General features: G+C 47.4%; 2 long non-coding RNA genes across 13 annotated transcripts; one reads left to right on the top strand and one right to left on the bottom strand.

Annotated features, from left to right (window-relative positions):
• Nucleotides 1-48772: 48772 nt before the first annotated feature.
• Nucleotides 48773-67534, bottom strand: LOC144291615 (uncharacterized). Of its 5 annotated transcripts, XR_013358967.1 has the most exons (4): nucleotides 67255-67534; nucleotides 65171-65302; nucleotides 56260-56371; nucleotides 53534-54766 (listed from the first exon to the last, which is right to left on the bottom strand). It is a non-coding gene; the product is annotated as an uncharacterized LOC144291615 (long non-coding RNA). The 5 variants fall into 5 exon arrangements; XR_013358969.1 differs by lacking the exons at nucleotides 53534-54766; nucleotides 56260-56371 and adding an exon at nucleotides 48773-49662 and having other exon boundaries at nucleotides 67255-67530; XR_013358968.1 differs by lacking the exon at nucleotides 56260-56371 and having other exon boundaries at nucleotides 53540-54766; nucleotides 67255-67530.
• LOC144291613 (uncharacterized) lies at nucleotides 67370-118529 on the top strand. Of its 8 annotated transcripts, none has more exons than XR_013358963.1 (6): nucleotides 67370-67669; nucleotides 67829-67903; nucleotides 92697-92898; nucleotides 94132-94252; nucleotides 109067-111265; nucleotides 111404-112748. It is a non-coding gene; the product is annotated as an uncharacterized LOC144291613 (long non-coding RNA). The 8 variants fall into 8 exon arrangements; XR_013358964.1 differs by having other exon boundaries at nucleotides 67370-67720; XR_013358961.1 differs by lacking the exon at nucleotides 67370-67669 and adding an exon at nucleotides 113498-118529 and having other exon boundaries at nucleotides 67677-67903; nucleotides 111404-111524.
• The last annotated feature ends 1228 nt before the right edge of the window (nucleotides 118530-119757 follow it).

Below are 119757 nucleotides of genomic sequence, written 5' to 3'. Positions count from 1 at the left end.
ACATGCCAGGGTGGGCACATGGGAGGGGAGGGTTAGTAAGGGCTTGTTGTGTCAACGATACCTCCATAAACTGTTAAAAAATAAATCGCAACAGAAAGCCCTCTTGGAGGCAAACCCAGAGAACTGGAAGAACAACCACCCCAACGCTCCAAATAAGAGGGCAACATTTAATTTTCCAAAGGGGCAGAAGGAACATCAGCTCCGGACAGCTGTGTGCAGCCTCCTGAACACAATGCACAGTGACCTAGAGCTGCTGGAGGTGAGGTGGGGAATCCAGCTGTGACCCAGGGACCCCAATACCCTGCCCAAATCAAGTCTGCTTTAAAACTCACCCTGGCCTGGGGAGGCCGGGGGGTATTTTGTGCAGACTTCCCCAGTAAGGACTCATTCTTGCCAGGAGCAGGGGGCTGGCACAGTGCTATGCCTAGAGGTGTCTGCCTCTGCTTGCAGCTACTTGACCCTCTTTATGGCTGAGGCCTGGGGAATCTCCCTTCATAAGCCTGAAGGCAGCAGCCCAGACACGGAGGGCAGAGCTGCCCTGAGTGAAGCCCCTGGGCATCCTTACCCAGATAACAATCCTCTACCAAGTAGTAAATCATCGTGGAGGCTGCTCTTTATCCAGAACTACTGGGTACTAGGCACAGTAGACGAGTCATTTCCAATCCCGCTGGCAAGCCTGTGGAGCAGACTATCATACCCATTTTGTGGAATAGAAACCCAAGGTTCAGAGGAGTGAAAAGAAGGTTCACGTCTGTTCCACCCACAACAGTAGGGTGGATAAATCCTGAACAAAAGCCTGCCCGATGTGCACCCTCATCCCTTGTAGCCTGAGTCTCTGGGCCCAGGATGGAGGCGGCCGGGTGAGCCAAGCTCCTCTCACTCTTATGAAAGTCAGAATTCTGATCCTGGGCTGGCTGGCTTCAGAGTCCAGCCCTTACTCACCCCGTACTTACGTCAGATGCCAAGGCTGAGTGCGGAGCTGTGAGACAGTCGCAAGGGACCCCGCCTCAGCGCCAGCCGCGGCCTCTGCGGCCGGACTGGGATGTGGGTGCAGCGTGTTCAAGAGAAAGCTGAACGCATCTGTGCTTGGCTGGGGGTCCTGTCTTGTGACAACCTCATTGTCCCAACGGGGAGCCTGAGGCCGAGAGAGAGAGAGAGAGAGAGAGAGAGAGAGAGAGAGAGGAAAGGCCCAGCAATGGCTGCCCCTCCTGTGAGCTCTGAGAACCGAGCAGTGGGCCCGGAGGAACGGCCCCTCCAGGGAAGCTGTTGCGTCAGCTTTGCACTGGCCCGGAGAGCTGACAGGGAGCCCCCTGCTTAGCCAGGAAAACTTGTATTCCTAGAATTCTCTTAGGAGGAACAAGTTTCCTAGTTGCTTCAGGATTTTACTTCATTTTCAGCTTTAAGTGCGAAGCCCCAAGGCCGTAGGTGATTTTCTCGTGTCTCAGACTCAAGTTCGGAAGCGCCACTGATTCTAAAAGTCAAATCGCTTCCAAGAACCAGGGACATTTGGGAACGGGATGGTGTGCAGACTCTGCCCACCCTGCCCCGGGCGCGGCCTCGACCTCCGGGGTGTTGGGCCCTCCTGTCACCCCGAGAAACTGGCAGAAACCCCAGCACTAAAGGCAGTCGTGGATTTGAGGGGAGGCTGCGGCAGAGCCAGGGCCCGGCTCATTGGGTCCTGGACCCCGCAGCCCAGGTTCCCCGCGTCCGGCCGCAGATTGCACGTGGGGATGGGGGGGATGGGGGGGGATGGGGAGGGATAGGGGGGATGGGGGGATAGGGTGGGATAGGGAGGGATGGGAGGGATGGGGGATGGGGGGATAGGGAGGGATACGGAGGGATGGGGGGATGGGGGGGATAGGGAGGGATAGGGGGATGGGGGGATAGGGTGGGATAGGGAGGGATGGGGGGGATAGGGAGGGATAGGGAGGGATGGGTGGATGGGGGGGATAGGGAGGGATGGGAGGGATGGGGGATGGGGGGATAGGGAGGGATGGGGGGATAGGGAGGGATACGGAGGGGTGGGGGGATGGGGGGATAGGGAGGGATAGGGAGGGATAGGGGGGTATACGGAGGGATAGGGAGGGCTGCTTGCTGGGGGGCAGGGCCCAGCCCGGAGGGTCTTCAGAGTTCCCGGAGAAGCATCTGCAGGCTCCGGGACTATCTTTTGTTCTCGGAATAGCCACTTCTCACATTCTTTAATGTGTGATCTCTGACTTAAGGTTGAAGAGGAAGGAAAGAACACGGTAGGACGCGATGGTCACAGAAACAAGTCTTTGCACTTCTGCGCTGGGGAAGTGCAAGCCGCGATACGATTTCGGCTTCGGGGAAGGAATGGAATTTCTTTTGAATCTCACAGAGCCTCAGAAGCCAGCGCAAGCTCGTCCTCCCTACGCGCCGGTCGCGCTCGGAATCTGAGAACCAGGAGATCAACCGGCAACGTTCCTCCCCCTCCCCCTCCCCCTCCCCCACCCCCGCCGCGCCCCGCCCCGCCCCGCCCCGCCGCGCCCCGGGGCTGCAGTCCCGGGGAAGGCCGCGCGGGGGCAGCACAGCGGCCGGCCGGCGTCCCGCCGGGGACGCTTGGAGACCCGGGGCCGCCCGCCCTCGCGCGGGGGGGGGGGGCAGCGCGGGTTCTCGGACCTCCCCCGGGGACGGCTCCGATTCCCACGACGCGGGGGAGGCCGGCGTTTTGTTCAGGGCCCGCTCGCAAAGGGGACTTTGGATTGCGTGGGCCGCTGTCAGGCCCTGAGCCCCGCGGGGTGCGGAGCCCGGGGGCGGGGCAGGGGCGCCGGGGGAGGCAGCGCGCGGCCCCTGCGGTCTGACCCGGGCGCCCTCCTCCGCGGGGCCCTTTCCTCCTGGGGGCCCGCGCCCGCCCCCCGAGCGCCTCCCTCGGCCCGGGCCTCGCGGGGAGCCCTACCCCCGTCCAGGCTCCGCCGCTGGAGCCCTCCTGCCCCGCGCACCTGTCCCGGTGCAGGGTGTGCACGGCGGCCTCTGCGAGCTGCCCGCTTCCTCCTGCCCAGCCCTACACGCAGGCCTGCCGGTGTCTTCAGGGCCCCCGTCTTGTGGGCAGAAGGACTCAGGCTTGAGGAGGCCAGAGGGCAATGGAGAGGCCTGTGCCCCCACCCACCTCCACCCGGGGTGCGCAGGCGGCGCGGAGGGCGCCCCGACAGCCATCTCCATGCCTGTGCCGGGCCCCTGGGCAGTGCTGGGAAGGCCGAGCACAGCCAGCCCTGAGCAGGACCCTGCAGCTGTCTTCCCTCCAGCCCCTCCTCACTGCGCTCTCTTCTGCCGACTTTGAGGCTTCCTTATGCGACCTTTGGTTCCCCGGTGGGAGTATAGATTTGTGAGAATCTGAGCGATTCAGATGGAAAGACCGAATAGCCCAGATCTTCCACCTGCCACCCGGAGCAGAGGTTTGTGACCTAGTTGTGGCCCTGTACAGCCCCTGCCCTCCTGGGCCCGCTGACTGTCTGCCCTGGCTGACCAGTCACGCCAGGCCCCTTGTGGAAGGGGGGGCAGGCCTGACAGTGTGTGTGTGTGTGGGGGGAGGCGGGGGGGCAGGCCTGGCAGTGTGTCTGCTTAGCCTGTTGCCTGGTGTGGACTCCTTGTCCAGCAGTGGAGGCTCTGTCCTGGGGTCCTTCCTCACCTGGACCACAGAAGGAGCAGGGAGGCCCTCCTTCCTCCTTGGGTGCATTCCTGCTCTTGGGGTTATTGGCAGTGCCTGAGCCAGGCAGGGTGGGTTCTGCCAGCTTGGTGAGGTGTGGCTGGGCATAGTGTTATCCTGAGGGCATCGTCCTCATTCTTACGCTCAGCACTTCTGCTAAGGGACACACCTTTAGAAATTCCAGAGCAAAGTCGAACCTGGCAAAGCCTGTGTCGCAGGGAGGGGTGAAGTGAAGAGTCAGGGTTGTGTCAGTGTAGAGTCCAGCCCCCACTGGTGACTGCATCCCTGATTTGTGCTCTTGTGTGTCCTGCCCAAGCCAGCTGGGTGGAGGGGCCGCCAGGGAAGGTGGTGAGTGTACTTTAGAAAGATGTACTACTGCTAGGAATAATGATCCTAGGGGGGATAGTGGCTCTTTTAAGAGTTAAAGGGTGCAGGTTGAGATGAGTCACCAGGATCATGGGTGCTTGCGGCCTCTGCCCTCCCACCGCCGCCCCCAGCCCTGGTTCCCTGCAGCCACGTGGGATAGGACCTGGGGTGAAGGAGGATCTGTGCAGAGGCCTTTGGCCTTGCAGGGCTGAGGTGGGGGGGAATTGGCACCCTCCAGGCAGCCTCGTGCATAGCTTACGTGAGTGAGCTGTGCCTCTTCCTCTGCCTTTCTGCATTTAGCTGGGCCCCCCCTCGCTGAGGGGCCTACCCAGCACCTCCTTCTCTAACACTCACCCAGTGTGTTCTTCCCGTTGGGTTGCGGTGGCCCTTGCTGGGAGATAGTGGCCTGTGCTCTTCCTTATCTGGCTTGGCTCTTTTTAACTTGATTCATCTTGACTGTTATTAAAGATTTGCCATCTTGTTAGATTAAAGTTGGCATGACAAGTCAGTTGAGTTTTCTGACAGAAGCTGCTTTCCTGGGCAGAGCCACGTGGCCTTTTATGGGGTCAGGGCCCTGAGCACAGAAATCGGGGCTACTGGTGGCTTTACGGAGAAGGCTGAGGTTTTAGAGAGAGCCCACCTGTGTGGCCTGCCTGCCCCCATGGCACTGTGGGGAGAGGGCCGTTTGTCCTGGAGACCAGGCCGTGAGCCTACCTGGCCATGGCACTGCCTCTTGGCTGTGCAGTGGTGCCTCTCTTTTTGTTCTTAACATTCATTTCTCTCTCTTTCCTTCTTTTTACTACCCTCCTTTAAAAAGAGCTTTTGATGGAAATTAGACTCAGGCCTAGCCAGGCTCTGGCCAGATCACTCTCTAAGGCCACAGAGCCATGTGGGAGGAGGCATGACCAGAGGGTGAACTGAGACGTCTCCTGACAGGCGAGGCCAGGAGAGGCCACACCTCAGATGAGGACGACTGGGAAAGAGCGCCTGCACCGTGATGCTTACCTTCCATGTCCTGGCCCACCTGGGGACTGGGTGAGGGCTTCCTTGGAGGTATTTGGCTCCTGACTTGGGCTTTAGGGTCACTTGGGATTGGGACACCCTGTGCCAATCAGGCTGGTCCCTCACCAGGGCTGGGGGCCTAAAGAGAATCTCGGGCTCAGCAGTATGCAAACAGAGTCAATCAAGTGGGGCTGTTAGGAGCAAGGGGTACTTGTTCACACCCCTCTCTATCTACCTGGCTGTGTGGCCCAAGGCAAATTAACTTCTCTGGGCCTTGAAGTCCTCATCCATCAAAGGAGGATACTAATAGGACCTACTTTATAAGGTTGTGAGCCCATACGTATCAAGGGCTAAAGATGCTGCTGACCTGTAATGAGCACTGTGTTAAGTATTATCACAGCCACTCAGATCCTCCTGGGGGCCAGGCCCAGTGCCGGTCTCCTCTGTGCTGTCATTTACTTGGTTCTCCCAGCTGCTCTAGGGGCATCATTCCCCCATTTCACAGATGGGGAAGGTGAGGCTTAGCCAAGGTGCCATTGTCCCCTGCCTGGCAAGAGTCTTGGCTGAGGGCAGACTTCACTGTCCAGCTTCTGGGCAGCTCAGCCCGTGGGGACCTGGGAACCAGGTTCCCTCAGGTTTTCCCTGGGCTGGCTTGACTCTCCCTGGCCTGGCAGGGTTTGGGACTTATGTGTTCCCACCTGGGGCCCTCCTGCTTGTGTCCTTAAGACACTGATTCCCGTCACACAGCCTTCAAATCCCTATGTTACAGGGAGAACAGTTCTTGAAATATGTTAATACATGTGTCTCATTTGCATCTCATGGTCAGGACTTCTCCCTCTGCTGTTGGAGGCATCTGTGTGCCTCAGGTGGTTTGGGCCTGCAAGAGTGAGTATTCGGTTTCAGACTTCCACACTGAAGCTTTCTGAGTTTGCACTTGGCCAGTAGGCTTGAAAGGCAGACTTTGTTGAGAGACAAGGATTTTCTAAATCTTTTATCTTCTGACATTTTCAAGACAGAGTGGGGATTCTTGAGTAGAGAGATGTCCATAAGGGCCTCATCTCTTTGTAACTGCTGGGTGTAGTCATATACACAGGGCAACCTGTGCCAACAGGGTGGAGCCCCAGCAGGATCAAATATGGTGGGCTGCAGGCTTGAGGACAGCGCGTAGCCCATTTCCTTTCCTAAGCTGTCTTGGTTTCTTTGTGGCCGAGGTGGGGCCTAGAGGCCCCTGATGCCTCAAGTGGAGATGTAGAACCTGACAGACCTGGGCTAGGCAGGAGGCTCCATGTGGACCTCTGTGGGCAGGCTCTTCCTGTGATGGCCAGGACTGGGGGCTGCGGCAAGACCTCTGCCCATGCTTGCCCAGAAGGCTCCACCAGCCTCCTCACGCGACAGTGGCTGACATGCCCGGCAGCTATTTTGCAGCTTGTGAATCTTGCCTGCCCTCTTGCTTTGGGGTCTCTTGAGGAATTTTGAATTCTGAAAGACCAAATGTTTATTTGAGCCATGCAAGTAGAGACTAGGCTGTCAGAAGAGAGGATTTAAGGATTACTCTTAGAGACAAAAACAGAAGCACTTACAGAATTTGCTTTAAAATGCCCTATTGGTGAGCACCTGGGTGTCTTGATTAAGCATCTGCCTTAGGCTCAAGTCATGATCCCAGGTTCTGGGATCAAAATACATGTTGTGAGGTGGGCTCCCTGCTCCATGGGGAGTCTGCTTTTCCCTCTCCCTTTCCCCTCTCCCCTACTTGTTCTCTCTCTGTCAAATATATAAGTGAAATCTTAAAAAAAGATTAGAAAAATGAAATAGAATGCCCTAGTGGTGATGGGGTACATATGTGGCATGATGGGCATGGACTGCTAATTGTGGATGCTGGGTAAGAGCAGGTGAAGATTCGCTATGCTACTCTCTACTTCTGTGTGAATCTAAACTTTTCACAAACCAAAGCTAAGAAATAAAGGCCTAACGATCATTGGATTGGAAGGGAGTGACTGGATGGGCAAAATCGGGTTTTGTCTGTTGCACATTGCGGTGATGCTCTTAGGCAGACCAGAGCAGATGGGGAAATAAGCAGTGTCTCAGCTTCTGGTCCAGACAAGGTGGTATGGGTGCATTTCTCCATGCTCCTCTCTGCTAAGTATAGCTACAAATCTTGGAAATGGCACAACAGACAAGCAAAGGAGAGCTCTGAAAGGTGGAAGAGGAAGGCACACTGAGGTGAGACAGCGGCAGGGCTGCTCATGAGCCCTCTTGACAAAAGAAGGGCCTGGTGTTCCCCAGCCCCTAAGCCAGCCATGTAAGGAGGCCTGCTGGGCTTGTTCTTCTGCCCGCAGTGATGCTGAAAGCAGGTAAGCAGGAAAGGTCATCTGGGAGATGAATGACATCACATGGCCAGGGCATGTGTTCTCTGTCTCTGCTGAGCCTGACACTCCCCTACTCTCCCCAGAAACAATGACACCAGCAAGAGGTCTCCACCTCCACGAGTGCCCAGCCTAGGAAGTCCCTTTATCCCTGTGGGAAGGAAAATCCCTCCACTACCTAGAAGCATCAGTTGGCTAGGCCGATTGATGGGGTTTTTAAGGGACAGGGGCAATCTCCTCTGTCCCTTAAACACCAGCAGGGATCAGTGGGAACCCCAGTAGCACTGGGCCAACCAAGCAGACCAAAATAGTTCCATAAGCTCTGAAAATTATATTCTCATTGGAAACACAGACCTCAAAGGTAAGCCAGGACCTGTGTGCTGAACCTAAACTGGCAACTGACTGCTAAAATTAAATGTTTATCTGTATACTCAGTCTCCAAACATAGTAGTCAAGGATACAATAGAAAGTCACCCATTATATCAAGAACCAGGGAGATCACAACTTGAATATGAAAAGAAAGCTAATTAATGCCAACACAGAGATGAATCAGATGCTGGAATTATCTGGCAACAGTTTTATTTTATTTTATTTCTGAAGATTTATTTATTTATTTTAGGGGGAGTGAGTGTGCATGAGAGAGGGAAGGGACAGAGGGAGAGGGAGAGGGTGAATCTCAAGCAGATTCCATGCTCAGCACAGAGCCTGATGCAGGCTTGATCTTATGACCCTCAGATCATGACCTGAGCCAAAATAATGAGTTGGATGCTTAACCAACTGAGCCACACAGGCACCCCTTTGACAGGGGTTTTAAAGTAGCCATGATAAAAATACTTCTACAAATAATAACAGATTCTCTTGAAACAAATTAAAAAAATTGAAAATCTTAGCAAATAGAAGTTATAAAAAACATTCATGAAAAATACAATAATGGAAAATTTAAAAAGCCCACTGAATGGACTCAGTAGTAGAGTGGAGGTGACAGAGAATAGGAAATCCAGAACTTGACAGCTGAACAACAAAATTGACCCAATCTGAACCATGGAGAGAAAATTGAAACAAAAACAAAAACAAAAACACAAAAACAAAGTCAGAAACAAAGCCTCAGGGATCTGTGGGATGAAAACAAAAGATCCAACGTGTGTCATGTATCACTAGAGTCTCACTGATGAGAGAGAGGGACTGAAAGAGTATTTGGAGAAATGATGGATGAAACATACTATACTGTATTTGGTAGAATGTGTAAACACACGCATTCAAGAAACTGAGTGAGCCCCAAATATGATAAGCCCAAGGAAATTTATGTCAAAACATCATAATTAAACTTGTGAAAATGAATGACAAAGAAAAAATTCTTAATGGCAGTCAAGGAGAGCCTTGTCTTCAACCTCGTCTTCTTTTCCTTTGCTTTTATCTGAGACTCCTCTTTTAAGAAGATTTCCCCTTATCAGAGAAAGACAAACAAAGAAATGGACTCTTAACTGTAGAGAACACACTGATGGATGAAATAGGTGATGGGGATTAAGGAGGGCACTTGTGTTGAGCACCGGGTGATTTATGGATTTGTTGAATCACAATCCCATACACTGAACCTAATAAACCATACTGAAATTAAAATAAAAACTGAATAAAAAATTCTCCTTATCATTTTGGTGGGTCTTTTGACTTAAAAAAACATTATTTCTCAACTATGTAAATACAAGTGACTAGGAAAATTAAGCATGTTATACAATAAAACAGATAAAAATCACTGTGATTCTATAAAGACATACAGATGGCCAACACACATGAAAAGATGCTCAACATCACTGGTCATCAGGGAAATGCAAATCAAACCACAATGAGATGTCAACTCACAACTGTCAGAAAGGCTAGTATCACAAAGACAAGATATAACAAGTGTTGGCGAGGATGTGGAGAAATGGGAACCCTTGTGCACTGCTGATGGGAATTGGTAAATTGGTGCAGCCACTATGGAAAACAGTGTGGAGGATCCTCAAAAAACTAAACATAGAAATACCATATGATACAGTAATTCTATTACACTACTGTAATTACCCAAAGAAAATAAAAATGCTAATTTGAAAAGATATATGCACCATTTTTGTGCATATATATTTATTATAGCATTATTTACAATAGCTGAGATATGGAAACAAGCTAAATGTCCATTGGCGGATGAGTAGATAAAGAAGTGGTATAAATATACAGTGAAATATTACTCAGACATAAAGAAGAATGAGATCTCACCATTTTTGGCCACAGCCACATGGATGTCAGGTTTTATGCCAAGTGAAACAAATCAGACAGAGAAAGACAAATACCATATGATTTCATTTACATATGGAATCTAAAAAATAAAATGAATGAACTAGAAACAGACCATGAATACAGAGAACAAATTGGTGACTGCCAGAAGTGAGGGGTGGGGAGATGGGCAAAACAGGTGAAGGGGATTAAGAGGTATAAACTTATGGTAAAAAAAAAAAATTATTGCAATCCTACCACCCAGGAGATGCTATCATTAATATTCAAATATTTGTATTTCCAGATATTTTTCTGTGTATATAAATGCATATGAACAAACATTACAGTTAAAAGGAATCATAGAATACATATAATTCTGTAATCTACTTCTTCCATTTTATTTATTTATTTTTTATTAAAAATTTTAAAATTTATTTATTTATTTATTTATTTTTAATAAATTAATTTTTTTATTGGTGTTCTATTTACCAACATACAGAATAACACCCAGTGCTCATCCCGTACTTCTTCCATTTTAAAACATGTTATGAATGCCTTTTCTTGTCAAGAAATGGCCAAGTATATCATTGTTTTTAATGACTATATAGAAATCCATTGGATGAACATGCCATAATTTAAATAATCAAAAATGTTGTAAATTTAGGTTACCAGTTGTAAATAATACTGTGATAAACATTTGTGTATGTTTATCTTTGTGCACTCATCTGATTATTGCATTAGGGTAAATTCAGAAATTTTGAATTTTGGAATCAAAGTGTATGTGAGGTTCAAAGCTTTTGATACATATTGTCAAGTTGTTCTTCAAAAATATTTGCCAATGAATAGGTCTGCTAGCAATGTATGAGAATATGAATTTCCAGGAATACCAGGTCCCTGCCTTCATCATTGTGTGCTCCCCTGCGGTTCCAGTCTTTCCTGTTAGCATTCTCAGTGTGCTTGCCATGTTTTCCTCTCAGGAGTCTTTGACTTACTGATTCATCTGCCTGAAATATTTTTTTTTCCAGACATCCAGATGGCCTTCATTTTCTTTAGGTCTCTGCTCAGATACCATTTGATTAGAATTGCTTTCCCTGTTCATCTTATGTAAAAGAGACATCTCCCTTCCCCACTACTTCCTAGCTCCCTTTCTTTTCCTTATCTTCTTCATCCCTTACACTTACTACCCTATCTTACCCACTCTAGGTTCTAATGTTCTAAGGGCAGAGACTGTCAATTCATTTCTGGATTCCAACTCCTGGGATGTATATAGATCTTACATGTAGAAAATGTTGAATAGATATTTATTGAATGAAAGACTAATATTATTTTAAAATTATAGTGAGTTGGTAGGTGAAAAATGATATCTCACTTGTTAAAATTTGCATTTATTCAATTACTAAATAAAATGAATAGTTTTCTCTCTTTTTTTTTTGCCATTTGTTTTCTTCTTTTGCAAATTACCCATATGTTTCCTTAGTTTATTTTTCTATTGAGGTGTTCATCTTTTTTATTTTTGATAGTTCTTTATTAATAGTATTAACCTCCTATGTATCATAGATCTCAGAAATAATTTCTCACAGATTTTCATTTATTTTTTAAATTTTTTGTCTTATATAAATTCTAATTTTCTGTTTAGTCAAATCCATCTATTTTTCTTTATGTTTTCTTATATTGGTGTTGTGTTTAGACCATATTTCCACATCACTGGACTATGAAAGTCATCTTAAAAATTCTTTTGGCACCTTTATTATATCTTGTTAATATTTAAATGTTACATCTATCTAGAATTCATATTATTATAATATATGAGACAGTGATAATTTTAAGAAAATTATGTGTCAATTTTCTCAATGTTTATTAAGTAATTCATCTTAACAGTGAGAGCAAGTTGTTAAGGTACAAAATTATAGTTTAAAGAAACCTACTGGAGAACTAAGGTTATAAGGAAACTTATATGTACCAAGTTCCAGAAAGTGGAAGAAGTCCATAACTACTTCCATCTTTGGTGCAGTGGGGAAGTGGAAAGAAACCTGTCTTAATTGGGAATAAGAAGGAAATAACCAGATACATAGAAACAGAAGAGAATGATAAATAGAAAATAGAAGACAAATAAGTGGGATAAGAACAAAACAACACCTGGTCTGGTAGAGTGGATTAGAATCCTGATAAGCTCAATCATAGCAGGTCTGCACCCACTTACCAAGTAAAGCTGCACTAAACCCCAAATATAGCTCCACCCTCCACAGCAGTGGCTTGGCAGAGAGGGGAAGTTCCTTTACTGGGAAGTAAGTATCATTAACTTTGTTTCAATGATTGTTTTACAAAGTCTAGTACACCACAACCCAAACCAAATCAAAGCAAAAAAGTGATGATACATATAGAGAAACAACCCATGTTCAAGAGAAGAAGCAATCAATAGAGGCAGACCCAGAGATGGCCCAGATGTTAGAATTATCAGAAAGCGATTTTGATATAGTTATGATACACCTAATAATGGATCCACTAGGAAAGATAGTTTGTGCACACATATGGGGAATTTCAACAGAGATAGAGGAACGATATTGAATAACCAAATGGAAATTCCAGAAATAAAAGATACTTTATCAAAAATGCAAAATATATTGGCTGACCTTATGAATAGTAATGAAAATAGTCAGTGAACTTGAAGACTAAGGTTACAAGGTAAAGAGAAAAATGTCCAAACTGAAATACAAAGAGAAAGGAATATAAAAATTAGAAGAGCATATACCAAGACTTGTATCAATATCAAATGGTCGAATATATGTGCAAGTGGAACATCAGAAGGAGGGGTGGTAGAATTTGAGGAAGAATTAATATTTAGCATACATAATAGATAATTTACTAACACTGATGAAAGATGTCAACTCACTGATGCAAGAATCTGAGTGAATCTCAAGCAGTATAAACACAAATAAAACCATACCTTGACATGTCATAGGCAAGCTACTAAAACCGAAAGATAAAGATTAAACCTTAACTGCCACCAGAGAAAAAAGACATTTTTTATTCAGAGGAACAAGGAATGAAAAATAATTTACACTGACTCTTTATCAGAATCAATGGAGGGCAGATGACAGTGGAAAAACAAATCCTGCAATAAAAACACAAAAACAAAAATAAACCTTTCCACTGATAAATCATTTGCAAATATCTTCTCCCATTCTGTAGGTTGTCTTTTAGTTTTGTTGACTGTTTATTTTGCTGTGCAAAAGCTTCTTATCTTGATGAAGTCCCAATAGTTCATTTTTGCTTTTGTTTCTCTTGTCTTCATGGATGTATCTTGCAAGAAGTTATTGTGGACTAGTATCCAAGATCTATAAAGAACTTATTAAACTCAACAGCAAAGAAACAAACAATCCAATCATGGAATGGGCAAAAGACATGAACAGAAATCTCACAGAGGAAGACATAGACATGGCCAACAAGCACATGAGAAAATGCTCTGCATCACTGGCCATCAGGGAAATACAAATCAAAACCACAATGAGATACCACCTCACACCAGTGAGAATGGGGAAAATTAACAAGACAGGAAACAACCAATGTTGGAGAGGATGTGGAGAAAGGGGAACCGTCTTGCACTGTTGGTGGGAATGTGAACTGGTGCAGCCACTCCGGAAAACTGTGTGGAGGTTCCTCAAAGAGTTAAACATAGATCTACCTTACGACCCAGCAATTGCACTGCTGGGGATTTATCCCAAAGATACAGATGCAGTGAAATGCCGGGACACCTGCACCCCGATGTTTCTAGCAGCAATGTCCACAATAGCCAAACTGTGGAAGGAGCTTTGTTGTCCATCGAAAGATGAATGGATAAAGATGTGGTCTATGTATACAATGGAATATTCCTCAGCCATTAGAAACGACAAATACCCACCATTTGCTTCGATGTGGATGGAACTGGAGAGTATTATGCTGAGTGAAATACGTCAATCGGAGAAGGACAAACATTATATGTTCTCATTCATTTGGGGAATATAAAAAATAGTGAAAGGGAATAAAGAGGAAAGGAGAAAAAATGAGTGGGAAATATCAGAAAGAGAGACAGAACATGAGAGACTCCTAACTCTGGGAAACGAACAAGGGGTGGTGGAAAGGGAGGTGGGGGGGTGACTGGGTGACGGACACTGAGGGGGGCACTTGATGGGATGAGCACTGGGTGTTATGCCATATGTTGGCAAATTCAGCTCCAATTAAAAAAAAACAAAAGAAAAAAACCTTTCCACTCCAGGTCATGCAGACATTAAAGAGATAATGAGGGCTATGATGAGTCCATGACAATAAACTCAATAACTTCAAAAGAATACACAAACTTCTTGAAAGTTGCAAATTACTAAACCTCACAGAAGAATAAAAAGTCTAAATTGCCCTGTGTCTTTCAAAGATATTGAACTTGTAACTAAAAGCCTTTCTACAAAGAAAACTCCAGGCCCAATGGCTTCTCCAGGAAATCTATCAAACATTTAAGGAAGAACTAATACTAACTTGACAAAACTCTTTGAAGGAAATAGAGGATGAGAGAATTCTTTTCAACTCATTTTATGAGACCAGCTTACAGCCCTGATACCAAAACTGAGAAGAAAATTATAGACTAGTTAGAGACTAATACCCCTCTTAGACACATATGCAAAATTTCTTAACAAAATACTAGCAAATTGAAATCAGTAATACATAGAATACACAGAAAGAATAATATATAATATGAAGTAGGATTTATCCCAGAGATGAGAAGTTCATCTACTATTCCAAAATAAATCAATGAAATTTACCACCATACAACAGGGAATGAAGAAAACTAGACAACTAAAGGAGAAAAAGCATATCATTATCTCAATAAATGCAGAAAAAGCTTTTGATAAAATTCAACGTATATTCATGATAAAAAAAAAAGACCTCAGCCAGAAATAGAAGAGAATATCTTCAGTCTTTTTTTTTTTAAGATTTTATTTATTTATTCATGACAGACACACAGAGAGGGAGAGAGAGAGGCAGAGACACAGGCGAGGGAGAAGCAGGCTCCATGCAGGGAGCCCAATGTGGGACTTGATCCTGGGTCTCCAAGATCTGGCCCTGGGCTGAAGGCAGCGCTAAATTGCTGAGCCACCCGGGCTACCCTATCTTCAGTCTTATAAAGGAGGTATACAAAAACCTATAAAAGTGAGATTAAAAATACCTTAAAAAATAACATTAAAAATCTGTGAATAAATCTGATAAAAGATGAGCAAGACTTCCATACTGAAAATTGCACAAACATTGTTAAGAGAAATGAATTAAGAGCCAAGTTATTGGAGAGCTATACCATGTTCATGGATTGGAGTTCATAGTATTGAGAAAATGTCAATGTTCTTCAAATTGGCTTGTAGATTCAACACAATCCCAAACAAAATTCCAACAGTCTTTTTGAAGAAAAATAATTCTTAAATTTATATGGAAAGGTAAAAAATATAGAACAGCCAAAACACTTTGAAAAACAGCAAAATGGTGGAGGTGCACTACCTAGTTTTAAGACTTGCAATAAAGCTACAGTAATCAAGATGAAAAAGCAGTGCCACAAACATAGACAAATGGATGCATGGTACAGAACAGAGTTACAAAATAAACCTACACAGTGTGGCCAGTTGATTTGAAAAAAATCTCCCCCATTCTCTCATGCCCCAGCTGCTGGTGACCACTTTTCCACTTGCTGTTGTTATCAGTTGGCTTTTTTTTTTTTTTTTAAGTATACCATGTATAAATGATTTCATGCAGTATTTGTATTTATGCATCTGGCTTATTTCACTTATAATGGTAGGATTTCTCTCTTTTTAAAGGTCTAATAATATTCAATTGTATGTGTGTGTTATATATGTGTGTGTGTATGTATAATATTTTTGTTATTCATCTGTCAGTGGATATTTAGGCAGTTTCCATATCTTGGCTATTGTAAATAATGCTGCAATGAACATGGGAGTACATATGTCTCTTCCTTTCAATTGATCTTTGATCAAAGAACCAAGTTAATTCAAAGGAGAAATGGGGGCAGCCCCGGTGGCCCAGCGGTTTAGTGCTGCCTTCAGCCCAGGGCATGATCCTGGAGACCCAGGATCGAGTCCCATGTCAGGCTCCCTGTATGGAGCCTGCTGCTTCCTCTGCCTGTGTCTCTGCCTCTCTCTCTCTCTCTGTGTCTCTCATGAATAAATAAATAAATTTACAAAAAAACCCAAACAAACAAAAGGGAAAGGGAAGCTTTTAAAATAAATGTTGCTAAAACAAACTAGATATCTGTACCAAAAATAAACTTAATACCACACAGAAAGTAATTCAAGATGGATCATTCATCTAAATGTTAACCTATAAATTAACCACAAGTCTTTTAGAAGAAGATATAGGAGAATATTTGCAATTTTGGGAAAGACAAAAGCACTGACCAAATTAGCATGAAAAAAAACCAAACCATAAATCAAAGAATAATAACTGGACATCATCAAAAGCAACATTTATACTCATCAAAAGATACTATAAAAGACAAAATGAGCAGAAGCCACAAATGAGGAGAACATATTCATAATGCAGATATCTGAAAAGGGATTCATATTCACAATATGCAAAGAATTCCTAAAATCATTAATAGCAACTCAACTAAAAATGAGCAAAATAGGGGTTCCTGGGTGGCTCAGTTGGTTGAGCATCTGACTCTTTGTTTTGGCTCAGTCGTGATCTGAGATCAAGCCCTGAGGTCGAGCCCTGAGATCAAGCCCCTTGTCAAGCTCTATGCTCAGCAGGTAGTCTGCTTGAGAATTCTTTCCCTCTCCCTGTGCCCTTCTCCCCCTGCACCACCCCCTGCTTGCAAGTGCTCTCTCTGTCTTGCAAACAAACAAATAAATCTTTTTAAAAAAGAGCAAAATACTTGTAGACAATTCACAAAAGAAGGTGTATAAATGGCCAATAAGCATGTAAAGAGATATTCAACATTCATAGTCATCAGTGAGAACCACTATGTATCTACTAGATTAGCTGTTAAATTAATCAATTAAAATTAATTAAAACTAAGACAACTGACAATATTAGGTGTAGAGCCTCTGGAACTCTCATACTTTGTTGGTGGGGATGTAAAATAGGACAGCAATTCCTTGTAAAGCTAAACATGCACATATCCTATAACCTGGAAATTCCACTCCTAGGTATTTATTTACACAAGAGTCCTTAAAAAAGCTTGTGCATCAGTGTGCACTGCAGCTTTATTCAAATAACCAAACATTGGACATATCTCAAACCCACGCATATGTGAATGAATGAAACAATTTTGATATATTCAAATAATGGAATACTACTTAGCAATAAAATAAATTGTTGATACATAGCTATGTGGTCGTAGCTCCAAAATATTATGCTGCATGAAAGAAACCAGATACAAAGGAGTTCATGCTGTGTGTTTCACTGATATATTTAACAAGCAAAACTAATCTCTGATGATAGAAATCAGAATAGTGACTGATTCTAAATAAGTGGGGGCAATTGACAGAAAGATAGCATGGGGAAAGTTTCTGGGTGATGAAAATATTCTAGATCTTGATTTGGGTGTTTGTAAACTCAAAATTTTTGAACTGAAAGGTGAAGATCTATTCTTTTTTGATGTATATAAATGGTATCAATTAAAAGGAACAGTAGTGTAGAGGGAAATTTATATCTATGTATTCAATTTTTTTGCTGTTACCAATATGACACTTTTTTCTACCATATTTTCTAACTGGTCAAAGCAATTTTATAGTCAAAGTTGGGCAAACTTTTAGCACTTCCCATAGAATTTCCTTGATGTCAAAACTTGATGAAGTCAGCACTTGTGTGTGCATTTGCACACATGAACGCACACATGCACACAACCATAGACCAAGTATACTTGAAGTAAATGTGAGTACACTAATGCAAAATTAATGCTTAATTCTTAATTAATTAATTTAATATCAAAATTAAATCTAGCATCACTATAGCATGACAAAATATGATGGATTCCAGGAATTCAAGGAGAAAAAGTACATGATTATTGTAAAGCACACAAGGTCAACTGTCAACAAAGATGACAGAGGGTGGGAAGGAGACTTTGGGTACCTGAGGGTCTCCTACTATGCTGGGTGTTGGCTCCAGAGGGTGAAGCCTCTCTGTGGGTGTGGCCTCCTCAGGCACTGTGGAGCAGCTATGGGGAGTTAGTAGATGCTTGATAAGCCCTGATTAGACAAAACAATGGCATCAATAACATGCTAGATCTCCACAGCCTTTGTCAATGGCACAGTGATGTCCACCCTCTCCTCATTTCTTCCTTTTGAAAGACTCTCCTCGTACTAGTGAACAGTGTTTGAACTCAGCCACTTCAAGCAAGGGCTTTACTTGGTTTAGCCCATTAGCTCCACAGAGCCTCCTTGCCAGATAGGTGCTGTGGCACTCTCCTTCTCCTGGGCACAGATGGTTGGGGTTGATGTCTACATGGTCAGCAGTGTTGTGGTCACTCACTCTGGCCACGTCCTCTTCCCTGGCTGGTGGTGTTTGGTGGCAACTTCACTCCTCAGAGCCATGGGAATCCCTGGGAAAACCTCACTGAGAAGAAAGTTGGGGAAGGGCACCTAAGTAGTCTATGTGGTCAGACAAGAGATTTTCTAACTGGTCAAAACAATTTTATAGTCAAAGTTGGGCAAACTTTTAGCACTTCCCATAGAATTTCCTTGATGTCAAAACTTGATGAAGTGGAAATAATGTTGACTAAGCCCTAGCCCGGTGGGCTCTGTGCTTGGCATCCTTGGCAGCAGAGTACCCTCATGGCAGCTTTAGGAGGGAGATCTTCTGTTGCCTTGGGGAGTGACTGGCTTACACACACAGGTGGTGACTGGACTATTGCTTGAGACTGTGGGCTGTGGACAGTTGAGGACTGTCCTGGTATGAGGGGAGCAGGGCACCCAACTCTGCCCCTGCTCAGCTTCCCAAGGCACCTCCTGGGTGGGCCTCAGAACTTAGCTGCATGTGAGCATCAGTATGTGTGGGATGACAGTCACCAGGCCTGTCCTGCTGGCCCAGGCCTGTGTGCTCCAGGCCCCCCTCACTCCCTGCTGGGGACAGAGCCTGGAGGTGGCAGGCAAGTGCCGCTCTTCCTTTCACCACAGGGAAAGCAGCACAGGGCCTGAGTTTTATTGCTAGCCCAACCTCTTGCTAGAGGATGGTCTTGACAACTCACTTAATCTCTATCTGCCTCAATTTTCTTACTAAATGAGGACAGCACCGGGTAACACTTTAGTGCTTTATACATGCCAGGTGCGGTTCTAATGGCATCTCACAAAAACGCTCCATGGTAACGAATGTTTCTAGCTCCATTTTACAGATGAGGAAACAGGCTCAGAGAAGTCAGGTTCTTTGGCCAAGGTCGCCCAGCTACACTATGCTGGCCTCTCTGCTTCTGTACTCCACCAGATGTCTGAGAGTAAGTCTCTCTATCCTCCTCCCTCAGCCCCTCTTACAGATTGGGATGGGGCTGCTGGGGAGGACAGGTATGCTCCCTCTGTGGAGAAAAGGACAGGCTGCCTAGGGAAAGGGGCTGGTGACCTCCATACCGTTTGCGGAGCACTCATGGTACCACACCATGCTGCTCTTCCCAGGCCAAAGGCACCTACCAAACACCAGTTCCAACTCCAAGGAGGCCAATATCCACATTTTCACTCCACCAGTGTTCCTCTCTTCTTGTTGACTATTTCCTTCTATCTACCCCTCTCTGGAGGCATTACTCCTCTCCGTCAGCCCAGAGCTGCCTCTGCCTCTGCCTCTTCTGTTCCTCCTGCCCTGGACAGGGTCCCTCAGCATCACCAGCCCCAGCATCCCGTGCTGGAGGCACAGCCCCCAGTCCTTGGAATTTCCCCCAGGCACCCAGATTTGTAGCTATGGCCATGAATAACTGTCTTCATTGCTCTCAGTTGTTAAAAGTTAATCCAATCCGTTACCACCTGAATACCATGAAATTTATATTAAAAAATGGAAATAGAAAGGATTTGGAACTTTAGTGGATCGAAGCATGCAAATGTAGAAGTTGTAATGTGTTTTCTAACACAGACTTTTAGCATTTTCAGCAAGTACATTGTCTCCTTGAATTCCAATGGCTCTGTCTTGGCTCTTGATACTGCTCGTCTGAGCTTCTGAGCTTCGTTAAAACGTTAAAACTCGAACTGTTGGGGCAGCCCAGGTGGCTTCAGCCCAGGGCATGATCCTGGAGACCTGGGATCAAGTTCCACGTCAGGCTCCCTGCATGGAGCCTGCTTCTCCCTCTGCCTGTGTCTCTGCCTCTCTCCCTCTCTCTCTCTCTCTGTGTGTCTCTCATGAATAAATAAATAAAATCTTAAAAAAAAAAACAAAAAACCCTGTTATTTGGTGAGCCAATGGGTCATCACTTAATTCCATGCAGGTTTCATGCTCCTACACATCTCAAAATAGCCTTGGGTTTTATAGTCAGATTCCACAGAAGGCTGTGGCCTGGACACAAGGTTAGCATGGACAGCTGTTCCTACCACCAGTGATGTTTATGGGTCAGCTTTTGGAACTTTCTCGTAGTGGTTTTTAGTATCATGCCCGGAATCAGCAAAACCTTGTGTCTTTGAGCCAATTCTGGTGGAATTTTTGACAAGCCTGGAGTATTAACTATTTATAAAATTTTATGACTTCCAGCTAAGCACAAGTTCACCAGCTAACAGCCAACAGTGGACTTCTTACCAGAGACTTTATCTTAAGTTCCCTTTTGTGTAGTCATTGGATATATATATATATGGTTCATACTTCAGTGGTAATTATAAACATGGTTGAAGAGTGTGCTTTATTAAGCTGGCTAAACATTATCTCCTATTGTTTTACTTTTAATGACATTTAAAAAATTTCTTTAGCAGGATCCTAAATTCACCTTATGTTAAGAAACTTCTTGCCTGACCCCTGTTGCCATATAGGAGTCTTCTGGAAGGAAGTGCCCTTAAGAGGAGAAGAAGGGTGTCTCTGGGAGTCAGAGAGGGAGTAAAGCATGTGCGGGAGATTATGGAGGATAGCATGCACCTTGGCCTCCAGGACTGGTTGTCAAAGTGCACAGCTTTAAATGTCATGCCAACCTTGGCACCTCTGAGGAGCACCATATGTTCAGTGCCTCAATGATTCCATGTGTAGGCTATAGGGCATGACGAACACATCCCAGGGATCACTGTGGAATCTTGGATATTGAAGGAGTGGGAGAATAGTTTGAAAGATTCCTCCTGGAAGTTTGATGTGGCCCCCATGCCTCTTCCCTCTATCCAAATCAGCAGAAGGAGCTATAGTATGTGTGCCAGGGGTCAGAACCGGGGGGGCTTGTGGAACAATATTGATTGCCTACACTTAATACTCTTCCCTCTCATCTTTCTTTGCTAAAGGAGTCATAATGTTGTCTAGGTCAGAGATGTGTCAAGTTTCAGGTGACACACTCTTTCACAGCCTCCCTGAGGCTGGTGGTGGATATAAATCGTGGTTCCCACCAGTGAAGTTAAGACTTCAGCAGGTGTGATAATGTTGGTGGAGGAGGTGGTCGTGAAGGTGTGGTGGTGGTCATGATTTTGGTGATGGTGGTGGTTGTGGTGGGTGATTTTGGTGGTGTTGATGGTGGTGATAGTGATGGTGTTGATGTCATTGGTGGTGAGAGTGATGATGGTGGTGGAGATGGTGGTGTTTTGGTGATGGTAGTGATAGTGATGGTAGTGATGGTGATGGTGGTGTTCTGGAGAAGCAGGTGTAGATTAGCTGGCTCTTCACCCTTCACATTTCTTTCCCCCCCTTCCTCCCTCAGTCACAAAATATCTAGAGTGGTAGTAGCCATCCTGTAACCATGATGCAGTAAAGATGAAAATTAAAAATGGTTTACTAAGGGAAGCCAAGTGATGGGGCAGGAGTCTGGACCAAAGATGCCACAGTTGAACAGTTGAACCAGTGTAAACAGAAGCCCTCCTCTGAACTTGTGGTTATATGAGAAAAATCATCCTGGTTGACCTGACCACTGTTGGTGAGCTGGGTTTTCTGTTACTTGTAGTCAAACACAATACTGACAGAGGAACCCTTCTGGAAAATGAGAAATGCCTGATGTCAACACATGCAGCATTCAACATTTTATCTGAGCACCTTTGTTCCTCTCTTTTTACACAATACTTTGTTATTATAATTCTTATTTCTTCCTTCATGTGTTCAGTAATTTTATACTTGTTATAATAATTATTAACTAATTCCATTATTTGAAGTATTTAGAGGCCCAATGCTCTGTTGTTTCTTTTGAGTCTTGCTCCTGATCTCCCACTTCCTCAACTATTTTGTAATTTTGGGAAGCAAGCTTTTCCACGGTGCTTCTTTGTGACCTGGATTAAGGGAATTGACATTTACTTCTGTCAGATGTCCGTGAGGAGTGAGCAGCTCAAGAATACTTTTAATATTGATTTTTTTGGTGTGTGTGGTGCCTAGGCCATGAAGTACAATAAACACTAAGCCTATGTGATATGAGTCTTGAATTTACAAATTCTCAGGTATCATTTTCCCTCACTTTGAGCAAAAACATATAAGCATACCTATTATCCCTCTTTGCAAGGTGCAGTCTGCTCTTTCACCAAATATGGAGTGTCATGAGGTGCCACTGTGTGCAGGGATCTCAGCCACAACTTGGCACTCTGTGTGCCCACAAGTTCTGCACATGTATAGTCATGAACCCAAGTCCTAAGTTGCATAAGCAGACCCCATTGCCCTCCTATCCATGCCAGGCATCTGAAGTAAGCCTCTGGTTTCCATAATTTTTTCCATTTTGGGTCCCTGGTATTTACCCTCATTTCTCTTTGCACTCAGCTCTGCATTTAAGCAGGTGTTTATTATATTTTACCCAGCATCTAACACAACCCCAGGTCAGGCTTTTTGGGCACAAGAGTTAGTTAGGTTTTTAGAATGTCTTCTGGGCTGCTATTTATACCATCCCTGTACTACTTCCTCAGGAGTGAGAACCTGAGGCCCCATCCCTACCCCCGCCAAGAGATAATGAAGAGTGAGCTCCCTAAAGACTGGACTGGGTCTGATTTTTTCACCAATTTATCACTAGCACTAGCTCAATGCATGGCACATAGGGAATGCTCAGTAATTTTGTGGTTGAATTTTGAATCAGGAATTGGTAATTCAACTATTGCACATTCATATGTGCCTTGTTAAGCCACATGAAAATTATTTCATAGACAAATATTTAATAAAGTGGGAAAATGTTTTTGACATATTTTTAGTAACAAAACCAAACCAAAAGGCAGCATAGGTTGCCTTGACAGCTTAAATGTGCAGTTTAAGTCCCATTTGAAAAAGTGAAATGGTAGAAAGAAAACACAAGAGGACATAATGAAAAGTATTAAAAGAGGTTGTCTGCTACAGCATGATTATAGACAGTTTTTGCTTTCATATTTTTCCAAGTTTTTAAAGTAGAGAATATGCATGACTTTCATAGTAGAACTTATTATAAAGGTGGCAGATAGGCCAGTAGTTGTTACAGTGACACTGTGCCAGGTCTGGATCACCTCCAGCGTTGACTGCCCCTGGGAAGACCTGGTCTCCCCCTGTTCTCTACACTCAGTTCTGCCAGCAACTCCCAACATCTCCCCTTACATACTTCTAGTCTGGTCCTGCTCAGGAATTGGGGCTTATAGGGGAAAATATTACAGAAGAAATGAGAGCAAGGACAACATTACTAATGATAGTTAACATATATAATGCACACCCTATGCCAGGCACATATATACTCACTTGTAGGTATTATTAATTTAGTTCTCATGATATATTAGCCCAATTTTATAAATGAGATGAACGAGGCAGATATATGTTATAATAAACCATTTATCTACAAATAAACTGTTTTCAAATATATTATTGTAGCAGTTTGCAAAGGCTGAGTTTGCTGCTGTAACAAACATTCCCCAAATTCTCCATTATACTACATGGCCATCATGCATCAGCTGGGGACTGATGATCTTTACTTAAGGACCCAGGCTCCATCTCTTGTTCTGTTATTGTCAAAGCAGGACAAAAGGGATGTGAAACTACTGTGAATTGTGTCTCAAAACTTCCTCTACTGCTCCCTGGCCACAGTAAGTCACATGGCCATGCCTAACTCCAAGAGGCCAGGATATGACTTTCTGCCATGTTATTGGAAAAAAGAACCAGATGGGTTGGAGAATGGCATTAATAACTACTATGGTCATTACACTGACCCTCATAAAATCTGATGATGTTTCTTCCATTTTAGATTAGAATGGTGAGGTACTTTCTAAAAGAACCCAGACAGATGGTGAGTGGGGATGGGCCCCGTGCCCAAGATCTAAGATCCTAGAGCCTGAGACTATCCCAGTGCATGAGTCACTATGAGATGGGCCCTGCCATTTCAAAAAAGGAGGTCCCAAAGAGGCCATTTTTTTCTAGTGAAGATCTTTTACAGCCCAGAGGGGATGAAAGGGTTCAGTAGTGCTAGAACGCTGTCACCTAGTTCCATTCTCTTTTGGTTGTTTGAGCTGGGTGAGCACCTAACCCTCAGAACCTCAGTCTCCTCATCTGTAAAATAAACCATCATGACCACTCCCACTTTTACAGGTTCTTGTGAGGATAAAACTAGATAAAAGAGCACATGTAGCATTCTGGTCCCTGGCATGTGTGGTCACTCATGAGCATGTTTCTTTTCTTCACCCACTCACACAAGTTATTTGCTTATATATCCCTCAATTTTTCCACTTATGTCACAGAATTATTAATAGTGGCCTTACTTTTGTCATGGCAGTTGTGATATAATGTAAGTGTAAAAGTGTTTTAAAAAGCTGAAAGCACTTTAGAAAATGCAAATTTAAAAAAAGTGCTCATGATAAATGTAAATGTGTTGAACTTTTAGAAGATGTATCTTAATTAGAGAGTCTAACATTTTTTAAAAATAGGGACCAAAGTTGGGCCAAGCTGGGCTGATATTTTTGCCACCAGTACTAAATGGAGCTGGAGGCAGTCACTCCATTTAGAGAGTGTGTGTGTGTGTGTGTGTGTGTGTGTGTGTGTGGTTCTCTGATAAGACCTAGGAAAGCACTGCTATTCCCCTGTGATGAGCAGAGCACTGGGCTTTCAAGGGATAATCATTATCCATCAGCAGCTTCCCTCAGTTGGGGCAGTCCCTGCAGGAGGGAGAAAAGGAAGCCAGATTGCCCAGGATGGAGGGCTGTATATGAGTTGAGGGGGTGGTGAAGAGGAGTGAGCAGAACAAGGGTTGAGGGGGTGGGTAGTGTGGCCAGTGGGTTTGGGGCTATGGCACTTAGCCTGTTTGCTCCCTCTGGAAGGAAACCTGTGGGGGTGGTGGGGGTCCCTGGCCAGTGCTCTGGATGGTGAGGTGGCTTCTCATTACCCAAGGATGAGCCAGCTGAGTGCACACAATTACCATTCTTTCTCCCAGGAGCTCACATTGGGACCTTGTTGACACCTCATTTCCCTCCTGTCCTCAGTATATGCAGTCTCAGTGGCTGGGACAATGGACACTTGGGACCTTTAGGTGGTGCCCATGTCACCTGGATTCCCTTCCCTGCTAGTGTCACATGTCTATGACCATGAAGAGAGATGAGGGACTGACTGGTGGAGTGAGCCCTGGCTGTGATATGTGGACCCCACACAGGGGGTGGGTACCCCAAGCCTCAGCACTCTGGTACAAGACCAGCCTCAGATCACAGGAGAAGATCATTAGGGCCCAGTGAAGCAACTCTAGCTACAGTAGGGCTGGGACCCCAAGAGAAGATGCCACACTGGTGTTTATGCACTCCAACAGTTTCAAGCCATGTATAGGGTTATGCCCTGCTAGGTGAAGACGGTTACAAACCCCAAACTATACCCTACAAAGCCCAGGTTCAGAGAAGTAGCCTGCTCAAGGCTGTAGCAGTGTGGACCTGGGTGCTGTGATCCATCCATCCATCCATCCATCCATCCATCCATCCATCATCTCATTCAATAAAGCATTTAGGAGAATCCAATCTTCTCTGGATGCTGGGGATCTAATGCTGAACAAAACAGCTGTGGTTCCTGTCCTCAAAAATTCACAGTCTGGTAAGGTAGTGGTAGGGTGGATGAGCACTCAACACCTCATGGTAGACATACGTGACTGTTTGTAATTGGGGTGGTGCTGTGAGGCTGAGTGGGAGGGTGTAAGAAGTATGGTTCAGGCATCAGACATGACCAGGGTGGAGGGGGCAGGGGGTTCTTGAGCAGCTGGCCAGTGGGGGTGGTGTGAGGTTGGGACCAGTAACAGACTGTAGGAGGCTGTGGGCACAGGGGGCAGGGCAGGGCCACACCTGAGCAATGGAAGGAAGCCCACATGGCAGAGGGAGCATTGGGGAGTGGGGGGAAGTAGGGAGGCTGAGGCCTACACGTTGTGTTCTGTGAGAACAGGACCCCTTCTTGAGAAGCTGTGCCCCTGAGAGTGTTGCAAGGGAGCAACAAGGGAGCTGCCCAACTTGGCACCCATCCATTTGTTCTTCAACTGAGAGGGATAATTATAATGCTGAGTAACAACCTGCCAGGGCGGGCCCCCTGAAGACTGTCATGCTGTGTAGGATCTGCATGCACTGAGATCTTCTGGCTCCATGGGGTGAGGGAAAGAGAGGAGGCAAGTGTGTGCTGGCTCAGTTATCCGCAGACATTGAGATGCCATTGGGGTTCGGGTCCCAGGCACACAGCAATGAATGGAGCCTCCTGCAAGGAGGACGTGCATGTACAAGTCAATGAGCAGCCAGTTGTGGTGATGATCAGTGGTGGGTGGCCCCATGTCACAGCTCAGGGGCAAGGTCTGGGATGGTGTGTTGTCAGAGTCTTGCGGGGCAAAGCTTGGCATCTTCACACCTCATGGGCAGCCACAGGATCACCTGGGGAGGGGGGCTGGGGGTGTCCCCAAGCTGTGGTAGTCCAGCATGGGGTGACTGGTGGAATCAAAACCAGACCTCTCTTCTCCACATCTGCCAGTGTTTCCCACTGGCTGAAGGTGACAGGAAGCCAGAGGGCAAAGGAGCCCACAGAGGCCACCCAGTGTGTGGAGGAGGCTTGATCAGAGGGCCGGCAGCTGGCTGGCCAACATGTCTTGGAAGGGGGGAGTGTCTTTACACTCAAGTTTCTGCTTGGTCCTCTTCCCCTTGCCAACCTGCTTTCTCTCAGCATGAGGTCTGTTGGGTGGACTCTTGGCATCTGTATTTAACATTTGGGGCCAGGAGGAGAGAGAATTGGAAAGAGCGGCTCTGGGTGGGTGTCTGGCCTGTTCCAGAGAGCCCCAGCTGGAGGAGGCAGGGGTGTGTGTGGTTGCTGTGGCTGGTGGGGTCCCTGTCAGAGAAGAGGCCTTCTGTGGGCTCAGGACGAGTGCCTGTCATCCTTGGTGGGTCTGGGCCAATTCACAGGGCATCATCTAGGCTGCCAAACCCTCACCTGGGTCTCTGCCTGCCCTATGCCAGGCCACAATCCCTGGCTTCTGCTGGCTGTGGGGAAAGCCAGATCCTTTTAGGACCAGAAAGGCCCATCAGTGGGGTCCAGAGGCAGACAGGAAAGAGGCCAGTACTCTTTCAGTACCACCCTGTTGCCACTGCCTCCTTCCTTGGCTTTTCCTGTTTTTGTTTTTCCCCAAGAATATTTTGACACGAACCTGCCATAAATGTGGATCACCCTTGACCTCAAGCCAATATTCTGTAAGGGTGGGCCTTCCCAGAGCCAGCATTCCCCTGGCATGCGTGTCAGGTGGGGTCTGAGGCTGATGGAAGCAGCCCTTGGCAGGGAGGCCAGGTGACACGGGCTGTATTTGTTGAGCATCTGCATCCATAAAGTGTGTGGGGCTCCTCGTACATGTTGTTTCGTTGAGTTCTCACCACTACCCCGTGTTATACGTCCAACAACTAAAATTGAGCACTGACAGAATTTTCCAAAAGTTCAATGAGTAGGTGGTAAGCAGGGCTGGAATCCATGGGCAGGTGTGTGTGTGTGTGTGTGTGTGTGTGTGTGTGTGTGTCACAATGGCTGCCTAACCCTGTCCCTGAAAGCCCATAGAGATGGACCCCTAGGTGAGTGTTCCCCTGGAGGGCATCCAGATGCACGCACACACACTCCTCCGTACGCTCTCATACGTGCCCATGACTCCCCATGCCCTCCACACACCACGTCAGGCTGTTTCCTGAGCCCACGGGTCCCTGGATGCTGACTTGGCTGTGGCAGGGAGTGGGGATTGGAGCCCAGAGGTAAAGAGAGATTTTTCCTAATTCGAACCATGTCCAAGCCATTGTCTGTGGATGCAGCCCTGAGGCCACCACATCTTTCACAGACAGTGTCTTGCCAAGAAAAAGAGGAGCCTCCGCCAGCAGCCAAGAAAGGGGAAATAGCAGGGGAGCTGCAAGGCGAGGCAGGCCTGGCTTCGGCGGGCCTCCAGCAGGGGCTCCTGACGCAGCAGTGTCTGGCGGCCAGGGAGCCTGTGGGGCTGGCGGGCGACAGCCTCCTGCCCACAGTGGGCACAGCCCTCGCCCCCACCCCGGGTTCACCATCTTCCTGGCCAGCCGGGGAGCTGTGCTGATGCACACCTTCGAAGCTTCTTTCCTTCTTTTCTTTCTTTTAAAAACAATTGTTCTGATTTTGTGAACAGGCGGAGTGTCCACATGGCTCAGGTGCCAAGAGTAAAAGGCGTTCGTAAAAGGCATTTGCCCCACTCCATACCTGTCTACCTTTCTACGGCAGCCAGTTTCATATGTTTCTTGCATGTCCTTCCAGAGACCTTTTCTGCATATTCAAGCAAATAGGTGTATAAATTCCCCCTTCCCCTGATTGTGCCAAAAAAGGCAGCACACTCTACAAACTATTCTTCACGTCACTGTCTTCACTCAACATTGTCATGGAGGAGCCCACTCTGTGTCGGGGCATGGGAGATTCTTTCTGAGGTTTTGAAGTTCCATCATAATTCATGCTATGGAGGAATCATAGTCTACTTAACCAATGATGCATCTGTTTTCTAAGTTCCTGTGCACAGCTCCCACCATGTGCCTAGCTCTGTGGCCAGGTCCAGAAGGAGGCAGGAGGCAGGAGAGGCCCTTGGTTATTACGCCCACGAAGGAGAGCAGGGCTTGCTACTGTCCCTCTACTCTGATGACCATATGGAGAGAAGACTCCATGTTCACGTGGGCCAGGTCTGAGAGAGGACGCAGACCACAGGGGAACTACCGTGGGTGAGGCTGGAGGGTTGTTCTTATCCACCCTCCTAAGAGCAACTGTGGTCATGGTGGCAAAGGAATGTTCTGATAGCATGTTTGTAATTTTAACAAATTACATATATATTTTTTTAAGTATTGTCACACAGTGTTACATTGGTTTCAGGTATTCAAGTTCTCTGCACTTTAACCAAGTACATTTTAAAATATAAGGTACATGTATAATGCCCACCCTTGAGACCTCCCTGCCTCTGTGGGGTTGCAACTATCCCTGCCTTGCCCCTCCATGCCCAGGTCTGTGTGAGTACTTCATGGTGGCCGCAAAGGCCACACTACAGGTTTTAATTCCACTGCTTGTCCTTCTCCAACAAAGTTATCAGGATTTGGGGGACTATTTCATGACCCCCCTGTGCCCCTGACTGAAAACCAGCCATCCTGTAGCTCAGTTCTAGAACACTCTGTTTTCTAAAGCAGGGGAAAGGGAGCAAACCAAGAAGTACTGAGCATGTATGTACTGGGTGCCAGAGTGAAGGGGAAATAAGGGCTGAATTATAGGGTGAAGTCAGTGGTATGTTGGTATTCAGAAATCATCTCATGAAATCTGACAGTTACTGAAAGTGGGTAGCAAATTTGAAATTAAATTTCTTGGTGGTCAAAGAAGTTCAACTTAGAAAACAGACTTGTGGATATATGCATTCTTGATATATGACAAAACTGGCAAAGCAGTAGGAAAGGAAAAGTTTTTTTTTTTTTTTTTTTTTTTTAATAAGCAGTGCTGGGATAAATGAGTGTCTAAGTGGAAAAAAAACCCAACTTTGCCCTCCCCGCCACCTCCCCAATCTCACCAGACTCTATGCGGATTTGGATTTAAATAGGAATGGAAAAACAACACAGAAGGTAGTATAGGTGTAACAGTCAGGGTTCAATTAAAGAAGCAGAACCAGTAGGAGACGGTGTGTGTATGTGTGTGTGTGTGTGTGTGTGTGTGTGTGTGTGGTCTGTGTGTCTGTGTATTTAATCCATGGCTTACACAGTGGCAGGACTTGGCTAAACAAGGCTGAAGTCTACAGCACAGGCTGTCAGGAAGGAAGACTCATTGGCTGTTGGAGTCTGGCTAGCGGAATGGTTAAGTCCTTTGAGAAAGGCCTTTCCATTGGTTGAGTCAGGTCCATCCAGGATAGATTAGTCTCACTTTTGATTATCTTAAAGTCAATTGACTTGGAAATTTAATCATATGTGTGAAATCCCTTCCTGGCAGTATGTGGGAGTATGTGGGGCAGTATGTGTGCTCCATGGTTGTTGCCTCCTTTCTGTCCTCTGGCTCTCAGGAAAGAATGTCCCTTGTCACCCTGTAGGCACCCTATCTGAAAGCATAACTAGAAAGGACATTCTGGTGACTGCAGTTCAGCCAAATCAAATTTGACACATCAAAAAGCCATCACAATAAGAAAATAGCTTATAGCTTTGGGGTGAGGAGAGACTTTTAAAGTAGTATATAAAAAGCACAAACCATAAAGAGAAAGTCTAATACACTGGGCTACGTTAAAATGAAGAATGTCTGTTCATTAAAGATATAATTAAGGATGTGCAAAAGCAAGCTAAGAGTGGGAGAAGATATTTGAAGCACATATAACTGACAAGGGGCTCTTTTCCAGAATATATAAGGAACTTTTACAAATCAACAGGAAAACACAAACACTACAGCAGGAAATTGGGGAAGAGAATTGGATAGTTCACAAAAGAGTTCATCCAAGTGGCCAGCAGACACATGAAAAGTCAACCTCATTAGTCAGAGAAATATAAATTAAAACCACAATGAAATACCTCTAGTGGTTTGAAAATATACACAAATTCTCCAATATTCCTCTTTTGAATAGGTGGACCTTAATTCCCTTCCCCTTGAGTGTGGGCTGGACTTTAGGCAACTCACTTTGAATGACTAGGACATGGCAAAAGCAATGGTGTGTCAGCTCCGGCACCAGGTCATAAGGGACAACGTGGCCCCTCTCTCTTTCTCTTGGCTCGAAGCCTGATGTTGTATCAAGAGGACGGTCCAGAAGCCCGGTGGAGAGGCACACGTAGTGAGGAGCTGTGGACTTTGCCGTCTCGTGAATGCGTCATCCTAGAAGCACATCCTCCAGCCCCAGCCAGGCCTTTGGATGAGTGCAGCCCTGGCTAACATCTTGACTGCAACCTAGAAAGAGACGTGAGCCAGAGTTGCCCAGATAGGTACACCCCTCCTGACTTCCTTTCTGACCCACAGAAACCTTGACGTTTGCTGTTTTAAGGTGACTTGTTATGCAGATAGGTACCTAATAGAGCACCTTTATCCACCAGAATGGTTAACATTTCAAAGATGGATAACTCCAAGTGTTGATGAGAATGTGGAGAAACTGGAACTCACACCCTGCTCGTAGGATCAATTGGTACAAGCATTTTGGAAAAGACTTTAGTGTTGCGTCTTTTTCTACTGTTTTTCACATAATTGATGGCCTCCATTTCCAATGCCCCATCCCCAATGATCCAGCAATTTCACTTACAAGAATACATCCAACAACATTCCTGATAGGATTTGTAATCGCCCCAAACAGGAGGTTGACCCAAAGTCAACTTGCAGTTTGTTCATACAACAGGATACTGCAAGCTATGAAAATTAATAAATTGTGGCTGTAGGCAATGACATGAATGGATCTCATAAGGATAACTTTGGGCAAAGGAAGCCCGACACAAAGAATACAAATTGTGTAATTTCACTTAAATGGAGCTCCTTTGGCGAGGTAGAGGGGCCCCAGAGACTTCTGGGGAGTCAGTAATGCTTTCTTTCTTCATCTGGGTCATGGTTATATGGGTGTTCACTACACTACCTGCACATGTTTTTGTTTTGTGTCTTTTTCTGTGTGAATGTACCCTTTAAAAAGGATTTTAAAAACCCCTACAAGAGAACAGCATAATAACAACAAAACCCTGCTTTTATGGGCCTGCTTTAATAGCCCTCAGCACGGTTCAGCAGATAGTCCTGATGGGCCAAACCACACAGTCAGGTGTAAGGCTCTCTGGTGGCTGTGAGCTCCAGGAATACATGGAATGTGTGTTCTCTGGGCAATCCTCTGTGAATAATATTCCTTCAATTAAAGCTGGAGAACAAAGTTTGAGGTATGTTCTCTGGCAAGGGCCTGAAGCACTGCTCCTCAGCCTGGCTGACCAGAGGCTGGTGCACCCACTTTAGAGACTGAATGGTACCCTGGGAGAGCTGACATCCTCTTAAGATGGCCAGGGAGTCTCAGCCTACTTTTCTTCTCTATCCATATGACCTCCTGCCCTTGATGGGCAAGGGGAGAATGGTTGGGGGCGGGGGGGACTTACACTGGACATTGCTGAAGCTGGAGTTACCAATTGCCCCAAGGCCAAGGAAACATTCCAACATGTAAACCCCATCCTGTATTTAAACGGTGTAGCCATCCCTTTTGAGAATAAGGCTATGGAATGAGCTGAGGTGACTCTACCGCCCCTAATGGAAGAGGCCAGAGGCCAATGTACCCACTTATGGAAGCAGCACAAGCTGCTCAGGCCCAGGGCCAGCCACTGCTTATGCCAGATGGGTGTCTGACCACAGGGCTGGCCAGTGACCTATGCAGGGTGAGGATGGTAGTTCATGAGCCAATCCGATGAGTCCCTCTTCAGTCCCTGCCTTCTAGAGCCAGAGGGGGAGCAGCTCTGAGGCAGCAAGACCAAGGAAATTTGGGCAAGAGCTTGGGACTTTGCTCCTTCTCAGAAGTTGGGGGCATCTCTGGTCCTTCATGCAGTTTTTCCAGGCTGTCTCTGGTCCCTGTGGTCCAGATCTCACCCCTATCCCTGCTTCAAGAGAAAGCCAAATGCCTTCCTGGCAGGACAGTAAGGCAGCGAGTGAGGTAGCCTCACAGAGCATCAGATTGGAAGCTTTTGTATGCAAGAAACAGAAAATCTGTCTCGAATTGGCTGAAACAATAAAGATTGTCAAAAAAAGATGAAGTTATATGGTATATTAAGTCACATACCATAAAATTCACCATTTTAAAGTCTATGATTCAGTGGTATATTCACAGAATTGTGCAATCATCCCCACTAAGCGCAGAACATTTCCGTACCCCCAAAAGAAACTCTGTACTGGGATGCCCGGATAGCTCAGTGGTTGAGTGTCTGCCTTTGGCTCGCGTCATGATCCCGGGGTCCTGGACTTGAGCCCTCATCGGGCTCCCCACAAGGAGCCTGCTTCTCCCTCTGCCTGTGTCTCTGCCTCTCTCTGTGTCTCTCATGAATAAATACATAAAATTTAAAAAAAAAAAACCCAAATCCTGTACTGTCCACAACCCATTCCTAGCTTCCCCGCACCACTAGCAGCTATAAATCTACTTCCTTTTTCTTTGGATCACCTATTCTGGATGTTTCATATAAAATGGAAGACTTCTGTCTGGCTTCATTCACTTAACAATAGATTTTCAAGGTTCATACGTGCCGTAGCCTTTGTAAGTACCTTGTTCTTTATTCCACTGAGCATAGATGTATGAGTTTATTTCTGAAATATCAGTTTTGTTCTATTACTCTCTGTCTCTATCCTTATGCCAATACCATACTGTTTTGATTATTGTAACTTTTTACTCAGTTTTGAAATTGGGAAGTGAGAACCATCCAAATTTGTCCTTTTTCTAGATTGTTTTGGTTATTCTCAATCCCTTGCCTTTTTATTTATTTATTTTTATTTTTAAAGATTTATTTATTTATTTGGGAAGGAAGGGGCAGAGAGAGAAGGAGAGAGAATCCAAGCAGACACCACACTGAGCCGGGACTGATGTGGGACTTGATCTCACAACTCTGACATTGTGACCTGAGCTAAAACCAAGAGTCAGATGTTTAACTGACTGTGACACTCAGGCGCCCCTCCCTTGCATTTTTATATGAGTTTTAGGATCAGCTTGTCCAATTTTGGTAGGGATTGCACCGAATATTGACATTTTAATGATATTAAATCTTCCAATCCTTGGATGCCAGGTGTCTTTCCATTCACTTGGATCTTCTTTATTTCCTTTCAATGATGTTTTGTAGTTTTCTGTGTGTAAGTCTTACACATTTGTTAAATTTATTCCTAAGTATTTTCTTACATTTTTTATTCTATTGTTAATAGGATTGGTTTATTACCTTCATTTTTGGATTTTTTGTTGCTAATGTAGAAAAACAACTGACTTTTGTAAGTTGATCTTGTGAAACTTTGTTGGACTCACTTATTAGCTGTAATTGTGTGTGTGTGTGTATGTGTGTGTGTATTCCTTTGGTTATTGTATGCACAAGAGCATGTCATCTGCAAGTAGTTTTACTTCTTCTTTTCCTATATGGAAACATTTTGTTTAACTTTCTTGCCTAGTTGCCCTGGCTAGAACCTTAGTACAGTGTTGATTGGAAGGGCCTCCTTTTGAAAGAAGCTTTAGTGGAAGCCCTGCCCAAGACCTTCTACCTACATACCAGCAGCCCAAATTAGTCACATGGTCACTTCTATCACAAGGGACACTGAGAAGCATAGTTTTTCTTATGGGCACATTGGTGTGTAAACAAAACAAAACAAAACAAAACAAAACCAAGTTTCTTTTATTAAGAGCAATAGAGGAAAGAATGGATATTTTTGCAGGCAACCAGTGATTCCTCACATTGTGTCCTATAAGTAAAATGCAAGAATTCTTGCTTAATTTTTCTGATTCTTCTGTACTTAACTCTATGGCTAGTCTCATTTCTTTTTTTTTTTTTTTTAAGATTTTATTTATTTATTTATGAAAGACACAGAGAGGGAGAGAGAGAGGCAGAGACACAGGCAGAGGGAGAAGCAGGCTCCATGCAGGGAGCCGGACATGGAACTCCACCCCGGGTCTCCAGGATCACGCCCTGGGCTGAAGGCGGCGCTAAACCGCTGAGCCACCGGGGCTCCCCACCAGTCTCATTTCAAACTGACTTCTGCATGGTTAACAAAAGGACTTGTGCAGTTCAGGCCTCACGCCTGTGCAGTTACATGATCTAGAGCTAGAGAAAGCACCTTATCTCATGATTTCTGCCAGAGTATCCTGAGATTGGCTTGATTGGATGAATTTAGGTTCCATGCTCATACCTGAACTAGTCACTGAGGTCAGTGGATTGAACATGCTGTTTGGACCAGCCTATATGCCCCTTTCATGTTCTAGAGCTGAGGGCAAACTGAGATATTGGTCCTTCTATATCCACTCTGCTCCTGAGAGTCTGGTGTTGGCTTTTTCAGAGGTACATTAGTGTTATTTCTGATTGTGTGTCTAGGATTCATGGGTTCTCACACTTGCCCTCCAGGTTTTGGTGGCTGTGAGCCATGGAGTCAGGCAGGCCAGGCTTCCTTCTAGCCATAAGCTTGGGCTCCCTTGTGCTGGCCTCACTTTTCGCTTCTTCCTTGCAGTGGGGGAAGATGGCTTTCAGCTGCTCCAGGCTTACCTCCTCCCAGCTAGCCCCACAAGGAGAGAGTGTGGGGGCAGAGATGAATCCTGGCTCCACTGTCTGCCAGCCGGGTGACTTTGGACACATGACTTAGCCTCTCTACACCTTTGTTTTCTCCATTATAATACATGTTACGGGTGGGTGCTGCTTCTCTTTTGGGGGTTGGGAAAAATGAATGGGATGGGTTGTGTAAAAGATACTTGGCACGTTTTAAAGTCAGTAGATAGGGTGACAATGACAAAGATGAAAGTGAGGCAGTGTCAGACATCCGCTGTTCACTCATTCACTCTCAGCCCCAAGAGCTGCTAATTCCTTCTGCTCACTGATCTGTTTTCTCATTTCCTCATTGCTGACTGTGCTCCAGCAAGTGAAAATGGAACTTTTAATTACTGATCCTCAAAATCGAGGACCTTCACGCTGCTCGGGCAAGGAGGGCATTTAATTGTGTTCACCTGGGACAGTCAGGACCTCGTTCCTTATTCCACTGAGCATAGATGTGTGGGTTTATTTCTGAAATCTCAATTCTGTCCTATCAATCTCTCTGTATGTCCTTATGCCAGTATTATACAGTTTTGAATATTGTAGCTTTTACTCAGTTTTGAAATTGGGAATTGTAAGTCACCCAGATTGGTCACGTGGGCTCCAGGGATGAGGCCTGGCTTTGTTGTAGCCCGTGAGCTTGGGCTCCCTTGTGCGGGCCTCCCTTCTAGTTTTCTCCATGAGCAGGAGAAGATGGCTCTCAGCTGCTCTGGGCTTACCTCCTCCCAGCTAGCCCCACAAGGAGAGAGAGGGTGGGGGTGTCCCAGGACAGGGGAGAGCGTTGTGCAGCTGGGGGGTCATGCCCTTCAGTGGTGCTAGAAGTGGGTGATGGGAGCACTTTCTCAGTCTAGCATGTACAACAAACAAGGACCGGTCATCTGGTTCCCCTGGGACAGGAAACCTGGCAGCTTGGAGATTCTAGATGAATGATCAAAAGGAATTTATACTTCAGAGCCACGGTCTTCTGCATAGGGTGCCCCTCAGGGCATGTCGTGGCTTCATCCTCTGAGCCTTCCTCCCCTGATCATGCTCCAGATGCCTGGAGGTCCAGCCGCAGAGGCCCTGGGCTGTTTCACACCTTTGTCATTGCCATCACCTACCCTGGGGCACTTGTTTATGCTCATGGGCATGGGACATTCTTGCCACTCTTTCACAGCCTGGCACATGTTCCCTCCTGAACACTCCCTCATATTGCCATTTGACCATAGGGATGACCAGTGTCTCCCTTGGGCCCTGCTGTCAGCACCCCGTGGCCCTGCGTATCCTCAGAGCCTCAGAGCTTCCCTGTCTGCCCACTAGTTCAAGGGCAGGGCAGCCTTATTCTTCTCTGGGTTCCCAACTCCTAGACCAGGGCTGGGCCAGTGGAGATGCTGGGAAACACAGTGGGCAGTGGCAAGATCAGAATGGTCACAGGGCCCACTAGGCCTTGGGCTTGACAGCTCTCCTACAGGTTAGTTTTGGGGTCACTGTACAAACTCACATATGATCTGTTTGGTTTAATCTGGCTACCTTCTGGAGGGGTCTTTCCCCTGTGAGTCATTCTTCAACCCTCAGGCTTTCTGCTGCTCTATTTGTGTTCCTGCTCAGCAGCCCCACTGGCCAGGGGGCCTGGGGTCCACTGCGAGAATGTCAGCAGTCAGGGCAGTGGTGCTGAGAGGCTGATCGCAGCCCATTCCATCAGAAACCCGGTCTCCTTGACAATGGAACCAGACTTCCCCACTACCCTGGCCCCTCCAGACCCTGTGGCCCCGATCTCCTGCTCAGCCTTCTCCTGAACCTTCACTTCTGCATCTTCTACCAGGGTCTCCCCAGTGACGGTGGAGCTTCCAGAAGGCAGGACCAGGTCCTCCACCTCCTGGGTCCCCATTCTCCCTAATGCCATCCTCTGCATGTTGTTTGGTTAGGGGTGACCTCAGGGAAAAAGAGCTTCAACTCCCTCTGTTCTGACTTCAGTCGGTACTTCCTAATTGATGAAGTTCTTCTTTACAGCTTATATTTCAAGTCAGGCAAATGACCCAGCGGGCAAAACATCCCCCAATGGGCCCCCAAACTACCCCGAGACAGTGATGAACCTGGGCTTCAACTGCTAGGTTTATGTAAGAAATGTTTGCAATGCTGGAGATCGTCTTAGGGACACCAGTCCACTATCGTCCTGGTGTTGGCCTCCCTGAAATAAATTCCTTTCTTTTTCACCACTCTCTCTCTCTGTGGATTTTGTCCTTAATGAGTGGCTGGTCTGTGTGGGACTCCTAGAGCCCAGTTACATTAGGATCCTTTTGTGTTCTTAAAGTTTACTGAGGACCCCAGAGAGTTCCTGCCTCTGTGCCTCCCCCCCCGCCACGTGGTGTGCTGCGTTGGGGCCATCTCTTGCCAAAGGGACTCATTGCTGGGCTGCCTGGCTGTTTAACATTTCCCAGCACATTGCAGTTTTGCCTGTCTATGTTCTGTCCCACAGTTTAAAATTGAGAACTTTGTAAAACAGAAATATACAATATACATTTCATTAGCTATGAGTGTGAGGATGTATTATATGTCAGTGACCTCTGGAAAACTGGATATATTCATGAGAGGATGAGAGTAAAAAAGGCAGATAATGTCTTGGCATTATTTTGAAAATAATTTGGGGCGCCTGGGTGGCTCAGTTAGTTAGGCACCTGCCTTTGGCTCAGGTCATGGTCTCAGGGTCCTGGGATAGAGCCCTGTGTCCTCTTCTCCCTCTGTCCATCTCCCCCCCACACCCCTGCTCATACTCAAGCTTGTTCTCTCTCTCATCTCTCTCAAATAAATAAAATCTTAAAAGAAAAGACAACTAAACACCTTTAAAAAAAAAGTAATTTTGACCTCCGAATTCCCCTGGGAAGGCCCTGTGTCCAGGAGATCCCAGGTCACATCACAAATTTACAATACCATGGACAGCTGTCTCTCTTGTGGAGTGAATGTTTGTGTTCCGCCACCCGGAGTGGCCAGGGTCCCGACTCCCTGTGAGGTGGCATGCCCTCCGCTCAGCCTTGTCGGGCATCCTCGTAAGGGGAGCGCAGAGTAGATGGAGCCGTATCCAGACCAGATGCCGGGGTGCTTCTCTTTAGGCTGGAGATTCCAGCGTGTGCACATATCCGCGGAGAGTCGTCACACGGGACCGAGGGGAGTGACAGAACGAAAATAAAAGCCATTTTTATTTGTACCACTGACATCAGACTCAGAGGCGACCTTAGACACCAGGTTTCCCTGTCGCCTCCCTGGGCAATGGTGGAGGGTGCAGGGGGGTCTCAGGGCTGGTGGAGGGGCCAGAGATAGGATGCTGTCCTGTCGGCTGTCCTGTGTTCTGTGTCCTGTCTGCTGTCCCCTGTCTCCTGTCCATCCTGTCCTGCTTGCCATCCCCTGAATACTTTGGGGGGTACACACCTGCCTGCCACAGGTAGTTCAGCCTTGTCTCAGGTACATAATTTATCTTATAGATGGGTTCCTCCTTACCCCCAATGCCAGACCAGTTTCTGGCACGTTTATCAGAGAGACATGTTTTTAGTGGGTGAGGGTTTTTTCCCACCAGTCTCTGACTTCTATCTCAGGGTCGATGTCAGGGAGGGCCTCTGGATGAGCTGAATTCAGAGCAGCCCTTAAGGAAAAAGCAGGAATTTGCTAGGTGTCAGATGTTGGGGCCTGACTAGGATTCCCTCCCCATCCCCTTGCACCTGCTTCTTGGGTCAGGAGGCTGACCTGGGTGGGGGTCTTTCCTGAAGACCATGCCCTGAGGTGGGGTCCCTGATAGCTGCATGATCAGGAGTGACAGGGGTCAGCCTTCCTCCTTGGAACAGGCAGGTGTGGAGTGTGCAGAGGAAAACTCTCAGCTAGACTGGGGCCGGGGTAGGAGTTCTATCCCATCTCTGGGAGGGGTGGGGGCTGGGCCAGGCTTCCCAGCCCTACTCTGAGCCCTGGAGGCCTGGGGAAGCAGGCAGAGGCTGAGACAGGGGTGCATTTTTTGAATTCCAGGCATGTCTGCTTCCTTTCCAGGCTGGGCTTCGCCTAGAAGCCAGGAGCTGTGCAGACTTTGGCTCTGGGCTCCTGGTTAGTCCCAACCCCAAGGATGGTGTGGGTGGGTCTTTCCCAAATGTTGCCAGATGAAATCCTCTCCACCCTGTCAGGCCTCCCAATCCCCTACATTTTTCTGCTGGGGGGGTGGGGTGGGGGTGGGGCAGCGGCCCCCTCCTCTAGCCTCTTCCAGACCCTGGTGCTGGACTTAGCCCCAAGGCACATGGTTACCAGAAAAAAGCCACAGAGAATGACATCAGTTAATTTAGGGATCAAAATATCATAGGGAGTTCTTTTAAAAGAGGTTTATGGGGGCCTTGTGTAACCATTGAAATGTTAAATGTAAACATTTTTTTTTTAAAGCTCATTTTACCTTATTCTTCACTTCTGGTTATGATAACTCCTGTGCAAAGATGATATGTATGCATGTGTGATGTGACTGACCAAGCTGGACATCTGGCTCTTGTGATATAATCACAGGAAGGGTCTCTTTTGAAAAGACAAATCTGCCAGCTTGTCCATTTGCCTGTGCATCCTGCGAGTCTTGGCACCTGGTTGGTGGCCTGGTGCTCCTCCTTCCTGCTGTTGGGGGCGCAGGGACCTCCTCTCCGCTGGTCACCTGCCCATGCTGCTGACCCCTCTTTCAAGGGTTTGGGCTGTTAAGGGCAGCCGCTTTCCACTTTCCTGCATTTTTCTTGCAAGGTTTGCAATTTCCATCTGCAAAATGTCTGTCGGGTATGTGCATTGCCTGGAGAGGCTGGTGTTAAGACACCACGGACATCCAGTCACCCGCAAGCAGTCCTAAGAAGTCATTTATGAGAGGGCTTTCCTGCACTGTGACCTTGGCTTTTCCATCCCCACCTACGTGGAAATAGGTGCTGGAGACTTGGATAAAGAGGGTCTGGGACCTGCGGCTCCTCCAGATTCCATGATCTCCACCCTCCTTGCCTGGCCAGACTGGTGCCCAGGCTGGAATGCTGCTCCCGAGCACTCCCCCCCCCGCCCCGCCTTCAGGCCAGCAAGAGAGGCCCAGTCCCCACTTGAATGTGACTGCTCTCCACTGGAGCTGTCCCCAGGCAGCCCCCTCCCTGCGGGAACCTGATGTCCCCACCTGTCCGCAGGCCTGATGATGGCTGTCTGCAGCTGAAATTGAGCTTGCATTTCAAGTCAGGTCCTGCCCACTCTAGCCAGGGTGCAGGTCTTCAGGGAGGCTGCTATGAGTTCCCTGCAGAGTGGTGGGCCTATCTGATGTGGCCTTCCACTGGGCTTCAGACTGCTGCCTGTGTGACCCTGCCCTGGCACAACCCTGCACGTCCAGGGTTCCTAGACACTGGGTGACATCCCATTCCCTCCTCCAGCAGCCCTTTTGGCCTTGGCTGGACCTACAGCTTGGTAACTGTGGGATACTGCTTGGCCACCCCTCCCTGACCAGCTCCATGAGTTCTTCCTGCCAGCCTTGCCTGGGGGTCCCTCAGGTTCATCCCTCTACTGGAAGAGGGCATTTGGTAACTGTACCAGCTATCTATTACTATGTAATAAGCCACCCGAAGATTAAGTAGTTTAGAAATAACAATATTTTGTCTTCCTTGTGAATCTTCAATTTGGGCTGCTCATAGCATCAGGAAGGTTTCCAAGATGGGCACTCCCATGGCCTGCTGGTCCTGGTTATCAGCTGGAAGCTTGGCTTTAAACCTCCAAATGAACATGGGTCATACTAACAACAGCTAAAAACGGTTTGAATGAAGAGTGTAGGAAGGAAGAAAAAAGGTATTTTGGTGAAAAGTTTTTGATATCAGGAAGGAGGTATTTTTTACCAAGCTCCCTGCTCTCCACCAACTGCCTGGTTCATTCACATGATCCCCCCCGACATCTGCCGGGCACCATCCCTGGCGATACAGTGTTGGGGATACACTCACATTCCTTCAGTGCTGGTAGTGAGGCAGATGGATGAGTGTCCCTCACAGGACTGGAGGGAGGGTGCTGTAGGTCCTACCTAGGGTAAGGTCACAGAGGAGAGCTTCCGGCTGGGTCTGCAAGAAGGCACAGGTACCTGTAGTACTTGCAGTGGTCAGGCTGTTTGGAACTTGAGGGGGAGGGTGGTTCAGGCTCGGAGAAGGTAAAGCTGCTTGGCTAGGGAGGTGGCTGAGGCTTTCCCTCAGGGTTGCCTGTCCTTAGCAGGGGAGAAGCTGGAGAGAACTGAAGGTGCTCTTGCTGGCCTACACTGTAGGTGATGATTTAGGAGAATTGTAAGGCAGCCGGGTCTGGGCTATGAGTCAGAGGCTGTCATGGGTAAGTAACGATGCAGTAGGTGCCAGAGGAGCCACAGCTCCTCTCCAGGGCATGGAAGATGCTCTCCTCATGGGGAAGCTATGAGGGGAGACCAGCTTGAGAATCTTTCTCCTGTGAGGGGAAGCCCAGAGTCTGGGCTCAGGTTCGGCTCAGAGGCCTTGCTGCTCCGGGGCCAGCCCCACCTTGGCTTCCACCCACCAGCTTTGTCACCCTGACACCCATGCAGTGCTTGGACTGGCCAAGCTGTTCCAGATGCTCTTTGCAGATAATGCTCCCACTCCGTGGAATGCTCTTTCCCAATTTGTCCCTATGACCTGTTCAGGTGTCTCCTTCCTTCTGAGATGGAGGGGATCCTACGCTATCCTCCTGGCCTGGCAGTGCCTACTGCCCCCTCTGCCACACATCCTGGTGTCCCAGCTCCATTGCTCAGACCCCTGGTCTTAGGAGCCACCACTGACTCATTTGGAAGCACTTCTTTGCATGAGCACAGAGTGTTCTGGAAACTGGAGCCAGCCAGAACTGAGATGGGCCTCCAGGTTTCCTGACTCCCACCCCACCCTGCCTGCAGTGTGCACTCCCCTCTGCCCTTGACACCTTTACTTTGCTTTTTTCCCATTTGTAGTTTGGACCTTGACCATGGGGACCAGGCCTCAAGGTTCTGTATCTGAGTCATACCTATTGAGTCATACCTATTCTGCTGACAGAGACCCCAAATTTTGCCGATTGCTGGAGTCCACATGCCTGGGACCTCCTGAAGGGACATTAATTAACATTTGGAAGGATTGCAGGGGCCCCTTGTGGAAAGGTGCTATGTGTAGGAGATATTCTTTTAAAAATTGATTATAGATCCCCTCCTGAGACCTCGTAATTAGGCAACTGTTGCTGTACTTGAGTAGCTGCAACTTTAAGATCCAACTAGATTGCAATTAAGTCGAGCCTCCTGGAATCAGATGGGCCTTACTTTGCAATTGGGGAGAGAATTCCACCCGTAGCAACTCATTACAGGAATGTGCTTGGATTCCAGGAACTCTGCCAAATTATTTTTTTCTATAATTCAAATGTGGTTTTAATCTTCCTCCTTGCAATTTCCTCTCAGGTGAATGGAAATGTCTTCTCGTCTCTTTACACTTCTCTGGTATTTAATTGATCAAACATCTTGTAGCCAAAGCCACATGTGGGTGTTTCTGTTTGAAGTCTTGATTCAGCCCCTGTCCCAGAAGCAGACTCAGAGGGGACATGTGTGGGGAAACCCAGTGGCAGGGTGGGTGGCGGGATGAGGGGAGCCAGAACCAGGCAACTAACCCAGGGCTGGCAGGAACTGACCCAATGCCCCCAGTTCCTCTTTCTGGGCCCACTTGGACTTCATTTCTGAGCCTCTTTTGTAGGAAAGATGGGTCATGTGACTGTGTTGGGCCAATGAAACAAGGGGTGAGCCAACCTTCAGATTTGGTAGAATCATATCCTATAGGCTTCTCCACACTGTCACTGACCAGCACAATGTAGGGGTTCAGGTGAAGACCCTAAAGACCCTTGAAGACAGTGCCCCTACTAAATGGCAGGAACTGGCCAGCAGAGCCCTGACAGGCCAGAGCATCTGCACTGGTTTTTGCATCAGTAAAAATAAGCTTTTTTGTGTCAAGCCAGATTTTTCAGTTGTGAGAGCGTCCAGCATTAACAGCCCTTAACCCGTGGAGACTCGATTTTCTCACCTACAAAATGGAAAGAATGACACTTTCCCCAGACCACACCACAGAGCTGCTGAAAACGCAGACAATGGATGAACAAATACTTTGAAATAGGGAAGTGTCCTCAAAGATGGGACTGTGGGAAGCCCTTAGAGTTCACGGGTCACATTTACATGCTGTGCTTTTGCTTCAAAATGATGCTGTCTGTGGGGGTGGTAGACTGGCTACACAGAGACGGGGCCCGAGGTTGGGGTGGGCAGAAGGCATAAGCCTGGGCAGCTGAAGCCCCAGGGTATGTGGAGATGGACATAATTGGTGTCCCACGGTGGCGGGGGTCTGGCCCCTGTTCTCCCAGGTGCCGCCCTGCCTTTCCAAGTGCCAGCCATCCTAAGAACTGTGGCCTTACTGTTTGGGAAGCTCGGTGATGGGAATTTCTGCAGGGGGCCCTGCCCTTAGAACCCCCTGGTGAGGGGACAGTGCAGCCCTGAAGCTTCCCTCGGCCCACCTTACCAGCTGTAGGACACCTTGTTGAGGACAATTTGAGAAGAGTCTGGCCCCCGGGTTCATCTGGCTTCTCTCCCGGTGCACTCGCCTGGTCTCCAGCCCAGTAGCCCCCTCCTTAGCTTCCCTGTAAGGTACTCCGCCTTGCCTGTTGAGGTGGCTACAGTTCCCCAGTTCTCACTGCACCCCTTCTTGGTGCCTCTTGGGCCTCTGGCTGGTTTCCTTCCCTGGGCCCTGAGTTTCATGGAGCGTGATCGAGGTGCAGGGAAGGCAGAGCCCACAGCTGATGTCCCTTCCTGCTCCCTGCAGCATCCCAGGGCACTGCCCACCAGGCTGGTTTGTTCTCCATTCTCAGATTGCCCACATGGCCTTGCGTCTCAGAGTCCCATTTTCCTCATTTCCTGTGTTACTGATAGAGCTTTGCAGGGGTCACACAAGCATCTAATGAGACTGCGTATGAAAGCGCCTGGCACAGGAGTGCCCGCCAGTACTGGCCCTGCTGTGTGCACACTCTGCTCCTCCCACCTCCTTGGGAGCTGGACCTACCGCCTGAAGCCTCATTCTGCAGTCAAGGAGGAAGCCTCCGAGAGGTGCAGGGTGAGAGCCACGGGCATACAGGGTCAGTTACCCCACTAGCATTCAGCTCTCAGTGCCTGCTGTTGGGTGAAGGAGTGAGTGTGGGTCACGGTCAACACTACGTCCAGTGGCCGATGCACTGTTGACACATCGACAGGACTGAGGCCCCCGCTTGGTGCCACTGATCTGTCCACCCATCTGGGAGGCTGGGAGCGCCAAAGAGATGGGTGCCTTTGGGATTCTGGGCTGTTCCCAAAGGCTGCACGTAGCCAGTGGGAGATGGCCTGGGTTCAGAAGCCCTGGGTTCACTAGGAGGCTGTGAGAGCACAGAGGCAGGATGGGGGCCTTTCAGAAGCTTCTCCCCTCCCCCTGGATTCTCAGTGGCTGTTGAAGGTGAGTGTCCTGCCCAGGAAGGTTGTGAGCAGGAAGAAGAACAGGGCAGGGAGGGACTTCCTCAGCCTCCTGAAGAGGTTACAACCCCCTTGTTGGGGGAGGTCAGGATCTTCAGTAGGGGCAATGAGCCGTGGACACAGGGAGGCCCTTCCAGATTTCTGACTGTCCAGAACCAGCGTAAGAACAATGTGTTTGTCTCCTTGGGCTGCCAGAACTCAATATCAGAGACTGCGTGTCTTAAACAGAAGACATTTTTTTCTCACAGTTTTCAAGGCTGAAGTTTGAGGTCAGGGTGCTGGCAGGGTGGGCTTCCGGTGAGGAGCCTTCCTGGCTTACAGGTAGCTGCCCTCTTACTGTGTCTTCTCATAGTAGGGGCGAGAATGAGAAAGGGAGAGGGGGAGGGTGAGGGGGAGAGGAAGATGGAGGGAGAGGGAGAGAGGGGGGCGGAGAGGAGGGAGGGATGAGGGAGAGAAGGAGATAGAGAGGATTCTCTGGTATCTCTTCTCATAAGGGCACTAATCCTATCAGACCACGTTCCTACCTTTATGACTTCATTTAACCTTAATTTCACGGCCCTGTGCTTAAGTACAGTCACTCTGGGGGTTAGGAATTTGGGGGGCACACATTTCAGTCAGTAGCCAATGGTGGCAGTTTCATGAACATAGGAAAATGGAAGCTTTACGAGTCACTTCTGGGCTTCGATGGTTCCCTGCCTGTGATCGCCACATTGGGGTCCAGAGATCTGGTTTCGGATTCCGGCTCCACCCTAAACAACCGTGTGTACGTGGCCACAGTTTAGCCCCGTCGGTGCCTGTGGCAGGCATTGCTCATGCACCACAGAGCACTTCATCTGAACTGACTGGCAGGCTCGGCCTCCTTTTCAACAGACCGTTCCAGGCGGTTCTGGTCAACGAGTGCAGGCGGCTGGGGACTTAGAAACGACCTTTTTGTCTTGTGTTAAATCAAGCATGAGTTTGCTCAGGGCAGTGCAGGGGCTTCTTATCTCCGTGCCCTGCAGGCCCAGCCCTTTGCCTGGAAAGGGGTAGGCCCAGCAGAAGCTCTGGTGAGTGACCAGGTGGGGGCTGCTCAAGCTTCTTATCTTGCACACGGTGGGGGTGCAGCCTATCTTGCTGCCCCGAATTGTAGGGAGAGTCCCAGGCAGAGATGAAGGAGCAGATGTTCACTGTAGCAGCTGCTTCAAGCGCAGAGACTCAGATGGGGCTCCGTGTCTGTTTGCTTAAGGGCAGACTGTTCCTGTGTCCAGTGGTGACCATGGCTTCATGGGGTCTCACCATGAGCCAGATCCTGCTTGGGCCCTTTCCTCATTTCTCCTGCTGTACAAGGTACATGTTACTGTTATTCCTATGTACAGATTGGGAGACTGGGGTGCAGGCAGGTCAGACTACGTGCCAGGTTCATGAAAGGAGGTAAGAGCGAAGGCAAAGAGGTGAGGGGCACCCAGACTCTCTGAGCAACTGGCGAGGATGCTGGTATGTCCACCTAGTCCAGAGCCTGGGGGCCAGGCTGTCTGGAGCTTAAGGGTGGTAGGGGAAAGAGGAAGAGGGTGCACAACTGCTGCTGGAGGTGGGGGTTGGCAACGGGAGGGGGATTGGATGTTGGCAACCAGCCAGGGCTGAGTTTCTGGGCTGTGATTGGAATACTGCTGTGGTTTCTCTAGGGGAGGTTTGTGCCTGCTCTAGTGCAACATCATTGTTCCTGCAACAAGAAGGGCTTTTTATGTGGGTTCCCTGGGAAATTAGACATGTCCAGGCTCTCCGCTGCATGTCGACATTCCCCACAGGCTGGTGGGAGATGCCTGAGCGATTCTTAGCACTTGAGAGCACATTGCCTAAAAACAAAACAAAACGAAACGAAACGAAACGAAGCGAAGCGAAGCAAAGCAAAGCAAAGCAAAGCAAAGCAAAACAAAGCTTGTTGTTTTCTTTTATTTCTTCAATTAAAAAGTTGAGACTTTGCAGAGACTTTGGACACATACAGATGAGAATAAGGAGCCAGCGAAGTGGTTGGTAAGCCCGCCAACCCGAGGTGCATGCGGGGGAGCATCCTCTGCTTCCAGGGCACTGGTTCTCCATCCTCCCCGAGCCGGCCTTTCTGGAGCACCTGGCAGGGCTGCCTCGAGCTGAGCTGACGGTGGGAAAGGGCTGCTGGCAGGACCCAGGCGGGCGGCATTGTCTCGCGTCCCTCCCACCCTGTAAATCCTCAGTCAGAGCCTGGAGTGTCCTGTGAGAAGATTGATGGGGACTCTGCCCCTGTCAGCCATTCCTGCCCTGGGATACCTGTGATTTAAGTCCCTCAACAGCCTGGGGGAGCCTCCGAAACTTTCCCTTGCAAAATAGATGCCATTCCTGACCTGGAGAAGGAGGAATGTGGAGGATTTGGGGTCACCCCCAAGGCCAGAGATGGCAGAGGCCAGAACCTGCCCGGATCTGCTTGGAGGGGGGCATTTCTGCATAGTGAAACATTTATCTTCTTATAGCCACCTAGTCACCCGGTAGAGAGGGTCAGGGGGCACGAAGGGACTCCCTGTAAACATTTGGGGGGATGAGCACCACCTTCTCAGAGAAGTCACACCTCGCCTTGGCCCCCTGGTCCCCTGGCCTCCTGTCTGTTCTGTGCGGTTTTGGAAGAACTTCCTGGACTTTCAAAGAATGAAAATGTGAACATTGGAAATAGCTCTGCTGATCTCCACCGAGGAGATGTGAATCAATGGGCTTATGCTAAACAAGTGGCTGGGGTACAAAAAAAGAGTCGAGTCATTGGAGTCTGAAGACTGCTTTCTGAAGAAAGCAGAAATGGGAGACTGTCGCTTCCCGTAGCCTCTCTGAGCCTCTGTCCTATCTGTAAGATGCGAATGACAACCACGCTACCTTTGTATGGGAGCCCATCAGAGGCTTTCAGTGACCAGGAGCTGATATTATCTGTGCCTCATGGGCAGATGTAGGATCTCTAATGATCTTAGGAGCCCTTCTGAAGGGAAGGAATTCTCAGTCCTGCCAGAAGGATGAGGAAAACTGGAGAGGTTGAGCAGCCTTGAGGTCCCATGGTCAGGCTTGAACACAAGTCCAGTTACCTAAAGCCCTTCTGGCCTCCTCACAATCTATTATTACTTCTCTGCATCACATCCAGGATCGTGCTGTCCTGTGCGTGGGGCAGCAGCTGCCCCTGGTGAGCTGGCCTCCCAGATGGCCCTCCAGTGACCCTGCCTCCAGGCTGACCCTGCATGAGGACAAGCGCCTCTGTCCCCGCTCAGCTCCTTCAAGCAGCCAGGTCTCACCTGCTCACGCCTCTTCCATGATGGGGCCACAGGGTCCTGTCACCAAGTGTCTGTCGTCCATCAAGCTCACTGTCCTCTTCTCTCCCTCCTCTTCACCCCTTCCCTGACCTGACTGTCCCGAGAGCAGCTGTCCTCACTGGTGGGTGGGTGGGCTGCCCTTCAGGGCATGTTTTTCTTCCCTCCCCTAGACACCTTTCATCCTGCAGTGAGATAGTCCAGGGCTTGTGTTTCAGGAAGTAGTAGCCTGTTGCAGATCACAGCTCCTTGGGGCTGGGGACCTTATCTGGTGGTGGCAGAGGCCCAGGCACAGTGGCAGCCACTTCCCCTGGCCTTCTCCACAATGGTTGTGGCCACCCTGGGGACAGCTGCAGGATGCTCCCCACCCCCTCAGAACCTGGCATGCTGGGGGCCACAGACAAGCTCTCAGTCTGGTGGGGCAGGAGATCCAGAAAGTTCCTCACTCTGCCTTGTTGAGATTCCTCCTCGGCCTGTGGCTGCATGTGGCTGCCCATCCATGTGTGGGGAGAGGAGTGCTTTGCTTTCTGTTGGCTCTGGGAACTTTAAAAAAATTATCTCTTAAAGTAAAATATTTGGTGCATGCAAGGGAATATCTAAGGCATGACCATGACACTAATAGGAAAATCTATACCCAGGCATGCTCTGTTGCCTGATTGTCACCAGCATAGGAGAAGCAGCTGGTGGAAAACCTGGGTGTTGGTCCATCAGACATGGCTTTGAACCGTCTTTACTATCTTTACCATTTATTACCTGCTAAACCTTGGGAAGTTCATGGATGCCCAGACCTCAGTGTGTCCAGCTGAAAAATGGGCAGACAAAAGGTTCAGGGTGTCTTGGAGGACTGTGTCCTGAGACTCGCAAAGCTTTTTCTTTATTTCTCTTCCTCCTGAGCATCGAGGTGCATCAGGTGTGGTGTTTGGGAATGACATGAGATCTGTCCTCCAAGTGTCCATGCTGCCCTGCACCAGGGTCATCACCCTGGCCTGAGTCATGTCCCTGTCTCGGGGCACCTTGGATACCTACTGCTGCAGGGAGGGCTACGTAGAATCTGCAGGGGCTCCTGGTGTGCTGGGTGGCTGGAACCCACTCAGCTGGTGCCTGGTGACAGGTGGCCCGGTGTTCTCTCTGTGTGATGGTCCAGGACATCCTGGGGCAGGGCCTGTGGGATGCGCCACCTTTGCCCACCTTTGCAGACACTGCTCACAGGCCGTGTCCTTCGGGGTGTCCCCTGGCTGAGTAATGCCATCCTCTAGAGCCCGTTGGCTGTGCCTTCTCCCTGGATTCTGTCCCCTTGCAGCCATCTCCTTGCTCCTCAGGGGCTTGACGCCACTTGCCTAGCTGTAAATCACACACATCTAGTGATTTTGTGAAAATTTATGAACTCCTCCTTTGGCTGTGAACACACAACTTCTTTTTCCCTCCTTTTGAGCTGTGAGACTGGCAGCTTCGTTAATTCCTGGGATGATGTCGGCAGAACCTGTTGAGATAATTGAAAACCCAAACATGTGGATAAGAAATGGGAGAAGTGTCACCAAGGCATGTCTGTGGCAGTTCTTTGGGATGCAGCGTGTGGGCGGATGGGGGTAGAGCCGGTCTGGGGAAGTGTGTGCTGCTCAGCTTCCCTGTGCCTGGTTGGGATTTTCCCAGGTGTCCCTGGGCCTGGTTGGGGTCTTCCCAGATGTCTCTGAGCCTGGCCAGGGTCTTCCCAGCTGTACCTGTGCCTGGTTGGGGCCTTCCCAGATGTTCCTGGGCCTGGCCGGGGTCTTCCCAGCTGTGCCGAGGCCTGGTTAGGATCTTCCCAGCTGTCTCTGAGCTTGGTGGGTGTCTTCCCAGCTGCCCCTGGGCCTGAGAGCCAGGGTGAGGGGCAGGTCCTGGCTTGACCACCCACCATTCTGCTGTAGACCATGTGTTCTTACTCCGAGCACTTCACCTCTTTGCACGTCCTTCCCTTGCCTGTGTGGTATCCATCCATACCTAACTGTGCCATGAGCTTATGTGAGAGAAATGATGGCCACAGGCAGGACACTGTGGTCTGGGTTGCTGTTTGAATATATTTTTCTTTGTCCTCTGGGGGCAAGGTTGGGAAGGCCTGGGAAGGAAGAACCCCTTGTGCATGGGGCCTCCTGCCGGATCCGGTAATGACGCCAGGACCGGGGACCACGAGCACTCTGCCCTTCTCACTCCGCCTGGATCGCTCACCCCCACCATGTCCTTTTGGTTTCATGGGCTTCTTTGGCTGCAACCCCTGATTGTCACTTGAGCTATATCATTTTTCCATTTGCATCTTGTGTCCTCGTGCCAGGAGAGGCCTGGGGTGGATGGGGCAGGACAGGGTTTTTCTGCTCACCCGGTCTCCTAGCATGTTCAGCAGCCTCCCTGCATGCGGCTATTGCTCAGTAAACATTTATTGCCTTGGTGTCAGAGGATGAGCCCATTCCCTTCAACATCATCCACTGAGGGCTCCCCGGGTGTGCAGGGGCCCCTCCCGAGGCCGAGGGTCACTCCCTCCCCACATGGTCTCTGCCAGTCTGCTGGTGCTGCCTACCTGCCTCCATGAGACCCTGTCCGTGGGACCACACAGACCCAGGGACAGGGCAGGCCTCTGTGTGGGGAACACCTTTCAGGCTCTTCTTCAGACTTGTGTTTCCCACTGTCTCCAGCATTTCCTCCTGGGCTGGCTTCTTTCAGCCCTCCATGGCAGCCCCATGGGTGTCTCAGTTTCAAACTGGGGCACGTCCTTCCCCCAGGCTAACATCGTGGCTCCCATGGCTCTTGAGCTGAAGTCTGTGCTTTCTTGGAAGCCTTGACAGGCTTGCATTTACTCCATTCTAGTGCTTTCTGCTCCAGTCCAGTGAGTTGAGCCAGGTGCCCCTCCTTCCTCTGATCCTTCCCTCACACCCGCCTCTTCCTGAATGCTCTCTAACCTGCAGACCCCTCTCCAACGCCACCATCTCTGGGTACCGTCTCCTGTTCCCTGAGCAGGCCGCCCGCCCCCTCTCTGGGACCGGCTATGTGGGCACAGACTCCACCACAGCACAGTACACGCAGGCACAGCTCCTCATTGTCTGGTCTCTCTCCACGGGCCTCTGGGTGACTTGAGGCATCCAGCATCCCTGGAGCACGGTGTGGAGTTGATGGGCCTGCTTGCTGGGCCAACGAATGGCCTGGCCTTTTGTTCCCTTCCAGGCTGCAGCAGGAGCTCAGGGCTCCTATCCAACTGTTAGATCTTCTACTGAAGATGCAACCGTGTAGCTATGCTGAGTGTGGGCGGGAGCAGGAAGTGCACAACCAGAGGCAATTAGGGAGGGGAAGACCAAGTGGTCTGGGGTTGCAAGGCTCTGACATGTGCAGAGGATACCTGAGGCTGCCTTGGCTTGGTGTGATGGTTGGAGAGGTATGTGTGCTAAGTAAACAGCAGGTCCACTCAAACCTACTAGCAGGTGGGTGGGTGCCACCCTGTCTGTCTCCCTGCCATCCCCGGGGGAAGACTAACCTGTATCCCTGGCTCAGGCCACAGCCTTCCTTCCCAGAGATGCTGGGCATCTGCGAGAGAGGGAGTGCTGCCATGGCCCTCTGGGCCCTGCTTTGGACAGGCAGACAGACCCTGAGTCCCATGGGGAAGCCTATTCTAGGAAAGGGGACAGGATTTGGACCTGGTTTTGCCCTTTGTCACTTCTGAAGACTTTCCTTTAGACCACGCTGCACCTGGCTCATGGGGAGCTGCCTCTGAGCCGGGGTGCCAGTGTCACTCCCATGCTGAAGCAGACCCTCGAGGGCGGGCAGGGAGGCACAGCTGCCAGCGGCCAGCCCTTGCCTCTGTGAGAGCCCTGTGCGGGTTGTGCAGCCTGGTGGCCCTGTCCCATCCAGACTAGTGGGACAGGATGAGAGCCCTCTCATCCCAGGGGCAGGGCCAGGAGGAGTGGGGAAAGAGATGGGGCAGGGGTCAGCACGCTAGCCAAGGACGTTAGAGAGCCTCTGGTATGGGGTGGGAGGCCGGGGATGGCCAGCTTTTACAGTTCACCCAGCTGACTCTGTTTCTCCATGCCATGCAGATTTTCTCATTTTCACCCCAGACTCTTTCTTCTTTTCCCTCTCACCGTGTTGATCGGGCCTAGATTGTGGCATCTGGTAGCCCTGGTCCAGGGCCGAGGGAGGGCTGGGCACAGGCACCACAGGCCCAGGAAGGCCCATAAATAAATCATGGCGACACACTTTCCATCTTGAGGAATTTGGAAGAAAAACAGATGGTTGTCACTGGGTGACATTTACTTTGCTGTCTGTCAATATTTGAGAGGTCTTATTATTTTGCAGTGCTAGGTTTTAGAATAAATTAAATGGCTAATGGAAATATTAAAATAGAATTAATTTAACTAAACAAATAAAACTTGGAGGGTTGGTATGATTTGTTTAGAAGTTACTAAATTTATTTTCAAAATGAAGCCTCAGGGAAGTGAGTAATCCCTTATTCACTGGGTAGGAGCCTCACCAGCCAGACTTTACCCGGCACATTCTGGGTGCCAGGACCTGGGCTGGCAGTGGTGCCAAAGCCAGGCAGGCCCGGGCAAGTCAGCCCCTGGAGGGCTTGCAGCATGGCATGCTGACGCGTGGGAGACAGATGTGTGAGTCCTTTACTTGAGCGGAGCAGGGAGGGAGTTTGGCGGAGGAGGACTCCATCGGCCACCCCTGTCCCTTCATCCAATCCCTGGGCACTTGCTCAGTGTCTGGCTGGAGGGTAAGGATTCAGAGGAGAATGTGTCACACACTTCTCAGCAAGCTCACAATATAGGGAGGAGTGTGGGAAGGACAATGGGCAACAAGTAAGGAACTTTTAAATAACATGATGCTAGAGATATCCCCAGGGTGTCTGGGGAAAGGAAGGCGAAGTCTTTAATTTTTTTAAAGATTATTTATTTATCCATTCATGAGAGACATACAGAGAGAGGCAGAGACACACGCAGAAGGAGAAGCAGGCTCCCTGTGGGGAGCCCGATGTGGGACTCCATCTCAGGACCTGGGGGTCATGCCCTGAGCCAAAGGCAGACACTCAACCACTGAGCCACCCAGGCATCCTTGTTTTATTTTAGTTTTTAACAAACACTGACTGGGTGCCTATTGAAAGAACTATGGAAACAATTCTTGCCAAATTGCACTTGACTGTCTCATGGCACTGCCCCCCCCCTTTTTTTTTGCCAGAAATCACACCATTAGAAAGTCTTTCCTTGGACTAGAGCCTTTATATGTCTTTGACAATACAGGGGGTGAGACTCACGGTGCCCACACCCTAATGGCTTCACTCAGAAACAGAACATCAAAGGTTGTGGTTCCTGACAGCTCTCCTTTATCAAGGAAAAACCACAGAATTTCTTTTTTTTTTTCTCCCAAAAGGTTTTTATTTGTCACATTTGAAGTACAAAATCATATACACAAATATTGAACCATGTATACATATCTATACATATTACTTAGACCTACACAACCCATCTGTACCTTCTAATCTAGTCACCAACACTATCTTCTGAGTAAAAAGCATCACCTCTAAAAAAACAAACCTTGTTATTAGTAACACTGCTAAATGTAAATTATTTGCACTTTATCATTTCGAAGGACAGAACAGATACTGCACAGGAAGTGGGGAATTTCTAAGTATAAATCCAGTATGTCTACATGGGCTTCTTAAAACCTATTCTATAGGAATAATCAAGAGATGAATTTTGCCAAAGTCTTTGGGCATATTAAGTATAAAAGAAATGTAAGTTATGAGAAAAAACTTTGTTAATTAGTTACATTCCAGGGTTTTTATTTTGGTTTTTAATGCAAAGAAAGGACTTTATTTTGTCTAACAGTATAGCATTTCTAAGTCCTATTTTCTATAGAGTTGTAATGAATTTGGGGGGAGATACCTATATCTGCTCACTAAAGGAGATACATGATTTTTAACACTGTGGATTATTTCAACCCAAATCCAAGAGCACAGTTCTTTAGGAAAAGGCAGAAATTTTAGGCTTGCCAGATAACAGAATATATGCTGTCATTGAACACACAGATGTCCTGCTGATCATGGGAACTAAGTTATAAAAGCTTCTTTGTTCTAGGATGTCATCTACCTCACAAACAGACCACAGGATACTAAGCCTCAGATGCCTAAAAACATCTCCATTCTAGGCACAGGATTTTATCAGTGCTTACTCCCATACCTGGGAACACAACACACACACACACACACACACACACAGATATGGGTCATTATCAAAGTCAGATTTATATTAATGGCTTTACAGTAGCAACGCAAAATGTACTCAGCGTCACATTTCCATAGGAAAGTTTATATTTACACTCTACACTTCAGTTTTGAAGTGTGGACCCAAAAAACATTCAATTCTCTAACCAGTGAATTTGCTGAGGGTCCCATGCCCTCAAATCACCTTAATTCGGCAGAGCAAAAGCCCTTCCTTGGCTGCCAGGCGCTGGCGGTGGACTTTGTCTTGCTGCAGCTCTTCATGGTTTGGATGCCAGAGTTTCATGATGATCCTTTTAACGTTGAGAGCGTATACAGTGTGTGTAGGAATGACTTCCCTGTGTACCTGCAAAGGTCACAAAGGTCGTGCACGTTGGCCGGAGGCAAAGACGCAGGGACGGTAGCCCCAGAGCACGCCAGGCGTGCAGCTTGCTGCTCCGCGCCATCGGGGGGGCGGTGGGAAGCTGGGTTCTGACCTGCATAGGAGCAGAGGCCGAGGGCTTGCTCTTACGCTGTTGTAAGCGACTACTCCACTCTTCAGGGATGGCTGCGGGTTACGTTACTACCCAAGGCATACTTAAAGTGGCCAGCACGTGACCGATAAGCTTGCCTTCTGGACACAGCTGATGTCAATATATCTGTAAGGTGATTCTCCACCGCATAGACAACAGCTGAGACTGCCTCCTCGGTGACGTTGTCCAACCCCTGCTCCTAAGCAGTCACTATCATCCTCCCTTCCAGCTGACCCCGAGTGGGAAGCATCATTGTGTGGGAACAAAGTTTCAAGTCATCATCATCTTGGGGATCCTTTGCCACAAGCTGGGCTCCCGAGAGGGGATTTTGAGGCTGGAATCTATGATCAAATTTCTGACGAACAGAAGAAAGTTTTTTCTTTCCCTTTGGTTTTCCAGGGTTAGCTGCAGAACCCCCGGTCCAGGGCAAAGATCCAGCACCCTCTGGTGTAGACACCAAAATCTGACAACGCGTAAGAATAGCCAGGAGGAAGTCGTTGTGAGAATGGACATTATCCTGCGTGAGAAGTCTATGGGCTTCAAGGTCAAACTCTTCTTTGCTGATCTTCTGCTTGAACCACAACTTTAACTTAGCCCAGTGTTGTTTCACGTTGTCCCCCAGGGCCTCGCCCAAGTTCTTCTTGGCCGCTTCCAGCTCGCTCACAGAGGCCGCCGTTGCTCCCCACGACTCAACCACAGAGTTTCTATTGAGTGCTCACAACTCCCTGGGCTGGGGAGCCGGGCAGGGCCTGGGTCGGAAGGACGTTGACAAGCTACAGCTTGCCTTTGGATCTCATTCCACAAGGCTGGGGACCCCGGGAAGGATGGGGTCTGACCTGTGTTTTATTTTATTTTTTTGACCTGTGCTTTCAGATGACTGGTTGGGCTGCAATGGGTGGGTGTGCAGAGGGGCATGCGTGGCAGCCGGGAACCTCTGTGGCAGACCTGGTCAGGGAGCTGGGACCTCGGACCAGTGAGGAGCTGGTAAGCAGAGTGGGCGGCAGCCCAGGTGGGAGAAGGGTGAGTGTGGATGTGCTGCCTTTGAGATGCTTGTGAGAGATGGTGAGATGCTGGGGGAGGCGAGGAAGGAGTGTGGAGGGAAGTCTGGGAACCCACTCATGCAGGATGGCCTGGACAGGACTAGGGAGGGTTTGGAGAGGAAAGGCAGGGGTGTGGAGTATGCCCTGGTGCTCAGAGGAGGCCCCAGCTGCCCGTCGAGATCAGGCCACGGCTTGCTCTGACACGGGGGTATGATGGCCCAGTCCCAAACGCAGCCCCAGCAATGCTCCAGGGCCTGGGTACTGCCACTTCCCCAGCATACACTTACCTGAATACATGGCTGTAGGAGCCCCTTGGGAAGGCCAAGGAAGTTTACTGAAGATCTTGCCACGGTGTTTCAGGCCTTGCTCTTAGAGACTCACCTTCTCCTCTAGTAGCTTCTGGATTGAAGAGAGGCTGTGATGGGAAACCCCCTTTCCTCAGAGGGTGTGTGTTTGTGCCAAATAGTCATGAGGGTCCATGCACCCACCTGTGGGCCCAGGGCCAGTGCAGATCCTTGGCCCTTGACATGTGATGCTGACAAGTAGCCCTAGATGGGGTTCCTGCTGAGTCCAGGGAGGTGAGCCTGGGGTGGGAGGAAGGGCAGGGACGCAGATTGCCAGGGTTGGAGGACAGGGAACATTAGCACCAGCCTGGGCAGCCCACTGAATCCAGGGATGGTCTCCTCCAGGTGCCCATACAGAGCACACGTGTAGGTGACCTGTTTCCTGTCCCCAGTGTCTGGGGGCCAGGCTGGAGAAAGGATGGGCAGTGCTACCACAGGGAGCCAGGATCCCAGCTCCATCAAAGCCAGTGAGCATAGGGGGTTGTGGAAGGGGAGGTGGACAAGGGGGTGGGGTGACTGGGTGACGGGCACTGAAGGAGGCCCTTGACGGGGTGAGCACTGGGTGTTATACTATACGTTGGCAAATCAAAATCCAATAACAAGTATACAGAAAAATATAAAGTTGGAAAAAAATAAAAGCCAATGAGCAGTGTGAGACGTGAGCCAGGAGAAGGGGAGGAGCCCCCACCAGCACAGAGCTTCTTACTCTGCTTTGTTACAGCTCAGGTCCTTATCTATAAAATCCGAAAGAGGCTTGCAGGGTTGTCAGGAGAATCACTTGGCAGGGGACAGGTATGGGAGTGCCTGTGTCCCTCTCTTCCCCCTGGTGACTTCTTTGGGTCAGCCTTGGCAGGCTCCCATTTCTCTTCTGTCTGCCTGGTACCTGGGGCTCGCCCACGGTGGCTGAGCCGTTTAATGGCTATGCCTGCGGGTCCCCCATGGCTCTGAGCACAAGGGTCTCTCCGGGTGGGGCAAAGGCCTCTTAGATGCAGACCGCAGCTCCTGTTTGCAAATCACCCTGCATTCTTTATACACCCACTTTGTGCCAGCACCACACTGACTCATGTCCTGCATGACATTGTTAGATTTAGTTCTCACAACAATTTGACCAGGTACCTATTATCCTTCCCATTTTACAGTTTAGGGAACTAAAGCCCAGAGAGGTTGAGGAACTTGCCCAAGGCTGAACAGCTACTCACAAATGGAGATGAGATTTAAGCAGTTTGTTGCTGTCGGTGAGGATGCTCCATGGTGAGCTCTGGTGAATATGTCCACCTCCTCTCTCATTTACCTATGCTTCTTTGAAGTTCATCTGTTATGACAGTGCTGACCAGTGGCTGGTCACCTTCAGAGTGTGGATTCCAGCCGTGAAGACGTAGATAAGTCTGCCTCCCACCACTGACCACTTGGCCTTTCACTCCTATCTCAGGTGTCACCGTTACTGGTTTCTCCTACTTCCTTCCGAAGTCTTCTATTCCTCTGCAAGTCTTGGTTTTTCGCTCCTCAGTGCATCTTGGGGTGGTTGCCGGTCGGCAGGGATTGACCGTGTGATTTAATTCACCTGCCCTTTGGATGGCATCTGGCTTGGTGACTCAGTGTGGTAAGGGTGCATCCCCATTCACAGTGGTCTAATCCAGGGACAGGCATTTCTCAGGCACAGAGGGTCCCAAATGGCATCTGGGTCAGCGGTTGTTTCATCTTTAGGAGGGTGCTGAGGGCCTTCCACTGGCGGCTCTGCCGTCATCTCCATGCAGCTCTGTGGGTGGCCACAGGAGGACTGAGTTAGGGGAATTGGTGTAGGAGCCTTGTAGGGCCACCCACGTGGCACTACCAGTGCTCTGGGGTCTCGCTGCCTGCTGGGAGGCACACCCGGGTTTGGCTGGGTGCCCGGTGGGGAACTGGGAATGTGTTGGTGACGGATTGTTTCTCCCATCACTTGCTTCCATCGTTTGCTTTAAAGCCAAGGCTGCAAAGTGAGATGGGAGCACTCCAACTTCAAACATGCAGCAGGATTCCTTTTTTAAATTTAAATTTTTACTATTTTTTTCTTCAAATTTTTATTTAAATTCTAGTTAGTGAATATACAGTGTAATATGGGTTTCAGGAGTAGAATTTAGTGATTCATCACTTACATTTAACACCCAGTGCTCATCATAACCAGTGCCTTCCTTAATCCTCATCACTCAGTTAGCCCATCCCCACCCACCCCCTTCTAGCAACCCTCAGTTTGTTCTTTATAGTTAAGAGTCTCTTATGGTTTGCCTTCCCCTCTGTTTTATTTTTTCCCTTCTTCTATGTTCATCTATTTTATTTCTTTTACTTTTTTTTTTTTGAAGATTTTTATTTATTCATGAGAGATGCACAAAGAGAGGCAGAGACACAGGCAGAGGGATAACCAGGCTCCCTGCAGAGAGCCTGATGTGGGACTCAATCCCAGGACCCCAGGATCATGACCTGGGCCAAAGGCAGATGCTCAACCACTGAGCCACCCAGGCGTCCCTCTGTTTTGTTTCTTAAATTCCACATATGAGTGAAATCATATGGTATTTGTCTTTCTCTGACTGACTTATTTCATTTAGCATAATACTTCTTGCTCCATTTACATTGTTGCAAATGGCAAGATTTCATTCCTTTTTATGGCTAATATATATATATATCTCTCACATCGTCTTTATTCATTCTTCAGTTGGTGGACATGTGGACTTTTTCCAAGGTTTGGCTATTGTGGATAGTGGGAACAGTGGTATTCCTAATTTCAATAGTGAGGCTGCCCCAAGATCCCAGCCATAAGGTGTGGGCCTGAGCTGGTACACCTGCCCCCCTCAGCTAGGTCTGCAGAGCAAAGCACTGCCGACTGTATGTGGGAATGTCCTTTGCTGCTCGGGCATGCTGATTTCATGGAAGAAGCAGGTTCTGCTTAGGTCCAGGGATAAGTGCACTTACTACACTTCCTACAGCCCAGGAAGCCCCATGTTAACCAGTGCCTGAGACCCACAAGGAGCCAAGGGGTGTTTGCCACAGAGAGATGGGAAAGCACAGGTCTGTCTCTCTCTAATCTGCTGTGCTCTAATCCGACCTAATCTAAACCTATATTTTTATGTATATGTTTATGTATAATGCAAAGCCTAGGCATTCAGGCACTGAGAGTGAGTAAAATATGTAACTTCTCTTTACAAGTTCATACTTCACGGCCACTCTGGGTATGTTAGGGTTACCTGCGTGCCCCACCCCCTTTACCATCCACCCCTCAGCCCTTTGACTCATGCACTTGGTTTGGGGTGGGCCAGGATTTTGGCATTTTCCATGAGCCCCAGGCAATTCTGATATGTAGCCCAGACTAAGAACCATTGCCCTAGGGAAAGAGGCAGATACAGGCTGCTCCACTTCAAAGCAGGTAACAGGGATTATTATAAAGACAAGGTTTCTGAAAAGTCCAAAGGGATCTGCAAGATGGATATAAGAACATTGGTATCTGCAGGACATCCTCTTTATGCCAGGAAGTTTATACATTGTCTCCTTAATGGATATCCCTCAGGGGGCTACCACAGTATACAGATGGCAAACTGAGGCTGCAAGAAACCCATGGCTCCTGTCCAAGGTGCTAATCCTTGGTTCTGTGGGTTTGGCCCCTTGAAAATGGCCTTAGTATGGTGGCATTTTGGCACAGCTTTGGGAAGTGGAGTGAGAGACTGCATGTCAGAATCACTGGGTAGGAGGGGAGGTTTGATATCCTTGGAAAATACAGATTTCTGGGTCCTCTTCGAGCTCTGAGGGTTGGGCAGGGAAATCTATTCTAAAGCAGCTGGTGTGCTGACCTACACAGAGATCCCTGAGATCTTTCTGTGTCTGGAAAACCGGGGTGCATTATTAACAAGCTGAATCTTGTCCTAGGACAAAATCTTCCTTCAGTCAAGACTGAAGGAGCACAGGGGTGGTAGCACACTGGAACCCCGAGGGGTGGGTGGGCAGAGAGTGAGTTGGGGGTGGGGAGGAGGCCATGCCTGGCTGCTGAGCACCTGCCAGGATCCCGGTGCCAAGACTGGCACCTCTCACACCTTACTGGATGGGACCATCACAGCAACTCCACAAGGAGGATCGTATTTCTCCCCGATTTCCTGATGAGGAATATTTTCTAGTTATATATTTGCCACTTAACAAACCATTTCAGTGGGGCACCTGGGTGGCTTAGTGGTTGAGTGTGCCTGCCTTCAGCCCAGGTTGTGATCCTGGAGTCCAGGGGTCAAGTCCCGCATCGGGCTCCCCACAGGGAGCTTGCTTCTCTCTTTGCCTGTGTCTCTGCCTCTCTCTCTCTCTCTCTCTCTCTCTGTGTCTCTCTAAAAAATATTTATTTTATTTATTAAATTTTATTTATTTATTCATGAGAATAAATAGATTTTATTTGGCTGCAATAGATTTATCACAGCTCCCACTCAGGAGTCTGCCATTTGGGCAGGGCTCAGCTGGGCCGGCTCACCTCTGCTCATTGTGACTTTCACTGGAGTGGCTCCACTCTGGGCTGCTTTCAGAGGGCTTTCCCATATGGTTGGCAAGGTAGGTGCTGACTCTTGGCTGGGGGCTTAGCTGGCTTCAGGGGTGGCCTTGCTTCTTCTTCATGAGGCCTCTCCATGGGGTGTGCGTGCTTCCTCCTGGACCTGTGGCTGGGTCCCCAGCGTGAAGGAGCTGAGAGCCGGCACTTACAATGCCTGGTGTTTTCATGGTACCGCCTTGGAAATCACGTCAAGTCAGGTCTGCTGTGCTCTGTTGCTGGAGGTGGTTCAAAGACCTTCCTGGGTTTATGGGAGGGAGGTACAGACCTACCACCATCTGATGGGAGCAGTGTCAAGGTCACAAGGCAAGATGAGCATGTGGGACTGGAAACAGTGCTGCAAACCATTTTTGGAAAGTACAACCTGCCACAGATGTGAACATCTGGAGAAGTTACTGGCTGCCTAAAGCTACTGGTTAGGGAATGAAAGTACCAACAAGATGGGAAGCTTTTCCAGTGGAGCTCCTTGGCAGGGAAGGCCCTGGATTCAATCAGTCAGAGATCATGTTTTATTTCTAACCTACAACGTGCATGTCTACATTTCCACAGTTAATATTTTCATTGGGAAGATGGGTTGATAATGCCTGGTCTCAAGTGTTCAACTTCCCTAGAAAAACAAAGGCCTGGGGGACAGGGCAGCATGATCTGTGGCTGGCTCTTCCCTAATTTGCAGCCTTTGGCCATGTTTGAATTCGGCTACCACTGATTTCAAGTTATTAACTGTTTGACAACAGGCTTGCACAACTCCGGAATATTTAACATTTGCTGCCAATAAACCACTGGCTCTTATCATTGTAGAGGAGGATAAGATGGTGACTTCACACTCCAATCCTGCCCCCCCAACAGTGGGAGATGTCCCTGAACATGCAATCCTCTTTGGTCTTTGCCCTTTCTGTTCTCTCTGCCTGGAATGCCTCCTCCCCTGAACTCCCATCCATATGGCCCAGCTCACATGCAACCTCCATGGGAGGCTGACTTGGGATATCCTCCCTACATCCATGTTCTCTTTGGTTGGAGAACTAAGCACACCCGTCCCCCCACCCCCAACCTTGGTGCATGCAGTGCTTTGGGTGGAAAGTGTTCTTGTGCTTCCAGTACTACTTATTAAGGGCTTACTGCATGCTAGGGGGTGTGCTGGCTTCTGGGAGACAACTTACCCCTGGGGTATTTATTGTACTCCTGTTGTATCCAGCCATCATCTAGCCCCTGGGTCAGCAGTGGTAGGGCTGTGTGAAATGCCCGGTCCTACAATGTGGCAGAGGCACCTCGCTGAGATGGGGGGAGGCACCTGGAATCCCTAGGGCAGCTGGCAGAGCAGGGAGATTCCTTATAGGGGGCAAAACTGAAGCCCCATGTCTAGAGCACCCAGAGCCCAAGGAGGGCATGGCTGGTGGCCAAGAAAAGCCACACAGAGGCTTAGAGTTAGCTTGGGTTGCAGCAGGCAGGCTCTGCAGCTTTGAGCTGGGGAGTCTTGGGGTCTGCTGCCTGGGGTGAGAGATCTCCTTGCTTCTGTCTGGGACCAGGGTGGATGGGGCAGGGCAGCAGACAGAGGGTATCTGGGGAGGCAGATGTAGCTGTCAGGGGAGGGGCAGGTCTGGTCGAAGGGGCTGTAGCAGGAGCGGCTCTCCAGCGTCCTTGAGGCTCTGGCCTCTCCTCATGATTACTCACTCATCCTTTTCCTGAACTATTTATTTATTTATTTATTTTTTTTTTCCTGAACTATTTAAAAAAAAAACAAATACACTACATTTGTTCAGATGTTGTGGCTGAGGGAACTGTGCTACTACTGATTAGAGTCCTTTTGTACCTGGGGGGCCACCCATCAGGAAGTTCTGCATCTCTGGGGCTGCTTACCCGGGCTGCCTCATTCCTGGCTCCTGTTAGTGTCCTCTACCTTTGAGCTCTACTTTATCTGTTCCCATGTTGTCTTATTTGATCCCATGTTGCATTATTCTCTGCATTTTTGTGAACGGATTTCGATCCTTTCGGCTGGTGAAATCAAATCAGTTAAGAATGTCAGCTGCTTGGTTCACCCAAGTGTCCTGGGAAGGACTAGTGTGTGTGTGCGTGTGTGCATGTGCACGTGTGTGCATGTGTGCACAGACATGATTTGGAGGTGTGCTCTTGGCTCTGGGGTGTTAAAAGGCAGAGGAGACAAGGTTCTGTCCTCAGCTGCCCCTGTATTAGGAAGTAGTTTCTTTCTTTTTTTTTTTTTTTTTTAAAGATTTTTATTTATTTATTCATGAGAGACAGAGAGAGAGGCAGAGAGACAGGCAGAGGGAGAAGCAGGCTCCATGCAGGGAGCCCGATGTGGGACTTGATCCCAGGTCTCCAGGATCAGGCCCTGGGCTGAAGGCAGCACTAAACCGCTGAGCCACCAGGGCTGCCCTGGGTAGTAGTTTCTAGTGAAGTTCATTTTTGTTACTAAGAATCTTGTAGACACCTGCCTCCTGTATGTGTCCATGGAGCAAGAGCGAGCTCTTTGGGGTCTCTTTTTTATAAGAACACTAAACCCATCATGAAGACCCTACCATGACCTCATCCTGCCCTAATTACCTCATTAAGGCCCCATCTCCAAATATCATCGATCTGGGGTTAGGGCTTCAACATACGAATTTGCGGGGGAAGAATGCAAACATTCACAAAGGAGGGATAATTTCAGCTCAGTAACCACTGCAGTGTGAGGACGCCCCACTGCATCAGCAAAATCACCACCGTTTGGTTGCCCTGTGTTGCTGGCACTGTTTGGGTGACTGGTTGACAGTGTATTTACACTCGCACATGCATAAGGCAGAGCTCTCTGATGTACCACACATGCACATTCTTCCTGCAGTGCGAGCTTGGCATGATGCTGTCTGCCACCTCTTAATCCCAGTGCTTGGGGAGCCCAGGGGTCCCCGCCTGCAGCACTGCCTAGCTGTGCATCCTCTGAGGTGCGCGGTGTTGCTCAAAGCTGCATCTCCCACAGGGGTCCTGTGGCTCTCCAGGGTGGGAGGTGTCCCAGCTGAAAATCTCCTATCTAGATTCCCCTGGATGGCTCTCTTTGGGGTCTGTTGGTTAGGGGAGAGGCCAAGCTTGCAGAGCCTATCCAGTCCTCACCTCTCCCCCACCCTCAACCGGATTTTGCTTGGTGAGTATGTATGAAGATCTTGCTGCTTACGATCTTGTGGACTTGAACCTGGGGGAGAACTTCCTTTCTCAGTTTGTATAAGCCCTGCTGGAGTTTCTGAGCCTGGGACTTAAAGCTGAACCCCACTTAAAGCGAGGAGTTTATTCTTGGCAAAAATGCATTTTCCTCTTCCTTGAGCAAAGAGTGCTTAAAGGACTTACAAGAGGTTAAAAAAGAACTTTGTGGATGTTAAACATTCTTGCAAAACATGTTTTTTATGATTTGTAAGTTAATAAGAAACAAATGCAAAGTATTTTCTTTCCTAGACTATGAAAATGAAAAAGAAAGTATAAGAAAGGTCTGTGGGGAAATCACATGGGGGGGGTTTGGCCTTTTCTATGTGGCTGAGGACGCCTGAGGGTTGCCCTTTGGAGTCCCACCCACCCCCTCTGAATCCTAGTCAGTGCAGATGTGGCTTGGCTCCCAGGCTGGCCCCAGGCGGTTTCCAGCCCCCCAGCAGAGACTGGGTAAAAGGGGGCTAAGGCCCTCCCTCCGCAGCCTTTGTTTGTGTCTGTCCGGGCCAGAGATAATCTTGGACACGAGGAGATGGGCTGGCCACGTTGGTGTCCTCAAGGAACTCACTGGGGGTCACTTTTCCAAACAGATACGCTGTCTTTAAAGGTCCCAAACTGTACGACTGCATGTAAATCATGAGTGAAGTTCTTTTTTTTTTTTTTTTTTTTTAAATGATAGTCACACAAAGAGAGAGAGAGGCAGAGACACAGGCAGAGGGAGAAGCAGGCTCCATGCACCGGGAGCCCGACGTGGGATTCGATCCCGGGTCTCCAGGATCGCGTCCTGGGCCAAAGGCAGGTGCTAAACCGCCCGCCACCCAGGGATCCCCATGAGTGAAGTTCTCACCAGGCACTTTGACTTCTGTGAATTGGGAGTTGGAGACATTCTCTTGTCCCTCCTATACCTATCCATGCGTGATGGTCACCCCACCTTCCCTCGGAGTGATGGCTCCTTCCTTCCCCCCATGTTGGGCCCCTGCTAGTTCTTTGGCCTGGTCTTCCCTGTGCCCACCCACCTGGAAGTCCCCGATGCATGCTGAATGCAGTTTACCCTGGAAAAGGAGACCCACAGAGTCTCCCCACTCAGACCTCACACCACATCAGTAGTTTGCAAGAGGGATTTACCTTTGCCAAGCAGGGACATCTTCCATGGCTGGGCTTGCAGGGAGAGAACTTCTATCATGACCGCCATGCTGTCACTGTTGGCAGTGTGACCTTTGGCAGCTTATCTACCTGGTCTGAGTCATGATACAGCACCTGTAGGTGCAGGGTAAAATGAAATGAGGCAATGTATGACAGACCCACTGTAAGGGGTGGCTCTTGCAGTGTGCTTTACTGCTATGAGATAGGATGCCTGTAGTTGGAATATTCTGGAACTGGCTTATTGATCTCAACAGCTGGCTGTTCATAAGCCTTTTCCAGGCAGACCTATTACATCTTCAGTACCTTACACTTAAGCCAGAACTCCCAGCAGGGAGGGGGTTTCAGGAGGCTGTGTAGCCCTGTGGCTGAGCGTGCAGGGCCCTGATCACCCCTGCTGGTATTATGATGCTGATTTGTACAATTGGGGTATGATTTAGACAGTTAATACTTGAACGTTATGTGAACTTCTTGACCAGTTTCTTCTTGTGCCATTACCTTCTTCTGGCTTTGGTTTTCTTCGTCAAGTTCTTTCTTTAGTGTTCTTTCAGTGAGTCTATGAGTAGTAGTACCCTCTCCCAAGGGATAAGTTGATTGACATTTTCTCTTGGGCTTTGAGAGCATTAATAGTCCTCTGGCCCTTGTCGTTACTACTGTGCAGTCGGCTGTCTGTCTGATTCTTGCTCCTTTCTGGGTAATCTGCTTGTTTTCCCGGGCTGCTTGTAAGAATGTGCCTTTGTCTTTTGGTTCAGCAATTCTTCCTTATGTGTGTGTGTGGCAAGTCTTTTTTAAATTTATTTTGCTTGGGGCTCTGATTCACTATTATGTGGCTTAATATCATTTTGGAATATTTTTGGTCTTTATTTCTCAAATACTGTGTTTCTGTCATTCTATGAGTTTTTAACTTCAGGGTCTTTGCTTCTTGTTTGTAGAGATTCTATTTGCTCATATCTTTTTCTAATCGATCTGTTGTTTTAAAAAATAGCCTCTTGGTTTTGGGGCACCTGAATGGCTCAGTTGGTTAAGCATCTGACTCTTGATTTTGGCTCAGGTCATGATGTTAGGGGTGGTGAGACTGAGCCCTGCGTCAGGCTCTGCACTCAGCACAGGGTCTGTTTGTCCCACTCCAATTCACCCCTGCTATACTTTCTCTCTGAAAGGAAGAAAGAAAGAAAGAAAGAAAGAAAGAAAGAAAGAAAGAAAGAAAGAAAGAGAAGAAAGAAAGAAAGAAAGAAAGAAAGAAAGAGAAAGAAAGAGAAAGAAAGAAGGAAAGAAAGAAGGAAAGAAAGAAGAAAGAAAGAAAAAGAAAGAAAGAAGAAAAGAAAGAAGAAAAGAAAGAAAGAGAAAGAAAGAAAGAAAGAAAGAAAAAGAAAGAAAGAAAGAAAGAAAGAAAAAGAAAATCTTTAAAATCATAGTCTTTGGGCTTTGAATTCTTCTTTTGCTTCTTTAATAATTTTAAATGTATTTTGTAGTCCCTATAGGATTATTCTAAAGTCTGAGCCTTTTGGGTTAGTACTCTAGTTCGTAGTGTTTGCTCACTCTCACTCATGGTAGGTGATCTTTATTGTGTGTGTCAGTGTTTTTCGCTGCAAGCTTATCTTTGTGGTGGCTACATCTTTGAGGCTTTCACGGACTCCCAGATGAGGTCATGTCCCTCCAGATCCCATCTTCATGTTTGCCAGGTGCTCCAGGGACATCCCTGGCCTGTTACTTCATTTTTATGTCAATTTCTTAGATTGGTGGTTTGTGGATCCTGAGGTTAAGGTAATTTAGGCTCATGTGTTTCAGATTTCCAGGGAAGGATTTTAAATTCATGCTCAGAGATCAGGAAGGATGACAGACTTCCTGTCATTGCCTGTGCCCGCGGGCAGGCTCTCCCAGAGTCTACCCTTCTCTGGGTCTGCAGCCCATCTGGGCTTGACCTGGATCCTATTCACTCAGTGTGGGCCTTCTATTCTCACTACATATTCACTCATTGCGGTACTTCCAGGTTTCCCCAAGGCGGAGCTTTATTTCCATATTTCTGACCAAATTCAGTTCCATTCTTTCAGCGTGTGTTAAGTACCTACCGTGTCCTGGGACCTGGAGTGACAGACCTTGTCCTGCTGGCTCCTGCAAACATGTGGGTGAGCCCCCAGCTTTGGGAGCATCATGTTCCCACATTTCTCCTCCCTTTGCCTCTGAGGTAATCCCTGAGTTCATTCACATTCTTACATCCTAATGGGAGCAGTAAAGAGCAAAGATTTTGGTCAGACCATGCATCTCTCTATACTTCAGTGATGTGATTTTTTTCCTTTTATCCTTGATCTCTTTTTTCCTTAGGTTTGGAAGGGACCTCAGAAAATTTGACCTAGCTCCTTTCCGGGTTTGTGAGGTAATAGGAGTCCACTGTGCTTATTATGACATAATTTTGCTGTTGGTATAAAGATGGCCCTAGAGCCACAGAAACCTGCTAGCTTACCAGAAGCCCACTTCAGCAGGAAGGTAGGCCATCAGTGTGCTAATGAAGCTAACTAGAAGGGAGGATTGAACCAAGTAAATGAGCCTTTTCCTTCACACTGGGTTGTGAGCCAGAGGAATTTGGAAGCCTGAAATCCAAAGTCTAGTTTAGTGTAGCTTTGACTTTTGTTCTCTCTGTGGCAGTCAGGGTTCCATCACCTGTTATAATGGCGCTGAAGTGTTGGCCAGCCAGTTGTCGGTTCTGAAAGAAGTCAGCAGGTATGGATAATAGGATGTTAAGGAACTGTGTGGAGGCAGATCTTGTGACAGTGGGACCTGCACCAGGTAGAGGCAGGAGACATGGTCTTAAGGCCATCACTTTGCTGTGTGATCTTGGATCCTTTAACTTCTCCAAGCCTTGGTGTGCTGTCTGGGTGGTTTACTCCTGCCTTGCAGGGTTGTTGTGCAGTCAAATAAGAAAGAATTTTTTTGGGTGACCAGCTTATAGTATTAAAAAATGTGAAAGGGTCTAAAGGAACCTGATTTAACTTGAAAAGGTGTTTGCATGAAAGCACTTTTAACATAGGACTAAGAGGACAAATAGTCTCTGGTCTCTGTCATGCTTTTCTCTGGAGCCTGGTGCTCTTTACCTTGAGAGTTTCTGTCCTTTTCTGTGAAAAGGACTTCTAAGCCGCTTCATTTTAATTGTAGATGTATCCAAGGTGCACTGGACATGTCTTAATCAAGTTGAGAGAGTAAACAATCATCTCTTCCCTTTGCTGGGAGCTGAGCATGGCTGACACTGCTCAGCCTTTGGCTGCCTACGAAGTGAGGGTTTCTCTGGGGGTAACAAGCACTGGTGCCACTTGTTAGTCTGATCCCCACTGGATGTCCCCATGCTAGGGCCTCCGCTGAAGGGCAGATGGGCAGAAATCCTTGTGGGGACCACAGCCTTGGTTCATGCAAGCTTTGGAGAGGTAGGCACAGAACTAAGATTGTAGGTGTTGGCTCAAAATTTAAGTGCATCAGAGGATGATCTTTTATACTGCCAATGATTATTTCATTAAACTGCCAATGATTATTTCATTAAGAGTTTTAGTTAGAAAGTATCTATCTTCCTCTTTGGAATATTCTAAAATTGGGCCCCTCCAACATTGGAGGTGTTAAGAGTTCCCATAGAGCTGAGGGTGCTGGGGGTATCTTTGGGAATGTGGGGAGGGTGGGTCCTGAGCAGCCGTACTTTCTTTCTTTTTTTCCCATGGCCACGGCCATAGCCACGGGACAGGCCTTGAGTGGCTGAGGGCCTTTCCCCAGTCTGTGTTCTCCGGCCTCAGTAGTCTCATCTCTAAAGCCATGGGATTAAAATACCAGACAGGGTGGGTGCCTCAGTGCCTGAATGCCCCTGAATGAAAGAACGCAGAGGTACAGTTCCAGGAAGTTATTACTGCCTGTAAATGATTGCCACCAGCTTGCTTCTGGGGTGAGGCGGAACACCATGCATTGTGCAACCAGTGTTCTCATCATTGCTGTTTCACAGGAAGGAGGGATTGCCAGGCCGCGTAGCAATGGGGTGTCTCTGTCAGGATCGGGTCAGATGTTCCCTGCGCAGATGATCCTGCTTCTCCCACAAGGCTCCGCCTGGGGGCATCTCTGGGCCTCATTGTCTGAGCCCCTTCCCATGCGCTCAGCCTTTCCTCTGTTTCCTATGGGACAGCTGCTAACTCTCCAGTGGCTTGCACATCTGGTCAAGTTCTGGCCCATTTCTCTCTCAACAAATGATAGGAAGTGCAGTATCTTTTGTCAAGCACTCTTATGATTGCACGTTAGGCGCTCGAAACTTACTAGTGTTTTTCTGGGGCCAGATTATTAATTTGCTCAACAGTCATTGAAAAAGGATAGGGAGTGCTGTGGGGGCTTGCTAGTACTCTCATCTATGGCCTGCCTAGTGAAACCATGGAAGGGCATAGACAGTCCTGAGGCTGGGCTTTGAATGGCTCCCTATTCCTTCCCGGCTTTTCCTTCTGCCCAGTGTGATGGTGGTCATAGCAGGCTCTTCCTTCTCTTCATTTCTAACTTCCAGTTGGTGAACAGAACCTCATGGCTGGAGCTACTGAGCAGGTAGTGACTAGGAATCCTGGTCTATATTGTGCTTCTCCAATGGTTGGTGGCATTAAACATCTTTTCATGTACTTGTTGACATCTGAATATCCTTTTCTGTGAAATGTCTATTTGTGTTTTTTCCCCCATTTTCTAATTGGATTATCTGTTATTTTTAATAAATTATATGTGGTGTTCTTTTACCCTGATTTATTCCTTCATATCCGTCACCACTCTTTGAGATTTCTATTTATTTACTTGATTTTTGTCCAAATCCCTCCCAGTCCCTCACCTTACCCCATTACTGAAGAAAGAAAAACAGTGTTCATCATACATTTTCGAAGCAAGTCACATATGCAGTTTGCAAATATTTTCTCCCATGCCCTTTCTTTCTCAAATAAATAAAGAAATCATTAAAAAAAATCTATCTTGAGTTAGGTTTTATATAAGGTACGAGGTTTAGGTTGAGATATTTTTTTGCCTATGGATTTAGAATTGCTCCAGCACCATTTGTTGAAAAGACTTGACTCTTTCATCCATTATTTTTGCAACTCTGTCGAAAATCAGTTAGCCATATTTGTGTACATCTATTTCTGACTTCTCTATTCTGTTTCACTGATTTATGTCTGTCCCCCTGCCATACCACATGGTCCTAAGACTGGTAGCTAGAAAAGTCTTAATGTTGAGGAGAGTGATTTCCCCCACATTATTATTCTTCTTAAATTTCTTTTAGCTACTAGTTATTAAAACCTACTTCTTTAGACTCTCCATATAAATTTTAGAATAATCTTGTCTATGTCTCCAAATATTCTTGCTGGGATTTTGATAGAAGTTGCATTAAGTTTATAGATCAATTTGGGGAAAATTGACATCTTTGCTAAATTGAGTCTTTTGATCTATGAACACTATATGTCTCTTCATTTTAGATTTTGCTTTCTTTTATTGCCATTTTGTAGGTTTCAGCTCCAATTAAAGTTTTATTAGATTTACATATATTTCTTTTTTTTTTTTTTGCACTGTTGTAAACAGTATTGTACTTTTAGTTTTGGTTTCCATGTGTGCATTTACCAATATGTAGAAATACAATTGATTTATGTATATTGAGCTTATATTCCGCAACCTTGCTGAAATCACTTAATTTTTCTAGGAGTGGTTTTGTACATTCCTTGGGTTTTTCTACAAAGGCCACTATGTCACCTGCAAATAACTTTATTTCTTCTTTTCTGATCTGCATCCCTCCCCTCCCCTCCCCTCCCCTCCCCTCCCCTCCCCTCCCTTCCCTTCCCTTCCCTTCCCTTCCCTTCCCTTCCCTTCCCTTCCCTTCCCTTCCCTTCCCTTCCCTTCCCTTCCCTTCCCTTCCCTTCCCTTCCCTTCCCTTCCCTTCCCTGTTGTTGCCTTGTGGCAGTGGATAGAATTTCCAGTGTCTTGTTGAATAGCAATGGTGAATGACCATCCTTACTTTGTTCCAGTCTCAGGGGGAAATCATTTACTCTTTTACAATGAAGTCTAATGTTAGCTATAGGGTTTTTGTAGATGATCTTTATCAAGTTGAAAAGGTTCCTTTCTATTCCTGGTTGTTTGAGAGTTTTTATCATTAATGGGTATTATATTAGATTTTGACAAATAATTTCTTCTGTATCAACTGATATATGATCATATGATTTTTCTTCATTAGTCTGTTAATATGCAGTTACATTGATTTTCAAATATTGAACCAGCCTTGCATACCTGGAATAAATTTGTTTATTTTGTTTGTTTATTGATTCTTTGAGTTAATACAGTATTAAGGATTTTTGCATCTATGTTCATGAGGGATATTGAACTATAGTTTTCTTTTTTTGTGCTCTTTTTGTCTTATTTTGTTTTCAAGGTAATACTGACATCATAAAATTATTTTGGAAGCATTTTATTTTCCAGAAAAGATTGTGTACAATTGGTGTTAATTATTTTTTAGGTGTGTGGTAGAATTTCCAATGAAACCATCTAGGCAGGAGATTTCATTTTGGGGAGTTTTTAGCTTACAAATTTAATTTATTTAAGTTACATAGTTATTCAAGTGATCTATTTTGTATTAAGTGAATTGTGGTAGTTTGTGCTTTTTGAGGACATGGTCTATCTCATCTAAGTCATATATTTATGCGTGGAAAGCTGTTCACAGTATTCTCTTAGCCTTATGCTGGCTGCAGGTCCTAGCCCTGCGGTGATACGATAGCACCTGCCACATTTCTGATACTGGTAATTTCTCTCTTTCTTCCGTCAGCCAGTAGAGGTTTGTCAATTTTAGTGATCTTTTCAAAGAACTAGCTTTTTGCTTCATTGATTTGATCTATTGTTTTCTGTTTTTAGTTTCATTGATTTCTGCTCTCACCTGTAATATTTCCTTCCTTCTGGTTACTTTGGGTTAAATTTGCTCTCTTGAATTTTATCTAGTTTCTGAAGGTGGGAGTTAGTTTACTGATTTGAGTCTTTCTCCCTCTTCTAATGTAAGCATTTAGTGTTGTATATTTCAGTCTTTGGTATCAACATCCTATTAGTTTAAATGAAATATGGAACAGTTTCCTCCTGTTATGTTCCTCTACACTTGTCCATTTATAATATAACTTTTACATATTTTTTCTATATACATACATTGAGAACCACATCAGTCCATGATGTAAGTCTTGCTTTAGCCATCAAACATAATTTAGGAAACTCCAGAGAAGGAAAGTTTATTGTATTTATCTACATTTTTACTTTTTCTGTTGCTTTTTCTTTCCTGATTGTCCAATATTCTTTCATCATTTATTTTTCTAGTTCCATAATTTTCTTTAAGCTCTTCCTTAGGCTGAGTCTGCTGGCTCAAATTCTCTTGCCATTCCTTCACTTAAGAAATGTCTTGCTTTCCTCAAAGTTTTTTGCTTGGTATAGAAATCTGGTTGACAATTCTTTTCTTTCATCTCTTGAAATTGGTCATGTTACCTCTTTCTGGCTTCCTTGCATTTGAGGAGAAATCTGCTCTTATTCATAACAGTTATTCCTTACAGTAAGCTGTCATTTCAATCTTGATGCTTTCAAGATTTTGTATTAGTTGTTAGTTTTCAGAAGTTTGACTATGATATGCTTGATATGGTTCCTTTGGGTTTTTCCTATATGTTTAGCTTCTTGAATCTGGAGGTTCATGTATTTTGCCAAATTTGTGGAAATTTGAGCCATTATTTCTTTCTTTTTTTTTTATGATAATCACAGAGAGAGAGAGAGAGAGGCAGAGACACAGGCAGAGGGAGAAGCAGGCTCCATGCACCGGGAGCCTGATGTGGGATTCGATCCCAGGTCTCCAGGATCGCGCCCTGGGCCAAAGGCAGGCGCCAAACCACTGCGCCACCCAGGGATCCCCCCGTTATTTCTTTAATCCTGTTTTAGTCCCATCTTCTTTCTCTTCTGGGGCTCAGATGACACAAATGTTAGATACTGTGTTGTAGTCCCATACGTTCCTGAGTGACCATTTTTTTCACTCTGCTCTCTCTCTATTGTTAAGTTTGGATAGTTTTTTTTTTTTTTTTAAATCTTTATTTATTTATGATAGTCACACACAGAGAGAGAGAGGCAGAGACACAGGCAGAGGGAGAAGCAGGCTCCATGCACCGGGAGCCCGATGTGGGATTCGATCCCGGGTCTCCAGGATCGCGCCCTGGGCCAAAGGCAGGCGCCAAACCGCTGCGCCACCCAGGGATCCCCTGGATAGTTTTTATTATATCTTCAAGTTCACCAATACTTCCTCTACCTTCTCTATTCTACGTTTGAGCCCATCCATTGAGATTTTTTTTTCGGTGATTGTATTTTTCAGTTCTAAAATTTCCATTTGGTTCTTTTTTTGGATATTCTATTTCTTTGCTTAGATTTTCTGTTTTTGATTTATTTCAAACATGTTCAAAACTGCATTTCTGTATTGCAGCATTTTTATCATGGCTACTTTAAAATCCTTGTTGGGTAATTCTAAGACCTGTGTCATAACAGGGTCAGTATTTTTTGATTATCTTGTCTCATTCAAGTTGAGATTTTCTTTGTTCTTGATATAATGAGTGATTTTCATGTGGACCTTGGGTATCTCAGGTATTATAAGACTCTTAATCTTGTTTAAAACTTCCATCTCAGCAGGACTTGTTTGGCTCTGTGCTGGAGGGGAAGGAGGATGCTGCCTTGTTGCCATTGGGTGAGACTTGAACCCGGGTTCTTTGTGTGGCCTCTATGGACACTTTGGGTGGGACAGGGTGCCTCATCATTGCTGGCAGGGGAGGGACACCTTCTTATGTGGTCTATCCGGGCATTTCAGAGCAGGGATTGGGGATGAGCTACTCACTGCTGGCTTCTGACACACTCTAGGCCCCCTCTGACACACTCCAACATAGAGAGGAGAGATACATCAATCTACTGACTGGGGGTAGAAACCTAAGATCACCACATGGACCCCAGGGACACTATCAGGAGTAGGGGTAGGTGGACTCATTACTACAGGTGGGCATGGAAGTCCTGAGTCTCCACTGGGCCTTTACTGTTGGGAGTGGGGCCACAGTTTTTTCTCTCTGGTTGGAATAAGGCAATGTTCTGTTTTGCTAGGTTGCCTTTTCCTGGTCCTTTGGCTAGAGAGAGCAGGCTTTCACTAGAGCCTTGTTTGTCTGTGCCCATTGGTACTGCCAGGTGGCCCCTTCTTCAGGCATGCAGTCTGGGATATATGTGGCAAAAAAGAAAATTGTGGGAACTCTTGAGGAACACTGCCATGTTATTCCTCAAGTTCCCTAGCTGAGCAGACTTCTCTCTCCTTTCCAGAGTGTTCTTATGTTTGGCTTATAAGTAATATCCAGGGTGTTTAAGCTATGCTTTGTGGGCAAAATAGGGAGAAATGTGTTTACTCCATCTTGTCTGGAACTGGAATGCAAATGGGTTTTAAAACCATCACATGAGGGAACCTCCCTGTAGTTTTTATTGCCTTTTAGGGTTGGGTGTGAGAACTCACTTAGGGTGTTACTCTTCTGGCTGAAATTAGGACACCCCCCCTTCATTGCCTGGCAGATGACATCCTGAAGCAGGCATGGCTTGTATATTCCCCCAGAATACTCACTGCAGTGGGAAGAGGGCTGCTCTGTTGTGGGCCTCTCTTTCACACCTGGCTCAGAACCCTTGACTCCACAGGGTTTTCTGTTTTTGACAGCCCAAGGATAAGATACTCTCTCCCCTATGCTGCCTGCCCCTTATACAAGTATCATGTGTCTCCCTAACTGCTTACCCATCCAGGTGCCCATGACTGGGGAGATTTATTTCCTCTTATGATCCAAGCCCAGCCCAGGTCTGTTACTCAGGAGCCATGAACTGAGCTGGCTAGAGCTGGACAGGCTGGGAGCGGAGGCTCTGACTAGTTGTGTGTGTGTATGGGGAAGGGTTGCTGGGAACAGAGACTTGGAGGCTCACAGTTGGGAAGGGCATGTGTGAGGTCATTTGGCTTCCTGCAAGTGACCTGTGGAATTCCCCCAAACCTCAAATGACAGAGATTTGGATAGACTTTTATCATGGTTAAGACAGTTAAAGCTTCTATGTGGTATATGTATACAATGGAATATTACTCAGCCATTAGAAATGACAAATACCCACTATTTGCTTCAACGTGGAGCGACCTGGAGGGTATTATGCTGAGTGCAAGTCAATCGGAAAAGGACAAACATTATATGGTCTCATTCATTTGGGGAATACAAAAATTAATGAAAGGGAATAAAGGGAAAGGAGAGAAAATGAGGGAAAATATCAGTGAGGGTGACAAAACGTGAGAGACACCTAACTCTGGGAAATGAACAAGGGGTGGTGGAAAGGGAAGTGGGCGGGGGGTTGGGGTGACTGGGTGATGGGCACTGAGGGGGGCACTTGGAGGGATGAGCACTGGGTGTTATGCTATATGTTGGCAAATTGAACTTCAATTAAAAAAGAAAAGACAGTTAAAGCTTCTATCTTTCACTAAGTCTCAAATTCAGGGAATGTTAAATAAAAAAGAACAGTATTTAGGATTAAAGTAAATAAATGAAAGATTAGCTTCTGTTTGAACTACCTAGGTGATTTGAATATTCAGCTTTTCTCAGTGGAATGTCAGAGGATTTTCAGGAAATACAATCAAGATTATCCAAAGTTGCTGAAGACCTTAAAATAAGTTTGTTAAACAATTATATGCATCTGTCAAGGGTTAGAGTGGCATAAGTGAGGGGAGGAGATACTTCTTTGGGATGCTTCTTTTCACCAGACAGTGGTTTCACCAGACAGGGCTAGGGGACAGGAGGTCTGGGTCTAAAGTCTTCCTTTTCCTCTGAGTCCTTCTGTTGTGTGATGTTGGGTGATTTCTTGCTCTCTCTGAGCTTTGGCCTCATCATTGGCCAGCTGAGGCAGTTGGACATGGTCCTTATACTTAGTGTTTTGAGATCCTTAAAGTTGACTCTCTTAAAATTCTTCAGTGGAAGAATTCCCCATGAACATTTGAATCAAGTCCAGACTGTAAGGGGCCTCCTGGTAGCTCAGAAATACACCCATGCACATATAGTCAACTAGTCTTTGACAAGGGTATGAAGAACACACAGTGGAGAGAGGACAGTCTCTTTAATAAATGGTGCTGGGAAAACTAGATATTCAAATGCAAAAGAATAAAACTGGACCATAGCTTAACACTACTCCCCAAAGTGAACTTGAAATGGATTAAAGATTTAAGTGTAACACTTGAAACCATAAAGCTCCTACAAGAAAACATACAGAAAAATCTCATTGACATTGGTTTTAGTAATAATTTTTTTTTAAAACGAGACATCAGAAGCAAAAATAAACAAAAGGGACTGCATCAAACTAAAAGGTTTCTTCATAATGAAAGAATCCACCAACAAATGAAAAGACAGCCTATGGAATGGGAGAAAATATTTGCAAACCATATATCAGATAATATGTAAAGTACATATGGAACTCAAACAACTCAATAGCAAAACAAAAACAAAGACAAAAATAAACAGTCTGATTAAAAAATAAGCGAATGACTGAAATAGACGTTTTTCCAAAGAAGACATACAAATGACATAGCAGCACTATTCGCGGTAGCCAAAGGGTAGAAACAACCCAAGGTCTATCAAAAACAAATGAGTGAATAAACCAAATGTGATATATTATACAATGGAATATTATTCAGCCATGACAAGAAATAAAGTATTTATACATGCTATACCATGCATGTACCTTGAAAAAACTATGCTGAGTGAAAAAAGCCAGACACAAAGTCCTTTTACATGAAATACCCAGGACAGATAAATCCACGAACACAGGAAGTAGATTAGTGGTAGCCAAAGGGTAGGGCGTGGGGAATGGAGAGACTGGAAATGGGCATAATGTTTCCTTTAGGGTACGCTAATTGTTCTGGACCTACAGATGGTGGTGATACAACATTGTACAAGTAACCGAATACTGCTGAATTATAAATGGTTTATATGATGACTTTTGAGTTATGTTAACTTTACTGTGATAAAAAAAAAAAAAATCCTGACTTCTGGGCCCCACTGGAAACTTCTGAATTTTAAATCTCTGGAAGCAGGGTCTAAGCACCATGATTCAAAGCTCTCCAGGTGATTTCCATGTGCAACCAGAGTTGAGATTTCTGGGTGTCTAGATCTAGTTACAGGAGGTAGATTCATCAGGGTTAATAAGATTTTGTACAGTTCAGGGCCCCTTAATACTTAGAGCAACTGAAAGATCAGTATTTATAACATATAGAACCCATGTAAATACAAACAATCCAAAATGTGTCCAAATATGAAAATCATATCTGAATTGGGCAATCACAGGAGAGAAGATCTTTAAAAAGCAAAAGAAACAAATGGAAAGAGGTTCAACCACATTAGTAGCCAGGGAAATAAAAATCAAAGTAACATGGCTAGCTAGATTTCATTCATCAGATTGATAATAATGAAAACAAAACAAAGCAAAACACACAGTACTTGCAAAGATGCTTTGGAATGGGCACTTCTGCAGATTGTTAGCAAAAATGTGACTTCTTATTGTATTTTTGGAAAGTTAATAAGATGGTTGAAATCCCATATCTGGGACTTTACCATAATAGAACAATGGTTACTGAAGAATTGATTGTAGATAACAAAATATAAACCGGAAATAACTTGCAGCCCTTCAAAAATGGAATTGTTGAATAATCAGAATATACTCACATCATAGGATATTATGCAGCTATTAAAAATAGGGAGTTAGACATCTATCTATTCACTTGAAATTCCAACATTGTAAACGCTGCCAAGTTAAAAAAAAAAAAAAAAGCCAGTTTTAGAGAAAACAGGGCCTCCTGTGTATGGCCTCTTTTTCTGTCTTTGTTTCCTCCATCTCCCCCATTCTGCTGTGGCCTTCACTTCCTGCAATGGGCCAGGCTCAGCCACACCTCTGGGCCTTGCCCATGCTGTTCTAGTTGCCTAGAATGCACTTCTCAGCCGCAACCTTGTAAAACCTACTTACGGCTCACGTTAAGGAGGTATCTCCTCTTCCAGGAAGTCCTCTCTGACCTCTCCTCCCTCCAATGTGTGTTCCAGTCCCCCAGGCTTCTCTCTGACCTGTCCTTACTATGGTTTCTGCTACTCATCCTTTGTCTCTGGCCTGGGGCCTCCTTGTGGGGGAGGGACTGTGTCTTGGTCACTCTTGAACTCTGCATGCCCAGCACCAGGTCTGGGGAGGGCGGAAGTGGAGGAGCAGTGGTGTTGAAATGGAATTGAAGGGGATGTGGGCCACTGCCTGTAGGGATGGGCTGACCATTGCGAATCAGACTATGTGAGCAGAAGTGGTCAGAAACTTTCTTGGCTGCTTCTTCAGACCTGATTTTGGGAAACATTGACCCATTTAAAAGGAATGGACTTAACAGTATGTTCTCTGTTATTGAAATAGTTGAATGAACCATTATGCATTTTCTAGCTCTTTAAAGGTGATTGGACATAGGGTGATCAACTGGTCCTGGGTTGCCTGGGGTTTTCCTGGCTTTGGTGCTAGAAGTCTCATGTCCTAGGTAAAACCTGACAGTTGGTTGTCCGACTGTGTGGGTTACCTGCTGAGGTCTCTTACTGTCCTTTCCCAGGGTCCAGCTTGCTGTGTGAAGAGTGGGGTCAGCAGGAGTTGTTTTCTAGGGGAGAATGGTACTTGGTACATCGTGGCCAGGTCTGGCCAGTATCCTGCCACTTGCAGCATATGCAGTTGACCCTTGAACCACATGGGTGCACACTGCATGGTCCACTTATTTCAGATTTTTTCAAAAGATACAATATAGTTATGTAAGTGTATTTTTCTTATGATTTTCTTAATAATATTTTCTTTTCTCTAACTTACTTTATTATAAGAATACAGGATATAATACATGTAGCATACAGAATACATGGTAATTGTTTATGTAATCAGTAAGGCTTCTAGTCAAAAGTAGGCCGCTTAGTAGTTAAGTTTTTGGCAAGTCAAAGTTATATGTGGGTTTGTGACTGTGAATTCCTGGTGTTGTTCAAGGGTCAGCTGTAATCTCCATTTAACTCCAGAAACCTAGGTTTTCTAATACTCAAAATGAGCATAAAAATCCTAAATCCAGTTGGTGGGAATTTTCAGCATGATATAAATAAAGTCACTGGAGTGAGGTGATCATAGCATAGCCACTATATACTATATACCTCTAGTGTATAGTGGGCGCTATGCACTGTGGTTTTAACTCTCAACATCTTAGAGATGGGGGCTCATCTAACTCCCATCTGACAGACTAGGAGATTGGGGCTCAGGAAGGCTGAGCAATCTGCCCAAGGTTACACACAAGCAGGTGGCAGGGCTAAGCAATTGTTCAAATGCCCTGGGGCTCGTGTCTGTTTCTGACTGCAGGCTTCAGGTGCTGGCCAGGTAGACACGAACGGTAGCTTTCTCTTGGACCAGGCCTCCCCACCAATGTTGTTGGGCAATCCTGCTGGGGAGCCTCTGGCCTAAGGCTGTGGGAACAGCTAATGAAACAAGCAGTCCCCCTGGGTGACCATGGTACATCACCCAGGGCTTCATCAGAAATGGGGAAGGGATCCAGTAAGGCAATCAGGGCAGTGATTCTTTCATTCTGGCAATCATTCCTGCATGCGTTAATTCACACAGGTATTCACTCACTGCCTCTGCCACCTGAAGGGAGGGAGACTCCCCCCACCCCAACAGCAAATACACTGGTGCTTCTAAAGAGAGGTGCACCCAGGATTGTCTGCCTGGGGTAGTCAGTGAAGGCTTCCTGTAGGAGGATGCATTTGAATTATGCCTGGAGAGAGTGGCTGCCACTGGATGGGCAAGCTGCTAACAGCATTCCAATAGAAAGGCCAAAGCCATTGTGCAAGTGCGGGAGGTTGGGACAGTTTGACATTACTGGGATTGAGGAAGTGTGGTGGGGGTGTGGTGGGGAGGAGGTCATATCAGCTCTGGGGGCCAGGGAAGGGATTGCAGTCATCCTGAGGCCAGGAGCAGTCACTGGAGAGTTCTGAGGAGTGGCAGCCAGCTTTGTGGGCCAGGAAAGCACAGCTGGGATTATTGAGGGACTGAAGTATCCCGAAGAGGGAGGTGAAGGCCAGAGCAGAGCAGGGCAGGGGCCCAGTCTCTCCCGCCCCTGCTCCCTGCACCAGGTTCTTGCTGACCCCAGAGGGAGGGGAGGGAGGTGTCTGGCCTGAGACCCAGGGCCCAGAGTTGGGGATGGGTGGAGGGGGAGATGAGAAGAGAGGTGGAAGCAGCTTTCCTGGTAAGGGGAGTGATGAACACTTGGTTTGAATTTGGAAAGACATTTCCCCCCCTGCCTTCTGCAGAAGGAGCAAGTGCCTTTCAGACGCCCTGACTGCTCCTCATCCCACTGATTTGCACAATATACAATTTCTTTGCATAACAGACAGAATAATCTCATTTTCTCACTGGCTACACAGCTTAGCTTTCAATCAATTATTCCAAATACATTAAAAAAAAGTCTCCATGTCACTTCTCTGCCTGCTCAGTGCTCAGTTTTCCCTGTCAAGGAATTTGCAAATCAATTGCTTTAACAATACTTTCCACAAATTACCTTCGAAGGCCTGTGATGTCACCCACAGTTAATGTGCTCCTGATAAATAATGCATCAGGAAGTGGTGAGGCTTTTTCTTTCTCCGGCCTCCCTGAGATACAATAAAGGAACTGTCGTGTTTTGTGTTGAGCAGCCTGGCTTCAGCCTTGGGGCCCCAGCGTGTGGTTGGGTGCTGGGTGGCAGTAGTGGGTGGAGAGGGGACCAGCTGGGGGCATAGGGTGGCTCTGTACCCACTGTTGTGGCCTGGCCAGCGCAAGACCCTGCACCTCTTTGCACCTCAGCTTCTGTGCTTGGACTTGGGAACAGGCGGTCCCACATCCTTACAGCCTTGTCTGGAGTCCAGATCACTCCACCCAACCGCTTGCCTGTGGGAGGTGTGGGAATGGCAGCTGTTCTCACTGTGGGGCTTGGGTCTGGTGCAGAGGCTGTGATTTTGGCTCCTGGTTCCTGAGAACTGTGGAGAGTGGCTGGAAAGCAGAGGGCATTCTCTTGAGCTGGCTAAGATCCCAGCCCAAGGAACCCCAGTGGTCTGCATTCTTGAATTCACCATCCCATGTACGGGGCTACTCCGGAGAGGCTTCTGTGCTCTGAGTGGGGCTGCAGACCCTGAATGCAGGCCTTAGGAGTGCTTAGAGGAGCTATGGCCTTGGGGGAGAGCTGTGTGTTCTGGGGGCTTAGGCAGCACCGGAGCTGGTCTTGGCTGGGGGTTGGGATGACAGGAGGGTCTGGGCCTTTGGCTGGGGTCTGTGCAGTTCCTTCATTATATGCTGTGTGCAGTGTATGCTTGTGTGCACATGTGTGTGCAATCACTCTATGAGTGACATGAGGTGGGTGCTCTGTACTGAGGCTTTTGCAAGGGGCAACAGGACATCCCCTGGGGGCTGCAGAATTTGCTTATAGGAATAAAGTTCATTTTTTCCTCTGTATGAGTCTTACTACTGCTGGTGTCTTCATGACTCTTAAGTGTGTTTGATATTGCAAACTAAAAATCATAGTTTCAGCGCGGTTAAATAACGAACCACGAGCCAAAAATTTGGAAGTGGGCTGAGCTCCCATGTACATAGAACAAGGACCTGGTTCCAGTACTACTTGTCAGCCCCATGTGTGAAACTTGGGCTCCTGTTGCCTCTGCATTTAACCAGAGCCCTGTGTGGAACGCACACTGTGTCTCTTGATTAACCGATTGCACTGTGTCTAATTCACATCACAGGGTACACACTACAGGAAGAAAGACTGTCTGTTTGCAGGGCTGCCAAGATGAGAGGGAAGAAGGGCCTGACCCTGCCTAGGGAAGTTAGAGAGGATTCCAGATGGAGAGGACTCAGGGTGGAGTGTGAAGGGCTCGTGGGGTGCGGGGAGTTCCTGAGGTATCTGGCTTTTGGAGAAGTGTTATCTGGAGCGTCCTGGATGTAGCCATGGGAGATGGAGAAGGTTCTCTGGTAAAGGTTGAGGAGTCTGTGTTCGCTCCTGCAGAGTGGCTTTCTGACTGTGTGTCTTGAGATGTTAACTCCAAATGGCGTGCTTGGGTGGGCAGTCAACAGGGCCTTGGTGGTTTGGTGGCCTGTGAAGTGCTGCCCACTGCACTGCACACCCTGGAGGTGGTGGTGTTAATGCAACGAACAAACCTTTGAACATTTTAAGAAGAAAAGAAGAGAGTTTTATTTGAGCCCAAGTTAGGACAGCTTCATAGGATACACAATCCTCACAAAGAAAAGATGCTCAGAAGAAGCAACATTTGGAGCAGGGTTGTGTACATTTTTTACATAAAGAGTTACAAATCATCAAGACAAGGGACATTCCAGAAAGCTACAGAGGTTATCTTCTGTTTTAGTATGCGCAAGGCTATAGGACTTTAATCTTATGGGAACCTGGTCTCCCATCCAAGTACTAACACTTGCCATCAGGGAAATACAAATCAAAACCACAATGAGATACCACCTCACACCAGTGAGAATGGGGAACATTAACAAGGCAGGAAACCACAAACGTTGGAGAGGATGTGGAGAAAGGGGAACCCTCCTGCACTGTTGGTGGGAATGTGAACTGGTGCAGCCACTCTGGAAAACTGTGTGGAGGTTCCTCAAAGAGTTAAAAATAGACCTGCCCTATGACCCAGCAATTGCACTGTTGGGGATTTACCCCAAAGATACAGATGCAGTGAAACGCTGGGACACCTGCACCCGATGTTTCTAGCAGCAATGTCCACAGCAGCCAAACTGTGGAAGGAGCCTCGGTGTCCATCGAAAGATGAATGGATAAAGAAGATGTGGTCTATGTATACAATGGAATATTCCTCAGCCATTAGAAACGACAAACACCCACCATTTGCTTCGATGTGGATGGAACTGGAGGGTATTATGCTGAGTGAAATAAGTCAGTCGAAGGACAAACATTATATGGTCTCATTCATTTGGCGAATATAAATAATAGCGAAAGGGAATAAAGGGAAAGGAGAGAAAATGAGGGAAAATATCAGTGAGGGTGACAGAACATGAGAGACACTTAAATCTGGGAAATGAACAAGGGGTGGTGGCAAGGGACGTGGGCAGGGGGATGGGGTGACTGGGTGATGGGCACTGAGGGGGGCACTTGATGGGATGAGCACTGGGTGTTATGCTATATGTTGGCAAATTGAACTCCAATAAAAAAATATATACCAAAAAAAAAAAAAAAAAAGAATCTTATGGGAACCTGGGAAGTTTCTTTCTTTTCCTTATCTCGTGTTCAGAATGCTTCTATGTGATTGGTTGGTTGGTTATTTGTTTAATGAAGCAGACATACAATGTGTGCTCAGAGCAGAAAATAGAAGACATGCTCTGAGTTGGGCCCAGTCATTTTGACCTTGGTAAATGTTAAAGTATAGCTTCCCTGGGAGTCCAGGGACAAGGCCCCAAAACGTTAAAGGTTGAAAATTTCCTTTACCAGTGGCACATGGGGACAGTCAAGAGGCTCTGGGAGGTCCTGAAAAATGTCCCTCAGACACAGGGCTGCTAAGCCACTTTTATTTTGTAATTTGTATTAATGTATTAATGAAATGGGTTTTGGGGAACATACTCTGGGAAATATCATGCAGGCAGAGAGGAGCCATTGAACCGTTCCTTGTTTCTTGGTTGCTCCTCTGGCTGGTTTCTGGCCCCGTGAAGGATCAGATGCCTGATGTTGGTGAGCTGGGCCGACTCAGGGCAACCCCGTGGCCCTGGGCTCCTACAGTGAGATCCTCTGAGGACCAGCAGTGCTTGGGGCCAGGTGCACGTGAGGTCATTGTGGCCACAATGTCTTGCTTGAGGCCTTCTCATGGAGGCTCCTGATCTGTAATTTCTGAACCAGAAAACAAAGTGGGGAATAGGGGAAAAATAAAACTTGAAATGTATCAAGTCAAGATTTTTTTAAGCCCCATGAAACCTGAACCTACCCTGGAGGATTTGGGGCCACTTGGGGCCCCTGGGGAGGAGTTAAGTCCAGTGGGCTGTCTGCCCTGTGTGCCCTCCTCTTTCGAAGCTCCCTAAGCTCTCTTTGAGGGTGACCAGTCAAGGGTGGCCAGACTTGCTGGGGCAATATGAGCTCAAAGCAAAACCCAAGGAAGCAATGATGAATCTCAGATGGCTAACAAGCAGAAGAAAAGCTGCTCACCTGGCCAGGACTAAGATAGACAGGAAGGTCCTGCTTCCTGCCCGATCATACTGGAGGATAGGTCAGATAATGGCAGGTGTTTGCTAAGATGTGGGGAAGTGGGTCTCCTGTGTTCTGCTGGTGCAAGAGCAATCTTAGACTGTGTATGGCGTGGGACCAATGGTCCCACACCCAGATCATTTCTGAGAGACCTGCTTACAGTGGGGGGAGTAGGTGAGTGAACTGCAGCAGTGCCATGGGCACCATCCAGCAGTGGGTGCCATGGCTGGGCATAGGTAAGCCCCTCAAGTGGTCTGAGAATGGGAGCTAAGCACAAAAGTCAAGGGCAGGAATGAAATTTGCAGTATAATTTCATTTGTGTAAATTACAATGCAAACACTCAAAAGATGGATTCAAGGAAGCCTCCATCTTCCAGAAAATCTATTCACATAAGGCAGTAGATGCCTTTAGCAGGAAGGAGGATGGAGGGTGGTGTTGAGGACAAAGGAAAATACAGGTAAACACCAAAGTGTTATCTTAGCCTGGGTTCCCTAGGAAGCAGAGCCTTGCAGCAAGGATTAAATACTAATGCTTTATCAGGGTGAATGAATGGGAAAGCCAAAGGTGAGCCTGGGCAGAGGTCCCGCCATGTGGGGTGACATTGCTGGCCTTTGGCAGGACCTCATCTGTGGGTCTGGATGTGACAGGAGGAGCCAGGAACTCTGGGAGCATGACCTATTGGCTGCAAGCATTGGAACTGCAGTGTGGTTGGGTGCGCTGGTGGCTAAGGGGACAGGAGGTTGAAGGATAGGAGAACAAGAGGTAAGAGACTGAGAAGATGCTCAGGAGGAGGCAGTCACCTGATGACAGAGCAGTGCCATAGGCTTGTGGGCTGAGTAGGAGCAGCCTGAATCTCCTTGTCAGAATACATACATGTGTTACTTAGATTTAAGTAGACCTGGGTCTGAATGCTTGAGCAAATTACGTGCCTGGCTAACCTGGGTTTCCATGTTGACAGAGTGGATATAGTGAAACCGTTACTTCATGAGAGTTTTGTGAATATAAAGTGCCCAGCATACTTGGCATTCAGCAAACATACACTGTGTTACTACCTGGGATAAGCAGGTCTGCTGGGTGGCACTCAGCTGCTCAGTCACCTGTCTGAAGCAGGACTGTCACATTTCCCATCTGGCAGGATCTCTTTCACATTGTAACAGTCTGGGATCTGCAGCAAGGGTGCCCTTCCTCCAGGGAGAAAACCCACCAGAGCAGTCTCCCCTTCATAATCAAGCACATGATTTATTTCTCTCCTAGGTTTCTGTGTTTTGACACCTGGTTACATCCAGCTTCACACTCAGAGTTCTCTGTGTACTGAGCACTAATTATTTCATGCATCCTGAAATAGAGACAACTAAATGCCACTTACTGCATTAATTGGGATTCGTTTTACTCCTGGGACTCTTGTTCTGTACAAAGATTTTAGGCTGTGTTTATTCATTAATTCAGCCATCTAGTCATTAGAGTCATTAGGCAATTTTTGAGAGTTTATTACACACCGGGCATGTTGTGGGCACTTTGTTCTAGAAGTAAGACCCTGGCTCCTGGTCTTTGGCACTACCTCATCTGTGGGTGTCACCAGGGCCTGCGGGCATGGAGGGCAGATAGGTGGCACCCACTGGGATGACCCCTTGGGAGGGCCTGAGGGAGCAGACGAAGTGCTAAGGGCCTTGGGAGGCCACTGCTCCTCGAGAGCCAGCTGGCCTGAGTTATAAAGCATGGGTGGGATTTCTCAAGGTGGCAAAGTGGGGGCTTGCTTGGTGGTGTGGGCTGATGAGGTGCTTGGATTTGAAGCGAAGCGTCTCTAGGGTGAAAGAGATAGCAGGAGGTGAAATTGGGGCCAGATGAGGTAGGCTCTGAATGCCAGCCCCTGGTATCGTTCTGTTGGATATCAAGCAGCAGTGGGCAGGCTGGGAGGTGGAATGGGGTATAGGGTGGCAAACCTGGGGGTGGGGAGACTGATGGGAGGCAGTGATCACAGATTGTACCAGGTCTAAGGAGCGCCTGGCTATGTACATGTATTAGATGTCCCTGAATGATCACTGCAGGGATACCCCGGCACTTGGCACCTTGAAGGGCCATTCTCACTGAGGGCAGTTTGTTCATTGTGGGAATCTGGCTTTGCTGCTGTTGTAGTGTTCAGAAGGATGACATTTGCTTATGTAAATCTAGCTTTTTGGCTTGCAAAATCTGATCTCCTTTTATTTTAAAGAATATGCTTATTTTATAAAACAGGACAGATTTTATGTGTTAATGCAGTATATTCAAAATATAGCATAAGGTTTCTTTTTTTTTTTTTTAAAGATTTTATTTATTTATTTATGAGAGACACAGAAAGAGAGAGAGAGAGAGAGGCAGAGACACAGGCAGAGGGAGAAGCAGGCTCCATGCAGGAAGCCTGACGTGGGACTTGATCCCGGGTATCCAGGATTAGACCCCAGGTTAAAGGTGGCGCTAAACCGCTGAGCCCCCCAGACTGCCCTAGCATAAAGTTTCTAAACAGAAACTACATGAATTGCTACTGTGGGCTGGGGGTTTTGATGGAAGTGTTGTGATCCTCTGCAAAGATGTGTCCATTTTGGCTTGTCCTCCAAACAAGTGATCCCTCCTGCCCAAGAGATGAAGCCAGGCAGGAGCTTTGGTGCAGAAGCTGAGAGAGACAGAGTGAGAGACCCTATATGGAGAACGAAGACTACATGTCCAGTGTGGATGAACAAGTGTGCTGGAACTGGCTTGCAGGTGGCCTATGCACGGGTCTCCCTGGACAGCCCTGCACATCTGCTCTGGTTTTCCAATCTAGAGAGAAGGTTTGGTGCCAATAGCCCACCCTTCGTTTTTATAGAACATTCGTAACTGCATATTGGATATGTAAGATTCATGCAATTCTGGTACTTTTTTGTTACCTATGGATGTTAGATACTGGGGGGCCTTGGAAGGATCTAAGCAATAGTAGTGCCGAGGAGACTGAGGCAGCAGATTCACTGGGGATTTCCTAGTGCTCCCAACTACATATTGTGTATCATAAATAAGGCAGTGGGTGAGATGAGCACATGGGTCCTCAGGACAAGAAATTTTGGGTCATCCCTCTCAACAAGGGCCCTACTGCTGGTAGTGGTTGTGTTGGTGACAGGAGGGGATGGGCAGTGAGCATCTGAACTCCTCAGTGCTGAGCACAGTCACCATGTCTCCTCCCACAATGCTGATGGGCAGCAGGAAATCAAGAGTATGTTCTGAGATTCTGCATGTCAGACTCTTGTCTAGCCCTGGCCCAGTATTGGCTCCTGGACTTCAGAGAAGCCATCGCTCCTGATGGGGTAGGGGTGGTCAGAGGCTGCAGCATGCCAGGGATTTCCAGAGCATGGTAAAGGAAGCCAACCCTTAGATAAACCAAATGATAAGAATTGGTGTTTTGAAGTAAACATTGGGCATTGAGCATTGAGTGAGCTTGAGAATTATTTGCAAATTGTTACAAGGGCTTGCTGAGATCATACACCTCAGCACAGGCCAAGAACTGCAAGGGACTGGAGAGAATCCAGAGAATTCGGTATGAAAGGAATGCAGACTGGCCACATGGTTCTAGATGCTGGTTTTAGAATCTTTGCCTACCCTTCATTGTTGCTGCCATTGATGTAGGTCAACTGTTCACAGATCTCCTCAGGTAGTACGGCTCCAAGCAATGCTGATTAATGATTAGTGCAGTTCCCTTGGTAAACTGCACTAGTCCTAAATTAAAAAGCCCTCTAGATGGATAGCTGTTTACTCATAGTCAAGATTATGGCTTGGGGCGCTACTTGCATGGGGCATTACTCTGTCATGCATGGAAACCACATACTCTCTCAAAGCATGGAGATCTGTTTGTGAGAAAGTCTTGTAGTTAGAAAGGGCACTGTGTGGCCAGCCAAGCATTGCTTTTGTGCTCAGTCATTCAGGAGCTAAGGCCTCTTGGGTAGGTCAGTGCCCCTCTCTGTGTGGCTATTCACTCACCCATGAAATGGAAGCTTAAAAGTGGACCCCAGTGGACTCAGTGAGCTGTATGGTCCTTGCAATGTGCCTACTGGGTGGTGGGGATCATGTCCTGGTTTGGGTCTAGCTCAGGTGTTCGGGACGCATTTTTTTTTTTTTAAAGATTTTATTTACTTATTTTAGATAGAGAAAGAGAGAGAGAGAGAGAGAGAGAGAATGCATGGGGGAAGGGCAGAGGGAGAAAGAGAGAGAATCTCAAGCACCAATGTAGGGCTTGATCTCACAATCCCAAGACCATGACCCGGCCCAAAATCAAAGAGTTAGATGCTTACTGACTGAGTTACCCAGGTGCCCCAGGGGCTTAGGAAACTCTTAGCATATCCAAATCACCTGCTGGCTCTCTCTGGTTGGGGCTTGTGTGGGAGAGAGCATCCACGTCTATTTTCGTGGGGGGACTCAGGTCTTTGGCTGACAATAGAGGACTGTGGGCAGTTCTGTGTACTCTGGGATGTATGTCTTGTGGCCTTGTCGTCTATTAGAAGTAGAACAACTGGCTTGGCTCAGGCATTTAGACTCCAAACCTAGTGCTCTTTTTGTAGAATTCCAGGGCCTACCCCCAGGGAGAAGTGAGGTCCCTGTGTAAATCAGTGAAGAAGACAAGCCTTAGAGCAGCGTCTAAGTGAGGCATGCCTTGCAGGGTCAGTGCTGAGAGCTCTTGGGTTCTGGTTCATCATTTAATTCACAACTGACATTTGGGAAATGGCTGGTGGGCCTGTGTTTGCTACAATTCCAGTATGATTGAGTGTCATTTTCTATGCCTCCTGGCACAAGGTCTGGTGCACAGGTGGTGCGGATAGAACTCCCCTGGAAGGGTGCTGTAATGGCCAGTGTAGATGGTGGCAGATTATGCATCTTAAAATGTGATTGCAAAATCAATAAGCCAATTACAGTGGTTAAATCTTCACTTTTTCAGAGCTGCTTGTGGAGCTGAGCTGCTTGCTGTTGCATTAGGTGGCTGTGCAGCCCAGACTGCAGGGCTGGAGGGGTGGGGAAGGCTGCATGGGAGCCTTCTTGCTCTCCTTGGAGCCCTGCCCTCACTCTCTGGTCTCCTCAGTAGAAAAAGCAGTTGCTTAAAAATTGTTTTACATTTAGGCATTGGAGATGGGGGTGGAAGGTAAGGAATATTTTTTGAGCTCCTATGGTAACTTCACATATCACCATTGCATCTTAACAACCCTTTGAATCAAACGTTGACATCATCGTTTCACACAGAAGGCCTATCTGTTTTCCTTGCTACAGAGCAAACCTGCTCCATTAAAAGAAAGTCCCACTATCCTTTTAGCCCACAGTTCTACTGGGTAGTTCCTTCGGGCTGGGCTGGGCCAGACTGATGCTAGTGGGTTGACTGGGGGCCTGTTGGTCCTGAGTGGCCTCATTTCCAAGTCTGGAGGTCAGCTGGTGATTGGCTGAGGTGTGGGGGGGATAGTACCTCTCACCATGGCAGGGGAGCCTGAGTGTGTTCCCATGTCAGTAGAGGGTTCTGACAGCAGCAATGATGGAAGCTGAAAGGTCTTTTTAGATCTAGACTCAGGGTGGACACAATGTCACTTCTGTCACTGGCTGTTGGTCAAAGCAAACGACTGGGCAGCTCAGAATGACAGGAGGGGCTGCCAAGGATGGTGGCCATTTTGGTGACCCACCACAGGGAGAAACTGAGGCTTGGAGACTTGAAACCTCCTTCCCAAGCCATGCAGTGGAATGGGAACCCAGGCTATGCTTTCCTGATACTGCATGTGGTGTGCAGCCTGGGCAGGAAAGTGTCACTCTTGAAAATAGAGCAATGCTCAACTCAGATAAATGAGTCTGTACTGTGGAATTTGAGGCAGCAGTAGCTGATGGTGGGTGGGAGTTTGCTGATAGAGGGTGAGTATTTAAATTGCTGAGTATGGAGAGCATCCAGTGTTGTATGGGCTGTTGAGTCCTCCTTGGTGGTGACCCTTGTGGATCCCTGAGTAGAGGGCTTCTGTATGTTCTCTGTACCCCACCACCCCTCTCTATCCCCTGCTGCCAAGCCTCATTTGTGGTGTGAGAAGCATGTGTGTGAGTGTGTACCTTCTGTCAGAAGGAATGCTTCATCTTTTTGGGAGTAATGAAGTTTAAAAAGACAAATTCATATCAAATACATTTTTGTTTGCAATGTTCACAGCTGGTATTTACTTTCATATTTTGAAATAATATGCTGATCCTGCTATTTCTTGATTAATCGATTTTAAACATTGTCTATTAATTGCAACGGAAGATGGTGATTTAGTTTTGCACACACGTCTTGCGTTGGCCCTTCCTCCATCTTCTGATGTACTTTTTATCACAACTTTTGGTTAAATCAATAGTCAGTGTTTCTGTTCCTATGATAATACATTTTGCTTACTGCCAAATGAAGTAGAGTATGGATGTATTACATGCATGTTTCCTCTTTATTTGGTTTTCTATGTACGTATATTTATTTCTCCTAAATATTTTTTACCAGATCATTTCTGGTAAATGATAATTGGTAATATGGTATTACAAATATTGGTAATATGAACCAATATTATATCAAAAGAGTCAAACTGACATTATATCAATTTCTTTTTTCCCCAGACCCTCCCATGTGGGGTTTCTGGTTCTTGGTTGTTCTCAAGATTCCTGAGCAGCCTGTCATCCCAGGGCTTCCCTTTGCAGCACACTCTTGATGGACTGCTAGGGCTCATGGCTCCCTTTCCTGCTTCATACCATCATTTTGCTGAAGCATGCTCCCTAGTGGCTCCCTAAGTTATGAGAAGTAAATTTTTAGGGTCTCTGTATGTCTGAAAATATTTGACCCAAGCACGATTTGTGTGAAGATGCTTCATTAAGAAGATACTCCCAGGTGAAAGTGAGAAGGGGTGGGGAAAGCAGGGCAGAGAGGAGGAAGCCAGGCCAATTGCGATTTCATGGGGAGTGCCTGACTCAGCCCTACCAGGGAACCCTGGGATGGATACTATCCTGCAGAATTTGTCCTGCGGAAGGCAGGGGCCTGGTGTAGGGGAACTTTAGCTCCTGGCACTCTATTTGGGCCCAAGGGTCATCACCTGGAGCCCACTGGAGCCTACCCAGCACACAGCAGCTGGTGGCATAGGCTGGAAGAGGCCAGCGGGGGAACAGGAACGTCACCAGGGCAGCTTGACAGCTGTGTTGTCAGAATTCAACATTTAATGCAGGAAACGGAAATCATTATAGGTGTTCACACCATTTTTAGAAAGGCTAAAGAAATGATTTCTAGGCGGCCCCTCATGGGAGGATTTTCAGAACAATACAAAACTGCCCACCAGCGAGCTATACCCACCAACCCCACCCCCCAGCCCTGTTCCGCCCCGAGGTAGTCTTTGGTCCCCTGTAAGCCGGAGCATAGACCCTCAATTCTTCCATGCAGGCCGAGTCCTACAGAAAGAAGCCATCTCTACCACTGCCATAGCTTGGTGTCATATGAAGAAAACAGCAAGAAGGAATCTGGGGACCTGTTAAAGGAAAGTGACCCCTTCTTAACCAGGATTGACTGCTAGAAGTTTCATGAAAACTGCCTCCCCCTAACACAGAACCCAATTTATATCCAGGAGAGTGGCTGTGAGCAAGTCCGGGAAATAGTTTTATCTATCTAATCTTTACAAATAGGAGGAGGGTAAACTGGAGGTTTAGAAAACAGTACAAATATCATACAACTGGATATACAATTCTAGATTAAACAATTTTTCTGAGAATTTCGAAGGCATTGCTCCATCATGTTCTAATTTATGGTTTCACTGTTGAAAAGTCTAATGCCATTCTCATTCCTTTCTTTCTTTTTTTTTTATAATATTTTTTTAAATTTATTTATGACAGTCACACAGAGAGAGAGAGAGAGGCAGAGACACAGGCGGAGGGAGAAGCAGGCCCCATGCACCGGGAGCCCGATGTCCCTGAGCCAAAGGCAGGCGCCAAACCGCTGCGCCACCCAGGGATCCCTCTCATTCCTTTCTAAGCGACTTTCTTTCTTTCTCCTTCCCTCTGGAAGCTTTGAGGATCTCTTCTTTCTGCCTGGCATTCTAAGATATTATAATGATGTAGTTGGTATGAGTTGTTTTACTTGCATTTTGCTGGATGCTCAGTGGACCCCTTCAATCTGAGTCTTATGACCTGTGCTATGGACTAAAATTTGTGTCCCCCTCTTTCCAAATTTACATGTTGAAACCTACTCCCCAGTGGGACGGTGGGGCCTTTGGGAGGTGCTTTGATCACAAAAGGGAGTAAGATCCTTATAGAAGAGGCCCCAGAGAGCTCCGTCACCCCTCCACCATGTGGGGACACAGTGAGACAGAAGATGGATAGCAGTGAATCAGGAAGAGGGCCCTCATCAGACCCAGAATCTGCCTGTGCCGGGATCTTGGACTCAGCCTCCAGCACTGTAAGGATAAGTGTTTGCTGTTCATGATATTTTTCTTACAGCCTCCTGAACAGACTAACATGACCTGTAAAATATTTAGTATCATTTCTTGATAATTTCCCTCTGTAACTTTTTCATTCTTTCGGGATCATATATTAGTCAGGTTGAAGATTTTCTGAATTGACCTTTTCAGTTTCTTGTCTTTTCTCTTCTGCTTTCTATCTCTTTCTGCTCTAGTTTTTCTCTTCTTTTCCTACTTATTTCAGCCATTATTATTTGAATTCCAAGAGTTTTTCGTGCATCTGTTACTTTTCCCACAGAACTCTATTCTTGTTCTGTGCCTGCAAGATCTTTCTGATTTAATTTTTTCCTCCCCTTTTTTTTTCTATTTTGGTTTCATTTTTCCTCTGTTAAAAGATTGCCTCAAATGTTTGGTGATTGCTGGCTGCCAATTCATATTTAACAATGAAGCACTCAAAGAGAGTGAGGAGCCCTTGGGGCATGGGGGTACCAGTCAATCAGAGGCTTTGCTGTATGAGAGCAGGTGGCAATGCGACCTTATCATTGGGGATCCCCGACATTAGGACTTGGTGTCTGCACAATAATCCTTCTATGTCCTCTCTCTGGGTGCAAGCCAGGAGTGGGCTGTGTGGTGGTGGTTCTGCTGCTGAAGTTCAGACTTTCTCTCATCCTCTGTTTCCCTTCTGCATCTCACACCCACCCTCTGTTGTGTCTAGGTCCCCCAGGCTGGAGCCTTCTGGGTTAATTTCTCCCAAAACAAATCTTTGGTGTCCCGAGTCACGGGCTTTAAGAAGTGATGGAAAGCCCCAAGTTTCTGGGACCATTGGACATTCATCACCTTTCACCAGTCCTGGGATTTTTCCCCCCTAGGCCAATTGTGTCTATTGCCTGGCAGAATTATTGATGGTGGCCCTCCCAAGTTGTCCCATTTGGGATAATAAATGTTGTGGCCCCCACCCCATGCTTCCTTCGAGCCTTCAGGTGTGCCCTGGGTGTTCCTATCCTGGGCCCTGTGGGGGGTGTTTGGTGTCAGCCAACTACTTTCCCTGTGCACTGCCTCTGCGCTTCACCGAGGGCAGCTTCCTGGGTCCTCTTGGGCCAGTTACCCTCTCCAGCTTTTTTCTAGATTCTAAAATGTTCTGCAGTTTTGCAGGTGCTGCTGTCCCCCTCCCTCATTTTTCCAGTCCTTATGGATTTATATATTAAAAAAATCCATTGATGTCATTTTAACAGAGCATTGTGAGGGACAGCTGATGACAGGTATGATCAGACTTCCACGTTCACCTGCAGTCTGGAGGGGACACGAGGGAAACGCAGAGCCATTAGGAAGAAACGTGGCTGCCACACCTCCTGGGTAAGCTCTTCCCTGCCTCTCTGTGGCAGCTCACAGATTTGATGTTTAATTATTTTACACATGGGGATTGCTGGATCTCTGTACATTTGTAGTGTACCAGATGCTTGTTGGTGTCTTGCAGGGCCTGGCATTGGGCTGAGGATGGGGTAAGACATAGATAACCTGCCCACCTAGGCTTACACTGTTGAGAGGACAGATCTTGGGTATAATGGGTGCCAGGGCAGGTTATGCACTGGGTCAAGGGGAGGGCTATCTAAGAGCCTGCTAGGTATCTTTGGTCACTGGGGCCAGACAGGAATAGAGGTGTGAGGTGTAGTGGGTGCTTCAGCAGCATGGTATTTGAAGCTTTGTAAAGGATAAAGTGTAAAGAAAGTGCAAAGAAGCTTTGCAAAGCAGGCAAGCCCTCCCTTCCTTTTTCTCCCCCGCCTGCTGCAGTCTGCAGAGACACCATGAGGGCCTCTTTCTGCCTCCTTAGAAAAACCTGCAGCAGCATTGGGTGAACTCATCACGGCCAATTCTAGTTCACATGGTCCTAGAGCATAATGAGGATTTTCTTTCATTGGGTCAGATTTGCATAAGTTGTAACAAGAACATGTCAGTGGATACTGTCTCTCCCCAGTGTCTAATAAAGCAGAATTCAATTCAAGGTAGATCCTTCTCTGCCCCACCAGACCAAGTGCGATTCAATTTAATTCACCTGAGATTAATTCCTTGTGCATTCATTGCACATCCTCCCTCTATTAGTTTTCTATGCTATGTAACAATTACCACTGCCTTTGAAGCTATATTAGTTCCCAGCTCTGTAAGTCAGAAGTTCAGCATGCTGTGTCTGTGTTCTCTGCTCAGGGAATCTCAAGGCTGAAACAGAAGGTTTGGCCAGGCTGAGTTTTCTTCTGAAGGCTCTGGGGGAGAAACTGCTTTCTTGCTCATTCTTTTTTTTATGACATAGAAAAATTATATATATTTAAGGTGTACAAAATGATGGTTTGATATATGTGTACATTGTGAAATGATCACCACAATCAAGTTAACACATCTATCAGTTCATATAGTCACCATTTGTGTGTGTGTGTGTGTGTGCATGTGGTTAGGTTTGAGATCTATCCTCTTAGCACATTTCAAGTACACAACACGGTATTGTTGACTATGGGCACAATGCTCTACTTTATTTTTTAATTTTTAAAAAGATTTTATTGATTTATTCATGAGACACACACACACACACACACACACACACAGAGGCAGAGACACAGGCAGAGGGAGAAGCAGGCTCCATGCAGGGAGCCCGATGTGGGGCTCAATCCTGGGACTCCGAGGTCACGACCTGAGCCAAAGGCAGATGCTCAACCCCTGAGCCACCAGGGTGTCCCACCATGCTGTATTTTAGATCTCCAGAATGTATTCATCCTGCGTAACTTCAGTTTTGTACCCTTGACCAGCATATCTCTATTCCCCTCGGTCCCCGGCCCCTGACAACCTCCATTTTACTCTGTGTCTGTAAGTTTGACTATTTTAGATTCCACATCTAAGTGAGACAATGCAGTATTTGTCTTTCTGTGTCTGGCTTATTTTGCTTAGTGTAATGTCTTCCAGCTGCCTCTGTGTTGTACCAAAGGGGAGGATTTCCTTCTTTTTAAAAGCTGAGTAATATTCCGTTGTATATGTGTACCTCATTTTCCTTATCCATTTATCTAAGGAACATTAGGCTGTTTCCATGTCTTAGTTATTGTGAATAGTGCTGCAGTGAACATAGGAGTAGAGGTATCTTTTGAAATCCTGATTTCAACTTCTTTGGGCACATACCCACAAGTGGGGCTGCTGGGCCATATGATAGTTCATACCATTTTCCATAATGGCTGTATGGATTTATATTTCCCATCACCAGTGCACAAACTTTCCCTTTTCCCCACCTCCTCACCAACACTCAAATCTGGTCCTTTTGAAAACGGCCACTGTAGCAGGTGTGAGCTGAAAGCTCCCTGTGGTGTGATGGGGCACTTCCCTAATGATGAGTGATGTTGAGCACCCTCTCACATACTTGCTGGCCATCTGCATGTCTCCTTTACAGAAATGTCTAGTTAGGGTGTCTTTGCTCGCTCATTTATTTTGTTCGCAGAACTCAGCTCCTTGCGGTAGTAGGACTAAAGTGTCCTGCTGCTGTCCCCTGGGGACTGCTCCTAGCTTCTAAAGGCTGCCTGTACTCTTTGCCATGTGCCCCACTCTCTTTTCAAGCCAGCAAAGGTGCATGAAATCCTTCCTATGCTTGGAACCTTCAACTTCCTCTGCTTTTACCAGCTAGAGAAAGCTCTCTGCTTCTACAGGGCTCATGTGATTAGGTTAGACCCTAATAATTTCCCAATCTTGAAGTCAGTTGTGCTAAGTAACATACCCTAATCCCAGAAGTAACCCCCATAGGGTATGTACGCACCAGGCTCCCTATGGGAAGGGTCTCTTCACAGCTGCACTCTGTCCTGGGACACGAGGCTGATACACACAGATGAACTCAGTCTGGGTGTGGAGAATGTCAGGAGAGACATGCTCTGCTCCTGTCACTGTCACTGTCACTAACTAGCTGCCTCTCCCTGGGGCTCAGTTTGTAAGTGGCGATATTGGGATTGACTGATGGGCTTTTATCTCGGATGCCAACTCTGGCTGGTTGGCAGTGCTGCTTGGGATGTTTCTTAAGGCCTGTGAAGTTAACCTTAGTGGGGAAGAGGATGGTGATTGGTGTCTGTCAAGGATACTCGACGGGCCCTCCTGCCATCTCCTGACCTCTACACCCTTCCAGCTCTTTGTTCAGCATATATTTACGGACGCTCACTTTCCACAGCATTTCAGCCTGCTGTTGAGTTCACATTGAGTCATTAGGGAGGTTTTTTTTTTTGTGTGTGGGGAATAACAGGAACTCAAGACTGGGGCACTAGAGGGTAAATGGAAGGCATGAGCCTGTGTGAAACCTCTGAGCAAGAGGGACTCTTCTGGAGATTAAAACTTCATCCTGTTTTTTTGTTTTGTTTCATTTTTTTTCTGAAACAGAAACTGCATTGAACTATTGAACTGGGCAAAAGCATATGACTGAACACAGAGCTGCTGCACCCACATTCTTGATAAAAATTGGGCACTCCGCAAAAAATATTTTCCTAGTAATAGTCATAATGTGCTCAGATTTTGTACGTTGTAAGATATAATTATATCTTCCAGTCAGAATTTTTGGAAGACAACTTGTGCAAGTTTCTGGAGACTTCTGTAATTTGCTAATAAAGATACCAGGCTTTTACTCCTCAACGGGGACACAGTTTGGGTTGCTACCTAAATCTACATTTCCCGAATTGCAATTCTAAGCCCCCAGGTAAATGCTTTTGTTTTATTTTGGTACATCCTCTTTTCTCCACCAACAAAGGGAAGGAAGAAAATTGACATTCTGCCGATTATGCCTTGATGCCTGCTGCGTGGGTGGTCTGTGCCACCCACAGCGTGTCATGGTCTTCCTCTGCTGGGTGGGTGCTATGCCCCCCCTTAATAAGTAAGAAACCCGAGGCCCAAAGAATTCATGTCACTTACCTGGGACATACAGGAGGCCAGACACATAGTACAAACCATTGCCCTTCTGATGGAATTAAGCCGTGGGCTGCTGGATTGAGAGCCCAGGAGAGCAAGAGGAAACCCCTCATGCCCCGGCCTCCTCCAGCCTCCTGCCCTGACAGTCATTTTCCTGCTAACTTGGTCATCCCACCTCAGGGAGCATGTGGCCTGGATGCAGCGATAAAACATCCTCATCGCACCAAGGAAATTGAGAGCAGAGGGTCAGGGGCTGGTTGCTTCTGGGTTTGATTCCTAATCACTTTTTAAATCCCTGGTGCCATGAAATAAACATGATTAAGTTTGGGGGCTGGTTTCTGAAGCCTTGTGAAGAGGAGAGGCCTGAGCAGCCTTCGGACAGCTAATTTGATCAGAGGTTGCGATTTCTTCTTTTTGCCTCCATGTCCAGGGCAGATAAAATGGAAGGAGGGCAGAGATGCTTAATTAACCCTGTAATTCTTGCATGGACTAATTAGCATATAGATGAGGGTGGCACTCCAAGTCTGTCTCTGAGCTGTCTCCTGTCTGTGTGAGGAGCGCTCAGCCAGCCCCACATTACCCAGCCCCCTGTCCTTCCCACATTCTGCCTGAAAGAGGCCCAGGACAGTGGGGTGGTAGAGGGGGATTGGAGGCCTCTTATGGACCTAGGAATTTTTTTTTTGGACCTAGGAATTTTTAATACAATCTCTCAATCAGTGCTTGAGGACAATATTACCAGGGCTGCTTGGGCTTCTGATTATTTTGGCCTGGTTCTGGCATTCTGGACAGTCTGGAATCCACTCCCACCCTCCCTGGGGTCTCTGCCCCCTGACTCTGTCTTCTTCGGCTGAGCATGGAGCCTGGCTGTGGCAGTTGCCCAGAGGAGTGGTTGGACTCAATCATCTTGTCATGTCTTTCCTGGAGGTGGCTCAGTTACCTCTCCTTTCCTTTGTCCAGTTGCTGGGTTCAAGGCTTGGGGCATCTCAGAAGCCCTCCTGGAATTTCCTCTGGGGACTTCCTGTTCCATCCACCCCACCAACAAGGAGGCTCTGGGCATGGACAAGCATGGCTGTTCATGTAGTGGGGGGTTGAGGGTTCCAGCCAGGAGTCTAGCAAAGGTGCTATGTGGCCCAACATGTTGGGGAGGGGGTGGCAGAGCAGAGGAGGAACCATGGGTGAGCCCCTTTGGCACCCTACCCTTCCTGTGTCACAACCTTGAGCATCTGCCCCTGAAGCTCTCCAGCTCTCCCCTGCCTTCCTCCCCACCCTGCGGCTCCTGGAAGTCTGCCTGCTGTAGCATGTGGGGCTGGGGTTTTGAAGAATGAAAACATTTGTTTAACAAAATCCAGATTTGAATTTGATCTGGGTTGAGCATGTGTCCTGATGCACACAGTTCCATGTGGGTTTCTGATGACCCAGATACATGGGAGGAGGGGGCGCACAAGACAAAATGGTCAGGGCAGGGATGCTGACCCCGCCCTGTCCTAGTGGTCCCCATCTATGAAATGGGGATGATGATATGCGCTTCACAGATGCTCTGGTCTCACAAGAAGCCTGAGGGTGGAACCATATCCCCATTTTACAGATAAGACTGTTGGGGCTCAGAGTGGGCATGTCTAGCTCAAGAGGCCAGAGCTGGGAACTGAACCCAGGGTCTTACACAGGCCTGTAGGACCCTGACCTCCCTGGAAGGCATGAGCTAAGCTAACTTCTGCTGGGTTCTGCTTCTGAACCCAGCAGAAGAGGGTGGAGGGCCCCTGTGTAGGGCCTGTTGGAGTGTACATGTGTGTGTGCCTGTGTGAGCACGCATGTGGTTCATTGCTCAGCAGTCCTGTAGGGCTACTCTGTTGAAGGTGTGAGTCTGTCTCAGGCCTGAGGAAAAGGCCTGTTCATTCTCTCACTTATCTTGGTAGGACAGGTGGAGGCAGAGCTTGCAAATAGCCAGAAATACTTTAAGAGAAATTTTTTATTGAAATAATTGTAAATTCACATGAAGTTGTAAGAAGTATTAATGTTCCCTTGTATCCTCTACCAGATTTCCTTCAATAGTAACGTTTGATAAAACTATAGCATAATATCACAAAGTACATGCTGATACTGACACGACCCTCTGCTCTTATTTAGATTTCCCCAGTTTTCCTTGCATTTACTATGTGGGTGCATATAGGCACACACACACGTGTGTGTGTGTGTGTGTGTGTTAGTGGTTTGAGGTGTGAGGCTGATCAAGGGGAGGATGTGACCTTGACAGGCAGTAACATACAACAGGCTTAATTGGGCAGTTCTGAAACAGGGCTGCATGCGGGGGAACCCCCTCCCAGCAGAGATCTCTCTAGATGGTATGAGGTCCAGAGCAAGGGTGGGGGGTGGGTCACTTCTCAGAAGGAGAGAAGGGTTAAGCACCTTCTGGGAGAGAAGGGGGTGGGAGAGGGGCTCATGTGTCCAGGTGATGTCACTCAGCAGCACACCAGGTGTCTCTGGGTCACAGAGCTGGAAAGGGCAGCACAGCTTTGGGCTTTTCATCTTATCAATAGGGAACAGCTATTGGGAGAGTTTCCATGGGGTATGCAAAGCAGACAGTCTCTAAATGGCTAAAACCTTGCTTGTTTGGGCTATTTTTAAAAATAATTGGATATATGAAAATTGGAATTTGGCGCCTGTGGGCTTTTGACCTAATGGGTCCCAGCCAGTAGTAAAGAAATAAACAACTGAGAGACGATACACACAGGCCATCTTTGGCTCATTTATATGAATGTGTATGTGCATGTGTGTGCGGGCATGCACACCTGCGTGTTTATCTAATTTTATCACCTGTGTAGGTTTATGTATCCACCACCACAGTCAAGGTACTGAGCAGTGTTAATGCCCTAAAATTCCTTCCTGTTGACATTTTATAACCCACTGCTAGCCTTCACCTCTCCCCACCATGGCCACCCACTGGCAATGACTAGTTTGTCCTCCATTTCTTAAGTGTTGTTATTTCAAAAATGTTTTGTGGAAGAAATCATGTAATCTCCTTGAGGTTTTTTTTTTCTTTTTGTCAGCATAATTCCCTGGAGATTCTTCCAGGCTCTGTTCCTCATGCCTTATTACTGGTTAGCATCCCATGGGCTAGAGGTATCACTCTTTAACTATTCACATAATGGAGGGCCTTTAGCTGTTCCAATTTTGGCTATTACAATAAAGTTGCTGTGAACATTTGTGTACATTTGTGTATATGTTTCATGTGAACATAAGGTTTCATTTCTCTAGGATAATGTCCAGAGGCCAATGGCAATCACATGTTTACTTTTTAAAAGAAACTGGTCTCTGGGTGACAGGCACTGAGGGGGGTACTTGATGGGATGAGCACTGTGTATTACACTATCTGTTGGCAAATGAACTCCAAAAAAAATATACAAAAAAAAAAAAAAGAAATACTGGGACAATATTCTTTAGACGAGAGAAACATTTTTTAATAAAAGGATTCTTGGAGTAAGAAAAAAAAAATAAAAGAAACTGCCAAACTGCTTTCCTGAGAAGCTGTGGCATTTGATGCGTTCAAAAGTATGAGACATCTGGTTTCTCTGCACGCTCCCCTAGTATTTGGTGGTGTCACTATTTTTTGCCATAACCCCATTCTCATAGGTATATAATGATATCTCCTGTGGTTTCAACTTGCATTTCTCCAGGCTGATGATCATTGACTGTCTTTTTGTGGGTTTATTTCCCATCTGTATACCTAATTGAGTGAAATGTGTTCTCATGTCTTTTGTTCATCCTCAGACTGGATTTATTTTTTATTTTTTATTTATTTTTTAAAGATTTTATTTATTTATTCATCACACACACACACACACACACACACACACACACACACACACACACACAGAAAGGCAGAGACACAGGCAGAGGGAGAATCAGGCTCCATGCAGGAAACCCGATGCAGGACTCGATCTTGGGTCTCCAGAATCACGCCCTGGGCTGAAGGCAGGTGCTAAACTGCTGAGCCGCCCAAGGAGCTCCCCTGGATTTATTTTTTTAATGTTGCGTTTTGATCATTCTTTATATATTCTAGATACTAGTCCTTTCTTTAAAGATATGTAGTTGGCAAATATATTCTTGCAGGCTGTAGTTTGTCATTTCACCTACTTTATGTAGGTACTCACAGAGCCAAAGTTTTAAATTTTAATAAGGTCCAATTTATTAAATTTTCCTTTTATAGATGATGCTTTTAGTGTCTAGTCTAAGAACTCTTTGCCTAGCTCTGATCCTGAAGATTTTCCCTTATGTTTTTATTTTTCCTGAAAGTTTTATAGTCTTATGTTTTGCACTTAAGTCTATGATTCATTTTGGATCATTTTTTGTTGTTGCATAAGATGTGAGGTTTAGGTCAAAGTTCATTTTTTTTAAAGATTTTATTTATTTATTCATGAGAGACAGAGAGAGAGAGAGGCAGACACACACACACACACACACACACACACACAGACACAGACACACAGAAGCAGAGACACAGGCAGAGGGAGAAGCAGGCTCCATGCAGGGAGCCTGACATGGGACTTGATCACGGGACTCCAGGATCACACCCTGGGCCGAAGGCAGGCACTAAACTGCTGAGCCATCCAGGGATCCCCCATTTTTTGTTTTTTGAAAAGATTATTCTTCTAATTGGTTTTGCACTTTTGTCAAAAATTACTTGGGCAGGTAATAGATACGGGTTCTATCCTGTGTTCTCTATTCTCTTCCATCAATCTATGTATTCATTCCTCTACCAATGCCACATTAATTACTGTAACCTTAATATTGGATAATGAGATTACCACTAATTTTTCTTATCTCAAGATTGTTTACTATTATAGTTTCTGTGCCTTTCCATATAAACTTTAGAATAAGTTTCTGTGTCTGCAAAACCCTTGCTGGCATTATGTTAAATCTATCAATCAACTTGAGAGAGAATTGACGTCTCACTACTTTGAGTCTTCCAATTCATGGAATATCCAAGAAGTGGAATATTTAATCTTCCTTAATTGCTTTCATCAGCATTCTGTAGCTTTCAGCATAGAGATCTGATACATGTTTTTTGAAATGTATATCTATTTCACTTTCTTCAGAGAAATTGTAAGTCATATTGTGTTTTAAAATTTGCTTTCTGTATTTCATTTGAGAAATGTAATTGATTTTTGTGAGTTATAGGAGGGTTTTTTTTTGTAAATTCCTTGAGATTTTCTATGTAGTTAATCATGTCATCTTCAGATACAGACTTTTTTTTTTCCTTCTTGATGCCTTTCATTTTCCTTTTCTTGCCTTACTGTACTGACTAGAACTTCTTAGGGGAAATATTCAGTTTTTTGCCATTGAGTATAAATATTAATAGTTATAGCTTTTTTTGGGGGGGGAGGAGATGTTCTTTAACAAGCTGAGGTAATTTGTCTCTATTCCTGATTTTCTGAGAGTTTTTTCTTTTTAAATTGTGAATGGGTGTTGGATTTTACTAAATGCCTTTTCTGTATCAACTGATACGTGGTTTTTCTTTAGCTTGTTGATAGGGTGAATTATACAGATCAATTTTCAAATTTGAGTTAGTCTTGCATTTTTGGAATAAATCCCACTTGATCACAGTGTGTGAGTTTTTTGTATATTGTTGGATTTCTTTTAAATTTCACTGTGGGTTTTGTATCTAAGTCCATGAGAAATATTGCAGCGTAGTTTTGTCTTTGATCGTGGTTGAGAGTATTCCCTCCTCTTCTGTTTTATGGATGAGATTGTTTAAAATTGGTGGTAATTATTAATTTTTCTTTCAAATGTTTGATTGAAATTTCCAGGGAAACGATATGGTTCTAGTCATTTCTTTCTTAGAAGCTTTTTAATTATGAATTCAACTTAATTGATGGTTATAGGGCTAGTTAGATGTCTATTCCATCTTGATTGTGTTTTGGTACTTTATAGTTTTCTATGAATTGGTTTATTTCTTCTAAGTTGTCAAATTTATAATCATAAAGCTGTTCACAGTATTTTCTTATTACCTTTTTTCAATGACTGTGGAATCTGGAGTGATACTGGTGATTTGTGTTTTCTCTCTTTTTATTAGTCTTGCTAAAGACATCAATTTCACTGATTTTTCTAAAGAAACAATTTATTATTTTTTTAAATAAATTTTATTTATTCATGAGAGACACAGAGAGAGAGAGGCAGAGAGAGAAACAGGCTCCACACAGGGAGCCCGACATGGGACTTGATCCCGGGTCTCCAGGATCACGCCCTGGGCTGAAGGCGGTGCTAAACCGCTGAGCCACCGGGGCTGCCCAAGAACCAATTTATTGTTTCATTGATTTTTCTATGTTGTTTTTCTATCTTCAATTTCATTGACTTCTCTTTTTATTGTTTCATTCCTTGTGCTTGCTTTTTACATATTTTGCTCTATTTTTGCTAGTTTCTTGAGGTAGGAACTTAGGTTGATATGAGGTTTTATTTGAGATTATTGATTAGGTTATTCATTTCTAATGTAATCTAAATAACAAATACAAATATAAATTGTGCTATAAATTTCCCTCTCAGCCCTGTTTTAGCTGCATCACACAAATGTTGTGTTTTCATTTTCAGTGTGTTCCATGTATTTTTAGATTGCCTTTGAGGTTTCCTTTTGACTCATGGATTATTTAAAAGTGTGCTGTTTAATTTCCATGAAATATAAAGATTTCCTTATGTTTTTATTGATTTCTAGTTTCATTCCATTATGGTCTAATATGGTCTAAGAGCTCAGTCTGTGTGATTTTAATTCTTTTAAACTGGTTGAGACTTAAAACCATTTTTTTAAATCTAGTTGATGCACAATTTTATATTAGTTTCAGTTGTCAAGAGTTTTTTTTAAGTTTTTATTTAAATACTAGTAAGTTAACATAATACTAGTATCAGGTGTACATTTTAGTGATTCTACACTTCCATTCAACACTAGGAACTCATCACAACAAATGCACTCCTTAATCCTCATCACTTATTTAACCCATTCCCCCATCTACCTCCCCTCTGGTAACCATCTGTTTGTTCAAGAATGGTTTTATAGACCAGGGTATGTTCTGTCTTAGTGAATGTTCTTTGGCCACTTATAGAATGTGTATTCTGCTATTTTGGGGTGGAATGTTCTACATATGTTAGAACTTGTTGGTTGGTTGTGTTGTTTGCAATCCTTTTATATCATTGCTAATTTTTTGTTTAGTGGTCCTGTAAGTTGCTTAAAGGAGAGTGTTGAAGTCCCAACTGTAATTTTAGCTTTTTTTTTTTTCCCCGTTCTATCAGTTTTGCTTCATGTGTTTTGAGGCCCTGTTGTTTGGTGCATACACATTTAGAATTGTTATGTCTTCCTGGTAGTTTGGTCCTTTTATCATTATGTAATATCCCTCTTTGTCTTTAGAAATTCCTCTTCTATGAAGTCTGTTTTATCTGATATTAATATAGCCACACATACTTTAAGGTTTTTTATGACCTTGGACAATGAATTCCCTTCTCAACTTTGGGTCTCAGTTTCTCCATCTGTAAAATGGAAGGAGAAGTTTGAGGTCAAACAAGGATGCCTCAAAGACCTAGTAGTGATGTCTTATGACTCTCACTTCCCACATGTTCTCTGTGTAGGTATTGCTGTGTGGTCCTTCTGTGTGACAGATTCTTTCTTTAGTGAGGGCAAGCCTAGGGGGTAGGCATGAGGGCCAGGACAATGGAGCAGGGCAGGAGGGGGCCTGTGGGAGGATTCTCACTGATCCGGACTTGATTGAGAGTCCAGGGCCTCTAAGAAGCTGGATAGTCCAGGGCTATCCCTTGAGGTGCGGGAAGAGAGGCGCAAAGAAGAAACCTGCCCATGGCTTCCTGTATGCCACTGGATAAAGGTTAATACCTTGAGGTATTAACCCCTGGCTCCTCCATGCACTTGTGTGTAATGGTGATGGCCTCTTTGGGGATGTAAGTAGGGAGGCCCAGGTGGCAGGGGTGACAGGGGCAGGGGTTGGGGTAAGCACTTCATTTCATCTGGGTGAAGTTGGTCTGGGTGAAGCTGGTCAGAGACCAGATAGAATAGGAACAGAGACAGGAGGCCGAGAGGACCTGAAGTGGCACCCTCAGCCATCTCTCATCTCTCCATCAGTGGGGTGCTCATTCCTTCCTTCTCTCAATGATTCAGCTGAACATTGTGCCGTATATGATGGCTTGATTATTCTTGGACCACTTCTTCAACACTCAGGCACATAGGATTCCCTCCTCCCTTTTTCCCCCCTGAATGTAACCATTCCAAGCAACTGGCTCCCAGCTCTGGCATGGTGAAGGCAGGGCCTTCTGCCTTCTGTGATGCAGGGTGAGGCTCGGCAGCATGCCATGTTATCCTCTACCCATTGCTGGTCCAGGAGTTCTGTGATCTCGCAACTGCTGGGGCTCCAGCGCTTCTGTCATGTTGGAGTGTTCCACCAGGGGAACCCTAAAAAGGACCACCCCCCATCCATTCTGAGCTGCCTGGAGTGGGGACCTTGCCTGGCTCAGCTCTGATATGCCCATAACCATCTGCATGACAGTTTCTTTGTGCAGATTTGTTCAGTAAATTGCCTTGTGTACTATGGTGCATCGTCTGAAAGATCACCATTAATGCAAAGGTCTTGCTAGGTTTCAAAGATGTTCCCATGGGTCCCTAGCCTGTAGGATGATAGCAGATATGAAAACCGGTGAGGGCAGATGATGGAACTGTTGGGAAAATCCCAGAGTTAGAGGGAAGACATTTGCCTGATAACTGCTCCAGTCTGTAGGAAGTCAGGAAAAACCTTTCTGCTTCTTCTTCTTTTTTTTTTTTTTTGGCTTGCCTTTCTCTTTTTTCTTCTGGCAAGTGGCAGTTGATTCAGGCTATGTTTCCAATTAGGACATATGGTAGAATTAACGAATCTCTTCCACCGTACGTTGCAGGCCATATTTAGTATGGAGAGGATGTGAAGTTTTCCTTGGTGATAATAATGCCAGCAGCTGTCATCCTTCAAGCATCTACTCGGTGTCAGATTGTGGCATGCATTGTCTCATTTTATCTTCATTGAGGATAGGTGAGGGTAGGTGTCACTATCCAGTGTTACCTATTCTGAGTGGGGGTTTTGGAAATTCCTTTATTCATGTTGGGGGTAGAAAGGAACTGGGTCCTCTCAGTTGCTCTGAACTCAGGCTGTGGATGAGGCCTGTGTGAGCAGTGGGTGCTATCAAGGAAGATCATGGAGGGATGAGGATAGGAGGGCCAGTACTCCAGGGAATAGAAACCCCAGCCAGGTGGTGGAAGGGGAGGTGGGCAGGGGGTGGGGTGACTGGGGGACGGGCACTGAGGGGGGCACTTGATGGGATGAGCACTGGATGTTATTCTATATGTTGGCAAATTGAACACCAATAAAAAATAAATTTATTAAAAAAAATAAAATCAATTCTCAGTTAAATGACTACTGGTTAAAAAAAAAAATAGAAAAAGAAAAAAAGAAATCCCAGCCAGTGGGGTGGGTCACAGAAGGGTCAGGATGCTGGCACTGGCCTGACCCCTGGGCAGACCTGTGATTGGGACCTCTAGTGGGACTTGGGGACAGTCATCCTTCTGGAGGCAGAACTTCTATCTTAGGCTGTCCAGCTTTTGGAACCACGGAGCTCCTTTGGAAGTAGAGTTTGAAGAACTGGGCCTGCGTTTTCTCTCATGATCACATTCCTGGGCCTGCATAGAGCATCCATTGGGGCTTGACTCTGTGCAAGGTCCTGGGGAGACAAAAGTAGAAAAGTAGAAGACAAGGAGTGGGTTTGTGTAACTGGGGTCCTGCTGCAGGTGGTCTGAGGCGAGTGGCCCTGAGCTGCTCCACCTGTGGCTTCAGATGGGGCCTCCTGTCCAGACCCCAATTCTTTAGCAGGGAAAGACAGGTTTGAGATAGATGATTTCTAAGAGCTGCCCCTTTATGATATGGAGGTCACCAATTCAGGTGCTGGGACTGGACAGGCACCCTGAGGTGGGGGGTGGCTGTTGGGGTCCTGCAGACGCAGCACTCAGGCTGGTATCACGTGAGTTCCCTGGTCTTCCAATTTTTCAAGAGAAACCAGAATTTAGATTTTGTGTGGTAACTCCTGGGTTTTCAAAACTGGTAACCAATTAAAAAAACAACAACACTCAAGGCTAAACAAGGCCTCTTTGCTGGTGGGATGTCCCATGGGAACCTCTGGCATGTCTGGGCTGAGGTTTGAGTTCGTGGATTATGAGACCAGATCTCTACAAGGAGAGAGGAGGTATCAGCATCTGAATTGACACTGCCCCTCCCACCCGTGCACTCTGTCTCCTTCCTTCAATGCTGCTTCCCAGCTCCTGGCACAGACTTGGTGCCTGGTGGACTGTCAGTAATTTCTGAGGAGGTGATTTCTTTCATACGTCATCTGTGACTTTCCACCAGGGGTCCATAGCTCTGTGCTTCAGTGTCATGTGTAAAAGCATGTGTGAGTCCATGAGAGTGGTTGCATGTGTGTGTGAGATGTGTTAGTATGTATGAGTGGGTACGACTGGTGTGTATGTATGAGGGTGATTATGTGTCAATGTGAAAATGTGTGAGTGTGAATGTGCATGAGTTATGTGTAATTATGAGTGTGTATATGAGGGAACTTGTGGGTAGGAGCAGGTGTGAGTGTGGGTGAGTGTGCACGAGAGACTAGTAGTAGGAACAGGTTTGAGTGTGGGTAAGTGCAGTGCTGTTTCCTTCAGAGTCTGGGGTTGCTTTGCAAGCTGAGCACTTTTGCTCAGACTCCTGCTGGTTGCTGACAAGAACATAATTGTTCCATGCTGCCCATTCCCTCGGCTCCTGTCCAAGATGTTTTCCCCACAATGAAAGGGACTAAGCACTTTCACCACCTCTGGTGTCAAGTATGGGCCTGGATCCCAGTACCTCTGCCTAGACTGTTGCCCTTGGAGCTCTGCTGGAGAGGCCATGTGGGAGGCCCTGAGACCATGATAGGAGGGACACAGGCCTGGGCATGTGAGTGGGGACCTCCTGGACCAGCCATACTGCCAGCTGAGCACCATGGAGCAGCCCTAGTCAACATCACTCAGAGTAGAAGAATCACCCAGCCAAGTCCTACCTCAATTCCCAACCCACAAAATAGTGAGATATTCTAAAATGGTATTGTGCAAAGCCACTAAATTTTGGGATAGTTTGTAAAACAGCAAGAATAATCAATTCCTTTAATATTTCCCACATGGTAATGTGTCATATTTGGTAAAAGATTTCTTTCATGCTGCTTCAGTTTAGGGAAAACTATGGCAGCAAACTGTGACAATTAAAAGAAGAAGAAGAAGAAAAGAAGAAGAAGAAGAAGCAGCAGCAGCAGCAGCCGCCGCCGCCACCCAAATCTGAGTGAGACCCAGGCTAGCTCATTCATTTGGATTCAGTTCTAATGATGATTACTTATTTCCCCTGTTAGCAGCATCACTGTAACTAAAGTTAGCCTTGGCTCAAAACTCAATGTGTTATTTAAGGGTCCAAAGTAGGCAGCGGGGTGTCTGATGATTGACAACAGGATCTGCTGGAGCTCTGGCTGGCTCTGGGCCTGGCTCCCTTCTCTCTGGCTGCCTCCTGGGTGGCAGCATGGGAGCAGCAGCCCGTGGCCCTGGTGGCGCGCAGCCCATGCAGACGCAAAAAAGCTTTCAGGCAGTTTCCATCCTCAGGCCAGGCCTTCCTTGATGCAGTGAGGCAACGCAAGCCCATCTATGCTTGCTGTTCTCAGCTAAATTGAGTTTCCCCCTTTCACATGTTGAAGTCTGAACTCCTAGCACCTCGGCATGTGACCTTATTTGTGCATCCGGTGTGCCTGGAATCCTTGTGAGAAGAGGAGGTTAGGACATAGATACACACAGGAAAGACGATGTGGAGACACAGGAAGAGGATGGGCATCCATAAGCCAAGGAGACAGGCCTGGGACCCATCTCTCCCTCATGGCCCTCAGATAGAACCCACCCTGCTGACACCTTGGCTTTGGACTTCATTGTGACAGGCACAGACTTGTATTGACCTGCATTCCTGGGCATCATGTTTGGTTACCCACTCACTCCCTACCCATCCATGGCCCTGCCCATCTTCTCAAGTCCCTTCCAAGCTTGACCCTACTCCTTCCCAGGATGGCACTCACAGGACTACACGTCACTCATTCCAGTGACTCTTTGTGTTACTCATGGGTTTTTGCCCTTTGTGGTATCATTAATGTGAGGTGGTGGTGGTGGGGTCCCATTAATTGGGACAAGCTGGAGTGACACTCTAGCTGGGTCCTTGGTTCTTCCACTTCTGTGTCTTATGGCCAAGAAATCCCCAGGGTGGGACAACCCAGCAATTCTAAAGCAAAGCTCTGCTACTAACCATTACTGGCCCACCCCCACATTACCTCTGACCTGGTCAGAGCTGCCCAACCTGATCGAGCCCATTTGGACCCACTGGACCCATTTGTCCTTTGTTCCAGCCAGGATCCTCAAGGCACAGTTGTCCTGCACATGAAGGCCAAAGCCAAGGCTGAGGCAGGATGGGGCCAGGCTGCTCTCTGCACCTGTGACCCACCCTGCAGTGGCTAACGGCACCCCAGCAGCCTAGCACACGGGGTTTCCTGCCTCTGCCTCTACTCCTGCAGGCCCCTTTTATGCTGTGCCCTCCACCTCCCACCCCACAAGGGCTCCCTTTGCCTTCCTCCTTCCTTTGGGTCCTGGCTGTCTCCATAGATGTCACAGCAGAGGCCTCTAGTACCTGCCCAGCTGTGTGGGAACAGCTCTCTGCTGATGCCCTGTGCCTGGTGCCATCACAGGTGTGTGGGCTCTGCTGGGCCCTGCTCAGCTCATCCAGGAGCACAGTCCCTTCTGCTGGGCGCCACCATAGGTAGGGTGTGCTTCATGCTCGGGTCACCGCTCAGCTGTGTGTGTTCCCAGCCCTTGATGCCACAGACCCTTGAGGCCAGTGTCCTTATTGCCTGTCACACCTGTGGTGACCCCTTCCCGAGGGCATCCATGGCACTAGGTCACTGGGGTTAGGGCTGCTCTTCTCCCTCAACTTGAGACAAGTGACCAGAGGAGGACACTTGAACAAGGAACCTATTGGCATCCGACCAGCCACCTGGGCCCCAGAGAAAGCCACTTGAAAGGGCTTGAGCTGGGCCAGTCAGGTTCCAGAAGTGGACACGGAACCAAGAAAACTAACAATCCGTGGTGAGAAAGGGATGGGGGAGGGGCTTCTGTGGTGCTGGCAGCCCACTTGGTGGGAGCGGAGGGGAAGCCAGCAGAGCACAGAGAGGGAGAGCAACCCTGTGGCCAGGGACCGCCTGCCTCAGGGAGGACCCCGCAGCCCATCTGTCAACCCCTCCCAACCCCCCTCCACAGGGCCTGCATGTGCTTGTAGGAAGGGCAACCTGGACCTTTCCCCAAGGTAGCCTTGGTTTTCTCCAAACCAGTAACCAGCTCATCCTCAGGTATTGCTCCTGCACAACTGGTGCGTGGTGGACCAGGGCCAGCCCTCTGCAGAAGGGGTGAGGAGAGGAGGGATAAGGAGCACTGGGGGAGAGCTCAGCCTGGGGAAGTGCCGCTTGCAAGCACCTGTCCCTCTTCAGGCCCAGGAGCAGCTGGGGGAGCCCGCACAGGGGCGTTTTCTGGGCCTCCTCCCAAGATGGAGCCAGCTGTGTGCCAGGTTACAAGACTTAACAAAGGCAGGACTCTGAGCAAGGAGGCCAGGTGAGAATGTATGTGCCCCGGCAGGCTTGGACATGCAGACCACGATTCGTGCCCAAAAAGAGACCCTGAGGCTTTACATGGCCTGAAATCAGCAACCACCTAATGTCCATGTTAGAGGAAAGGCCATGGAAATTACGCAGCAATTCAAATGAATGCCATGCAGCCATTGCAGGGTTTATTAAACATATGAATTAACACCATAAAGTGCTTGCAATATGATGTCGAATATAAAAACCAGGCTATAGAATCATACCCAATCTTTGTAATTTTGCTTTGTTAACAAACAGAAGCTAAGCATAGAGAAGAGCCTGGAAGGAAATATATGAATGTATTTCCAGTGACAGTGATGGTAGTCAACAGTGAGTTTGAGTTTTAAATTTTTTGGTATTTTATGTATTTTCTATTGAGACAAAAGTTATTTAAAAAAATTAAGAGAATGTGAAAAGTAATAGCTTTTCTCTCATACTCTGTTGGTATGAGGTGGGTGTGAATGAATTCATGCTTCGCATCCTATAAACATCCTGATCACGTCGAGGCAGAGCCTGTGCTGGGCTCAGAGGCCAAAAAGGGTGATACGGGGCCCCTGCCCTTGGGAACCCGCTATGTACTGGGGGCAGCTGACCCAAGACCAGGCCTTCCAGCTGTGGTGAAGGGGGGCAGGGGTGGTCAGGGGGTACAGAGAAAGCTTCGCAGAGGAAGAGGCACCAGAAGGGCCTCACCTGAAGGCAAGCCAAAGGTTTCATCATCTTCTTGGGATGGAGGCTCCCATGCGTGTGGTTCTCCTGGTTCCCTGAAGGAAAATGCAGCGAACTGCTGGCTGCTGTGTATTCTCTTTTCTCCTGAGACGGGTCAGCTGGGCCTAGTCCTCACTGGGCAATTCACCAGCTGGGGCCAAGAAGAAAGGCCTCTCTTGTCTCACCTGTGTAACTGGAGTGCTCGCCCACCTGCTGCAGAAGGCTTCCGCCTGGCTTCCAAGGAGGATGCCACGTCATACCAGGCTAGGGGGCAGCATCTCATCCCAGGGCCTGGTGCTGGGGAATCATGGAAAACATAGGAGGATGCTCCGGTCAGGGCTGCAGGGTCAGGGAACACCTGGGGTTAAGAGCTTAGTCCCTGCGCCAACTGCAAGTGTCCAAGGGAAGAGGCTGGATACTGCTCACGCCTGACACCTATTTCACTGAATGAGTGAAGGGCAAATGAATAAACAGTGTCTGGTCTTTGGCAGATGTTGGTTTTTGCCTAAGGCTGGCCTGCTGAAAGACGCAGTAAATATGGCCTTGGGATGGTGACTCTAACTGCCTAGGGCCATCCCTGCAGTTCTGCCGAGAAGGGTCTCCCCGGGCAGCACTGGGGCGTCTGGTCTCAAACTCTTGAGCAGGAGGCAACGTGAGCAGCACTGGTTCCCAAGGATTAATTCTGGCCTCATAGGTCCCTCTGACCTTCCCCACCCTCACACCTCTGCATGTCTGGGGTCCCCAGGGCTCCAAGGTGCTTGCCGGTGGGGTCTTCCCTTTCCTGCTCCCCTGAGAAGCTGCTCTGTACATAGGGCCCTCGTGAGGGTGCTCAGATCCCAGAGTACACCCCATACTTTCCACAGGCCCACAGAATTCCCAGGGGAGCCTGTATAGGTGAGAGTCTCCTTCCTCCCTGTTCAGGGCTCAGAGCTGGACAGGTGGCACCTGTCTGCTCACCTCGTCCCTTGTGGCCAGGCAGCCCCACCTCAGCCCCAGCCTGGGAGACACAGGTGTAGGTGGTGGTCAATGGGCTGTTCCCCAAATGCCTGGTTTTCCACCTTCTGGCACAGGGCAGGGGAAACTTCCTGGCTCCCCTGCAGTTTGTGGGGAGCGGGGAGGGGCGGGAGGGGGCCCAGTGCCTGATTCTGGCTTAATTGTGTGCAGAAGTGATGAGTGTAACACCCAGGCTGGGCATTTCATTTCTGATGTCAGGCCCTTCTGATTCTTTTCCTCTTTCAGTGACCAGCAGAATTCCAGCTGGTAGCCCTAAAACTCCACTTGGGGCTCAAAACCGCATTCTGTGGCTTTCACAGTGTGAGCAACGCTACAGCTCTCGGGTTTGTAAGTTTCTAAACGTAGACTGTCACCTGTCCCAGCGCAGGCACGACCCTGACTGCAGGAGGCCCTGTAGAAGTCACATCTTGCCTGGAAAGGAGGAGCTACTTCTGCTGAAGGGGCCCTGGTGACTTCTCTTGTTGAACCTTTTCCTTTTACAGAAGGGGAGACTGAGGCAGGAGATGGAAGGACAGCGTTTTAGGCCACAGACTGTTGGCGGTACAACTGGCACCGGGTCTAGGCATGTAGTGTTGGCACGCCCTCACCCCTTATTTTTTGCTGAATCATGTTGCCTCCGGAGTGGGTTTGTGGAAATGCTTCCAAAGCAGAACAGAAAAATGAATGGCCTGACTTTGGGGTGAGGGAGAGTTAATAAAGTAAAAAGAATTCTCGTTGAACACTCATTATTAAAGTTAGCCTGAGGCCAAGAGGGTGTGTGCAGCTGTTGTCACACAGGCTGCAGGCTTCCTGGCAGGAGGGACAGCCGGGTGAGGCCAGGACAGTTTTGCACCATGTGGAGAGCACAGACAGGCCAGTGAGGAGGGGAGACAGCAGACCCCAGGGGCCTGGCAGCCTGGAGGGATGGGTGAGGGGCTGCCTCGCTCACAGTGTGCCTTGGCTCGGCCCTCCCTGGACAGCCCCCGGCACTGCATCCAGGAGGCTGTACCAGTCCTGTTTGAGAGGAGGCTTGCAGAGGTTAGGTGACTTGTCCAGGCTGCACAGCTTGTGGGTGGCAGAGCTGGAGTTTGACACTGGGTGCTGTGGCCCTAGGATCTGTGCATTCTCAGGGTCAGCCCATGGTGCTGTTGCAGAAAGCCTGGTTTAGCATCCAGGTTTTGCCACATTTGGGCACTGCTTTGCTTCTCTGAGCCTCTTTCCTTGCCTGCCTGTCAGGTGGAGGTGCTCCCACTAGTTTTGCAAATGATGTGTGGGAATGCCAGGCACTGCCCAGAGTATGGTAGGCCCACCCTTGATGTAATTTCAGAGGCTCTAGGCTGGGGCAGTGCAGTTACTGGGTTCCTTGGAGGTTTCTCAAAAGCACAGACTGTCCTAGAGATCAAGTACTTCTACCCAAGGGACCTGTGCGGGTGCCTGCACCCAGCACTTTCCCCAGAAAAGAAGCCTGTTTTCCCCGAGGCTCTGTGGGCAGTTTGGAGAAAGGAACAGCCCCTTCTGGGAAGGAAGGAAGAGAGGGTGGTGGGAAGAGCAGCTGGGGCCTGAGCACAGAGGTCAGGTGAGGGGAGCAGATGATGCCGGGAAGAGCATATTGACTTCCTCCTTTTAAAAATGGACTCAAGTGCAATCATTTATAATGTGCTCTCCCCACTGCTGATAATACCCATTTCCATCACTGTCGGGGAAATGGATTTGCAGCACTCTCAGAAAAAGAAAACACATTGCTTGAGATGTGCGAAGAGAGCTTGGTTCCATTCCCAATTCTTTCTGGATAGCCTGCTGGTGGCTGTCTGGGGACAGAGGGCAGTGGGCTGTGCTGGCAGGGGCTGCTTCCAGGAGGAGGGCTGCATTGAGAACTGTGGCCATACCATATGGTCAGCCCATGGTGGGCAGGGCCTCCGAGGGGGTATGGATGGAGCTTGGAAGCCACCTGGGAGAGGCAGCATCTGAGCTGAGTCTCAGAAGCAGGAGTGGCCATGCAGAGCATTTTCTGTGGAGAGATACCATCCCCAATGCCTAGGACAAGAGGCTCCTAGCAGGGAACCAGGGGAAGCCTCATGTGCCGGGGACCCAAAGGGTGAAGGTGGGAAATGGGGTGGCTGGCCAGGTGGGCAGGGATGGTCCTTTCCTTGCTGCCACTCTTCAGGGGCTGCAGCAGTCCGGTGTGGATCAGAACACCTTGGGAGACCAGAGTGGGTGTCTATGTGTAGCCCTTGCTGATCAACCCAACATGCTAATCCTGGGCCTGGAGCTGGTCAGAGGGAGACTGACTCGGGGGGTCACTCTTCTGTTTTCCCTAGGTTTGGCCTGAGGTGGTGGGGGCAGTAGTCGGACACCAGGCTTAGGCAGCCATGGCCCCAGAGCCCATCCCCTGCCTAGCCACTGTTTCTCCTGCCAGCAGGGGTCAGGAGATGCCACATCAAAGGAGTGTCTTGGTGTCCGTTAGTTCATTCACTCATTTATTCATTCATCCTCCAGAAGGTCTGCCAGGTAAGCCCGTGGTGAGCTGGACTCCCAGCATTAAGGATGGCATGTGGACAGAGACAGGCTTTGGAACCAGCCAGACCTACAATCAAGTCATACACACTAGCGAGTGACTTTAGAAAGCCATCTGAGATCTCTGAGCCTCAGTTTTCTCAACAGCAAGATGGTATTAACCTTGTTTAATGGTTATGGGTGACTCTAAAAGTCGCTGGCAAGTGCCAGGCCATCATCTGGCCACAAGGAGCTCCACAGGGTGTCCTCCATTTCCCTAGACACAGTGGGAAGGCTGAGCCTCAGGGCCTTGGCACATGCTATGTCCTTGCCTGGAGCAATCTTATTTCCTGACGCCCTGGGGTCAGCTCCTAGATTCCCTTCAGATGCTTGCTTAGCTGTCACCTGCTCTCCTCGCTCTCTTCCTGGTCCTGTGCACATTGCCGTCTGGTGTACTTATGAACCTCATGAGGGCTGGGGTTTGTTTGTTCCCTGGGTCTCCTCTATACCTGGAACAGTGCCTGGAACATCGCAAGGGGTGAAGGGACATTGTGCAAGGGCACAAGCACGCTGCTTGCTACCCCCAGAGCCACAGAAACAAGGGCCCAGTGTCTTACTGGCAGGGGCTCTGCTAATCTTTCTGAGCCTCAGTGATGTGAGCACAGAAAGCACTGGGCTTTGAATCAGACAGAGGTGGTTTGTCTGTGTGTGTGTGTGTGTGTGCGTGTGTGTGTGTGTGTGTGTGTGTTGGGGGAGGGGTGCAGTGTACTCTAGGTCTCAAATGAATGAGGCTCTATCCCTTGGTCCGAGGGAATATAAGGCCTAAGTGAGGCAAACCCTCCAGGATGACACCAAGCCCAGGCTCAGGCAGTGACTTTCCAGGAAGGGATGCCCTGGGAACCTCAGAGGGGAGCTTGGTGGCAGCTCTGCTGGGGAGGGCTCCTCCTTCACCCCAGTTTATGTCCATGAGACCTGGGCTCCTTACCGATGTTGTCCTGGGGATCCTGAGAGCTGTTCTCCCCTGGACATTACAGGGGACACACAGGTGAAAGAGGGCACCTCCCTTCTAATGGAGGTGAGGTACAAAGGGACAGAATCAGGACCCCGCCCCCACCCCCTCTGAGCACACTTAGCCCTCCCCTCGATGATGAGCAATATGGTTAAGAATACAAATATCCTGGGAGAGGGGACCAAGCTGGTCTGAATCTCGCCCCCGCTGACATGCTCTGTGACTGTGAACTAATGACTAGGCTCACTGAGCTTCAGTTTCTTCATCTGTGCAATGAGCCTGGTAACTGCACCTGCCTCAAGGGGCTCTTGGGTCAGGAGAGCACTGTTTGCATGCATTGTGCTCATTAACTGTTACTTATTCCTGTTATTACCATAGGGATTCAAATTCATGGTACAGTTTAAATGAGAGGTACTAGAGCTGTTCCTGAGGCCCTTTTGGGAGGGAGAGACCGTGAGAGGAGATCAAGGCCAAGAAAGGAGGGCTGTGGCCCAGGCTACCTCTGTTCACCTTCTCAGGCACCCACTCTGTTTCCATTCTTTGGGAGAGGAAGTTCCCAGAGTTAGCCTGACGGTAGACAGAGGTGGGGGAGTGCAGGGCGTTTTTCTTGGGGTTGCTGAGGCAATGCCACATTTGCCAGGTGTCCATGGTGTGTGTCTGGTTCAAAGCTGGGGCTTCCATCCCCTCCTCTCAGGTACCCAGGCCTCTGGTTTCTGGCTTCCCCCAGACTCCTGGGCAGGGCATCCAGCAGCTCCAAGCTGGGCAGTGACCTGTTTCTGTTTCTTGGCTCAGAGAGCTGTAGTGAAGATTCACTCCCAAGCTGGGCCGGAGGAGAGCATGAAGGAGGGACTGCTGGTGCCTGTCCATAGGACGGAGCCGCCACAGGGCCTGTGCTGAGCAGCACCACGCGTGTGCACACATCTCCTGGAAGGAGCTGGGCCGGCCTTGGAGGGTGAGAAAGGTGGGCTGCATGAGGGAGGTTGGGGAGATGCAGTTGGGAAATGTGGCTTCAATGCTTGGGCCCTGTGGCCCAGCTCATGGCTGCCTCTTCTTCCATTGGACGGTGAATTGGAGAGCCGACAACACGTAGAGAACTTTCCTGACTCAGTTCTGAGGCCCGGAGCCCCTCTGTACACAGGGGTGGTTGTTCCCATTCCCCCAGGGGTCACTGGTGAGGGAAGCCAGTCTTGTTCCTGTATCCTTGAATCATTCTAACAACCCTGTGTCACCCCTCACCCCCGCCTCTCCCATCTTACATGAGAAAGTGGGGGAGGTTGCTTGTGAGCGGTAGATGAGGGCCACAGTCCCGGGCATCCTGCACTTGGAGGCACCGCCAGTGCAGCTCCAGGCTCCAGCAGTGGCTGTAGCTTTTGCAAGGACTGTATTTGGATCTCTGTCCCACCTCTGCTCCCAGCTTAGGCCCCTACCCAAATCCCCGGGCCTCTGCCTTGTGTAAAGAAAGGAGTGCCACAGAGAGCCAGACGTGGGCTCTGGGGAGCCATTTCTAATGGGAAAACATGCCCATTTGCCTAAATGAATCAAATCCATTTCTCTCCCATACATATTTCATGGGCTTCCTCTCTGTGTAATTTAATTATCACTGTTGTTAGTGTTAATGTCCTGGTTGGTGCAGCTCTGCTCCTCAGATCCTTGGAGCCTGATAGTACAGCTGGGCTCCGAGGAGGAGCCAGAGGATGGAACCATCTCTATGGCAACAGGATGCAATAATATTTCCCAGTGATCTATTGCTTTAATCTTGAGGGCTCTGAGTATATTGCCAGCATCAATAAATAAGTCTAAATAACACCCCGGTGAGATTGATATTATTCTATCCATTTTACTGATGAATAAACAGTGACTCATGGGGGTTAAGTGCCTTGCCTGGGGGAAGAAGTGAGAAAGATGCTGATGTGGAAATGTAGGCTGAATACCACCCTGGCTCCTGGGAGCCCCAACATCCCTGCTGGAGGGGCTCCACCCCATGCATGGAAGCCTTCAGGGAGTCGGTGGGACCGTGTTGGCCAAGTGCAAGCACCCTGGATGTGCTCTGTGACTCTCTGGCTGGGTGGGAGCCGGGCTTGCTCTTACAGGCAGCAGGAAGGACCCTGTGGCCCTCAGCATCGCTCCCTTGCCTTCCTACTGCGGGTAGGCCACCCTAAGGGCTCCCATCCTTTGGTCTCTGTATGTTCAACAATACATTTCCCGGAGGAAATAGCCTTTAATCCAACACCAATCTTGATACTCACTGTGAGTTACCAGGATGATTCTTGAGATTGTTTCCACAGTGAAGAAGCAGGAGTGAGCAAGAAGACGGGGTGCCTCCTCTGTGATGAGGGTAAGGCAAATTGTCACATGTCCACCTCTCCAGCAAAGACATGCCAACATAAATTCCCACTTTGTCCACCTGTGGGCTCGACCCACTGCATACATTACTGGGAGGAGACCTCCCTGCTCGTGGTGGCCCTCAGGCTTACTCAACCTGAGGAGGTGGTTCTGTGTCCAACTGTACCATGTGCTTCCTGGCCCTGCCACTACGTGTCACAGGTCCTGTACCACTGTTCTGTAAGGCTGGTGGCTGGGTGCCAGTGCTGCTGCTCTGTGCTCCAGTGCTTCTCTTTCCTCTCTCTGAAGAGCATCACCCTCTGTCCCTGCTGCATCTGCATGGAGGTCAAAGTAGCTGCATCTGGCATCCAGCCTCATGCCCTTGGCCAACATAGCCCTCCTCATGGGCTCTTGCCTACCCATTACCCAGGCTCCTTCATCTGCAATATAAGGATCTTTTTGGGGGTGGGGTGGGGTCAATGGTGCCCTTTTTCCTCTGTGAGCCACAGACAGAGCCACTTAGTCCATCAGATGGGGTCCTAATAATGTAGGATCAAAAGATAAGGGGTCTGTCACCCCATCCCTTTCATTAAGGTGCCTCTTTTGCTCCTGTCCCCTTTCTCTGAAACCAGTTATGTCCACCTAGGGGATTTAGGTGCTTATAGGGCAGGTGGCCCGGGGC

This window comes from Canis aureus, chromosome 20, assembly GCF_053574225.1.
Source record: "Canis aureus isolate CA01 chromosome 20, VMU_Caureus_v.1.0, whole genome shotgun sequence".
In the NCBI taxonomy this organism is placed as follows: Eukaryota; Metazoa; Chordata; class Mammalia; order Carnivora; family Canidae; genus Canis; species Canis aureus.
The sequence above is the reverse complement of the archived record's forward strand: the minus strand, read 5'-3'. Positions and strand labels throughout refer to the sequence as shown.